Source organism: Amborella trichopoda, chromosome 2 (genome assembly GCF_054954075.1).
Source record: "Amborella trichopoda isolate Santa Cruz 75 chromosome 2, AtrichopodaSantaCruz75HAP2 v2.0, whole genome shotgun sequence".
In the NCBI taxonomy this organism is placed as follows: Eukaryota; Viridiplantae; Streptophyta; class Magnoliopsida; order Amborellales; family Amborellaceae; genus Amborella; species Amborella trichopoda.
Window position 1 is genome coordinate 67,272,779 of NC_142337.1, and position 121,896 is coordinate 67,394,674.

At 35.8% G+C, this 121,896-nt stretch overlaps 6 protein-coding genes and 2 non-coding genes across 22 annotated transcripts; 5 read left to right on the forward strand and 3 right to left on the reverse strand.

Moving 5' to 3' along the window:
- The first annotated feature begins 6,217 nt into the window (after positions 1 to 6,217).
- On the forward strand, positions 6,218 to 17,439 carry LOC18430149 (Cytidine/deoxycytidylate deaminase family protein). 2 transcript variants are annotated; one of them, XM_011623571.3, is made up of 6 exons: positions 6,218 to 6,464; positions 6,652 to 6,741; positions 7,004 to 7,063; positions 7,995 to 8,185; positions 16,838 to 16,942; positions 17,052 to 17,439. In XM_011623571.3, the coding sequence occupies exons 2-6, from the start codon at positions 6,726 to 6,728 to the stop codon at positions 17,238 to 17,240; spliced, it is 561 nt and encodes a 186-aa protein (XP_011621873.1). In that variant the 5' UTR covers positions 6,218 to 6,464; positions 6,652 to 6,725; the 3' UTR covers positions 17,241 to 17,439. The 2 variants fall into 2 exon arrangements, with proteins under 2 accessions (XP_011621873.1, XP_088715781.1); XM_088859655.1 differs by lacking the exon at positions 6,218 to 6,464 and having other exon boundaries at positions 6,632 to 6,741.
- A 2,714-nt stretch (positions 17,440 to 20,153) lies between these two features.
- TRNAG-CCC (transfer RNA glycine (anticodon CCC)) lies at positions 20,154 to 20,224 on the reverse strand. Its single transcript has one exon. It is a non-coding gene; the product is annotated as a tRNA-Gly (tRNA).
- Positions 20,225 to 43,047: 22,823 nt separating this feature from the next.
- LOC18430147 (putative WRKY transcription factor 31) lies at positions 43,048 to 49,502 on the forward strand. The gene is made up of 6 exons (XM_006840309.4): positions 43,048 to 43,535; positions 43,977 to 44,063; positions 44,169 to 44,327; positions 46,327 to 46,659; positions 47,256 to 47,369; positions 48,526 to 49,502. The coding sequence occupies exons 1-6, from the start codon at positions 43,275 to 43,277 to the stop codon at positions 49,219 to 49,221; spliced, it is 1,650 nt and encodes a 549-aa protein (XP_006840372.1). The 5' UTR covers positions 43,048 to 43,274; the 3' UTR covers positions 49,222 to 49,502.
- Positions 49,503 to 57,414: 7,912 nt separating this feature from the next.
- Positions 57,415 to 71,989, forward strand: LOC18430146 (D111/G-patch domain-containing protein). Of its 11 annotated transcripts, none has more exons than XR_016050286.1 (8): positions 57,415 to 57,514; positions 59,221 to 59,407; positions 60,827 to 61,022; positions 61,670 to 61,824; positions 61,928 to 62,219; positions 62,905 to 63,008; positions 63,107 to 63,260; positions 71,724 to 71,989. XR_016050286.1 is itself a non-coding variant. In XM_088859662.1 (8 exons), the coding sequence occupies exons 5-8, from the start codon at positions 62,061 to 62,063 to the stop codon at positions 71,808 to 71,810; spliced, it is 504 nt and encodes a 167-aa protein (XP_088715788.1). In that variant the 5' UTR covers positions 57,415 to 57,514; positions 59,221 to 59,407; positions 60,718 to 61,022; positions 61,670 to 61,824; positions 61,928 to 62,060; the 3' UTR covers positions 71,811 to 71,989. The 11 variants fall into 11 exon arrangements, 9 of the variants coding, with proteins under 9 accessions (XP_088715788.1, XP_088715787.1, XP_088715783.1 ...); XR_016050287.1 differs by having other exon boundaries at positions 59,229 to 59,407; XM_088859662.1 differs by having other exon boundaries at positions 60,718 to 61,022.
- A 218-nt stretch (positions 71,990 to 72,207) lies between these two features.
- LOC148783446 (U6 spliceosomal RNA) lies at positions 72,208 to 72,312 on the forward strand. Its single transcript, XR_016050784.1, has one exon. It is a non-coding gene; the product is annotated as a U6 spliceosomal RNA (small nuclear RNA).
- A 1,099-nt stretch (positions 72,313 to 73,411) lies between these two features.
- SAC9 (sacI homology domain-containing protein / WW domain-containing protein) lies at positions 73,412 to 91,138 on the reverse strand. Of its 4 annotated transcripts, none has more exons than XM_006840307.4 (14): positions 90,671 to 91,138; positions 87,643 to 87,867; positions 86,301 to 86,899; positions 83,312 to 83,444; positions 81,561 to 82,789; positions 81,051 to 81,158; positions 80,733 to 80,903; positions 79,756 to 79,998; positions 78,794 to 79,255; positions 76,953 to 77,795; positions 76,541 to 76,738; positions 75,538 to 76,002; positions 74,902 to 75,135; positions 73,412 to 73,888 (listed from the first exon to the last, which is right to left on the reverse strand). In XM_006840307.4, exons 2-14 carry the CDS (start codon positions 87,656 to 87,658, stop codon positions 73,607 to 73,609), a joined length of 4,983 nt encoding a protein of 1,660 aa, XP_006840370.1. In that variant the 5' UTR covers positions 87,659 to 87,867; positions 90,671 to 91,138; the 3' UTR covers positions 73,412 to 73,606. The 4 variants fall into 4 exon arrangements, with proteins under 4 accessions (XP_006840370.1, XP_088715782.1, XP_011621871.1 ...); XM_088859656.1 differs by having other exon boundaries at positions 73,412 to 74,471; XM_011623569.3 differs by having other exon boundaries at positions 87,643 to 87,873; positions 90,671 to 91,016.
- A 6,512-nt stretch (positions 91,139 to 97,650) lies between these two features.
- LOC18430144 (fumarate hydratase 1, mitochondrial) lies at positions 97,651 to 112,471 on the forward strand. Its single transcript, XM_011623568.3, has 18 exons — positions 97,651 to 98,076; positions 99,278 to 99,439; positions 99,834 to 99,951; positions 100,247 to 100,396; positions 100,916 to 101,026; positions 103,233 to 103,316; positions 104,310 to 104,408; positions 104,567 to 104,617; positions 104,701 to 104,750; positions 105,969 to 106,050; positions 106,531 to 106,625; positions 106,707 to 106,773; positions 106,971 to 107,021; positions 111,015 to 111,110; positions 111,221 to 111,319; positions 111,440 to 111,469; positions 111,576 to 111,641; positions 111,989 to 112,471. Exons 2-18 carry the CDS (start codon positions 99,291 to 99,293, stop codon positions 112,073 to 112,075), a joined length of 1,485 nt encoding a protein of 494 aa, XP_011621870.2. The 5' UTR covers positions 97,651 to 98,076; positions 99,278 to 99,290; the 3' UTR covers positions 112,076 to 112,471.
- A 4,950-nt stretch (positions 112,472 to 117,421) lies between these two features.
- On the reverse strand, positions 117,422 to 119,025 carry LOC18430143 (putative transcription factor At5g28040). Its single transcript, XM_006840305.4, has one exon. It carries the CDS (start codon positions 118,598 to 118,600, stop codon positions 117,569 to 117,571), a length of 1,032 nt encoding a protein of 343 aa, XP_006840368.1. The 5' UTR covers positions 118,601 to 119,025; the 3' UTR covers positions 117,422 to 117,568.
- Positions 119,026 to 121,896: the final 2,871 nt, after the last annotated feature.

A 121,896-nucleotide genomic window follows, 5' to 3' on the forward strand; every position in this document is an offset into this window, starting at 1 on the left:
GGGCTCTAACAATCTAATTAGAGCCTACCACTACCACTAAAAGATGTTTTCGTTTTGATTCCCAAATATCTTCAAATTGATCATCTCGACATCAAGGTGCATGGACATGAGAAAAAAATGGATTTCAAAATTTAAAAATAGTGCATCTTGTAACGCATTTTTTACTGTCAATTTTCAAGATTTAAGTTTTCATAAATTTGTTCAATCTACACTATTTTTGAAGCCTTAAATTTTATAATTAAAGATGAAAATATCTTTTAAAGTTATCACAAAGATTTTCAGTATTGAAACCACATTTCTCAATACTATTTGAAGATAGGCTTTACTTTGATTGTTTAGAGCCTCGCATCTAACAATTTATCTCCGGTATAAGGAGATCACAATTACTCATAACCGTATGGTGTGAAATCTAGTAGCTTAGGTATGTCACAAGTTCGAGAAATTTTCTTTTAAATTTTTTAGCATGACTAATGGAAAAAATGCAACCACCTAATTTCATATCTAATGGTCAAGATTAATTGTGACCTCATGTACCAAAGGTAAATAGCCTCGTTGTATAGGTTTTCTTTAGGGGTTAACCTCGCTGGAATTGATACCATCAATTGGTTTGGTCCCAACTGATTTTTTATTTGGATCAGTGTTTATGATCGAAAATTGCTGGGTTTTAAAGCATAAATTTAATAATTCAATTTTTGCTTAGATAGAGTGCATTTGAATTATGCTTACCTTCAAATTGTTTGTTAAGATGAAGATGTTGCATTCTAAATTAAGATTCCGAAAGTACTATAGTTATATTTTTTAAAATGAGTAAACGGACAGTATGCTCTTAGACACACATTAAATATATTTAGGAACCTACGCATGAAATGTATTTCGAAACGTTATAATTAGAAAGTTCTTGCTCAAAGCTTTCCTGCAGTAATGGTCTACCCTAAAGGGTATTTAAGTGCAATCTATTTTAATGATTTTAAAGTGTTTATATATTTGTTTGATCTACATGATTTTTAAAGCTTTAAGTTTCATAATAATGGGATGAATATATATTTTTAAGTCCTTGTGGCAATTTATGGCACCGAAACCTCATGTTGCGGTAAGGTTCGAAGGTGTGTCTTAGATTGTTTCATGTCCATGTCTTATATAAGCCCCACCGTAAAGTATGTATACGTGTGTAGTACATAAACCATGCACAATATTCTTTCGGATAATATCACTATAAACCAGTCAAGTCACTTGAAAAACATTAAAGTAGTTAAATCAACTAAGTTAGAAATGAAGCGGTTATTTATGAATTTCCTTTCATTATCCCCTTAAAGTTTTTGTTTAAAAAGCCTAAATAGATAGGAAAAAGTTTATATAAGGTTGCAACCTAGAATTAAAGATACACCTTGAAAATCCATCGAAAGATATTATTTTAATGTTAAAAACCTTCAAATTGATCATCTCAACATCAAGATGTATGAATATGAAAAAAAAAAAAAAAAAAGGTTTTGAGTTCAATAAATAGTGCATCTTTAAATACATTATCTAGACCATTAATTTTTAAGATGTTTATAGATCTACTTGATTTTAACCATATTTAGAGTTTAAATTTTGTATAATAGATGTGAAAATAGAATTTCAGATAATTCTAATAATTTTTTACACGAAAATTACATGTTGTAATAAAATTTGGAGGTGCACCTTATTTGGATTGTTTAAGGTTGCAACCTTATAGAAACCAAACCCTCAGTATATAGAACCTTCAATAACTAGGAGGCATTTAGTAATAGGACTGTATACCATGAAACCATTATCTTTTATAAAAGGTGGTCACAATTATTAATAGCTATTAGATATCAAATTTGATAGTTTGGGGTGTGACACAAAGTTCGAAAAAATAAATTTAATATTTGAATTCAATCAATAACACATTCACAACTGCCCGATTTGAAATCTGACGGGCAAGAGTGGTTGTGATTTCCGTGTATTAAAAGTAATTGGTCTATTTGTATGCTTTTCCTTCAATAATTTAGCCAAGGACTAGCTTAGAAATTGGATAGGGGGAACAAAATAACTTTCTAAGTGAAAAATAAAAAATTTGATCCTTTATTTTTCTTTTGAGAATTTCTCAACCCAAATGAAACAAATTTATGCATTCAAGGAAAAAAATAGAGCACATATTTTTATATTGGAAATGTTTATAATGAGACAGTTAGTTTTGAAATCAAGTGGTTGACGATGTAATATTGTTTAGACACAAAACCCAAAACAAAATTTATCGAATGTTGTAACTCACTTTAATCTATTGAATTTTACATTCAATGATTAAAAGTAATTGTGACCCCTTTACAATAAAAACAATACGTTCTAATCTCGTAGTATACCATACGTTTTATATTTAGATATCGTATAGATTTTCCAAACAAAAGCAATAAGGGTCATTTACATCATTTAGCTCGTGCATGAGTAGAATGACAAATGAACCCTCTCTTATTCAAGATTAGGAAACCAAAACACTCAACATCTAAATCTGATTCTCCCCAAATGAAATAATGGTCACTTTTGTAAGCCAAATCCAATATCTTTTTAATGAGAGTGATATTAAAAAGTGCGAATGACAAGAAGGAATAAAAAGTAGGGGATGGAGCCCATAAGGAACATCTATAGAAAAGGACTTGTGCGAATACTAGAGAAGAAAATCATATAAAGAAGCGACAATGAGTGAATAAACGTCGTTAAGTATACAATACACACAACTAAGGCAGTTAATCACATTGCAATATTTTATCTTGATTTTAACACATAGTTTGACCTTAGTTGTCTTGTAGTGGATGGCTATTTGGTACGTCCTGCATTTAGTTGTTGTGCGGACTTTGACATCTATACTATTTAATTATTTAGAACGATGCATATCATTATTTGAGGCGAATATGCACTTTTCAAATAAAACGGCTAGCATAGAAAGAGACGAAGTTTGAAGCGAATCTGCACTTTCCAAATAAAATGGCTAGCATAGAGAGAGACAAGCACGCATCATTGCATCAAGGACTACATAAAAAACTGATGCACTATTGTGAAAGCCTATTTATTCAGGGGACTAGCAATAATTGTACGGAATCTTATTTAGCTTAGAGAAAAATGAGAATAAGAAGTAACATGGTGTTTCATGTCCTTACGACAAAGGTACACTCCCTCAAGTTACAGGTAGTGCAAGAAATTGGGTTAGTTTCATTTCAATACCACTCTCAAATCTCAAAAGAAATATAAAAGCACCATTCATTTAAAATGCCATCCATGCCATTCATCATTGATTTAGAGTGCGATAACGTGCTTTTTTCTGTTGTTTTAGGTGGGTAAAGTGGGAGTCAAAAGAAGGTACAGTAAAATTCAGCCTAATTTGCTTCCATGTATATTAAATGATGATCAAGCTAAGTGGGCTCAAGGATAGGTAATCAAGATGATAAGGCACCGCAATATGATGTTTTGAGTTTCATTTCTAAATAAATAACCCTTCTGCTTTGAACTACCGAAAAAAATGATAATCAAATTCATGTTAAGCACAATAAGGCCGCTTCATTAGGTAATTTCCCAAAGAATTATGTGTTTGGAGGAGCCTATCCTCCATTCACTCCCTCATCGGAATTCTATGTAGGAGTTTCTTTAGAAGTCAAAATTCTAACCTCCTCAACCAACCGACTAATCCCAAATATAGAACAAAAACAAAAAATCATGTATGCTTAAATTATGCCTGAAAAATAAACAATATCTTGAAATTGAACTAGGACCACCCGATATTCAATTGTGAGATCTAAGTATTTAGGAAATCAAAATCCTACTTCAAAAAAAAATGAATGCTCATCTAGTGGTTTTAGAGTGGATCCCAAACTTTTAGTTTGAAGAAAATCTTCCTAAATAGCTCTTTTGCCTGAGGGAGTAAGTATATAATATATTTCAATGGAGTACATTATATGGGCTCATATTATTCTTGAATACTTTGTTGTATCTAACTCATATGAAATCAGTGTTTTAAAACCTGGATCATTGGGTGGATTGTTCATTCACAATACGTGTCAAGTCATTGGATAAGTGATCCTAAATGGATTTCGATCAGTATGGATAGAAAATATTCATGAATAAATAAAATAAGTTAAAATTTGAAATATGAGTTTATGTGGTGGGGACATTGATGAAACCTAAGAAAAACATTATATATATATATATATATATATATATATATATAGGGGTTGGGGGAAACGAGCTGGGATCTATAGCATCTTGGAACTGGTCTAGTCGTAATAAATTCCTATTTGAATTGGTGATCTAGATAAAAAAATCATCAGGTTTTAAAACGATGCGGTAATTGAATTTTGGGAGATCATTTAGTTGATGCAAGATAGTACCCTGGCGTGCTGGGGCACCAGCCAGATCAAAAAATGGTAGGGAATATAAGCACATCAAAAGCATTGATAATCGTTTAGTAACTTTAGTTAATAACAATGCAAACAACTAGGTTTGGTGAATATGATAGTTATTTAATTCTTAATAAGAATGTTGCAAACTTATTTGAAAAAAAAAAAAGAATAGCGTGTGAAAAGGTGTAATTTAGTTATTTGAGAAATAAAATAGGATTCAGTTTTGTTGGGTTAGCTGCTTTGATAGGTGACGGGATATGGTAGCTGGAATAACGCCTATGCGTCATATTTGTTGGCTGGATTCAAATTAAATAAAAAATAAAAAAAGAAAGTGAAAAGTTTCCATGCTCATGCACTTGTAGGAGCATACTGTATATTCCTCTTTAACCTGGAGTAAATTTAGGATCCTAAATTTTGGAATATAACCTCTTAAAACCAGCCAATAACTTTTTTTTAAAAAAAAATCAAAATACATTTTTTATGAACCAGAAAAAAAACAAAAGCCATACTAATGAACAAGATAGTCCTATTTTTGAAGTGTTAAAGAACTCAAAATTATGTACTAATGTTTTTTAAGATAGTCATCTGGTGATTCTTAGATGAATCTAAAATTTAATAGAAGAAAAATCCTAAGAAGCAACACTTTTGCCTGAGGGTGTAAGCGTTCAGTGAGCATGCCATGCGCGCTTAAAAAAACAAAAGAAAATAGTGCAAAATATGAAAATATGATAAATAGGTCTCTTTATTTAAGCATATTTTTCATTCACCGAAAACAGGGAGGATATTTTCCTAAACATCGACGGGGTGAGGGATGACATGAAAGCTCTCGAAATTGAAGAAGTTCTTTGCAATAATTAAATATTAAGAAGACAAATTAAAATTGGAGAAGTTCTTTGCAAGAATTAAATATTAAGAAGACAAATTAAAATTGAAGAAGTTCTTTGCAAGAATTCAATATTAAGAATACAAATTATCCTAAAACAATTTCCTAGACAAGGCAATCGGGTTGGGGTATTCCTTTTGCAAGCAAAAAAGAATGGGAACCCCTGACTCCCCGAAGCTATGTGCGTACTATATAAATATATATAAATATAATTACAATATTTATATAAGCGACAATCGTTTCATGCAGTTGGACCGCATTTGTATAATATGTGATCCGGAATTATAAAACACTCATTTTAAAGATAGATGCAAATAGGTAGTCTATTTAAAAACAATTGTAACTAACGATCCAAATATTTTTTTAATATAATTATTACTTATAGTTTTTAATTATTATTTATTTATTTATATTCATGATCTTCATGTTAAAGATTATGTATTCACCCAGAGCTTACGAAGCTAAGCTTCCGGTAATTTTGAAGACCACGATATAAAAACAGTAAAAAAATAGCATACGAGGGATACCTTGGCAGAGCAATTAAAGGACGCTATACGTAACTATTTTTTTTGTATATAGAGTTTTTTAATAAAAATATATTTGATTATTATAAGAGGTATCATGTGATGTGACATCACCCACATAAAATATGATTAGTATAATTATGTGGATGATGTCATATTTCGACATCACACCTGTTGTAATGACAAAAAATACTTTTATTAAAAAATTGATCTATGTGTGAAATAATGATATAAAAATGTTCAAAATCTGTTGAACAGAATAATAAATTTATCCAAAATGCGAGCGCCTTAACCCACCACAAAAAAAAAAAAGAAAAAAAAAAGAAAAAAAAAAAAAAAAAGAAAAAAAAGAAAAGGGTAAGCAACCGTAAAATCGTAAAAACAAAGAGCAACAAATGGAGGGAACACCAGTAAATTTCTATCCGAAAAAAATTACAATAGTCCTTGAAGGTACAGAGAAAGGTGGAACCCATGTGAGGATATTGCTCCCAAAAAATTGCACCGCTTTAAGGCCAACGACATAAGAATAGAGAAAGTCTGTAAAGCGTCAAAGTTTCTCTCTCTAGAGTTGATCTTTCCACCTTTTAAGGCGTTTCACGCAAGAAGAAATCCCTAAAATCTAAAAGGTCAAGGTGTTTTGTCTCTCTTATTTTCCAGGCACATGAGGTAAGCAAGCAAAAAGGAATAACAACCAAACTTTTCGTTTTCTAAGCGCTTTCTATTTTGCATGTGGACCAGCTTGCCCTCCATTTATCTTGTCGATATCATCAAATTTGACAGAACCCATCTCTTGAAAATTCATTTATATCCCTGGAATTCGCCCTCTGATTCTTGTACTTGTGGTGCCTCACAGTTTTGTTCCTGAGAAGTGATTTTCCATCTCTAGGTTTCCAGCGCCTTCTTGTATTACTTTTTGAATTCTTTATCATGGAAGAGGCTAAGGGTAAGGTTCATGAGCTCTTAATGCGTATTTATTTCTTCAGTTTTTTTTGTTTGGTAGCAATGGTATTGGTTTTGCATTTGATTAGGTCTGGTGCTTAGCCTTAGTTGCCAGATTAGTTGATTATAGAAATGCTTTGGATTGGTTTTGGTTAAATTTTTGGATTTTTTGGGTACCTGAGATATCAATTTGTTGAGCTTTTTGTATTCCCCATTATGCTTAATCCTTCATTTTTTTTTTCTTGTTTCTTGTTTTATTTTTCAAGTGGTGGAGACCAAGGATGGAACATTTTCAGTGGCCTCTGGATACCCTGGTCATCAAGAAGGTATGAATTCTATTTTTTCTTAACAAGCTATTTACATTCACTGCAAAAAATGAATTTTTAATTCCCCTTATATACATGAAAAGTTGTTAATTATAAGTGGTCCATTTTGCTTTTGTCGCTTTGGATTATTCTGATATGTTATTCGCAATTGACTTATGAAGAAAATGATGTTATTCATGATTGTAGATGTGTCTTGAGTTTCCCAGTGCGTGTGTTGCGTGGAAACACGGATAACTAACTGACAAAATTAGCATTTTGAAAGATGATTTGGAAAGATTGGATTGGGGAGAGGAAAACACACAACCAAATAATAACTTTGAGTTTTTTTGAAAAATTAAGTATAAGACTTCACAATTATGGGTGTTATTTCCAAATAAAATCATGTAAATTTTCTCACATTTTTCTGTTATTATGTGGTAAGAAATTATTAGTTGCTTTGTATCAGGGGCTCGATAGTCATATGCCTGTGAGGCATTACTAGATATGTCCTTTTATAGATTTGAGTGATTTAGCTATTTAATAAATGTTAGGCAGTTGAATGGCCTAGAAGATAGCAGCATTTTAGAAGACTTGGTGTGAGAGGTTACATTTGGGGATTAAGACCATTTATTATGATTTGGGTGCTTTCATTCAGTTAAAGGGGGCCAAAGATATCAGTCAAAGGGGGCCAAAGATATTATTTGGTTGACATTGGTTGTAAAGGAAAAAAATCCTTATACCATAAATTATCAAACTCTATCATTTATTATTGTTTAATATTTAGATATATAGACTTGCTGTGATTATTAGCTGCTATGTTGTCATTCCAACAAAACAATTATTTTTCATTGTCATATAGTGTTGCTTTTTGTCATCTTTCCATTGGCAATTGTGTGCAATTTTTAAATTTTAAACTTGAAATTGTTCTTATTTGCATTATGAACTCGTCCAGCTGTTCAGGACAGGGACCACAAGTTTCTATCAAAAGCAATAGAAGAAGCATATAATGGTGTGGATTGTGGCCATGGGGGGCCCTTTGGTGCAGTTGTTGTTCGTAATGATGAGATCGTAGTTGGCTGCCATAACATGGTTTTGAAGAACACAGATCCAACTGCACATGCTGAAGTTACTGCTATAAGAGAGGTTATTTAGGTCCTTACCCTTATTTCTATTGTTGTTATCTCTTTTCCTTTTGGGTATAAGAGAGACTGTTTACTTCCATTCTCTTATATTTATTTTATAATGATTTTCTTTTGGGAAGCTATTGTTATTGTAGTCCCCATTAGAAAATATATTATTTCTATAGGTTCTATCCTTAGTTGTTTTCTTTTAATTGAAGTAGATGCTCTTTAATTACTTAACAATGAATGAATATTGCAATACCTGCAACTTAAAAGGATGTAGTGGTCTCTTTGGCTGCATTTGTCTCCTTTCTAATTAGGATGGTTTACTTCCCAGTCTATTTCTTGAGACTTACATTTCAATAAAGAAATGGCAGGAAATGAGTCAACTGTCCTTTAAATTGGTATTTGATCTTCGGAGTTGGAATCCCTATGTTGCCATTCACTTGCCCTTTCACTGCATGTTTTATTTTTCTGGATTGTTATAATTGTAAACTCATTTTTAAACACATTTTCTTGTTCACTCCATTAAGCTCTACGATTTAATTTATCCCCATTTGAGTGTAAGTCAAGTTTCGAGTTTCCATATGTAAATATAGAACTTTCTGATGATGTAGTCCTTTAGGCATGCTCACAAATTTGAACCAGAAAAAACATGAAGAGTTGAAATCTCCCTACCCATGCTCATATTATGATGTTTTTGAACATTGTTGATGTTGTCATAGTAGAATTAGAATTAAAAATTTTCCTTCACCATTCGTTTGGACACTTTTCCTAGCCTAGTCATTTGATGTTCATACTCACCCTGGCTCTATATTTACTTTCTTAGGTCTGACAAATACATAGAAACGTCAAATAAAGAATTTTTTTAATATATATATATATATATATATATATATATATATATATATATATATATATATATATATACATATACATATTAATGAAAAAAACTTCCACAATTTGAGTTCTGGCTAGAAAATATGTTATATTTTTTTTTGATAAGTAGATAATATGTTATATGTTAGTGAAGGTACCTTGAATTCTGGCAAATTTCCTTTTCAATCATTTCGTGCTCATTTTCTGAAGACTGTTTGTGACTGATGTAGACTGGTTGAGACTATGGGAACCTGCCTTTCGGGCCATGTCATGTTCTGGTGGGCTCTACTTGCTCTCCATCATAGTCCTTTAATTGATTCGACTTTGAGGCCCAATGGGTTATGGTCTTTTCATTGTCTCTGGGATTGTAGTATACTTTCCCTAATACCAGTGCTTCATAACATTGTTGAAAGCAAGTCTTGAGTAAATTGGGAAGGTTGGGGATATGTTTATCTTATTCATGTCAAGGCTGTAAAAGGCAAAGTTGAGAGGGGTTTCATTTGGGTGAAGACATGGTGAACTTTCAAAGGAATGGTTGTGAGTCATAATTTATTTCCTAAGAACATTTTATAAATAGCAGAAAATGAGAAAGTTTTCAAAATATAGAATAACAGAAACAATAGAAAAATATAGAAAATCTGAAGGAGACTTAAAAACAAATATTGAGATATTGTTGACCATTACATACTAGTGAAAGAAGCTTACAGTTTCACTTCTTTGTCCTAGTACTGTATTTATTGTTGTGAGAAAATATGTAATGTTCAGCTCTTAAATATTGGGCATCACTAATGAGTATGAAAATGAAGGACTGGGGAACGAGACAACCACTTATGCCCCCAAAGTTATGTTATACTTGTACCTATCAGACCCATCCCTACCCTTGATGTGTTTTTTGGAGAGTTGTGTTTGACATTCCGCATCCCCTGGCACTAGAGGTCAGATTCTTCTATCCTTGCTTGGTAAAAATGTAAAGGAATATCATCTATCACGTCAATTAGTATCTTCAATTTGGCTTGAATGAAGCTTAGTTATGTTCACCCATCTATTCTTATTTGTAAGTGGCAAGTGAACTGTGCACCACTGCAATTTTGAGTTGTTATCCTTTTACACTCCATGGGCTTTGTGTCTAAACAAGCAATTGATAAAAGGCTTCGAAAGAAAAGGTGAGCAAATGAATAAAATCTTCTTTTAAAGGAACATGTATTCCACATCAGCAGTGGATGGGAACAATTGCTTGAGTAGTACTTACAGTTGTGAAAATAAGGTTTCATTAGATATTTTAGAGGACTATGAGAAGCTAAGGGGGGTGCAGTTGCTAATTTGGGCTACCACAATCCTCATTTAAACATTTCTTTCAGTTTTTAGAATTGCCATGCGTACTGGTCTCAGAATTTGATCCCTTTGCATGGGCTTGATGGTGCTTTTATAGATAGAATTCCTTCAATCTTCTTTTATAATCTTTATTTTTTCTTGGTGTTGATTGCGTACATTATTTCTCATCGTTGATTGTGTAAGCTATAATAATTGGAACCAAATGACTTAAAATGATATTAAATTTGTCATGGACCAGAAAATTGACACTTGATTTTATAGATGATATGTGTCGAGGGAGCAAAAACCTCGATTTAATTGGAGATCCATTTCAGAGTTATGTATTTATTTTCATAAAAACAAGAGGATTTTGATTATAAAATTTCTTAAAACATGATCATGTATAGTTGATGATTTCATAATCTCTATTTTAAAACATGATGATGATGAATCAACGTTTAAAATCATCATGAATGTGTTCGTTTTTAAGCTTATCTTTACTACTAAAATCATCTTTAGTACAAATATCACCATCTAAGTGGCCTTGAAAAAATAAAGAAAGTGCACCACTGTTTAGTGTAGAGTATTTAAAATAATTTTTTATATTTGAGATATATGCAATTCATATCGGTATGTATGCATCAAAAACCAAAAAAAAAAAAAGTCCTTCTTTGAAGATTTTTTATAAAATATATTCTATCATATAGTTGTCATTATATAACACAATAGCTTACTAATATTTAAATAAATCTCGATAACACAATGTAACTATCATAATTATAATTGATGAAACTATAATTACTATTGTTGTAGCAAATGATTTATTATATTTGATTTAATCATGATAACATTATATAAAAAATATGTTTTCATTTTGATATCACAGAATTTAGTGAGCTGCGCGAAATCTTGGGTCAGTAAATGAGCATGATGTGTTTACAAGGGGACTCTAACCATTTTCCATGTATCATGTGCTCTTTATTTCTTGATGTTAGAGTGATTAGGTGGTTGCAGTCGGGGAGCTTAACGCATAGTAGTGTCATTTTGTGCAATGACTCGAATTTCAAATCACTATACTGATACATGATAACAATATAATTTCCTAATAATTGTATGCTCTTCTAGATCTATTTTATTGTGATGGATTGCATTTTAAACTTCATTTTGACTGTGAAATGAATGTAATGGTTAACAAATAATCAAACATGAGACAGGTTCCCAGTATTTGCCTATTTTTGGAAAAATAATGATATTCCATACTGCAATGTCCCCCTTTTTCTGGAAACCTAAAAAACTATATCTTTAAGAAATTTTTAGCAATTTTTGAATTTTTTAAGGCCGGATCAGCCAAAACCGACCGATCCGCCAATAAGGATTGCCAATTTGCCAATCTGGAGAAAAGGGGCTAGGGTCGTGGTGGTAGCATCCGCACACCTAGTCACCACATTGTGGTTTCCATTCCTACCACTAACACCTTAAAAAATCTAACTCTAATCTACTTAAAAAAATGGTTAGGGGCCTGCCTTTCCCACGGAATTACCCAAAAAAATAATAATTTGTCGATCTGGACTGGTTTCCCAGAAGACCGATTCTCCTGGCCGATCCCAGTTTTCAAACATTGATACCAAGTGAATGTAGCAGTCAACAGTTTGTATTGCTAGCTTTTGGGGACCTTTCAACTTGGAATTTGCAATTGGAATACAACTGAAATGCGTCATTTTCTTTTGAGTTCATCAAACACACTATCTTTCATATTTAATTTACACATTTCAGAATCTCTGGCCAATTTGATTTGGTATGCAGTGGAATACCATTGCATCCCACTAGTTTCATACTATCCTTCAGAGATTTTATTAATCTTGGGATGTGTTACATCCCATACCTGGATTGCATAACCTTTATATTTTCTAAAACTACCATTTTGAGAAGCAATATAGAGGGACCATGCTACTGCCTTTAAATTCTTTTTAGGTCATCTTAATGCCATTAGAAAATTATATGTGCGGCGATGTGTTTTTTCCTTGTTTTGATTCTTCTGCAACTGTTACCACTTTGGGAAACAAAGACCGTCTTCGAATTTCTTTTTGAAATGAAAAGTTCTCTTCTTTTTTTTCTTTTCATCCATAGATAATAAATTTGAATTTTGCAGTAGCTTTAAGCCCTGAATTGTTGACTTTATGATCCAGGCGTACCTGGGAGTTGGAGCAATATTACTCAATGTTGACTCTGCGCTGGAGATTCCTTCATTTCAGTTTTCGGACGATTTTTTTTTGTTTTTTTTAGCTTTTTTTTATGACTTCATGTTGAATATAGGCTCACATAGGCGGAATTTTTTGTTCTCTTACCTTTGTTTATTCTTGTCATCTAAATGTTTTCTCTCGCCTTTTCTTTGTTTATCCAAAAACCGGTTTTTTGCACGTCTTATTGAAGTACTAAGGGATAACCTTAGTACGTTAGAGCTGTGACGTGACCTCATTTTGCAACTATTCTTGGTGATTTTCAAGGTTATTTACTTAAAACAAGAATATTTTAGAGTTGAACTTATTTTTGGCAGAAGTTTCTATGAGACCTCAACTTGGTCTTTTCTTATTTGCAGGAGCTTGCTTTTTTTTTTTTTTTAGTTATTTTTTCTTTTTTTGAGGGAGGGGTTGGGGGAGTTCAGAGACTAGTCTAGTTACTAATAGACATTTGATGGTTGTTAATGGCACACCTCAATTCTGAAAACAAGATTTATTTCTGAATTTGATATTTTTTCAGGTTACATGTTCTATTTTTTCAATTTTCTTGGTTATTTATGTTTTCACAAGTTTAATAACTTCTCCAACATTTTCCTTTGTCAGTGTTTTATTTATATGATTTTTCTAGCTGCTTTTGACTGGACCAACCATATTCCCGTTCAATGAGGCATCTGTAATTAACATTGATCTCCATAGCCAATACGATCCTTCTTTTTGCATTCTACTTTGGCACAAGCATACCTCACTTGCAAGTTGTAGTCATAGAACACTAACATCTTGTACTCTAGTTGGGTCTTTTCTTCTCTATTTTTTACAAATGTCGAGGCTAATTTCTATTTGAACTTCTCGCTTGAATCAAATGTCATCCAGTACCTCCGAAATTCAGGTTAGTTTTGGGTAGGCTTGATGGTTAGACTTGAAGCCCTTGCCATCCGCGTATAGTTTGAACTGCATGCAAGTTAACAATGAATTCTATAACATTGAGTATCATACCATGGATTCTATTTGATTATTATTCGTTCTGTATTGTAATGTATATTGTTTGTACTGTTTTGTCATTTAGTATTGCTTGATGTCAAACTGTTCTGTTATACTCAAGCAAGGATGTCATGTTATCATATTGAGACTATACTATATTAAACCTTTTTGGTTCACAATAACAATAAGAACTGCATGTTCTCCCAATTTCAGTCTCATTCGAAAAGTTCCAGATTTTCATTATCATCATTTTTCATTCAAATAAGCCTCCTTGATTTTTAAATGATTCAAATGGATCTGTTCTGACTAGTCCTTGATCTGATACTGTTATGTCAAGTTCATAGAAAACCTGTTTTTGTACCCGTATCACTTGAGAAATTATAATGATGTTTAAAAGGTATTTTGGGCATTGTGACACATTCATGAGATGCTTATAGAATTAGCATGCATCTACAGATCTCCATATGTCCTTGTACTGTCTGGGTACATGTTGGAAATAAGCTAACGGCTGTCATAAACAAATATACAAAGCCCAACATTGGCTTTTAACTTGATTTTTCTAAATATTAGGGCTTCACTAATTGTTGCGTACTATACATTTTCTTTTTAAATTTGCAGGTTCATGTTAATGCTAGTTCTTTCCATTGTGTGTGCATGGTGATATACTAGTCCATAGCTTGTGCAAATGGGGCAGCCCGGTCTTCCGTGCTGCCCACCGAAACTAGGGCCTGAGGGCTGGGCCTCAGACAGGGCCCATGGGCCTAGGCCGGCCCTGCCCAGGCCAGACCAAAGGCCTTTGCCAGTCATATCCACAGCCTATGCAAGGCACAAGTGTAACTAATCAACCTTTCAATTATTTTTTTCGATCTCATTTTAAAATCGAAACAAATTAGTTTGAGTCATAAAATTTCATAATTGAAAATAAAGAAGCGTCATTCCTTATTTTTACTGGAAAATAAAAAATTAAGGGATTTCTTACTATTTGATAATTAATTCTCATTGTATATCGAAATAAAACTTAGTTATTACAAGTTCAGGACACTATTTCTATAAGGATAACTTATTTTTTGAGTCCCTAAATTTAGAAAGGTAAAAGAGTTGTTAAACAATAAAATTCTGTAACTCAAAAATTTTAAAAAATTAAGAAAGTGTATCTCTTATTCAATTAAAAATAAAAACTTAAAATAAATTCAAAAGCATAGAGGTTTATCTTAAATCCTGTACATGCTAGGAATCCTTTTTAAAATAAGTGGTTCCCAGTTTATAGGGAGAGAGAAAGATATGCAAGTAAACCTTATTTATTGGACTAAGGTGTGCTATGAGAGTGTCCTACTTTTCAAGGAGATAGAAAAGATCTAAAGGCTATCATTAAATCCCATAAAGTTGATGGCCTTTACTGCAGAATGAACACGCACACAGATACGCATACATCCTAAGAAAATTAGTATATAGATATGCCCCTAAAGTAAAATGTTTAGTTATGCCAGTGATAATCAAACTAGAATAATAAGGTGAACTTGTAACAATAAACTGTTGCTGAATTCAAGGAAAAAGGAATCCTGAAACGAGTCAAGAATGGCAGAAAGCAACATGCAGCTCCTTCTAAACCTGAATGTTACAAATAATTTAGGAATCAGACCAATGGGAAGTTTGAGAGTTAAGTTTCAGATGTCACAGATTATTCTATTATTGAGAAATTGAACTCTTTGTTTATACTGTTTTTCCCAACCCTTAAGTTCAAAAGCAATTACCACTGTTCAACACAGACGACTTTCTAATTTGGCTTTAAATAGATTTCAGCTAGTCCAAAGTCCAAACCATGATTTAAACTTGGTGCAATTAGAGTTTAGGATTCAGCATTCCGTTAGAGGAGGAATGGGATGGCATGGAACATGGGAAATCAATTTTCAAGCTAGATTTTATTCTAGAATGCCTGTAGGAAAATTGGGATTGATACAAGGAGTTGAGGACATTCTAAGACTGATTATTTTCAAAGGACTACTATCAGATTTTCAAAGAAGTGAATCCCCATGATGATGGAATTTCTAGAAAATTAAAACTACAAAAACAATTGAGCTTCATGAGGATGCGACTCAAGTCAATTGTGAGGTTTATGCAAAATGGAGCAAATATGATTGTTCTGCGAAGAATAGTATGTTTATCTCCATGCCTCTGTTCATGGATTTAAGAGGAATTACAATGGTGATGCTCTTTAATCGTTTGATGGTTTTCTTTAGAAATACCCAATCCTTTCAATTTCTAGGCGATTCGACTGTCACTGCTTATGTAGAGGCTAGGGCTATGTTAAAGTGTGAACTAGCAGAAGGTGTGATGTGGAATATCAAACATTATTGAGCTGAAATATGAGTACGTCTTGGAACCGAGATTAGTCAGTCAAGTACAACATACTTATAGAGCATAAGAATGCTAATCATCTCGCATGTTAACGCTAAGATCCTCGTGTGTAACCATGCATCCTGACCATAGTTAGTAATACTCCATTCAAAAGACGACTTTCTAAAAAGATGTTGTTTTTTAGAGAAGACTTAAAATGAGTGATTTTCAAAATATGTGGAAAAATATTCATTTTTTTTTTGGAGAAAATGAAATAAAAACATCATATATCTTTATATGAAAAAGCTTCTGAAGAGATCCTCATTAAATTACGTTAAAAGTTTTTTACTTGTATCTATGTCTCTTGGTTTATTGGAGCAAACCCCATTACCTCTCTCTAAATTTTATGTTGGTCTTGCTTCTTAGATTTGATCTCAGAGACCTGTCATAGAGTCGGTTTCATACTCCACTATTTTAGCCTTAATCAAGTTTAGTTTGTTGAATGATTTTTACTGGTTAGAATGGCAAGGTCTTAGTTTTACTAGTTGGAATGACTAGGTCTTTGTTTTACTAGTTGGAATGACAAGGTCTTAATGATGGTATAGTATTTGATTACTTACATTTTGAACTGATTATATTTTTGTTTTACTTGTAATTCATTCTCACCTATCCTCCCTAGACAAACTCACCCAAAAACATACACATATATACCCCCTTTTTTTAAGTTTGGTTTTGTGAGACACATCCAAAATAATCACATATTTCTTTGCTTAAAGTTCTTTTGGGTGTCCATAATGTTTGGCATGTATTTTTCACTCTGCTTCTTGGACCGAATAATTTTATGTGTCTCATTTTTATTGGGCTCTCTTATTTTCATATATGTACTGTGATTTGTAACTCATACTTTCTTTCTCTCTCTTTATTTTCGAATCTAGGCATGCAAGAAGCTTGGAAAGCTTGAGCTCTCAGACTGTGAGATGTATGCTTCTTGCGAGCCATGCCCAATGTGCTTTGGTGCTGTTCATCTTTCACGAATTAAGGTCTCTCTCTCTCTCTCTCTCTCTCTCTCTCTCATTCATACGTGCGCACATGGACTTAAGAGCTGTCTCTAAAGCAATGTAGCAACTGAAGCTTCCTTATGTGATACAGAGACTGGTGTATGGCGCCCAGGCCGAAGCAGCTATTGCAATTGGTTTTGATGATTTTATTGCAGATGCATTGAGGGGCACTGCATTCTACCAAAAAGTACATTTGGAGGTTAAGAGAGCTGATGGTAATGGTGCCATCATTGCTGAACAAGTATTCGAGAAGACAAAGGCAAAGTTCCAAATGTACTGAATTGTCTTTTGGGGCTCACCAAGGAACTCTTCCATTCATAAATTCCAATAATATTTAAAACACTGGAAATGCTTCTTCAATTTCATTTAATAGGATTGTTCCCTTGAAAAATAATTTCATCACAACCTGTTTCCTTGAAAAATAATTTTTTTGGAATGATCTCTAACAGTTTCCGTCATTAAAATAGTTGTTTATTTAATATGGTGTGTAGAATTATGTGGTAAGTTCATGCTTATTTTATGTAGGTTCATTTTTTTCATAGTTGCCTAATTGGTTTTAAATTTATTATGGGACATCAGGAGTTTAGTACTGATGTGGTCTGGGATAAGTCAATATCATTTGCTTACTCGATACCTAAGCCATTTAGAGTTTTTATTAGCAGGGTATGGTTAGCAGAATGATGGATCAGGATCCGTGTAGCCGACTCCAAATAGTTGTAATAATGTTATGATGATTGGTCTAAAGTTTTTTATATTTATATTTTTATTTTGAACGAGTAAGGTTTTTTTTTAGAGAGAACTTAGTTTCAGTTTTGCAGGTAGGTTGTCTAGATAGCAAGAGTTTCGCCATTGCCCTCAACACCCAATATTTGAAGGATGCAGTTGTGCAGGGCCTAGGTTTTACGTTGAAAAGTAAAGCTGACCTCGAAACCTGTTAAATAACTTTTAGTGAAAGGTTAGAGACCAAATTTATTAGGCTACATTTGGGCTGATCCGAGTAGATTTATTCTTGTTTATCAGAAATCGTGAATCGAAGAGGTCTGGGATATAATTTTTCCTTGGACACTAGTTTGGTTTTGCTAAACTGGGCCTTAATATACTTCGATTAATTCTCTCTCTTGAGAATGGCTTAACTCGTTTTTTTCTTTTTAAAGTATTTTAATATTATTATTGTTTATGTGTGTAAAATTTGGAATCAAAAGGATTCCTAGTTTTCAAAGTAGTTTACACTACACTGCAAGTCTGTACGCTGTGCCCAAGGGAATAATGTAAGCCCAATGGTTTAGATTGAATATGGGCTAATATGATGGTCACGACTGTTTTTTGCATTTGAATTTTAATTTTTTTGTATAAATTCAAGTCACATGAAATTTGCAATGTCCACTTTTCTTATTTATGTGCACCTAATGAAAATATTTAAAAATAAGTCATAAAAATTAAATTGATCCAAGTATTCATGAAATTGTCAAGGGTATTTTGATTAATTTATTTTTAGATATTTTTATTAGATTTGCTTAACTTTTTAAGAGTAGATGCTATAAATTTAAGTGATTTGAATTTGTAAAAAAAAAAAAATTTAAATATAAAATGCAGTTGTGATTATTATATTAGTTTAGATTCAATTTGGGTTATTTAACATTTTTTGTAGTTGTCAGCTAGTGGGTTTTATATATATATATATATATATATATATATATGGAAAATCTTGTGAGCCAGTGTGCTCACAAGTAAAAATGAGCCCAACGGCTCAGATTAAATCTGAGCCAATTTGACGATCACAGATGTTTGATAACATGTTAATTTTAATTTTTTTTTGACAAATCCAGATCACTTGAAATTTAAGACGTGTGTTCATAAAAAATAGGTGAATTTCAAAAAATATTTAAATCTTTTACATGAAAACAATTGATCAAAATACCCACGTAAAGTTTTGGGGGTATTTTGGTCAATTTTTTTTTACAGATTATTTTTTTGTTATTTTTATTAGGTGCGTATTTTTCTTGTGAACCTATTGGCTCACATGATCATTTTTCTATATATATATATATATATATATATATATATATATATATATATATATATATATATATATTGAGATTAGCCCACTAACTCGTATAAATATATGTGTTCATATAAGCCCAATAGCCCAGATTGAATCTGAGCCGATCTGACAGTCACGACTTCATTTCGTATTTTAATTTTAATTTTTTTTTACTAATCCAAATAATTTGAAATTTTAGGCGTGTATTCTTAAAAAATAAGAGAATCTAATAAAACTATCAAAAAAATAATTTGTAAGAAATAAATTTACCAAAATACCTGATATTTTAGTCAATTTATATTCTACGAATTATTTTTAAAATATTTTTATTACGTGCGCCTTGATGAGAATAATGAGCGCGTACAATTTCAAGCTATTTAGCTTCGTATAAAAAATATTAAAATTCAAATATGAAATGATGTTGTGATTGTCAGATCGGCCCTAATTCAATCGGGGCTGTTGGGCTTATTTTTTCATATGAGTTAGTAGGCTAATCTCAGCATTTTTCATATATATATCAACTTAAATTGAATCTAGACTAGTGGGCCATGTGCCAATATTTTCTTTTATATATATATATATATATATATATATATATATATATATATATATATATATATATATATATACGAGGTAAAAAAACCTTATATATATATTTTTGGCAATTAAAGATATTTTTTTGGTAATTAAAGGGTAAAGTCATAAGAATTTGAGCCTCCATCCTTTTATGAAAATGGAATAAGAGATTTCATAAAGCTCATTGGTAGTATAGAGGACATTGGTACTACCACCAAGACCTAAGTCCAATTTTGAAGAAAAACTTATATTAGCTATTGGCATTTCGAAGAACTTGTAAACTACCCTCGTTTTTCTGATATTAGAGATATTTTTGACGGACTCTTTTTTTTTTTTGTACACTTGTCCTGTTGAACCTAACAAATAATGCAATGAAAAACTTTTTTTTTTGTTTTAAAGATATTAAGACACATGCTTATCAAATGGGAACGAGTGGTTCGTACTCCACAACATGGACACATGCTTATCATTCATCACATGGACCAATGTTATAATGGGAGCAGAGCACAAAAGATAAAAATAAGAGAGCACAAAACGTTACAATGGGAAAGAGCTCAGGGAGATTAAAATGAAGATTGCGCATCCGGGGAATCGAACCCCGGTCAGTACCGTGGGAGGGTACTATGATACCACTACACCAGATGCGCTCATTTTGGTTGGAGATGATTTCTAGTTTAATAGATTGACTTACTTTGGCCTCCAGCAAGATTCCGTCAAAAAAAGATCGTAACCCAATGCTAGTCCCACGAGGGGTGGGCTGAAAACGGTCCCATCTTTTGGCTCGTGCACAAAGTGGCCACTCTCAGTACTCGAACCTGTACTCTTATGCTGGCTACCCGAGCCTTTCACCCACGTTTTAGCAATATACAATAATAAGAGAAATTCTTATTTACATAGAAGTAATTGTTATTTTCTATTACAAATAATCAAGATTTGGATGCAAACTCCGGAGAGAGAGAGAGAGAGAGAGAGAGAGAGAGGGGTGGTGGCAATGGTGGTCTATGCGCTTTGAGGATATGGTAACAAATCCGTTTATCACAAGCCAATATCATGCACTCCATCCAGCAAAAGGGGTGGCAATGGATCGGGATTGGTCCGGGCTGACCCACTTTCAGATGTGATCCCTACCGGTAGATGGTGCATATATATATATATATATATATATATATATATATATATATATATATATAAAGTATCTACGCAACGCTTATGGGTGAGATGCTACAGTAATCTCGCTCATAGGCCCATCGCCATCTGAAAAAATCAGACAGTGTGCGTTTTTCGATCGCTACAGACCTAGCATATCCGTGGCAGTACCGTCACAGACCTAGCATGTCCATGGCATATTGTCATTGACCTAGCATGTTCGTGGCGATACCGTCATTGACCTAGCATGTCCGTGGTGACCAAAAAATCACGTGGAACCTCAATGAAGGCCATCCATTACAGGTCCATTCAATAAACCGCCACGGATGTAGCAAGTCTTTGGAGCGGCAAAACACTGTAGAACTTCGCCTATAAGAGTTTTGTAGCGTTTTCTATATATATATATATATATATATATATATATATATATATATATGTGTGTGTGTGTGTGTGCATACATACACATACACAGATAAAGCGAACTTACCAGGTATCTAAGATTGTGTATTATGGGACCATTTATCTTTGGTATAGAGACGTCACAATTATTTTAAGCCAATAGATGTCAAATTGGATGGTTTAGATTGTATCACGAAGTTCAAAATTTGTTTTTTGGAATTTTGAGACTAGTCAATGATACTTTTACAACCACCCGATTTGAAATCTGACAAACAAGAGTAACTGTTATTTTCTTGTACCAAAAGTAAATGGTCTCTTTGTACACTTTTTCTTTAATTATGTGTGTGTGTCCATATGTACCTGATCTGGATCTGACTTGGGTCTAAGTTTTGGACCCTATGGATCAGGTCGGGTCCAAGTTTTGGATCGACCCAGCCCAATTGACGCCCCTAACTACCAGTAACTTTTGTTGTCTAAACTATTGTTTAGAAAATGGCATTCCATATTGGATTTGCCCATTCTGGATTGAGAATTGGTAGCGGCTAACTGGTTCCTGTTAAAACCAGGAAACAGGCCCGTTCCTCCGGAACCACCTAGTTTCTTCAAGGAAATTAGTTTTTCTGTGAGGGAACTAGGTGAACAATTTCCCAGGCTGGATAACCCAATCCAGTTTTTCCAACAGTGTCTTAACTCCAAAGCTAAAGGCTTGTGGTCCTCTTGTCTTCAAGATAGAGCTATCCAATAACCCCAGTCTTCACGTTTCACCTGATCAACTTTATTTCGGACCATTCAACAAGGCACATTTATTTTTTTAGCACCCAAAGATTATATGCTTCCGTGGGAGCATTACAATCACTCCCTCGGGTGAAACCTACCCCGGAGGAGTATTATTTGGACATACATTTTGGATTTCTTAACCAAGTGAGCAACCCAAAAACAAAGTCATATGTAGTGTAATGGCTAGAGAAAATAACATCCTAAGATTAAACAATAACTCTCAAATTTTTTGTAGTTAGACATAAGTATTCAAAAAACTCAGGCTCTGATTCTTTTAAAATATATTTATTTGGTAATTTTAAAATGTATCTCAAAATTTCAAATCGAAAACATCCCCTTAAATAGCTCTTTGCTTGACAGACTTAAGTGCGTAGTGTACCTCCATGGGAGCATAACGCCCTCTGTTTCACCTCCTTTTTTTTTACTTTTAATTTGTATTTTATTTTATGTTTTTAAGATTTTTTGAATCACATGTTCGAATCTATCTAGATTCAATATGGATCACCGATCTTACAATTGGATGGGGATATGCGGGTGAACAACCCACCCCATCAAGCCGGGTTCTGAAATAGTGTTAGTAAATCTACAACAGCCGTGATTGAAGCAGGTCAATTGAAATAACAAAAGGTTTGTATATGGTGGCCCGGCGGGGCAAAATATACGTTTAGTCATGTCAAACTAACGTGTATGGGTTGCTCGTCACTAACCTAAAACTTTTTCAAAATATCTTTGATGCATCATAATATTAAATATACATAAAAAAAAGAGATTTAAGGCCGATATTAATATGAAAAAAAGTAACTTTAGGTTTAAAGTTTTTTAAATTTGATGTCCATCAGAACGGCCTAGATTCATTCTTGGATTTGGGCCACTTTTTTATCTCTATATCTTTTTTCTTTCTTTAAATTTATCTTAGAGCGCAATATAAACACTTTTTAGAGTCATTGGAGTCCACTATGTCCTTCAACCACTTATTTGACCAAATGAACAATTTGGTCCCACGATCCGTAATCTATTTTTACTCAATAAATGCTTTTGGACGCAATCTATTTTTACTCAATAAAGGCCTTTTAGAGTTGGTGTGGTTTGTATAAGGTCCAGGTCCTAAACAATCAAAGTAACGCGCAACTTTAAATGGTGCCGAAATTTATTGTTAAGTATTACTAATCTTTAAGATGACCTAAAAATTAATTGTTATCTCTAATTAGAAATTTAAATATACAAAAATAGTATATAAATCGAACAGATCTATGAACACTTGAAAAACTTAAAAATTGGCAGTCTAGATAATATATAACTTGAAATCAATTTTTTCTCATGTCTATAAATCTTAAGGTTAAGATGATCGAATTGAGGGTTTTTCAGCATCAAAACAACTTCTTTTTATGAATGTTTGAGGTGCACCTTAATTTGATTGTTTAGAGCCTCACCCTTACGTAAACGTTTTTGCGCATCAATTTATAATGGGCAACAAAAGTTTGGAGCGACCATGTTTCCCTCACCAAAAATTATTAATGAACCTTAATCAACAGGGAGTAAATGCACCAGTCATTAAACAACACCCACTTAGAAAACAAATAAAATCCACTATATCATCATCAACATTTTTTTTCTCAACTAAAATGTGTACAAGGTACCGACGCAATTTTTGAAGCATTCCTATTCTTTACATTTAGTCAAACACGATTTCCTTATAGGAAGTCATGAAAAATTGTTATGTATTTTTGGAAGGGAGATTCATAATAAATATTAGTTGTCAGCTAATTGACATTTTACCTATTTTCAAGCATTCTAACTCATAATCATATATATTTTGATGAGTTTGAAATTAAATCAAAACCAATGAATAAAAAAGTAAAAGGAAAAAGTTTACATAAGAGTGAGGTTCTAAATAATCAAATTAAGACGCACATCAAAAATTTATTCAAAAAGGCTATTTCGATGCTAAAAAACTTTAAAATTTGATCATCTTGACCTCAAGATGTGTGAGAATGAGAAAAACTAGATTTCAAGCTTTGAAAATAGTACATTTTGTAATGTATTATCTAAACCGTTAATTTTCAAGTGTTCATAGATCTGTTCGACCTACATTATTTTTAAATTTTAAATTATTTAATTAGAGATGAAAATAAATTTTTGAGTCATCATCAAGATTTTTTATACTGAAACAACATGTTTTGGCACTATTTGACAGTAGGCTGTTTAGGATCTCAACCTTACACAAACCACACCCAAAGTTCAATATCGGTAATGTTAGGTAGATTTTGGTAAACTTCTGTAATTTAAAATCATAGTTTTTCATACAGAGACCATTAATTGCTTACAATCGTGTAACTTCAAAAAATGTCACTTGCTTAAAACAATTAACAAATAATTTTATATAACAAAACACACTCAACACACAAAATCTCTCTTTTTTTCTCTCTCTTGCTTCTTGGTTTTAAATTATTTTTTCTCATTTTACCTTGAATTTTTTTTAGTGGTGTATCTTTCTCTTTCTTCTTTTCCTTTAGTCAGTGTCCTTGTATTATCAACAAAATTTATGATGCGGTGCCTTTGTTGTTTAGTTAAGCATGTGTGTTTTATTTTAAAACACACATTAAAAAATGCATTCGTCTTTTATTTTAAAGAAGCAGTTTAGAGAGGATAGGGACCTACAAAACATCACCTTTTCATCGAAGCAGGATTCTCATCGTAAAAAAATTCAAATATGGAAACTTTCCCAGACTTCTATCCTTGGAAGCAACAAGAAGCCTTCAAATTGGGACTAACCTTCATTTATTGGTTCCACATTTGAAAAAAAGGCTTATTGTTGCTTCCAAGGATAGAAGTCTAGAAAAGTTTTGAATTCCTTGATTTTTTTTATGATGAAAATTCTACTTCGATGGAAAGGTGATGTAACCAAAATTATTTATTTAACAATAAAATTAAAAAAAATGGAAATGGAAAAAGAGGCTTCAAGTCGGACTCAAGCACTTCTTAAAAAATCGGTCATACTTTGGGAATCGCCAGAGTCCATACAGTGAATCGACTGGTCCACTATAGTGAACATGGCGATTTAGGGCAGCTTGGAGGGTGTTTTCACTTTGTGGCCATCAAGAACCAAGAATGACAATCCGGTTATAAGCAAACTATGACAATTCTAAGTTAGTTCGGCGAATCATTTAACAAGCGTTCGTAGTGTCTTAAACATGGAATAAGTTTATATGAGGTAGGCTTTACAATGATAAGTAAAGCCATACTTTCAAAAAAAAAAAAAAAAAAAAGGTAGGTCAGTAGGGATTTCGGCCCCTACCTGTTGGTGAAAATTGAGTCAAAGATTTCATCATAGAGGTTGTTAGTACTACCACCAAGGCCCCAGTCTATTCTCAAAGCCATACCTCCAAACCCACTAAAATGTGTAGTTCCAGTATAAAAAAACCCCTCAAAATGGATCATCCAAACCTTGAATATGAATCTCAAAAAAAAGATTTCAAACCCTAAAAATAATGTATCAATATATCTTATACCCTATTATCTGGATTGTTTATTTTCAAGTGCTTACAACCACCAGATTGCTCCATTTTGGAGCTTTAAATTTGATTATTAGAACATAGTACTAATTTTCGATGCCAAAATTGCATTTTCCTGCCAGGTTTTGAGGTGCAGCTGTCTTTCCTAACATTGAGCCTAGACCTTATTGCTAACCACAGCCATTAAATATTATTGCATTATTGTCAATGTTTACCCCAAATACTCTGAACAATGGAAAAGTACATTATGTTGGGTTTATGTAGCCTTTAAAGGCTTTATGAGTGTTTGTAAAATGAAATGATATAATAGAACATGAACTCAGTGGGAGTGTGGTCCCTCGTGGACCATACTAAGCAAACGATGGTTTGCTGATAACGATATGTGTTTAACTATCTAGGGCATGAAGAACAAACCGATGAGGGTTTATAGGTTAGCCCTTGATGAGGTTGGAGAACATGCCCGAATGAGTGAGTCGAGGGACTGTGTGACCCTTGTGTGTGATGGTGGCCTACAGAGACAGGGGCCAAAACCTCATCTATGTACCATCACACGACATGCATATCGATAGATCGTTCGGGAAAGCTAGAAATTCACCTTTTAGGGTGAAGCGTATGCATGTGCGAGAGATACCTCTATATGCCATAGAGCTGTGGTTGCGTAAGGTCTTGGTGACCTTGACTTGCCTCTAGGAGAGGACCTGAAATCTGCAGATTGGGATTGCGATCTCTTGGCTCATCGGCCGGACTTTGGTGACCCGCTAATGAGCCCCTGCTTGGACTGTGGGTCATGGAAAGCTTTGGGTCGATCTAATAAAGCAAGTGTGGTCTGTAATCCACAGTTGAAGGTGGAGTGCCCATGATTGTTGATTCCTAAACCATATGGATCATTTTCCCATCAAATTAATTTAATTGTGTCTGTTTTATGATGAAAATTATTTTAAGATTATTATTTGAATTTTTATGAATCCCTGGATATTTTATTTATAATTTTTGGATTTATAAAATTAAAGATATTGATTTTATAATAGTTTAAATATTCAAATAATATTCTAAAATCTTTTTATTAATTTTAAATATATAAAAATATCATGGGGGCCCATTGTGCATATGAGCCCGCCATATTTTTAGAAGGAGGGGCCCATGAATGCCTCCCTTGAGTGGCACGCTCCATCCTTATTCTCTTTCTTATTTTTTGGTGATATGACATGTAGCTGTTGAAAGATCTTGACTAAATATTAACTTGATATGTTTTTGAAAAATTTTGTATATTGAGTAGACTTGTGCTATTACAATATAAGGGCACTCACTTTTGGTGACGCTGGATGGTGGGGATTGAGCATGATGTGTTGGTGGGCCCAAATACGATTAATCTCTACCTTCCATCATTTAGAGCAAACAAAAGATGCCCCATTGATGTACTCATGGGCTCATGTCTCATGCAACACTCCATTGGTGTGTGGTAATGCTTCCAATAATTTATTTATTTATTTTTTAAATGGATATTAATGCGAGACATGATAGGAATAGAACTCTAAAAATCAGGTTGAGGTAATCTGCCCCCACCTGCCATCCTGATTCACCAGGCTTAGAGATCATTCCTAGACGTTAATTCTATTATTCCATATGATGTTCCTTCGCATTGATGCACAAACAAGGTTAATTTTAACCTTGAAGTGCATGTTGAATTATATCAAAGAAAATGAATTTTTGAGCAGTTCACCTCATAAATAGAAAGAAACTTTTAATATTTTTCATTTTAAAATTTAAAAACCATAATATGAAAAGGTTATATGCTCCACGGCGGCAGAATGTACATTTGCATTAAGAAAAATCAAAGACCTATATATAGGGGATGGAACCTAATCTACCTAGCGACGGACCTAAAAACAACTTGGGAACATGTCTTAGATTTGCAAAAGGCGACTTGAACACGTCCTATCTGAAAATGAAAATGAAAATGAAAATGAAAATAATAATAATAATAATAATAATAATAATAATAATAATAATAATAATAATAACAACAACAACACTAACAATAATAATGTCATAAAATTAGCCATAGACTATCGAATTTCCAACGATTCTAAAGCGAATTAGAAAAGGACATGGTGAGTATACGGGCAGCCCACATATTGTAGAAATGCGGGCTTGGTAATAAATATATTTTTAAATATAATTTGATACTAATTTTTAGATAATATGTAATCTTTAACATGGAGATCTTGAATATGAATTTTTTTTTTTTTCTGAAACCTAGAAATAATAATTATATTAAGAAAACATTTAGACTATTAGTTACAATTTTTTTTTAAATGGACAGCTTATATGCATCCATATTTAAGATGGATGCTTTATATAAATCTCACGAGTTAGTTGTTCGTCTGACACTGACTCAGTAAGAGTAAATAGATTTTATTGTTCTACGGAAGCATAGTGTTACATGCTATAATATGTATTTTTCTAAAATCTACTTTTACCTTAAAGAAAATTGTGAATTATTGAAAAAGAGAAACCCTATTGCCTTAGATAACTTATATATATTTTATGCTCTCCAAGCGATCCAATCTATATGAACAGCTATGATAGCTTAACTCTGATATTAGAGTCGATACTTCAGAGTTTTTTATTTCTATTTTTTAATAAATCATTTTCATATCGGTGTGCCTTAAAATGAAATTGCTAAAATATCTGTAAATTATAGAGGTATTTTTATCTTTTTTTTTTATCAAAAATATTTTTTTATAATTTTTTAGGTGCACCCCAATAAAAATATGACTCAAAATTAAAATCAATATAATTTATAAAATTGAAAATAAAACAACATGAGGCATGAAGCCAAGCCAAGCCAAGCCAAGCCAAAAGGTGAAGGTAAGAATGGTCTCTCATATGTCAACCCTCAATGTGCGAAAATGAGGGGCATGAAAGGGCCACCGCCAGAAAAGAACATCTTCGTCGTTGAGCCAAAATCGTGAGGAAAGAGGCCCAGATTTTCAACTCTCTCTCTTCAACAAATGTCCGCACGACTTCCCCACGCCCATGTCATGTGGGGCCCACCTCTCTTTCTCTCTCCTCATCAAAAGTCCACACGACCTCCCCGCCCAATGGGCTTTTCCCTCTTCCCACTCCCAAGGCAGACTTTCTCTCTCTTCACCCCCACCCCCACCCCCTCCTCTCTCTACCCCCAAGTGGGCCTCTCTCTCTACCCCTCGAGTGGGTCTCTCTCTCTCTCTCTCTAGGTGTCGACCTCATAATGGAGTGACGGTCCCGGCGCAGCAATCGTTTACCATATGTTGTTGTCAATAAACTCCCAACGGGACTCTCATGTCCAAGTCCCAACCGTATTCACAAGGAAATTATTTCAAAATGAAAAATTCAAACATTGAAATTACTCTTCTTCTTATGGAAAAGGTTTGCATGTTTTTTCTAGAGCATACAATTTCTATCTTCTTTTTATCATCAACCCATCCAATTCTGGTCAAGGGAGTCGCTCACTGTTTGATCTTAGATCCGACATCTCAAAGTATTTTATTTTTAGTTTTTTTTTTTTATACAAATTGTATGAATATGAAATTTAGTACGTACCATCTTCTCATTGGGATACTCCTATAAAAAATATTTAAAATATTTTTTTGATAAAATATAATGACCAAAATACCCCTTGAAGCTTTCAGGGGTATTTTGGTTATTTTATTTTATTGAAAATATTTTTTTTATATATTTTTTGCTAGTGCGAGTTTAATAGCGTAATGGACGTCCAAAATTTGGTGTCAAAATAGTTTATAGAAAAAAAATTAAAAATAAAATAGTGTAGAGACGTGACATTGTGATTGGTGCAATCTTAGCTCTCCATTCAGAATGGACGGTTGGATAAGGGGGAGGATAGAACTTCTATATTGCAGGGGAAGCATAGAAAGCTTTCCCTATGGTTGACACTTTATGTAAACTTTTTCTTTTATTTTTACTATAAGAAGGTCACAATCACTCTCAACCATTAGATTTTAAATTAAGTGGTTGGAACATGCTATTGATTATGCTTAAAGTTCAAGAAATTCTTTCTCGAGCTTTGTGACATATCTACATTTTGATTGATTTCAAATCTGAATGCTAGTTTTGATTGTGATACAAATGATTTTATAACATAATTGTATACAGTGAGACCATTTACCTTTAGTACAAAACAATCACAATTACTTACAACCATCAAATGCAGCCACCCAATTTTACTTCCAATAGTCAAGAATAATTGTGACCATCTGTGTAAAAAATAAACGGTTTTCGCACTTCAAATTTTTGTAATGCAAGTAGAGAAAAGATCGTACCTTTGAATTTCTTGATAGTAATCATAGGATGCCGTTTGAGGGAATGCAATAAATAATCTAAACTACGTTTCTACCTTTAACATAGGTAAATTAGGTTGGAACCTACAACCTCTATACTGCAAAAAGAAGCACCTTCAATTTGCACAGTGGGTTTTTAGCCGACAATTACAATAGAAAATCCAAAGAAAAATACAAGAAAAGACAAAGCCAAGTAGACTAAAAATGCAAATAGAATAGACCAAGCAAGTTTTTTTTTTTTTTTTTCTTTTCCCTTTTTATTGTTAAAGTTGTAGTTTGTGTCTAGATAATTAATGCTTTAGATCACTGATAGAGGGAAAGGAAAAGTATAAAAAAGACTTGTGAGATGGGATGGTTTACTGAAATTCATATATTTTTTTTCTATTCTGAATAGGCGACTGAGGTGGCCCCAACCACAAATGTCATGCTATTACACTATTTTTATTCTACAAAATATTTTAATACCAAATTTTGACCGCATCAAAAAGTTAACGTGATAAACTTTGCCAAAGTGAGAAGAGGTTTTTTTGGGTGAAAAAGAAAAAGGTTGATTCCCAAAAGGCAAATAGGTGCCATGAGCCTTGTTAGAGCCATTGCCCTTGTTTCTTCTCTTTAGAGTGGGGAAACCTAGGGTTAGGCAGGACCCCTACCATGTATTGATTTGTCCAAACTAGTGTGGGGCAAGTAGTTAGATGGTCTCTTTATAAAATTACTACATTGACCCTGATCTTTTCTTTTCTCATCTGACGAGAAGCATCCTAGACTCAATGAAAAGACATTGCCACGTCCGTACCTAGCCTACGTGGCACACGGGGTATGGACTTTGATTTTATTTAACGCCAAACTGATCATATGTTCCCGTGGGAGCACATTGTTTGTGTAGTCCCTATGGTAAGTCCTAGACGAGGATTGATTTTTAAGACCCCAAATTTTGAGGTTGTACTGTCCTCAATGAAGCCACCAAGCCCAAAAAGGAGTTAAAAATTCTACGCACTTTTTTTTTTTTTTTTTATGTGCCTTAAAATAATAACTGTCGGAAATTGAAGAGCTTTTTTTATTGGAGAGTGTTTTGGAACTCAATATCTATTTTCCAGTTTTAGAAATACTCGTCTAGTGATTCTAAAATGGATATCAAATTTCTGATGTAAAAAATATCCTCCCAAGTAACTCTTTCGACCGAGGAATAAAGTGTACAACATGATCCCGAGGGAGCACATGATACACGCGCTTTTCATTCAAATTTGTGAACGTTTTTTAACCATTAATCAAAGGAATGAAAAGTGAGTAGTAGCGGTCATGTGAGGTCTAATTAAAGGAAGAAGTAAAGACTTGTCACATGCAAGGAGAGGAAGACTGTTAGATCACTACACTTCATGACAGCTGCTAAAATTAAATATACAAGACTTTTTCTAATATAATCAAACTTAAATACATGAGACTTTGTGACACCGAAATGCTTTTCGGGTTGATATAATATTTGATTACATGGCTAGGATAAAGTGGCACATATTTCAATTGCTTTCTCCATAATCCGGACCAATCAAATAAGTCAATGATATTTCATGTTCAATGAATAAAAAAAATGTCTTTTTCTATTAAACTCATAAAAATAATGGGACCATGATTTAAGATGATTAGGAAAAAAAATTCATTGGTGGACTTGATTGGCGGTATGACAAGCAATTTATGGGGAATGGAAGGTTAAAATAAATTAAATAATTGATTGCTTTTTATATTACTTAACATGAGTAAACTATGAAGATAAATAAATGAGTTTCATCTCGCTCTCTCTCTCTCTCTCTTCTCACGCACCACACAATAAGTTAATCACCTGTTTTTTATATTGCTTAACATGAGTAAACTATAAATATGAATGAGTTTCTCTCTCTCTCTCTCACAGAATAAGTTAACTCATCAATGCTTTTTTATATTACATAATATGAATAAATGAAGATAATTGACTTTCATATCTCACGCACATACACACACACCCACAAAACACCCCCTTTTTCGTTTACAAGCTCTTTTTGTTGTGTTTCACTCAATGTATGTTATTGAAAACAATTGGAACTCTAAATTCTTAGTTATTCTCAAGAGTGACTTCATGTGTCGACCTTTAATATTTTAGCATGATTCTCAACATTTTCAACTTTCATTTATTTTCCGTGTGATGTACGTTCCACCGACTAATCAAAACAAGCCATAAAATATGCACACCAAAAACGAATGAATCATCTTTCGATCAAAAGTTGGCTCCCTCCTACACATGCTGCTATCCCTCCATGTCAATGGTGCCGTGTCTAAGTCTCTCTCTCTCTCTCTCTCTATTCTCTTTCTCTCTCTCTCTCTAAGATAGACCTTGGCATTAAGGTAAGTTTGGGCGTTCCAATCGTAATTAATGAGTATGTGACGACCAATAGTTGAAAAGACAACGGTTATTAATTGTTCTTCTCTAAGTCTTCTCTTGCTTTGTCCTCTCTCTCTCTCTCATAATTCTAGTAAATGAAGACCCTCTTTATATTACATTTCTCACACAATAAATTACAATGTTTAGGGTGCAATATGTTTAAAATATGCCCATGGATTCACTTTAAATGTTGAAACAAGCGAATATAAGACGAGGGCTCCCAAAAGTTAAGGTAAAAAATTACGTGTAAAATATGGAGGGAATGACAAAAGGAAATGTAAGGTCAAAAAAGAATAGAGTGCAAACCCAAGCATACACGAAAAGGCATTCTCCCCATATTTTACTTTATTTTATTTATTTATTTATTATTTGTTTTATTTTAACACGTGATGTGCCAAACCTTAGTAGCAGCCGTTTACACCACACCGCATAATTTGAACTTAAGCCGCTTTTTTGAAGTTTGGTTTGTATTTTTCCTTTTAGATTTTTCAAATATCAGTCAAATTTTTGACAAATTTGGAATTTTTCTAAAAGTGTATATTTTTTGTTCTGGACCCGATTAAGAAACACCACGCGTTTACGCCGAATTTTTGCTGAAATCCTATTTTTTCGAGGAATCGATTGGACTGAAGGGTGATAATGGGCCGAATGGCAATGGCCCAAGTTTGGCTAGGCGCCAGGGCTAAGATTGGACCCGCCAGGCCAAAATAGCCATAGCTATGCCTAACCCTACCATCGGGCTAGATGGCTTGACCCAGCACCATTAGTGTGGCCGGGACGGGCCAGGCCGGGGCAGCTATATTATTGTTCCTTTTTTTTAATTCATAAAAAGAAATTAAAAAAGTAGAGGACCCAAACAAGGGTATAACCTTTGGCCCAGACCTGACCCTGCCAATAAGGGCCAGTTTTCAAGCCTTGGAGCCAAATTTAGTAGTCCGAGAGGTTAGGCCGGCAGCCTGTTGCCACCCGCGATTTTTCTTTCTCGTCAACAAATGTTATAGTGAATGATAGTGAATCATGCGTGACTGAAATAGTAGCTTAAAATGAAAATGATAGGTTGCTTGTTTTTATTTTTTATTTTTGGAAAGAGAACGCTCACCTCCCCGTGTAATAATGGGTCCTTAGACCCCTCCCACGAATTTTAGCTATACAAATTACGGTTTATCTATATTCTTTATTCTATTCTCATCTTTAATTTATATTTTCGTAAAAATCCACAAACATATAACCCATCGAAATCCCTCTCTCTTTACCTTTGCCCCTCTCTCTATCTCTACCGACACAAACAAGAGTAACTTGAAGAATGGGTAGATGGTAGAGATAAAAGATATAGGGGATGGGAAAGAGAGAGGGGGGATCACAAGAGGTTTGAGATGAGAGAGAGGGGAGCAAGTGTTCGGCGGGTAGAGAGAGGGGTTTTATCGGTTGAAAGTCGGAACTTAATAAAAAATAGGGCTCAAATAATAATTTGGATAATAAAAATATGAGGGAGATGGTTTAGTATCTTATTATTAGAAGTTTGGACGGGGGAGTCTATAGGTTTTCTATGGACCAAGGATGTACATGGTATGAAAAAAGTATGCCATAAGGAGATGAGTATCATTTTCCCCTTTTTTTTTTTTCTTTAGTTTTTTTCATTTGATGCGTTAACAGTGGGAATGAAGAGCGGGAATTACTTGTTTTTGTTATTCTTTTTATTTAATGTACACACACGCAACCGATTATGATCATAGGCAAGAGGACCAGGTCAATCCCAGTTGCAGTGCAACTTTATCATTTCGCTTTTCCACGCATTTCTAAAGAACCACAAGCACACAAACCATCGGCGCAAGGACTAAATTCAATGTACTACCATAAAGGATTAAGACGAAAAAATAAAAATACCCATAGATTTCTTTCTCACTCAATTCCAGTGATTCGAGACTCATGAATCCTATCCAAAACCGGTTTATGCCAAAGAGTTGTTGTAAACACACCTGAATGATAAAAAAATAAAAAATACATCAATTAAACTGGGCAAATCTGATAGTCCAATTTTTACTCGTATAGTGGTTTCATGTCTTAAAAATAATGTTTCTTGTAATATATTACCTGAATGATTCATTTTCAATATTTTCAGATGTTTATAGATATGTGCGATTTGCGCATTTAAAATTTTAAATTTCACAATTAGGAGAGAAAATAGATTTCTAGGCCATCTTGCATCTTGTAGGGATAAAGGTGAGCCTTGATTGTTTAGAGTTGGTGCCATCTATAAACGGCACCCTTAATAAATTCAAATAAAATTATTCTACAAGCCAACTGGCGTATGGTTGTCAATGACATGCATTGCGCCAAAGATTACAAACTCATTTTCTCCCGTACTTTTGCGCATTATTCCTTTTATATTCGTCTCAAATTTGAGGTCCAATGTGTCTCTTCTTTTCGGCAATGTTTTAAAACTTAGAAACGTTTCTATACTTCTCCTACAACAAAGAAGATATATATTGCCCCTCCATCCATCCGTACGATTTAGATCAAGTGAGCCACTCACCATTTGATTTAGATATGATGCCTCATAGTATTTTATTTTTACTTTTTTCTACAAACTTTATGAATATGAAATTTGGTACATACTATCTTATCAATGGGGCGCACCTAAAAAAAATATTAAAAATAATTTTTTGATAAAATATAGTGACCAAAATACCCTTTAAATCTTCAAGTATTTTGGTCATTCTATTTTATTGAGAATATTGTTTTTAAATTTTTTACAAGTGTGAGTTTAAGAGATGAGTGAACAAATAATCAAGCCTAATTATTGATTTTATTTTTTAAGGCACTAAGTACTTATTAGGGTTTGGAAAAATAATTAAGCGTAATTGGATCATGCTAATAAGTCCAGAATAAGCTTGGACCATACACAAAACCAGATTGGACCTGACTTGACTCGAAGGTTTGGCTGGTAATGGCTTAAAGCATCTATCTGGTCAGCCTTTGAAATGTGGCCCTTTTGCCACATCTACTTTTTAGAAACAATTACCGTAAAGAAGAAAAAGGCAGGTACTTGTCAATAGACATTCAATAAAAAAGAGGGGTACTTGTCAAGTGAATTAATAATCCAATAAATCTTATCTTGTTGGAAGGTTTGGACCCAAGCCAAACTTATGTTTTGATCATTTCATCAAATAGCAAGGAAAAACAACGGTACATGACGTTATTTTATTCCAAAATTACTATTTAAAAAGAAAAAACAAAACTTTTATTGTGGATCTGGAATCAGTGATTTAGAATGCAACTAGTGGGGAAACCAAGTGATTTAGAAGGACTCACCTAGTTTTGTAAGAGAATTGAGCTAGTGTATTAGGGAGCTAAGAAATACAGATCGGCTGAATCACGTCACTCCTTCTCAATTTAATTATTTGATATTTTTATCATTTTAAAATATAAAAATAATATTTTAAAATTCTCCAAATCAATTGAAAAAATCCCCTTTCGAAATCAGAAATCACTTATTAGGATCGACCCAAGAAACTCACTCGAGCATCTAGATTCTACAAGCCCAAATGAAGTGGGCCAGTAATTTAGAAGGGTTTCAAGTGAATTAGTTAACAAAAAAATGTAGAGCAATTCATGAATTATGCAAACAAAATTTGGTCATACCTCGAATATTAGAAAAGAAAAGAGAAATAAGGAGCATGGTATAAATGCAGTGGGTTCTGAAGAATAATGAGGGACATAAGTGTCATATTTGATGCATAGACAGAAAAAATATAAAGAGTGGAACCTCTCACGTACTTTTGCATGTTTGCTTTCAAGAGATCATGATCGTCCATTAGGACATCATGCTCCTCATTTTCTTTTTCTTTTTTTTTTTTTGTACAATAACTAATCAATCTTCTTTTTCTTTGGTTGAGTCAGTGGGAGAGGGCCCTACTTTGTTAGGAATTGAGCCTAGGACATAGCATTACAAATCTTCAAGTGCTGATCAATTAAGTTGGGCTCTTTCAAAGTAAGGTGCACATCCAAACCTCGTTGGAAGATGCAATTCGGTGCTAAAAAGTCTTATGATAGCCTGATAATCTGTTTTCACCCCCAAATTGTGAAATTTAAAGCTCTAAAATGATGTGGATGTAATAGATGTACAAACACTAGAAAATCTTCAAACTAGAATGTTTAGATAATGTGTACAGGGTGTGCTATTTTGAATACTTAACAATCTTTTCTTTTCATATTCATATATCTCAAAATCAAGATGATCAATTGAAAGATTGATAATCATCAAAATAGGTCTTACGAAATTTTGAATACGCCTCACTTCTGTAATATAGAATCCACACCTTGTATAAACTATAATTATCAAGATGAGACCGAATCGACGGTCTTACGACTGGTGCCTTTGCCGATCTGTTCCAAGGTAAAAGCAAGTTTAGGTAAAAACCAGTCAAAACTAATGTTTGATCGGTTGGACCAATTGGTTTTGACTGATTTGACCAATTAAATAAATATGAGAAATTTTTTAAAATGTATTTTATATTTTAAAATTATTATATAACTTCTTTCTTCTTCTGTTTTATTGTTTTTGTTTTTGTTTTTGTTTTTTATTATTATTATTTTTTTTTGAAAAACAGACCAAGCGATTCGACTAGTGGTTGGACTGATTTTTACTGGACCAAAGGCCTTTTTAGTTTGGTCATCAGTCTGATCCCGATAACACTAGTTTAAACCAATATAGGAAAAATCGAACCGGAGTGGTTAATCGTACATGGGTCCAGAAACGCTTTAACCAGCCTAATCGGTAAACCGACTAGTTCAACCTTTCTGATCGGACAAGTTCTAGGCGGTCAAAAAAGTGTTAAAACAAATACAAAAGATCTAATAAAATATGAAAACTATATTTAAAGAATGATTAAACAAAGCACATCCAAATGAAGTTGAAAATTAATAAAAAAATGGATTTTAAAGAATTGATTTGTACCTATGGGTATTTTAAATTTTTTTTAAAAAGAGACAATATAAAAAGAAATATTAATAGCCAAAAAAATTCCAATCTTTATCATAACGATGAAAAATATTAAAAAATATATTACAAACAAAATCTCTTATTTTTTTTAGCTTTTATAAAATTTTTGAAACTTTTTTAAAAATACTGGTTGGTAACTAAAATAAGTCGAAACCGAAACTGGCCAGTTCCGATCTAACTTAGCACTTACGGATTACACCACCCGATTTTTCCTTCAATAGTAGGAACCTTCCCTTTTGAAAATTTGATGACAAAATTGTATTTTTTAAAAAAAAAAAAAAAAATTATCGTTTTCAAAGGTCACTTACGTTTGGCAAGTTTTTTTTTTTTTTGATAGAAAACATGCGATTGGCAAGTTTTCTGCACATAATTTATTTTAAATTTTCTGACTCCAAGCCGAGCCGAGCGCCTACAATAAAGCGTCAGCGTTTTGCCATGCCAACGTGGATTGAAAAGGATCATTTGGAATTTTGAGAGGAGAGAGATTTTAGATAGAGAAAGTAGGAGTTTTCTACGGTCTTTGGTATTAGGTGGATTCTAGTGAGAGAGTAGGGCCCATTTCTTAACCACCGTCTCTCTCTATAAGTGGCGTGCCGTCAACTATGTTGACCTAAGTGGACACGCCCGTAGAAAACGGCGGCCCAATCGGGATGGCACCTCTTTTCTTTCTCCAAAACATTTTCTCCTCTTTCTTGTTTTCTCTGAAGATATTTCTCTCTAAAGAGTCGAAAGTTCTCCTGATGATTTTATCACTGGTCCCTATTTATTTCGTATTTATTTGAACGGGAAAAGAAGGGGGTGTAACGGAACTGGGGTAAAACGAAAAGAAAAAGATTGAAAGAGAGTTGGGCACCCCGGTTTGTGTTGGGTGTTGGGAATGGGAGAGGAGAGAAAAAAAATAAAAATCAAGCGATATGTTATTGACTATTTTATCAAACACGTCTTACCGTAATTTATCAACGGGGTTGAGCAATGGGAAAGGGTGTATGTTCTTTGATTCTCTTTCTCGCCCTCTATAGACCATTCAGCCCCCCATGGGTCCCCATCCATGTTATTAGAACTAACAAACTGAATTTTTTATAACATTACTCGTCTATTTGATGAAAAATCTCTCTCTCTCTCTCTCTCACACACACCATGCTTAACAAACTGAATTTTTTATGACATTATCACTCTACTATCTCTCTCTTACACCTGAGGTAAGACTATTTTCCCCACCCTCTCCTATGATGTCTCTATTCATTGCATCGATAAACCCATGCATAAAAGTCATAAACAGTGATCTCGAAAATTTTGACTATGCTCACGTATCTCTTATCTTATACACATAAACCCATGCACAAAGTCCTTGACAATCAATCCCCAAATTTTTGACTTTTCACATTTTTCCTCTGCTTTCAACGAGCCTCCCCTGCTTTGAAGCCATCTAATCTAGGGTAAAAGTCCTCAGCACCACCACACTTTTCCTGTGCAAGAGCAGATGGTTTCAAAGTTCAAACCCAAGCCTCTTTCCCAAAACGCCAGTCCGGCTTCGTTTGAAATTTCAGAGGATCGACACTTGCTTTCCTCTCCTGAGAAGATTTACGCTCATACGCATGATCGTCCCTCTTCCTATTCCTAAAAATATAGAGAGAGAGACAGGTGACCTTTCCATAAGTGCCAATATACCACAAGAAGAAGGGGATGTGAAGGATAGTGGAAAAAAGCATATCATGTTTCCAAAAGGACCAACTTTTCAACTATATTAATTCTACGTTTGTGAACATTTGAAAACGTGTGCATTAAGTTGGTCCTCCACTTTTCTGGGCTTAGTGGAATCTAGAGAGAGAGAGCCCCTCATTTTTTTAGAGTACCGAGGATCTGAGATAGTGTGTGTACATTTTTCTAAAGAACTGGGTTTCTATGCAGCCTAGCCCGCATACGTAAGAACGTGGGCCTCTTAATGAATCTATTTTTTTGATGGATTTTTGGACTTAATTTTTAAAGACATGTAATCTCTAACATGGAGATCGTGAATATGAAAAAATAAACAACTTTTAAAAACTAGATATAATAATCTTAGTAAGAAAACATTTGGACAGTTAGTTTCCATTGTTTTTAGATGGAACACCTGCTTGCATCCATCTTTAAGATGGATGCTTTAAACTTTGTGGACCTCATATATAGAAATCCTGTCCAGCCCACATGAAACAATTTTCCTTTTCTAAAATACCATCTATTAGAGAGAGAGAGAGCATCATTTTTCCAAAGTACCCAGGATTTGAGAGAGGGAGAATACATCATTTTTCAAAAGTACCAAGAATTTGATAGAGAGAGAGAGCATCATATTTCAAAAGTACCAAAGGAGAGAGAGGGGGCGAGCGTTTGTAAACGTTTGTAGGTAGAGAGAGAGAGAGAAAGCATCATTTTTCCTAAGTATCAAGGATAGTGTGCATTTTTCTGAAGTAACGAGGATTAGAGAGAGAGAGAGAGTACAATTTTCCCAAAGTACCTGCGATTTAAGGGGAGAGAACATTTTTTCAAAGCACCAAGAATTAGAGAGAGAGAGAGCACCATTATTCCGAAGTACCAAAGGGGAGAGAGAGAGAGTGTGTGTCGTGTGTTTAAAACGTGTGTAATGGTAGTCCTCATTTTTTTTGACCACCATTTCTCTCTCTCCATTTCTGAGTTTCTAACCAATGCATCAAACCCCGCGAAACCCTAATTTTGATACTTTTCGTATACAAAACCCCTGCCTGCTGATCCTTTCCACACGTGTCGGTGGGCCGCTTCTTTTGACTCGATAGTACCTCTTTTTATTTCTTTTGGTGGACGGTCAATTTGTTGGTCTCACGTGATTTGGGGAATCTGGACCGTCCATCCGATTCTTCTCATCAATTTGAACTCGTCTAAGGAAATGTAACGTTGTCTAAATAAATTCAACTTTTTTTATAAATGACCGTAAGACCCTAGAATTCTTGATCAAAGTGCCATTGTCTTTCTTGGAATGACAGAACATCCTTAATCCCGGCTCATGGGACACATGTGGAATGGTGTGGGAGGAGTATAAAAGATATCCACGATATGTGTGGGATACAAACAGTTGAAATGGGCGTTCAAAATGAACCATTCCTCTACTAGGGTCGAAATTTGCATATTTTTTCGCTCTTTTGCAGGATATGAAGCAAACATGGCTTTTTCTTTTTTTTCTTTTTTTTTTTTTGTTTTGAGTAAATCAGTAGAGAAGAAAGCCCCCTATACCTTTTTCATGAATAAAAGAAAAGGAATTACAACTCGCTATTTCACAACCCATCAATAGGGCATTTGAAGCAAACATTAAACAATCAAGCCCAATAATACAAAACATTAGAGTAGTGTATATACATTAGCACATTTGCTAATTTCATTGACAGTACGCTTCTTGTTGATGTACAGTACGCCATGCTTTAGAGTATACTACAACGCACTATTATTTTATTTTTTTGACCAAGTTAACAACTTAATTAATCTAAAAAAGGAATTACAAGTGATTTACGTCCTCATGGGCCTCAATCAAAGACAACTGCACTCCTCTCTTAGCTAAAGAATCAGCCCAAGCGTTTGCTTCCCTATAAACATATTGATAATACACTATCAAACCCTATGCCAAATCAAGAATCTCACACCACAAAGGTTTTAAGGCCCATGGCACACGTAGCACGATAGAACACCATTTGATAACATTCAAGGAGTCACCCTCTGCAACACATGGCAGCCCTAAATTCTTTGATTTGAGGAAGGTAAGCCCTTGAAGAAGAGCTGCTAGTTCAGCGTGGTTGGCTGACGCCACACCTAGAGGCCCCGAAAAACAAAAAATGACATGGTTTGTGGAGTCTCTCACAATACCTCCAATCCCTGCTTCACCTGGGTTGCAATACGAACTCCCATCAAAGTTCAACTTAAGCAAATCATGTAGTGGAGGAACCAACCTTCCCAATAGTACACTCTTGACAACCTTTAAATGGCCAAGGTTATGAAAATTTAACCAAACATTTACCTGACACTCCTTACTAATACTCAACCAACTCCAAACATAATGAAATATGTTATCGAGAAAGCTTTCCAAAGCCAAGGCAGACCTTTCAAAAACTCTCCTGTTTTTTTTCTTCCAAATCTCCCATAGAATTGCCCCTCTCACCACTTTCCAAATTAATATTCCTACTTCTGGAAAACATTGGAAAGTTAGCTGACTTACTAATCCCTCCACAAATTGAGATAAAGCCACGCTAATACCCAACCTGCTCAAAAAAGCATTCCAAATCCTCGTACTGAAGGGACAATGAATAAACAAGTGAGAACCTGTTTCTCCATCTCCTTGACATAGTAAGCACACATTAGGCAGAATCCTACCACGCATAATAAGATTGTCAATAGTGAGCACTCTATCCTACCACGCTTAATAAGATTGTCAATAGTGAGCACTCTATCTTGGGGCGCCAACAATACAAATACTGGCACCTTGTATGGAATTGGCCATCTCCATGACCAGGTTAACTGAGGCATTGACCATCTCCACCTGTCAAGAAAAAAGAGAGAGTAAATCGATTTAACAGTAAATTGGCCATCCGCCTCAATGTCCCAAATTATTTCATCTTTCATATCCCTTGAGAAGTAGGCCTCCCCTAGCAACTTCAATAAACTAGTATAACAGTCCAGGAGATTGTTATCCACTCTATCTTGAGGGAAACGTAAATTCCTGACTGCCCCCAACCTCGTAAACTTCAGCCAGGGTTGCCTCTTGATTTTCCGCCTTTTGAAAGAGGTCCGGGTATAACAGCTTCAATGCACTCTACTATTGTAGTGTGGGCTGATCTTCCTCTGACAAACAAGAGCGAACTTAAAGCAGAACAATTGCTCATCACCACCGTCTGTTCGAGCAAAGCAACATTGATAGCATATCTGACTACCCAGCACTACACTGATCTTCCACTAACAAATAAGAGCATACTTAAAGTAGAACAACAACTCATCTCGAGGTACAAATCAACCAAAGCAAAAAAAATCGAATCGGGACGGTTAACTGGATATGAAGCCAAAAGCGGTTCAACTGGCTTAACTGGTAAACTAGTCGGTTTAATCAGTCTAACCAGATAAGTCCCAGACAGTCAAAAAAATGTAATAAAATAAAATAAAAAAACAAAAAAATCTAATAAAATATGAAAATTTTATTTAAAGCATGATTAAGTAAAGCACATCCAAATGAAGTTGAAAATTAATAAAAAAAAAAAAAATTTAAAAAACCAAATTTGAAATAATGAAAAATATTAAAAAAATACATTACAAACAAAATCCTTTATTTTTTGAAATTTTATATTTTTTTTGAATTTTTTTTAAAATACTCATCCGGTTCACCAAAGCCGACCGAAACCGAAACTAGTCAGTAGTCAATTCCGATCTATCCGAGTCTAACCGAGCGATTAAAATATGAACCGCCTGATTTTTCCTGCACTCAAATCAACACTTGATAGTGTATCTGACTACTGAATACTGTACCCTATACTAATGTCAAAAAAAAAAAAAAAAATTGTACCCTATATTGTTTGATACTTTCCCCCTAGTTTACATACCATACCATTTCCTATGTGCAAGGTCATGACAACTTGGGATTTGTTGTCACCCCCTAATAGAAGATGAGAGGGTAAATTGGTCAATACGCGGGGGCTCCGCCGATATATTGGAACACTTGGACCAAACCGACTCCAAAGTCGTATGGATGGACCTTTTCGTTTTTGGGGAAATAACTCAGGGGACTTACTCGTATTTAGTAAAAAAAGACGGGGGACAAACTCGTAATTGATCACAAGGAGATCCTACTCTGCTGCTTGCGTCCGCGTCTATGAGTAGCTCAGGATCCGACAGCTGGCAGGATGACCCAGATAATGACGTCATCAAACCCGGTGAAAATATAACGGCCAGTCGTCGATCCCGTCTCTCTCTCTCTCTACTTTGTCTCTCTCTAAAATCTCCCCTTTTTATTGGCCAGAGAGCCTCACTGCAAAAGAGACTTCACAAACTCGTCACCCCCTCTCTCTCTCTCTCTCTCTTCTATCTCTTCTTTCTCTCTCTTCTTCTTCTACTTCTTCTCTCTATTAGTGCATGGACAGGAAGGAGATGAGAATTGTTGACACAGGAGAGTTTTACAGGCCAAATTCAGGTGTTTTGCTGCCGATTAGAGTCAATTCAGATGACATGGATCTGAGTAACAAGGAAGAGAGAGGATCGATCGAGGAGATTAATTTCTTCTCCAATCGAACGAGTTTTAGGCAAGCTGAGAAGGCTGGAGAGGTGCCGGAATCAAGTGGACGGAACCCCAATCTTGAATCGGACAGAGAAGGATCGAAGCTGATTGATTTGAATGTAAGAAATTCAGTGACTCTAGTTGTCTATTGATGATTATCTTTCCAGCTTTAATTGATCAATTTTATTGTAAACTTGTAATTTAACTACTGGGTCTCATTTTATCTAGATTTTATTGAACAGATGACAAAATTCATTTGAGATCATCTATTTGGAACTAGTCAATTAGCGTTTCTCAATTTCACAACACCCTAAAAAGAAAAAGAAAAAGAAAAAGAAAAATCTCAATTTTCATATCCGTTCACTTAAATGATTATTTACTTCATTTTTTTCTTCCTCGGCTTGATTGGGTTCTCGTAAAATTCCAATTTACAATAATTGAAACTCCCAATATAACTGAGTTTTCATGGAATTTCAGTATAGTTTGTATTACACCACTGATTTTGATTAGAAATTGCTCTTTGTTTGTTCTAAAGTGCGTGAACATTGGTTTTATTGCAGGCTGGCTTGCATCTTATGGCAAATTCAGAAAATGGACAATCGCTAACCAATCGGTGGTCCACACTAGATCAAAACAACAGGAATGAGGTCAATTTTTTATGATTTGTTTTTTCTTCAGTGGTCACAAATGATACAGTTTTTTTTTTTTTTAATTCTAAGAGTTATAGGGTCTGAAATGAATTTTCATCATAGATGGCAGAGCTTCAAGCTGAATTGAACCGCCTGAACAATGAAAACCAGCAATTGAGAGGTGAGCTCGATCGGATGGTGAAAAACTACAGTGCCTTGCACATGCAATTCGTTTCAGCCATGGAACAAAAAAATCAGCAAGCTTCAAACAAAAAAGAAATGGTACTTGACTAATTTCCTTTCCTTTTAATTTAATTGAATGAAATCTGATTTATGCAACTTTTTTCTTGAATTTATTCGATCCTTGAATAATTGGTAAATATATGCAACAAAGACAATTACTGGAGCAATCAAAAATCAATTCTGAAAAAAATCCAATGTGTGAATATTGGGTTTATTTTTATTTTTCAATTTTCAGAAGCTCTATAATAAATAAATAAATAAATGTTCTTTAAAATCTGTGTCTCCCAGTTTGGAATCAATTTTCCAGCTTCCTCGAAGCTGATTTCCTGAACCACTTTAAAAGAATGTAAAGAGAAGAACAGGTGTCCACATTAATGGTAAATCAATATAAACAGTAGTTATTTTTATTAAATAATTCGAATTTGATGGGTTTACTAAAATATTTATTCCTGTCGGATTTAACTAAACGAAAATAAATACTATTCGATGGGTTGTCTTCTAGGTCTCTTCCTGCAGTCTTAATGGACCAGAAATCCAAGCATGTTTTTATGATTTAATTGCTTTTCTTATTTTTATAAAATAAAAAATAATTTCTAGGGATCAGAAATATTGAGAAAACAAAAAGAAATTAGTCCGAACTATTGACTCTTGATAACTATGCCGACCATTGTAGAGCAGGTGAATTTCTATGAAATTCAAATCAAATAATCTTTTTTTAACGTATCTTTTAAGGTTTTTTTTTTATTATTATTACAAAGTAGATAAGTCAATAACTGGACGGTACAGATTTTCCCCAGATGCAAACCTGTGCATCTTGGAACCAGCACCGCTCCTGCTGATACGCGATCTGGACCGTCCATGTAAAATGGTGGTAGATTTAGACGGTACAAGTAGCCCCCGTGCATCATGCAATGCGCACGTGCTCTTCCTTTAAGGCTGAAAAGTTTGGCCTTGGAGAGTAATGGAAGGTAAGGCATAGCACCAATTGAGGAATAAACAATCGAGAAAATATCAAGACAAATAACCCCGGAAAATATATATATATAAAAAAGAGAATATCAATGAAATATATTAAGGGTAGTAGAAAAATGAATTGATGAATAATGTTGTAAAGAACGGAGGCCCCTAGTCCTCAAATTTTTTTTTTTTTTTTTGAATTGCCTGGTCGACTCAAGATCTGCCCGAGACAAGCTAGATTATGATCAGAATTTTTTCCTAAATTTTTATTAAATTTACGATGTCGCCTATCAAACTCGGGTCAGACTTGGTGCACTCAGACTGTTGGCTGCCGACTCGTTCCGTTATTTAAAACACTGCTTTAAAATCTCTATGTGTGGATATAATTCAAGAGTATTCCAATTGTGGACATATTTTTGGTATTATAGTAGTCTTCTTAATGTTATTTTTAATAGTTTTTTTTTTTTTGGGTAATCACTTTCATAATAAATCAGAAATTTAAAGAAATGATCCTGTGCTTTTTTATGATTGAAAGGCCGATTTTGTGTATGAGTCGCTTAAAATGACAAAACAACTTTCAATGTCAAAAAGAAGAAGAAATGCTCCTTTAAAAAAGAGTCAAAAAGGAGAGGAAAAAAGAAGAAAAGTCCCATACGAACCTTAGTAGAACCATCTTTAAAAAGGATCCTCCAAAATTTTCCAAAGGGGTCTGAAATGCTTGGCTTTTCCTTGATTGACCATCTCTCTCTCTCTCTCTCTCTCTCTCTCCACACATACATTTCATGTGGCTCTAACTCTTTGATATATTTCCCTCTCTATCACACAACACATTTCATGTGGCTCTGGCTTTTTGACGTCTGAACTTTCTCTCTCACACACAAACCCACCCACAAACCCACACATGCACAATTATTTCATGTAATTTTTGCTCTCTGGTTCTCTCTCTCTCATTTTGATCTCAATATCCATGTCACATTGACATCAAATCTCTAATCCTTGCAAACATTTCCATTCATGCATTGGAGAACAAAATCTTCTATTCTCTCTCCCTCTCTCTGTCTCTAACACATTAGCTTAACAGATTGACGATAAAAATGGCGTGAGGAGCCCGGAATCAATACAAGAAGGCAATAAAATAGTGGAGCAGCAATTCTTAGATCTCCACCCATCAATTGAAGAAACCACTCAATCTGAGAACAATGCCGAAGAGGTGGTTTCATCTAAGAAAAGGAAACCAGTGGATGAGAGTCCTGAGAGAGAAAGAGCTTCTCAGACTTGGGAACCATCAATTAATGGAAATAACAATAATAAGATGTTGAAGCAAGGAATGATGAAGGGAGTGGAGGAAACAAGTGCGATGAATCCTTGCAGGAAAGCTAGGGTTTCCGTTAGAGCAAGGTCCGAAGCGCCCATGGTAAGTGCTTCTCTCTTGACTCTTAAGATAATTTTTTGATTCTCTCTCATCTCTCTCTATGTTTTGTGATATTTAGGAAATCACACCATGAAACACAACGCACACCACACACATTTACGATGCTAGAACATTATTAGGTTTTGGAGAAATTCTCTCTCACACACAGATCACGTTTTGCGAAATTCTCTCTCTTTTTTTTTCCTTGAATGCTGGTATTAAGTCTCTCTCTAGCAGTGTAGCTAGGTTCTCGATAGGAACCTTTCTCTCTTTAGATTTTAGATTCTAATCTCTCTCTAAAATGCTGCTAAAAATTGCATATGGAGAGGAAAGAGTAAAGATAAGTTTTGCTATCTTCAAGAGTTTGAAACCAAAGTAGTTGTGGTTGCGTGTAGTTTTAGAAATCTGCTTGTTAGCAGTATCTTTTGAAACCTGTCTGCACACAGTGTTCCAGGCTTTCCCATTTTCTCTTTACCCAAAAATGAATATGGAACAAAGAAAATTTGTCAAATATATGACAGAGAGAGGTGTATAGACTATAGAGAGAGAATGTGTTCAAGAGAGATTTTGTGCTGATGCTTTTTTTTCTTTTTTTTCAGATCAGTGATGGGTGTCAATGGCGGAAGTATGGGCAAAAGATGGCCAAAGGGAACCCATGCCCACGAGCATATTACCGTTGCACCATGGCCGTTGGATGTCCCGTTCGCAAGCAGGTAGCCGTTGATTTAGTGCACTCTCATTCTCCATTTTATATGGCAGATTATATATCGAATATCACCACATATTAAATTTTGCTTGCCTCCTCATTAGTGTTTTTTTTTTTTCATTATCTCTCATTTGGAAATAATGATATTGGGAAATCCTTTCACATGTTCCCCTACACGTATAATTCATAATGTGTTAAGAGACCAAAGTCGTCCAATCTTAATCCGATAGCTCGGAGCGAGTCAAGAACAATACGATTAGTTGGCACAGTGATGCTATCTGTAATTAATGTCGGCCCATTCTAAAATGTCTGATCAAGATCAAATGGTTAGATGTATTCATACATATAAATATAAAAATTATGTATTAAATTATATGTGTGGAGGCACAAAAAGCTCATCATTTTTCTCCTCGTATTTCCATGTAATTAAGTCCTTATATATGCCTGGCATAAACAACCATGGAAACAGCCATAACCCACCTCTATTGGATACTAATTCACTGTATACTTTTAGAATGACCACAAAGACTCTTTTCATGCTCATGAATTCATGGTCTCAATTTAGGTCGAGTGATTTTCATGCCTCATGAATTCATGGTCTCCTTTTAGGTTTAGCTATTGATGACTAACTGGGGTACCAATTTGTTATTGGGATTAAGCTGCCATTTTTACCCAAAATGGTATCACTTTTGCATTTGATTTAATTTTTTTTTTTTTTTGTAACTTGTTTGTTTATGTTTTTTGCTATTCTCTTATTTTGAAACTCAATTTTTGCAGAGATTAGATGCCCTCGTTACATTTTCTAGTATCAACCCCATTGTCTTGTATTGCAAATATCTCCATATTTGTAGTTTGCTAGAAGATGCACTCGAAGTTTTGATTGTAACCAATTGATGAGATAGGCATTAAATGGGATGCTTGCTTCTAAAGAATGGAACAATTTATTACTTCTAGTATGTTGCATCATATAATTCTAAACTAGTTAGTTCAGATGTTGATACTTGTGGTTGCATGCCTATCCTCTAAAATAAACAATTAATGGTTTTATGAAAATATTTCCTTCTAGCTTTTCCATTGACAAGCAATCTCACTAAAGCAGCTAGGTGTAAGTCTAATTTTAAGAAAGGTGATAGAAACCTAATCAAGGGTTGTGATTTCATTAGGTCCAAAGATGTGCTGAGGACCGAACGATCCTTGTGACGACATACGAGGGTAACCACAACCACCCGCTTCCTCCCGCAGCCACTGCCATGGCCTCAACTACCTCAGCTGCTGCAAGCATGCTTCTATCGGGGCCAACCACAAGCACAGACTCCCTCCATAGCCCCCAGTTCTTCCCCTTTTTGCCATGTCAATCCTCAATGGCATCTCTATCTGCATCTGCTCCTTTCCCTACAGTTACCCTGGATTTGACCCAAAATCCTAATCCCCTGCAATTTGCCCGCCCCGCTCCCCTCTCATCACCGTTTGCTTTGCCTCTACCAACGGGTCCTCATATCTACAATCAGACAGCGTACGGTCCCCAAAAATTGCCTATATTGCCCTCAGGACTAGCCCCGGTTCAGTTTGGAGTTCCTAATCAACCATCCTTGACAGACACAGTTAGTGCCGCAACAGCAGCTATTACGGCAGACCCCAACTTCACAGCGGCCTTAGTCGCCGCTATCACCTCCATTATGGGCACACCAAAGAACAACAATGGCAACAACAACAACAACAACAGCACCAACAACATCACCACCCCCAATAACAACAACAACCACAGCAATATCAATACAAATACTAATAATACTTCAATAATTGGGAGACCCAGTTCACCACAACTCCCTCAGTCATGCACAACTTTCTCTACAAACTAGTAAAGTTTGTTTTCTATAATGGTTGCTAGTTCTTCTTGTGAAGCAAATTATGTAAATTATTTTAAGGGATGGGAGAGTTTTTTCTTCTTATTTTATTTTTTTTCCTGTTGTGTAGGCCTTTGTTAAGTGTACCATTGTTTTTGTATGGATACATACATTATCCACCATTAGGGGGATACTTTTGAGTGGATCATTTTTTTACTGGATACACTTAGTATCCTTCATTTGCCTGTAGACGATAAGAAATATTCCTTGGATAAGAATTATGTGTTCTTCTTTAATATTTTTTAAGAAGGCTTTTTTTTCCTTCATTATTTTTCTTGGCATGAATCCCCCATCCCCTTCTTTCTCGTGAGGCATCACTAGCATGTTCTTATTCTGCTAACCTTGCCTCCAAACATCAAAAATTTATTTAAGAATTTCCCGATTACTATGCAACATTATATTTATCTAATGAGACTTTCAAAATCTCCTTTAAAAATGTTGATAGTCCACGGTTCCAAAATATGAGTAAATTTTGACTAACTTCAATTGCATCTCTTTTATTATTATTATTATTTGCATAAGCCGGCAACCTTAAACATTCAAAGTTAGGCACAACTCCATATCAAAGTTAGGCACAACCTTAAACATGCTTGGAGAGCTGTAGTTCTGGGCAGGAACAAGCTGCAATTTAATATTAAGTGACTAGTTGGTAATAGAAGGCATATTGACTCTTGGATTGATCCATGGTTATCAGAACTTTTCTTGATGGAGCTCTGTGGCACTAATAATCTCTGGGCTATTGGCTCCCCATTAACATCCCCATTAACATCAAAAGTATCTGACTTTCTGGATAGTGCACCTCTGAAATGGAATCTTCCTCCCTCCTTCCCTAACCCTCTCTCATAGTAGCCGTTTTCTCATTTGCTGCCTATTCATCCACTTGAGGATCAACTTGTCTAGACTCATGCGGTGGATGGTCTAATGAGCTCGGGAGTACATAAGAAGGGATGCGCATGTGAAGCCTTTTTTCAAAGTATTGTGATCTACACCATTTCTTCCCCGGGCAAAATGGTTTACCTGGTTAGCTTTGTACTCCAGGTTACCTACTTATCACTAATTAAAATCGAAGGGCATTACTTCCATCTCTTTATGCCCCTTTTGCTTTCAGGAGGAGGAGCTTTCAGACCATATCATTGTCCAATGCCCGTCTTCGAAGTTGATATGGAGATCCATTCTTAGTAGATTTGAGAAGTGTTTCCTTCTAGAGGAGACCACAGTGATCCTAAAAGCTAAATGGGTTAAATTTTGATTTCGATCTACATGTATGTTGTTTGTTTGGAATTGTGTTCTTACCGTTACTATTTGGCAACTTTGGATGGAGTGGAACTCTCGGATACATGGTGGATTGAGAATGCCAAGGGAGCAACTTCTATGATGTATTTTCCATTAGGTTAGATCGTTGACAAGAGCTAAAAGTTGGGCCTGCCATCCTTCGGAATTTAATATAGCTGCCAATCTTAACCTACAATGGGATCTCGTCCCCCCTGTTCAAATTCATGTAGTGTGGCTGCCTCCTCTATTATGCTCTATTAAACTCAACATCGATGGAGCTTCCAAGTAAAATACGGGTAGTCTGGGTTATGGGGGTATCCTCAGGATTGATGCAGGTGGATTCATTGTGCCATTTGTAGCTCCGTTAGGTAAAGCTTCTAATAACACAGTTGGATTTCTTGCACTTGAGAAAGGGATCTCTTGGGCCAAGAAGATAATATGTGTACCTCTTGTCATTAAAAGTGACTCCAAGTTTCTTGTGGATTCTATGAGTCGTCGCTGCAGGCCTCCATGGAGATTGCGCATACTCTTGGAGAATTGTATATCTAAGCTCTCAATTTTTGCTAATCATCAATGGAAGATCCAACACGCCTTTAGAGAGGCCAATGTGGTTGTGAACACTTCGGCCAAAGCGTCGGTATCTATGAATGAAGCAACAGTGTGGCATGCTCGACCCCTAGATTTTGTAATGCCTTTAATTATATCTGATGTTGCTAGCATCCCTTGCCAATGGTTGTATAAGGATAATTCATGAAACATTTTCTAAATTCTTAATAAACGAGTAGGGGCACGATTCCCCACTGATTCATCCCAAAAAAAAAAACTCCATATCCTATTGGAAGATGTAGTCCAGTGCTGGAAAAGCTTATGATAGCTTGAAATCTACTTCTACCTTTGATATTGAAATTTAAAGCTCTAAAAATAGTACAGAGCGAGGGATCTATAAACAATTGAAAATATTGAAACTAGCCGGCCTAGATAATATGTTACAAGATACACTATTTTTAGGACTTGAAATCTTTTTTTTTTTTTCATATTCACATGTCTTGAAGTTGAGATGATTAATTAGAGAGTTTTTCAACACCAGAATAGCTTTTTCTTGTGGGTTTTGAAAGTATGCCTTATTTTTGTAGTATAAGATTAACGTCTAATATAAATACCTACCCAATATCCCCACTGATTCACCCAAAAAAAAGAACTATCCTATTTGAAGATGTAGTCCCATGCAGGAAAAGCTTATGATAGCCTAAAAATCTACTTCTACCTTTAATAATGAAATTTAAAGCTCTAAAAATAGTGCATAGAGAGGGATCTATAAACAATTGAAAGTATTGAAAATGGACGGTCTAGATAATGTATTACCAAATCCTCTATTTTTACATCTTGAAATCTTTTTTCTTTTTCATATCCATATATCTTGAGGTTGAGATAATCAATTCGAGAGTTTTTCAGTGTCGGAATAACTTTTTCTCGTGAGTTTTTAAATAGTGCCTTACTTTTGTTGTATAAGATTGACGTCTAATGTAAATATTTTCCTCTTTCGGTTCAAGATATTACTATATATTATTTTAGCTTAAATCTCTTATTCATAGATATACTCTTTCGAACCTTTACTAGTTAAAGTATTTTCGTTTTTTTAAACATGTATGTCGAGTATGGGTGTCTTCAAATTGATCAACCTCATTTAATTTCAATCAAAGGTTTGAAATGGCTGAATATAAGGTCATTTTGCCTATGGCGGTTACCATTCTATAAAATAGTTGATGTATCGAGCATAACAAAAATATTTTGGAAAAACCGAAAATTGATGTGAACATGAAAATAATGGAACGCTGAAAAAATGGATTGTTTGATAATATTTAAAAAAACGAAAGTAGTTTACCCCCATAGAACAATTACTATCTTACAAATATTGTTTTTTTGTTTTAGGGATTATATGTTTATGAAACCGTTCGTTTGGTACAAGTAAGTCACAGTCACTTTTAATCATTGGATGTAAAATTCACTAGAATTGTACTTATGGAGCTCTTGTATCTAATAAAATTACTAGTTAACATTCAAAATAAAAAAGATGTAAAATCCGATAAATGGAAGGAAAATTTATTTTAGACTTTATCCTCAGTCAACGACACATCTCCGATCACAACATCTCACATCTGATGATCAATAACAATTGTAACCTCCTTATACCCAAAGTAAATGGTTTTAATGTATATATTTTTCATTATTATTACTTATTGCTATCTTTAAGAAAGAAACTAGTTTGTCCATATAAAACAGTTGGAACACCGATTCAAAACGGAAATCTTTTTTAATAATTAAAGCACGCATTATATTCCATTTAAGTATTTACCCACTTGGTTTCTTTCCTCTAGCAAGATGCTTATGACACAACTATATTTTGTGATTACTAATGCATCTTTTTGTAAAAAATGGGTAAAATTTGGGGATTACGAATCAGTTTCCCAATGTTAGTAATCCTCAAATAAGAGAGAATTTTTTGTTCATACGTTCAAAATATTTATACCAATTTTGATAAAAATAGAGTATTGCAACAGGGAAAGTCTCGTTTTCTAATTAGATTTTTTATTATATATTTTCAGCTCCACTATAGCCGATCATGCCCACCCTAAGCCCGAAGAAAGGAGGAGAATTGTGTTAGGTTGGCTGCCAGCATAAAACTCTTGTCACATGTATTTCATAAATCCTGATGTGATGTTATATGCACATGCTAGAGCGTCATCGAACGAGTTGTGCAAGGCCCCAAGTGAAGTGAGAAATGAGAAAGGGTTAGCTAGAACATTCCCTATAGATGCGACATGCTCCAATGACTCCAAATGGTTGTTTCCAACTAATTATTGAATTAATTTTAGGAAGAGAGAACTTGAATGGGATTAAATGGCACGCACATTATCCTAGGCTCCGGCTTCTTGAGGCTTCCTCAATAGGTACCCTATCCTAAAGTCTCTCTTTTCATAGGGTCGTAATCTAATTGGATCCTCATGTACTTGGCCCTCAAATTGTGACAATATGGCATAGAATGGAAGAAGATATGGGGCATATCATATATCACCTAGTACATGAGATATTAGTTAGCGATGCTACTACTACTTTGGAGAGTTTCCTTTTCTTAATTTTTTCTTGTGATTAAAATCTTACCCTTGCTTGATTCTATCAAGGGAAATTTACATTATGTCCCTCTGAATTATTGTCTTTTGAAATCCCATAAAATATTTATTGTTTTTCAAAATTCCCCTAAAAAGTTCAATTTTACTTTGCCCCTTTTTTAGAATTTTATTTTATTTTTCCCAAATTTTATCTCTATCGAACCTTGAAGGTCTCGAGTTTAATCTTTTTTTGCTCATAAACTTTATGACTTACTTTGGGTTTTAAAGGTCTGGAGTTTTCCCGTACATCAACTTCAAACTATCAAGGTTTGATATTGGTCATTGTTAGTTTTTGTTCACAAACATCAACTTTGAACATTTATAGTGCGAAGCTGATCAAGGTCCAACGTTGATGTTTAAGACCTTTTCTAGATTTTGTACCAACATCAACTTCAGATCTTAAAGGTCAGAAGCTGATGTTTGGGGCAACTTCGAGCCTCCAATATCTGAAGTAATATATGAATGTAAAATCAAACTCTTGAGAGAGATTTCTATAATGCTGGTAATAGTGGATATTAGCTTAAATTTCTCTTTAATCAATATGGTTCTTTTCCTTTTGTGACAATTATCCACAATCCTCTTCTAATGGAAGGATTCATTCTTTGAATAGATCTAAATACTCCAATTTTAAGTAAAGGATAGCTATGTATGTTTCTTCTTAATAGTTATTGTTCATATTTTTTTCTCATCATGAAAAAATATTTCACCTTATGGTATGCCACAAAAATTGTTGAAATTTGGCTCATGACAACATGTATCATGCTCTAATACCACTTATTAGAAGTAAAGGATAGCAATGTATGTTTCTTCTTAATAGTTATTGTTCATATTTTTTTCTCATCATGAAAAAATATTTCACGTTATGCTATGCCACAAAAATTGTTGAAATTTGGCTCATGACAGCATGTATCATGCTCTAATACCACTTATTAGAAGTAAAGGATAGCTATGTATGTTTCTTCTTAATAGTTACTGTTCATATTTTTTTCTCATCATGAAAAAATATTTCACCTTATGGTATGCCACAAAAATTGTTGAAATTTGGCTCATGACAGCATGTATCATGCTCTAATACCAATTATTAAAATTTTGAACAATTATCGTTATTATCTATGCTGAAAACAATAAATCACTTTTTAGGTTAAAAAAGGACGCTATGGTACCTTAGAAGCCATCATTCTAACAACTATCAGATGCAAAAACAGGGGACTGTTTGGTAACTGGGCGTCCAGTTTCCTGCAAGTCAGTGAGCCTTGAAAAATGGGAGGCCTGGAAATTAAGCTCAAAACTTTTATTTGGTATTAATTTGAATTTTCTAAATATGAAAAAAGTTTATATAAGTTTACAACCTTATACTATTGCAATAAGGTGCACCTCAAAAATTTAGTAGACAAAAATATTCTAATGTTGAAGATCATCTCTTACTTCAGGATGCATAGATATAAAGAAGAAAAGGAATTTCAAGTTTTAAAATCGGGCATCTTGTAACAAGTTGTTTGAATGGTCGTTTTTCAAGATTTTTAGGTGTCTATAGATTTGCTAGACTTACACTATTTTTTGGAATTTTGAATTTTATAATTAGGAATGAACATGGATTTTCAAGCCATCATAAAAGTTTCCGACACTAGAATTATGTCTTCTGATGAGATTTAGATGTGTGCCTTATTTGTATTGTATAAGGTGGCACATTATACAAAGTTCACCCTTCTAAAATTGATAGTTTCCTTTGACTAATCCCAATAGAAAAAATTACTTATATATTCGTTATACTTTCCGTTATTACCAAAATACCAAGTACTTTTCGTTATTACTGGATTGTTTTTTTCACTTCATAACAATTTTTTTAAAAAAAGATGTTTTTACCCTTTTTCAGTTGTTCAACAACCGAAAATGGCCGTGATAGTTTTACGGTTCATCTTCTCTGCTCTCTATGTCTATGCTATGTGAATGCTTAAAAAATAGAGTTTTACCCATTTTCAATTGTTCAACATCCGAAATTAAGACATTTTTCGGTTGTTCAACAACTGAAATGAAGACTTTGTTTTCCAGAAGCTTGCTGGAATACACAATCTTAATTTTGATTATTCAACACCCGAAATTAAGATATTTTTGGTTGTTCAACATCCGAAAATGTCTTGTTTTCGTTCTTGAACAACCAAAAATGACAATTTAAATTTTTAACCTCATGTCTATTTTCAGTTGTTCAATAATCGAAAACAAAACATTTTCAGATGTTGAACAACCAAAAATGTCCTATTTTCGGTTGTTCAACAACCGAAATTAGGACTGCGTTTCTTAGAAGCTTGCTAGAATATACAGTCTTAATTTCTGTTGTTCAACATCCGAAATGAAGACCATTTCAGTTGTTCAAAAACTGAAAATAGGTAAAACTCTCTTTTTTAAGCATTCACATAGCATATATGTAGAGAGCAGAGAAGATGAACCGTAAAACTATCGGGGTCATTTTCAGTTGTTGAACAACCAAAATTCCAGTCATTTCGGTTGTTGAACAACCGAAAAATGGTATGAATGTATTTTTAAAAAAATTCATTGTAAAGTGAAAAAAACGGACATTCTAGTAATAACGGAAAGTATTTCGTATTTTGATAATAACGGAAAGTGTAATGGATATATACGTAATTTTCCCAATCCCGATATTTGGGAAGCGCTTTACCGTTCATTATATAATTGATAAAGTTTATATGCAGTTGGACCTTTGTTTGTAGAATTAAATTTGCAATAATCTATATCGTCCATTTTATTTGAGCAGTATAAATTTGATACAATCTTGAAATATGTGCTACTTTTTAATAATGGCTTAAAACATATGTCAAATTGACACTGTACAATTAAACTAGACGGTATAGAACATCACAACTTTACTTCAACAAATAATGTTGCCACATCATATAAACCGGACCATTACATAATTTGATATTGATATTTATCCCATGAGAAATTTTCATCATAACCTGTGTGTATGGCCATTGTCACAAATTGGAATAAAAGGTTATCGATTTAAAATCAAACAATTCTATCAACTCGAATGACTGTATTAAAATCTGGCTATTTCTAATCTTAAACATTAATCCAGAGAGGAATCAGTCAAGACCATCAAACTGGTTATGGACTGGTATAGGTCCCACTTCTTCACCCCTAAAACCCCCGCTTATATATTATTAGATTTTTTATCTGGATCGTTGATTCAGATGATAATCAATCAAAACCATCAAACTAGTTCTGAAATGGTATGGATCTTACTTCCTTCCCCTTAAAACCCCTCTTATATTATATTTTATCTGAAACTTATTTAATAATTTTTTAAGTCACCCATAATATAAACCTATATTTTAATTTTTATGTTAGTTACTTTTAACATTTTTCTATATCACCAGTGCATATCAAGATGGATCCAACGATCCGACACGAATTTGTGGATGAACAATCAGCCCACCGATTGGATCTTGAAATAGTTGGTCAAACAACCGCTTATTTAATTTACTACAAAATTTTGTAGCTTTTTATTAATAAATATGTTCTCATTTTTTTACCCCCATCCAAAACCGAATCACCAATTCCCATCAGTACTGTGGACGGTCTGATTGTTCCGGGTTTTAAAACTGCGGGCACGTAATACGATGGCATTGTCGTAATTTGTTCGATTAAGAGATGCCCGCTATAAAGTGAGAAAAAGCCGATGCTTTTTGCTAGAAATCGCAGATCATAAGAGCGAAAGAAAGAAAAAAAATCCTTAGATAGAGAGAGAAGGGCAAAAGACAGAGAGCAGGGAAAATCTTCATTGTGCCCCTGTAAGTGGTTTTTGCCTTGATTTTCTTTGATTTTTGTATATAATTTTTGCATTTTATCATGAAGAAATGTACCCTCTGCAGTTCCCTCCTGAAACCCTAAAATTTGGTCATTGTCAGATCTCCTTTGCCCTAATTTTATGCTTGTTATTTATATCATCTCTAGTAAATTATGTCTCTAAAAAAGTCAATTAATTGTTTTGAAGTATTGGATAGCGTGACACCCATAATGTTAACGGGAAAACTTTTTAGTCAGTTGACTATTACCTTTGTTCTAATCTGAGTTTGCTTTTTTCTTCTTTCATCTTTTGAATTTTGATGAGAAATATTATGTAATTGTCTGTTCTTTTTTTTTTTTTGGGTAAGTTATTTGAAGGTCGATGGCAAATGGAATTTTGTTATATTACATCCATACTTGTGACTGTTTTTGTTGTTAGGAGGTATTGTTTGGGTTAGGTCAAACTTTTGTTGAACTTATTATTGTTTAACTGTTAAATTTTCTAATCTAGGGTTTGGCTTGATTAGCTGAAATTTTCTTTCATCAATGGCTATTTGATTTTGTTATATCCTCCATTTGAGCATGTAGTTGTAAATAATCAATCACACTCGTTTTGATGTTCATTTCATGCCCCAATTAACATTTTGCAAGGATAAATTCCATAACCTGGAAGTAACACATCAGTGATGAGATATTGAAGAGTGATGATATTTGGGAATAGGAGAAGTGGGTTTTTTTTTTTTGGGGGGGATGACTGTATTTTTATTGAGTTTATATAAACCATACAAGTATAAACTGTCCAAAATCTCTCAAATCATATTTTTTTTTTTCCAATATATTGTTTCTAACAGCTAGATGAGGCTAAAATGGATAACCCTAAGGATCTATATCAAAAAAATAAAGAAAAAAGGAGGTGCCCCCCCCCCCCCCCCCCCCCCCCCCCCTTCCCCAAATTTAAACTGAAAAAATACCTGGCCTAGTGACAAGTCTGAGAATTCTAGAACTTAGGTTAGTTCTCCGAAGTTCTACAGTACTCTTGCGAGTTTCATTTGCCCGAGTTCTACAATACTCATGCAATTTTGTGTGGTACTTACCCATGTACTGACAGCTATTTCACCTTCGATTTTTACCATAATACCTACTTAAGCAGGGTGTCAACGCTGAGTAACTTGGTTGAGTCCAAGCCGACTCAGCTGAGTTTTCATTCACTGATAGAAATAGTTATAAAAATTTGACATTGATTTGAAAAAATTGATTTGAATCCTCATAGAATAACCAAAGGAGTTTTGAGCGGTTCTGGAGGACTTAGCTGTCTAATGTTGCTGTGACTGTAACTTTTATTAAGTTTATATTCAATGACTCATTCTTTGGGATTGCTTTTTTTTAGCCCTCTGTCATATCAATCCATTTTAATCTATAGGGGACAATTCATTGGGAATTTGATTTCATTGATTTTGGTGTGCTTTTTGGGACAAACTTATTATTAAATCGTTGCTTTTGTGGAATTTTTACTGTAGTTGTTGAGAAACTTTTCTCTACATCATGTTGTATGTGAACATGATGCTTATAATGTTTTCTACCGCTTTTTCTTGTTTTCCTGAAGTTGATTAATCTACGTCAAGGTATTTTGTTGGTTGAAACTTGAAGCCTTAATATAGTGATGTTGGGTGTGATTGACTTGCTCACTCATCCTTGATATGATACTTTCTAGTTTTTCAGATTAAAATCGATTTTTAGCTGGATGAGCACCATCTGGGTCGCTTTGTTTCGGATATATTAGGACATTATAAAAGGTGTGAAAGACATTGTCTTTTAGCCATATGAAAATGGACAAGATGGGGTGCATTGTTAGGGAGCCCATGCATGGCGAAGATAAACGGCAGCAAGAAAGGGAGGAGGTATGTAGCCACTAGGCAGTCTGACTAGTTTTATCCATATTTACCTAAATGATTAGAATTCTTTTGTTTTTTGTACTGATTATTTGTACTTGGCAACATTTGATGTGACTTTGCATGGGATTGTGTGGTCACTTTATATTATGTTACCTTGTAATATGTAACAAGTTTTGTTAAAGAATCATTGTTCCTGTTGTTTTCACTGAATTAAAGAAGCTATATCTTTTATTCAATTTAGAATGCATGGGTGTGTCTGGATGCTGCCCCAAACCATGGTTTGCACGCAGTTGGGTTGGCAATTTGAGTGACACCCAATTCATGGGTCCGGGGCAACTTTGGATCCATTTTCTTACCTCCTTTTGGCGACATGCACCTATGAAATGACGCTACTTTTTTTTAGTCTAAAAATAATAGAAAATACCTGTACCCCTTTAACCTAACCATAAAAGTGCCGTATTTACGTGAAAGTCAAATCACATGATTTGCGGACCACGAGTTGAAGGCAAACAAGCACTATATCATTCTAAAAAATCTGATGTTGAGAACTGATTTTGCATTTAAAAGGTATTTGATGCATCAGGAGAGCAGCAATTGAGATGCGTCCGCTGACGCATCAAACATCCATCTATATGATAGATTGAAAAATAATTTCCCTCTGCCGTAACCTAAAATAAATGTTGTAACAAAAATTAAGTCAAATACATGATCACCATGGTTGAGATTATCAAAACCCTAAACTTTTGGATCCAAAATCCATCTTCAAGATGGATTTGGAGATGGATTTTGGAGGGGGGGAACGCATATAAATAGATGGGCCGGCTGACTCATCAAATCCGTATCCTTAAGCATTTAGTGGGTGAATGATTTAGTCCTTTTTTTTTTTTTAGTTTCTCCTATTTTTTACTTTTATGTCAGTGAAACTCATGGAGTCTAGTGACGTGAAACCAAGATTATGATTCAATTGGGGTTCATCCATTGGACTGTTTTAGTTGAAAACAAATGAATTAGTCTTATGTGTCTTATGGTTATTTATTTGCTTGACATCTTTTTGTTAGTCATGATCCGTTCTACAAATTTGTTAAATATGGCCTACAAAAATAGGCTTCTTACTCCTATGAACAATGACTTCTTCTTGAAAGTTAGTGTTATTCTATTAATTTATTGCCATTTTACTTTTTCGTGTCTCTTGTTCTCCGCATTCAGTTTTGCATGGGTATGGTCTGACAAGAAATTGTAACCTTTTTTCAAAGATTTTACGGCATGGTTTGCCAGTGTGGCATAGAAAGTGACATTATGCTGAGATTTGCGTGCAGGCTCACGATAGCAAATTTGAGCCACTAAGTATGAACATGGAGTATGAAGTCTTATTCATTCATCACCTTTCTTCAACATGATTGTTTTGGTGTTTCCTGAGGGATGCAGGTGTATGAAGAATCCCTTGTTGAGGATCTTGGGGATGATTTCTATCTGCCCATTAATCACAGACCTACAGAGAATCTTGACACTGATAATCTCGAACAAGCAACTCTGGACACACAACTAACATCATCAAATTTAGGTTTCAGGCTGTTGCAGAAAATGGGATGGAAAGGGAAGGGACTTGGTAAAGATGAGCAAGGTAGTGTTCTTACTCAACAAGTAATATATTTTTTTAATATGAACTCAACAAGTAATATTCTATCATATGCTGTCTTTAACCTAATACACACTGAAAATTATCAGGTTCTACAATCTATAATCACGTTCCTCTACAGTAAAAGCTGATAATTGCAATTCAAATGATGTTTATGATCCAATGGTTTAACCAACTATTCTTTTTGCTCGGTGCACAAAAAGAAAAATATGCTCTGGACATCATATGGAGACAAACACAGCCTCAAATGCATATTGTACGGAGTTGCTGTATTTGATTTTCATACAGTTTTCTTTCATGCTTGAGGTGTTCTGTTACATTCTTGACTTATCATGTGTCCATGAATGTTTTTGTCAAAGTTTGAGGAGGAACATTGGTTAATTTGGTCTGGACATTTCCCAAAGAATAGTCATTATGCACATGCCTAAGTTCTATAGCATGTTAGTCTTTTCCTTTTACTTTCTCAATTAAAAAGTGTCCTTAGGTCCAATGCTATGGGTTAATTATACTTCTAGGTCAATTTATGGATTTGGGTGTTGGGAATTTCTATTACCCTTTCCGTATTTATTGAATCAAAAGTTTTGGAACTTTCTGGATATGAAACCATTTATTGTTGGTATATCTTCTTGCAGGTATAATTGAGCCAATCAGGGCTGGAATTAGAGATCCAAAATTGGGTGTGGGAAAGCAAGAGCAAGATGATTTCTTTACAGCAGAAGAGAATGTTCAGCGAAGGAAGCTTGATGTTGAACTAGAGGAGACTGAGGAGCATGCAAAGAAGCGGGAGGTATGCCTTTTTATTTTTTTGGAGAACTCTTTACCATATTATTGAAGCATCATTAGTTTATTGGTTGATGCATAACTCTTTGTAAAACTACATCTAATAACAGAAGGCAGCATATAGCATATATGCATGTCTTTTGAAGGAAATGGTATGTCCTAGGGGAAGATCCACTTCAGAGGGTCTAGCGAATTTCGTGCAGTTTTTATTACCTGGTGGCTTCTACTGCCTGCTTCGTGCACATGATGAAAATCCAGGTCATAGCGGAGCGAGAGCAGAAAATACAGACTGAGGTGAAGGAAATACGCAAAGTGTTCTTCTGTGAACTATGCAACAAGCAGTATAAACTGGCTATGGAATTTGAAGTTCACTTGAGTTCATACGACCACAATCACAGGAAGGTAAGGCATTCAATTTGAAGCCTTAAAAGGAACTCCTTAGTGAATTTGTAAATTATTCGTTTCAATTTTTTGAGAACCGTGAGGCTTGCTGGTTTAGCCCAGTTTAGGTCCAACTGGACCCCTAACTCCCAGCTTTTCTCTAAACTTCAAACATTCGCATAACTATAAAACTGGCCCCATGGGTGGCTGATAAGTACTTTGAATATCCCAAACAGCAATATTCAATATCAGTATTGGTTTTGTTTTCTTAACAACTCAATTTCTCATGTTTACAAACATTTCATTTCTTACATTGTTATTGTTATGCATTTGCCTTGTATTGATTGTTATGTATGACATGCATACTGAAGACCCAGGGTCAAAACCTCAAATAGATGGCTATGGAATCTAGGCTATGGGACATGGCACCATTAATGAATCAATATTCTCTCAGCAATATTTTGTTTTTCTTTGTTGATAATTTCCATATGCACCTGTATGGTAGAAAGATGAATGGAATCAGTATTCATACACACAGATACGAAAAATATTGTTCTATATAGCACTATTATTCATTTATCATGTTTTTTTTCATGTTGTTATTATTATTAGTATTATTCATCTTGATTCTTTTGTAATCCACAAAAGAACAGCTATGCTTCATCGCTTTTGACAATGGGTAAGTTTCCCTGTTGAACATGTTCAGCGTTTTAAAGAAATGAGGGAAATGCATGGAAGTAGCAATCGTGATGAAAGGCAAAAACGAGAACAGCTACGTCAAGAGAGGGAAATGGCAAGATTTGCACAAATGTATCCTTTGATCGTTCTTCATTTTCTTTGTTGTGATTTTTCCTAGATTACGATGAGATTTTATCTCCCACATTTGGCCATCTTTGACATCATTCTAGTGTGGATGCCCAGAAACAACAGCAACAGCAACAGCAACAGGAAGTATCAGGTGTTCTCGCATCTTCTAGCACAACGACAAGTGCTACTGCTCTTGCTGTCCCAGATGAGCGACAAACTCTTAAATTTGGATTTTCTTCTAAGGCAACATCAAAGGTGTGTGGGATTTGAGTTCGTGGATATATGAGTTTCCAAAAAAAAAAAAAAATCTTCACGACTGGCCTTTCTCTTCTTATAGCATAGATGTTTGAGATTTGTCTGCTCTACCAATTACACATTCTTTAGAAGATGAAGTTGATGTTGTTTCCTCTCATCTGACACTTAATGGTTCCAATCACTGTTATATAGACACGTATTAAAGTATCTAGTACTTCTCGCAAAAAAGATGGGATGGTAAGACACATCCTTATAACTATGATGTCCTATATCAATTGTATTTTTAAATTAATTTAGAAAAGACCTTGCATATCTTTAACACATGAGAATGGCTTGTGTGGTGGTGTACATTGATGCTCGTGTTGAGCACTTACTGAAGATCAAGCCCTAAGGTTGAATCTTGTGTTATAATATACTAGATTTTAACCCCACTCCTCTCTGGAGGTGTCCACGCGTTTAGCGTGTGGACATGCAACACCAGCTCCAATGCCACGAGACCTATAAGTGAAAATTTAGTTCACCTCTTTCACAACCCTTGTAAGCCAACCTTGAGAGCCCAGCCCTCTAGCGTCTCTTTTGTTCATCTCGATTTTCTTTTTGTGCAACCTTTCAAGCCCTTATTTTTAACCCAATATGGACCTGATATGACCAAAAATCCACCAGCTTTTTCCTTTGCTCATCTCACGTTTCTTTTTGTACTTTCTTTTGAAGTCTTATATTTTAACCAGATTTTGGACCTGATCTTTTGTAATCATGTTCTTGTGAGTATGACCAAAATTCCCCCTTCTCCATGAAATGTTTGAAATGCAATTAAATGTTTTTTTTTTTAAAAAAAAGTGTTAACCTTTAATAAAAGAGTGAATAAGTACAAGAGACCTTGGCAGTCCACAGTAAAGGTTGGGGCCAAAAGTGGAATCAAAATCCTCTTTTAAGAGGTTACAGTGAGGCACAACAACCTAGAAAAATAGGTTTATCCACCAAATTGGCTCCAAAAAATAGAAAGCAAAAACTAAAAGGCCCAAAAAACTTCCGGTTGTTTGCAATTGCTGCTACTTCTTTGGCAAGGAATCAGCTGCTTGGTTTCCTTCCCTCCATGTATGCATCCACACGTCAGACATATTCCTGTAGAGGTATTCAATTTTGTCACAAACAAGTGGTTCAGATGCCAAAGGGAAGTGGAGGCGGGAAGACTCTGTGCCCAAGAAATTGTGTTCTTGGAGTCTCCCTCGACGAGGAGGGAGTGTAGGTGGAAGGGTTGGATGAGTCTGGGGCCTTCCAAGAGTGCCATCACTTCGGCCTCCATAGAATTAGCGTGGCCAATGTGTTTGGAGACAGGTGCCACAGTAGCACCGAGGTGGTCCCTGAGGATGGCTCCGATGCCTGAAGGACTAGGGTTATCGAGAGAGCACCTGTCAAAGTTGAGCTTAAGCTTCCCCACAGGTGGAGGTTTCCCATCTTGATGCTCGTGGCAATCGCAAGCGATGGAATTGAAGAATGCTGCTCCAATCTTGGTTAAAGGCCAAGGAGGGAACACCTTTGAAGAATTGGTGGTTGTTCGCCCAAAAAATGATGTGGACTTAAGTTTGTTGAATACTTTGGGCCAATTTGAGAATTCCCTTAGAAAATTCTGATGTTCCTCTTGATCCAAAGTGCCCACAAGCAGCAGCGACCGCCATTTTCCAAAGAAGAATTCCTTCTTTATGCCAAGGGAAAGGATGGGCGGAAGATATGGAGGCACCTTTGCCGGCAGCACCCATTGCACATTGAACAGTCTGAGGATAGCTCTCCAAAGATTGAAGGCGTAGCAGCAGTGCAGTAGGAGGTGGTTGTTTGTCTCTTCTTCCAAGAGGCACATGACACACCTATTTGGAATCGGGATCCCTCGTCTTTGTAGCTGATCTACTATTAGAACTCTCTGTGAGAGAGCTAGCCACATGAAAATCTTGATTTTTGGTGGAGCGAAAGATTTTCAAGCCTGGGCAGCTGTAGCCGTAGGGGTGAGAGGGAATGTTGGTGGACGAGAGGCTACGAAAGAAAGAGGAAACCAAGAAGTCGCCTGATGGTGAAGGACACCAAATGATGCGATCTGGCCTCGATGGTGCTATGAAAAACGCCTGAAGTTCTGCCACTAGAGTGGCGAAACTCTCAATTTCGAGATCATTGAGAGCCCTCCTAAAATCTGGCTTCCATGATCGAAGTGGTACTGTCGATAGCATTTCATCAGCCACAGTTGCTCCCTGATTTCTGGCCAAGGAGAAGAGATCGGGAATCTATCCTTCAAAGGGGTGTGCCCTGTCCACATGTCTGACCAGAAGAGAATTCTATTTCCTGACCTCGGATGGAATCTAATACGGGACAAAAAGCCTGGAAAGGTAGAACAAATTGATCTCCACATGCCTGAGGACCTCTGATCGGCAAGTGATATTTGTATTTTAGAACGTCAATCCATAATTGGTTGCTCAGGGTTGAGACGTCAACACCATTTTCCTAGTAGTGCCTTGTTCTGGATTCTAAGGTTCTTGATTCCAAGGCTACCTCTATTTTTTGTCTGGCATATTTTGTCCCATGCTATCAGATGGATTTTGTTATTGGAATCATCTCCAAACCAGAAGAACCTTCTCATCATCTGTTCAATTCTGGAACTAACAGCTACAAGTATATGAAAAATGGACATTTGGTAAACCTATATGTTGCCAAGTGTTGCTTTGATCAAGGTAAGTCTTCCTCCTGAGGAGAGGAAGTGGCCTTTCCGGCCTTTCCGACCAGCCAACCTACGGTCCACTTTATCTAAGAAATGGGACCAATGGCTAAAGCGAGGTTTACCTATGTAGAGTGGAAGCCCGAGGTATTTGGAGGGCAGTGACTCTACCCCACAACCCCAACTGTGAGCAAAAGTTGAGAGTGTAATGGGATCAACGTTTACACCCATCTTTTTTGTTTTTTCAAAATTGATTTTGAAGCCTGTTGCAAAGTCAAAACACTTAAGAAATAGGAAGAGGTTATGAATTTCAGTGGGTGAGACGTTGCAAAAAACCTATTGCCGTCAGCATACTAGAGGTGGGATACTGTCGGAGCTCTAGGGCAGACCGAGAAGCCATGCAAGCAACCAGCCGAGTACATTCTTGAAAGAGCACAGCTGAAAACCTCAGCTGCGATTGCAAAGAGAAAGGGGGATAAGGGATCTCTCTGTCTGAGGCCTCTAGTAGAGGGGAAGTAGCCTTTGGGGGTACCGTAAATAAGGATGGAGAAGAAGGGGTGCGATAAGCAAGCTCTCATCCAGGTTCTCCATCTAGAACCGAAACTCATCTTAGACTGGGTTTCTTCGAGATTGTCCCAGTCTACGTGGTCGTAAGCCTTCTCCCAGTCGAGCTTAACGACAATGTCAGGTACCCGGACTGTCTTTATGCATTCATGGGCTACTAATGCCCCATTCAAGATCTAGCGATCTTTAATAAAAGCACTTTGTGTAGTGGAAATTACTAGGGGAAGGACCTCTTTGAGACGAGGGGTTAAAACTTTTGCAAGGATTTTGTAAGTGGAATTGATCAGACTAATAGGGCGGTAGTCTTTGAGTTGTGAAGCTCCTTCGATCATGGGAATAAGTGCGATGAAAGTAGCATTCAAAGCTCTATGAAGGACCTCCCTATAGTATAATTCATTGCATAAATCTAGGAAATCTGTTTTAAACGATTCCCTGAACATTTGGAAGGGAGCAATAGGGTAACCGTCAGTACCAGGCAGTGTTTCAAAAAGAGCTTGGCGGCACCTAGGCTTTCGGGGGGGTCCAGGCCGCCCAGCGCCTAGGCGGGCGCTTAGAACCTAGTCGCCTTACTAAAAAAAAAAAAACTTTTTGGGTTTTTCTCTCTCTAAAATAGCCTCCAATGGGTTTTAGGTTCATTTGAAACCTAAAACCCACAATTTTTCACCTTTAGTATTAAAAAAAATGACCCAAAAATGGCCTCAACGAGCGGTGGGGCGTAGGCCCTGGGCGGCCGTGCCTAGGCGGGTTCCCGTGCGCCCAAGGATACCCGCCTAAGCTTAGGCGATGCGCCGAGGCCTTCTAGAGCACCTTGGCGGCCGCCTAGGTGCTGGACGGTCCGCTTTTTGAAACACTGGGACTAGGAGCTCTGTTTGTGTCCAAATCCGAAATGGTTGCTAAGATTTCTTGTTCAAAGAACGGCCTCTCAAGCCACGAGGCCTTGTCCGGAGGGAGAATCAAGAAATCAAGGTCACCCATGGGAGGTCGAGATGATGGTGGAGCAAAGAATAGAGTTTGAAAATAGCGAAGGATGGCTTGCTCGATCTCAGAAGATTGGTCCAGGAGGTTATCCCCCACTTGAAAATGGGTGATGGTATTGTCTCTGTGCCGACAATTGGCAGTTCTATGAAAGAAGTCTGTGTTAAGGTCCCTTACCTTCAGCCACTTAATCCTGGACCTCTTATACCAAAAAATTTCCTCTTTCTTGAGGATTGATTGCTATTGAAATTTGAGCTCATCTTTGCTGATGAGTTCATTCTCCAAGAGTGGTCTAGATTCTTCAAGGAGGTCTGGGGATTAAATGGATTACAGCGTTGCAGATTTCTGAGGCCCAAGGAATCCCGTAAGACCCCTACTCCAGGTTTTAAGATTATTCTTCAAAAGTTGGTGTTTTTTCTGAAGTTCAACCTTCTACCTGGTTTTTTTTGAAGTTTACACCTAGCCCAACCTTCTACCTGGTTAGAGAACGATTGCCACCAAATGGGGAATTGGTTAAGAAGATCAGGTTCTTCCAACCAAGTGAGTTCAAATCAGAAGGGTTTTGGGCCATTGTCGACAATCTTAGTGTCAAGTAAAATGGGACAATGATCTGAGGTAGGTTTTGGTAGAGCCGAAGAATGGATTCAAGGGAAGTTTGTGTCCCAGTCAATGGAGATCAAGAAACGGTCTAGTTTAGAAAGAGATGGGTTTGTGGCATGACTAGACCAAGTGAATTAGGCACTAGGTAGGTCGACCAAATTGTTGAGGGCAACAAGTCGGAAAGGCGGACATTGCCGGAGTAATTATGGAGGAGGAGTTTCTCTCATGGGACCACCTAGTCACGTTGAAATCGCCACCAATGCACCAAATCTGGTGAGGAAGCTGCACGGTAAGGTTCAATTCGTCCCAAAGAATTGGTCTATCCGCATCAGAATTAGGTCCGTACACCGCTGAGAATTTCCAATGAAGTTTCTCAAAAATTCTGGAGAGAAGGATGGAAACAAAAATCTCGTCAAGTATGAAGAATTTAGGGAGTGGACTGTGGGATCCCAAATTTTCCCCCGAAGCACCCTCCGCGGGAAGGGCTACCCATTGACAAGGTCGACGACCCCAAACTTGTCGTACGAGAGACAAGGTCGAATTGGGTAGTTTTGTTTTCATAAGGGCCAACACGGTTGGTCTTTGTCTCCAGCAGAGATTCCTAACTGCCGGTTTTTTATGGGTTTGGCCAAGGCCATGAATGTTCCAAAATAGGATCAACATGTAAAAGCAGGAGATGGAGGTGAGTTCCTAAAGATGCGCCTTACCATGAGGCCGGTGCTTAAGAGGAATAGGAGAGGTAGAGTTAGAAGAAGAGGGTTGGTCGTAATTGATGTTGCAGGCCAATTTGTGTAATTCTCGAGAACCCTTCTTGCGTACCCGAAAGCGATCCTGCAGTTCATCCTTGAAAAACTCCTGAAAGTGTTCATCCGGTATGGTTTGTGGGAAGCCCATGATTTTTATGACCTCCAAAATCTGGCCCTGTCCTTTGTCAATGTCGTTGACATATTCGGAGTCCACCGAAGGAGGGGAGAGAGGGTCCCCCATAGTATCAACTAAGATAGAAGCTCCTAGAGAGGAATCAGGGGAAGAGGCCAGAGGCGATGGTATTGCTGGTAACATAGGGTCTATGGGTCGAAAGATACCCGAGGAAAGCCCAAAAGGATCCCCTTGAGAGAGGGTGGCAGTATCAGTCAAAGAAGTGGAAGGAGATAAAGGAGCTACCTGAGAGGTAAGAGGAGAGGAGCAGGAAGCAAAAGCCACAGCAGGTTCAAGAGAAAAGGAAGTAGGAGAAGTTGTCACAGGTGGGTTGGTGGCCAAACTTGGTCTGGTGGGGGTAGCATTAAAGGAGTGGGTAAGGGTAGGTGAGAGTGGCAAAGTTAAGGGAGTGGTTGGGTAGCGAGGAGACAAGTTAGGTGGAGGGGGGAGAGAGGGAAAGGAAGGTAAAAAGCTAGGTTCTCTCTGGTGGGCAGGCAAAATGAAATTAGAAAAATTGTGTGGGAGGAGAGCGGCAAAAGGTTCAGGTTGTGGATGGGTTGGGTGTAGAAGAGGAGAGGTGTGAGGTTGGGGATGAAACGGGGCAGAGAGGCGAATGTGACCATCGGGACCAAGATGATGATGGGTTCACCACTGGTGGGGTCAACCGAAACACCCACGAGAACGGGAGGGATCACTAGGGTTCGAGGGTCCATGCCTTTTGGGTTCTTCTTTGGATCAGGGGGAGGAGAGGTCTTGAAGGTTCGAGTCGTCTCCCTAGTTTGAAAGGAGGTCGATGAGAAGGGGAGCAGTAGAGCAAGTAGTGTTTTAAACAAAGTGACTAGGTGGTGAAGAAAGGGCCACAGGTGGTGGGTTAAGCAAGGGAAGCCGGAGGGTCTCAAATGTACCGGGCGATGGGACATCTGAGGGTGATGATGGTGTTTGAGCTAGGGGGAAGTGTGTAACAATGGTGGAAGTGACAGTGGAGTGGATGAATCGTTGGGCAGTCATCCCGGGGAGAGGTAGATGGAGCGATTCCAGCACGCAACTGAATAAAATTTTGATGGGAGAAGGGTGAGTGATGGTGCACGGTTCCCAGGGAGCCGGCGATCTTGGGAACGGATAACGGGGGATGGTAGGTGGAAGGCAGGGAGCGTGGCGGTCGACAGATGTCATGCATCGGGGGCGGCAGCGATGGGCATGCTGAGGCATGCATAGAGTCATCCAAATGTACCCTAGAAGGTATGAAAGAAGCGTAAACGATGGCTAAAGGCGACGGCGGCATCAATACGGTTGCAGACAAAAAATCCTGACAAGACAGCATCAAAGATGGTTCAGGCCGACCTGGAAATTGTAGATGATGCCACGTGTCAAGGTGTTTGGAAGCTGCAAGCTCCTTGCCCGATGTGCCAGGATGCAAGGCTGAAGAGACTCGAGAGTGCCTCGTGGCCGGTCGGTCAACTACTGGCGGCTCCTCGGCTAGCGCACCTGGAAAAAACACAGGGGTGGTTAAGTCCGTGGCGGAAAGAGGTAGAAAGTGGGGAGGGGATGGCGGGGGCGGAGGGTGTGGTGGTGGTGGAAGTGGTGGCATAGGGGGGGAAGGGATGCGGTGGAGGTGATGAAGTTTGAGGTGGGTGGCGGGACCATCGGCTTCTCAGGTGGCAGATGTAGACGGTGGTGGTGGAGAAGTTTGAGGCGGTGGGCGAGTAGTTCTACCAGGTGGCGGGTGGTGGTGACGGTGAGCATGGCGGGGAAACCAGTGTGGGGGACTCCCACGAGGCGGTCGTTTTCGGCAGACTCTCGTCCAACTGTTCTACTTCTCTGCAGGGGTAGTAGTGTGGTGATTGCGAAGAGGATCGATCGATGATAGAAAACGGGGCGAGGGAGGAGAAGCCATCAACCAGGAGATAAACACCCGTAAGAAATTTCCGGCCACCTCGAGCCAGAGAAAGGGTGGTATAGAATGGGGATCGAGGACGTCTATAATCAACAGCACCATTCCGAGCGGCAGGCTTTCCAAAGATTGTCAGTGAACGGCCACAATAGAGCCGTAGGCATTGCCAATGGAAGTAAAGGTGTCGAGACACCAAGAATGGAGGGGGACGTCGGAAGCCGTAATCCAAACCTTTTGACAACGAAAAGCTCCTAGGTCTACAGACCATAAAGATAGGTGGAGGGAAGCTCCCTTGAAAGAGGTCGAAGGGGAGTTCTTCGGGGAGGACAGCTTTGTCAGAGGTGGGGAAAGAGAAACGGAAGGACCTGTTGGAGAGATGGCGGCAAGAAAGGCCTGGTTCCTTCCAGATTTCTTTGGCCCATCTTTCAATTCCTTTGCAATCGTTGTGCTGAGGGTTGACTTAGATTTTGGCGTACTTGTTAGATTTTGGCATACTTGTTGCTGTTATATTAAGACCTTTACTTGGGAAAAGGCTATTACGATGATGATGACTTTCATGTGTTGCATGTGCCCATCTTAAACGTGTTTTCCATGTTTTAATGTCTAGAAGTAAATTATGGTTTCATAATATTGCTTCAACAGCTAATTCATCATTTAATGGAAACTCATTCATTTATTAATTACTAAATTTCATACTTTGAACATGTACAATCAAAATTTGAGAGACTTGAAGAAAGAATGTATTAAATGAACAGAGGTAAGAGCCAAGATGTATGATGAACTGTGGAGCTTATATCTATTTGGGACATTTTGGCAGACATCATTTGGTGGAATCACCAAGAAACCAAAAGTTGCGGCCAAGGTGTCCTCCATCTTTGGCGATGATAGTGACAATGAGACGTGACCTTCGCTGTGCAGAGAGGATCATACATAAGACGAGCTATGTTTGAAAAGAAAGTGGTCCTTGTTTTTGCTTGTATTTGTATAATTTGCTTCCCATTTTGAATTCTGGGAGTTAAGAATTTAAACCTTTAACTGTCTTTCATCAACTGTGTTTACTATGAGGGGTATTTTCTTTCTCTATTATTATCCAACCCAAATGCAACATGGGGGTAAATCATGATATATTCCTATTATGACCCTTTTTTTCTTGGGTCTGAGATGGTTCTTTAGATTTTTGAAATCATCATGCTTTTAAAATAGGAAAAATAAAGTATACAATAAGATAGTTTACTTTTGAGTTTTATTCTTAGGAGAACTACAATCATCTTCAGCTATTGGATATGAAATCAAGCAATTTGGTCTCTTCGGAGACATCCGATAAAATTGGAACGATATAGAGATAATCAGCTTGGCCCCTGCACACAAGGATGACATGCAAAAATCGAGAAATAGTCTAAATTTGTCACCTCTGAAAACCACTAGAAACGGGTAGTGGCATGTATCCCACTTAACTACCCAAAAAAAAGAGTCAAAAAGTCAAGCAGTTTGGGATGTACAAAGCCAATTAAAAAAGGAAATCTTTTGAACTTTACAATTCCAGCTTGTCAAATGATACATCTAATAAAACCAAGTTATCAGGTTATGGGGTGGCAACGGGTCGGGTCTGACCGACCAAAACCAGACCCGACCCAGACCCAATCGGCCCCCACCCATCGAATATATTTTTCTTGGAATCATAATTTTTTCCCCCCAACTCCTAGAGACTTATAAATATCAAGCTTTCAAAGGCTCAAATAAATGGCAATATGGTGCCAATCAAGAAAAGGAAAACTATGCGACTTTTGCCATTGTTTATTCATGTGATCTTTCTTTTCTTATACTATTTTTTTTTTTTTTTTTTTTGTAACTTCAGGCCTATTTAATTTGAATAATGATTAACAGAAAATTTCCAAAAAGATAAAAATGGTGCTAGTGATTCACCCCAAGACTTTGATTCACTGTAAAAATAGCTTGAGAATCTACGAAGTTGTTAGAAACCCAAGCTAATGTTTTAGAAATTAATTTATCCAAGTCAGACTCCAGCATGTTAGAAAATATCTGAACCAAAAAAAAAAAAAAATTAAACCAAAAGGGAAGAGAAAATTACTAACCCTGTTCTAGAAACCATGTTTGTGAACCGATAAAAGCGATTGAAACCAAATGAGAACAGAGTAAGGAAAATTATGTAACAAGGTTGTTAATCTTTAATACAAAAAGGTCACCTTCAAAAGTTGCAAGAATTTTTTTTGGTGCTGCGTTCAGAGAAATGACACTAGTAGTTGCCTGATTTCGATGTCTTAGGACTGATTGTGACCTTGTGAGAGGATAAATGGCCTTATAATATGCAATCCCATAGAATAAAAGCAGAAAAACGTTTGCTACATCCCTATCATGAAAGCCAACTGAAATAGTAGGGGGTAAGGTTCGAATGATGGGCATGATCCAATATGCTAGAGCTACCCACTAGCCACACGTCGCTCATCAAGGCTTCCAATTTAGATGATGATCATTGAAAATATGGGGTGAACATGAACAAGAGAAAATGATATAGGCATGAGATTCACAATCTTACATACACAAACATCAACCCCAAATATAAGCTTCTCAAAGAAAAAGCCAAAAATGAAAATTAAATATTGAAATAATGGACCTACAACCTTGGAGTTCTTCAATAACATGTTGGCTAAAAATGCACACATTAGGCAATCACATCACATTTTAAACTGCAGATAGGCTCGCCCATTTCCCAAGCTCAGAGGGCTCAGCATAATAATATAACTTAATTTTGTTTGATAGAGAAAGGCCAGATGCCAAGGGGAAGGTCCTAATGTCTGAATCATCTTGATCAGATGGATCATCAGCAAAAGAGTCAATGTCCCCAAGAAGCTTAAAGCTCATTCTTCGAGCTTGAATTGGTCTCGAAAAATCAAAATACAGAGGTGTGCCTGGCTTCACCTCAGGTAATCTGTACTCACCGACTGAAACAAAGTTGTTCGGTTCCTGTAAAAATGACCAGAACAATAGGAAAAACTCACGACATATTTGAGAGAGAGAGAGAGAAACTGAGAGAGTTTGGGTTGTTCATCTTGAAGGAAATGATGATAATGCATATTGAGAAACTACATAAAATAACAGAATAGGATACTAAGACAAGATCACTTGGTTTGCAGAAGAAGAGGGAAGTTACAAACCAGACTGATCAAGGAAAAGTAAATACAACAGTAACACAGCATCCAGGAACTAAATAAAGGGCAAGACAAGCCTTGAGGTGGCCAGCACTGCTGGCCTTGATAAACTGTAGTTCCAGATTTAATGCTTGGAATATTCATTCCTCAAAAGGTAAAACTTTATATGTGATAATGTTTTGAATATCTTCTGTCTTATAGAGCCACAGCTCTATACAAACCGCACCCTTTAAGTATTCATTTAAGCTTTTTTTTAATAAGTATCAGAACCACATGGCCACAATAGGAAAGCCAAACAAAGATCCAGCTGCCCATCACTTCAAGGCTACAGGCATGTCTACTCTTACTGCTTATAGAATTAACTCCTCAAAAGCTCTTACAACTTAGCCCCTGAAAACCTTGAGAATAAACACCACTCAATCTTCAACCAAGGTACAACACAAACAGGAAATTAGACATGGTATCATTGATAAGATTATGAAATCATAACATGGAAAGTCACTGCAAGCTTAGCACCATGGAAAATTGGGTCTGATGTGGGAGCAATCACTGTCCAATGAAATGATGGATAATGATGACCTCAATGGCTCATATACACCATTGTCCACTGGACCATAGCACACTTCACGATAACTATATAACCGGAAATTCATCAAAACACATCTGAAATATCAATTGTAAACATTTCACATACTTAACACACCTAAAATATCAACTATTAACTCATGATTATGAGTCCTTTGTCCTTGATGGACATTCAAAACTAAAATAAAAAGAAATGAGTAGATGTGGCCAAAGGCCAAAATGCCACTATGAAAATTGCTTTACCTGTAGAGCTGAGACTTGAATGAATAGCACTGCAGGCATGATGTGCCGGTCTTCTAAACATGTCAAAGATTGGTCCCAAATACTCTTTTCCATAGAAGTAGGTGAATGGGTAACACGAGGCTTTATCACACTAAGAGCATCCAATCGAAACCCAGCCAAGCCAGGTGCAGCAGGTGATAAGTACTGTTCCAACACACAATCACCTTCATACAACCTTTCAGCCTCAATTGGAACCTACAACGATCGAACAAGAGTTAGACAACCAAAAGGCCCATGGAAAAGACCAATTTGTTCCATTTATTTCAATGGGGAGACTACAATCCAATGGCCTGTGGTATGTTCATAGTCAATTAGATTCATTCTTCTCCAATGAAATGGTGAATGGTGATTTTGAGAGAGAGAGAAAGAGAGAGAGGCCCACTAGAACAGGATGTGGCTCAATGGCGGGTCCCATTCTCTCCACTGCTGTGCATCATTTCATTGAACCAAACCCTCAAATTACGATTGTTCATAATCCATTAGATTATACTGTAAGTTACCCATTTCTTATTATTTAGTAACCAAAGATTTTAATTTATTTTAAAAAAGTTAGCAACTAAAGAATTTATATATGGGATTCGGAAATAAGTAGGACACCTTGAATCGACCTAGTTGTGGAGGTCTCTCCAACCAAGCTTTCAGATTTATCTTGTCAGAGCTTGGTATTGGTGCACCTGGCCCCAAATCTTTCCTGATGGATTTTCCCAACACCAACAACCTCTTTGCATGAATACAAGAGGCACTATTATCTCCAACTCCGAAAGAATACCGACGATTAACCGGATGAGAGGGGCCCTCTTCTAGTGAGAGAAGACTGTAGCCTCTCTCTAAAGAATTCATAGAACTCGAACCAGGATTGCGTAGCCCAAATATTATCCAAATGATACGACACCGTACGGGATTCCGAAAAGGGAACCTAAGGTGCCTCGGTACATCTTTCTCACTCTTTGAGTCTTCCGGACCAGAAAATTCAGAAGAAGAATCAATTAAGGATCGCATGTCCCACTTCCCCATGCAAGACCGTTCTTCTTTATTGACCTTGTTACTTACCCAAATTTGAACCTGCAAATAACAACAAAAAACTCATCATGGTAAAAAGTAGAGATGAAAATAAAGACCCCAACATCTAGTGATTGTGCGCAATATTGCACATGAAGAGTCACTAGGAGTTTAACAGAATAAACAAAGAACCATTTGGGTAAGCTAACTATTGCAGAGAGAGATCATCAACTATTTACAATGCTTGTCTAATTGGTTGGAAAAGGCAGGAAGGTAAAGGGAGGGAGGGAGAAAGGGAGGGAGAAGGGGGGGGGGGAGAGAGATGCGCCTCCAAAGTTAGTCAATCCCACCATAGATTATTCTCAAATAGAAGATATGCAGCAGATGCATACAAGTTCGAGATACCAGATTCATATAAGTTTGAGATACCAGACTCACAAAAAGAGCCACGAGAACAAGTTTTTAGATTCCAAGAACCAAAAAACATAAAAATAAAAATAACAGTACATTGTATCATTGTTTCATATGTAATAGAAGCATTCATACTAAGGCAACAACTGAAACAATATCAAAATAAGATAATAACACTTAAAATCCTTACCATGGGAATGTCAGATGCTGAATAACCACAGGGACTGACAAGTAAAACAACTCCTGAGACATCGGATAGGTCGCCAAGAATAATAGAAACTTCAATATTGGAGGTACTTGGGGGAGCTCTCCAGTAAGACTTTTCTGATGCCATATCAAGAGGGGCAAGTAATGATAATGGTGGAGCAGAACCTACCGCTGTCTCGACCTGCAAAAAACACAAGATCATTTGTCTTTTATTTTGAAAAAAGAGGTCATAGTGAATGAATTCATATCAAATGGAAGGTACACCTACATTCAGGATTGAATTAAGAGAGAGAGAGAGAGAGAGAGAGAGAGAGAGAGAGGAATCCTTGAAAGCACCAAATAGATCACCTCAAACCAGATGTAAACAGATCGAAAATAAGATTTCCAAACATTACCGAATACAATAAGCTAGCATATGGAAATTCAGCAAGTGATTCCTCCCCATTAAATATCATTTCCAGCGCTTTCCTATCGCCCCCCTGCTGATTTCCATACTTTCCCTTCACTTCAGCACCATGATGGTATGATGAAATATCAGTCACTTGGCTTAGCGCCACATATGCTGCATTGTCTGCTCGAGCTCTCCTTCGTAAGCTACTCAAAACCCTGACATAATCCAAAAGCAGTGAATCAAGGACTATTTGTGGGCAACATTTTTTGCAGGTCACTGCATCTACTGGTGCAGCACGATTTGTTGAAATTCCATCACTTTGGCCATGATGACTTGACCCATCAGGGCTTGATTGACCATTAAAGCTCGATCCCTCCTTAGCATTGTCAGTCATGAGAAGGATACTTCCCCTCCCTGCTGAACAAAAACTGCATACCTTTCTTCTGCAATTAGAACAAACCAGAAGCAAAGATGGGTCATTAGCATGAATATTTGCACATGAGACTTGGGTCTGCTTTGACTTGATGTGAACTTCACACTTAGCCTCTGAGCACGATTCACCAATTCTATATATATTCCAAAAATCAATATCACAATCCTCTTTAGCATCAAGACCTATGGCTGATATAATCCTGTCTTCAAATGCTACCCGTCCCAGCACTGCAAGATTGTTTGCATATTTACATATCTGATTCATGTAGGAATCATCTAATGAGGCATTTGGATCTATTGTTGCAGGATCAGTGCCAATGGATAAGAGAGCTCTATCTCTTTCTGCAGCTGACAGATTTACATGGAAGCGTTCAATTTCAAGCTTCATAGCCTCTTCATAGTCCAGCTTCCTACACTGCAAGATAGTGTAAAGATTCAAAGACAGATCTCAACTCCCATGAGTCACAGAGAAATACTATCAGGAGAATATAAATCATCTGTGCACTTTTGTTTGATACTATGCTACATCACAGACAAGCCAATGCATGGCATTTAGTTTTCCACCAAGAAATGCATTTGCCCATACAAGTCACACAGTCTGCATGTCAGCATCATGACAAAGTATCTACACCATCAAATGACATGCATCCAGGTCAAACTAAAAATGCAGAAAAACAAAACTTGATGTAGTCTGTTAAGCGTTATGCAAAAAAGGAGAATTAGTTTCCCATGACATAGTAAGCAATTGGAAATTATGTCAGCATCATGACAAAGTATCTACACCATCAAATGACATGCATCCAGGTCAAACTAAAAATGCAGAAAAACAAAACTTGATGTAGTCTGTTAAGCGTTACGCAAAAAAGGAGAATTAGTTTCCATGACATAGTAAGCAATTGGAAATTATTTCCACATTTTCCAGTTTGCGTATATTTCTTATTTTGTAGAATGATGTATTGTCAAGAGAAAAAGTGCAAGATAAAACAAAAGCCAGTTTGGCCCCAATATCAGGAGAGAATTATTAGCAATATAATGTGAATCCAAACAACCCTGTGTTCTAAAATGCATGAGAAACAGATTAACATTCTTCAGGGTTACTAAATTATGACAAAGAAGAATGTGAGAGATTATGCAGAACCACTTGGACCTGGTTTCAAAGTCGAAGTCCACCATTTGCCGTTAATTATCCTTTTACAACTGTTAGGATGAAATAAATTCTTGCGTAGCATATAAACATAGAACCTCAAAGATAATTCAAACCCACAGTTTAACATTGTGAAACAAAGGCATAAAATGAACACACAGTAAATGACAACAATATCACCAGACACGGAAAATAATCTATGCGTGCACACAGAAAAAATTACTTCAACAATCATGTTCACAAATCTGCCTATGCACTAATCTCCATACCTTGTCTGTGCCACTCAACAATCTGTAACAATTCAGATATTGTTGGGTGCCACTAACATCTTCAGGTTTTTCATGTTGGGGGGTGGCCAAATCAGGTGATGCTTGGGGCCCAAAACAATCAAGAAGAGGATCTCCAAAGAAATCATTGTGTCGACCACTATTAGGATCAAAGTGATCATATTTGAATTGCATCTCAGGCTGAGAAATCGGTTCAGGACACATGAAATCTCCTGTTAGAAGATCTAGTCCATGGCTCAATGAACCACTTGATTGTGATGCGATTGCTACATTGTGGTTGGATGACCCATCACAAATGTCAAAGTTTGAATCAGACAAAAAGGGGTTTGTATGATTTGAATTTGTATGATTTGAATGTTTCTGCCCAAGCTCGGTAAATTTTACCCAAGATTCATCATCTGTAAATATATCCCTCCAAGGAAGAGAGGCTCCAAGAATCTCAATCTGCAGAGAACAAAATATCCAAGCAAAATGCTTATGACTTATTAGGCACAACCTCAAATTCAGGACAAAATCTAGAAGGAAATTATACAGTGAAATTGACCATAAAGGCTATTGCACCAACATGGGACCTTTTCATCATATTACAATAATGCCATTCATTAGAGGTATTTAAGGTGCAAAAGCTACCTTAATCGCCAAGTACAATTGAGAAAAAGGGGAATCCATTTATCAAAGTACATTTAAAAACTAAACTATTTTAATATTTTTACCATTTATAAAAAATACACATAAAATATTAACTATTACAATGCATGATTGGCATCCTTTGATGGGCTTTTTGAAATTAAATCATAAGAAATGGGTAAGTTGTTAAATAGTTCATCTCTTAGGTTCTTTTGGATAAATTTTTCCCAGAAAAAATTAAGGCATGACATACTAGTGATATGACATGTTCTAGTTATATATTTCAGCTATTATATATTTCCAAGTTAACCATGTACCTCACCCAGGGTGATAGGGATTCTTCCAGCAACAGCAGGGTAAAATGTCAATGCCACAACACGGGTAAGAAAATTTATTTCGCCCTCCAGTTCTTCAAATCCATATAACAAAGGAATGGTGGACTTTTCTTGAGCCTGAAGGCGTGTACCTGCACCAGTTACAGCCATATCCTCTGGCTTAATAGCACCAGTTAGGGGCAACACCAGATTTGTCCCATTTGCACATTTTGGTATGGTTGCACCCTGCATAACAGTCATAAATGGAAAAAAAAGATCAATAAAGCAGATGAACCTAAAGGTAATTTTTGTACTTTCCTATTGATAACCGAAAAATATTTTGGATTATAAGATAACCACCCACAACCTCCCAAAAAAGTAGAGAAATAGAGAGGGCAGCATGCGCCACAAAGTTCTCGTGGTATTAAAAGGGCCTAAGAAGTTCAAATAACACGAGAGGAACAGTGTGTAGAGATGGTTTTCCTTTTACCGGTTTTTATCATTCACATTAACACCTACCATGTTTTCTGTCACATGAAAAGGTTTTTAATTTTAAGAGATACAAAGCAATCCAAAGCATCAAGATCAAGGAAACAGCCAGTTTGGTCACATGAACAAATATCCAGGTGCAGTTTGCACAAGGGAGTATAGGGTACAAGATTTGTCTCTCATACACACCAATCTTAATTACCAAGACACAAAATCAAGCAGCAGGGGAGTACGCAAGGTGCAAATGGACAATTTCATGAATGAAATGGTGAGCGATGTGTGGTACTTAAGAAATTCAATTAACAGTGTACTAGTTCCCAAATACCAAAATCTTGGTATAAGTAAAAACCAGTAAAAGATAATCAAGTTTTGAAGTAAATTACAATAGATTATTAAATAGAAACCACAGGAGGTGATATACCTCGCATCCTGGAGTTAACTTGTAAAAAACTTAGAAAAGAAGAGTAATATGCATAAGTAGTCAGACAAACCTCAAGAACAAGCTTTAGCTCATCCAGATTAGTTCCTGTTCGTACATCTACCATCACAGGGAAGGATGAATCTTCTGCACCATGTGAAACAGTCAGAAGAAGCTGACAAACATGACAAGGCTCTCCGAGGTATACGAAAAGTTCAACAATATCTGCAGCCGGAGAGCAGACCTGGGAATATAATGATGTGGACCCTTCAGAAAAGTAGTAAACCACTATAAGCAAATCATCAGTTTCTAAAGAGATGACAAAAATTGTCAGTAGACCTAAGGGAATGAAAAATATTTCTCCAAAAGTGAGAATGAAGAATATGAGTACCCAAATTCGATCTTTTCTTTTAAAGCTGAGAAGATCAGCTCCACCATTCATACTTGGGAACATATTCACAGTAGGCTTCAAAAGGCAAGTAGAAGGTCGTGATGTTACCTATTTTGTCAGCATTACATATTATTAGAAACTGTGGAGCCCATAGAAACAGCACTGTAAAAAGTATTGCTGTCCAAGTTGGAACAGATAACTAAGTTAAGCCTTCAATAAGCACAGATATTCAACAAATACTTATGTTCAGAAAAAGGATAGGGCAGCTGTAATGTCCTTCCCATTATGGTTCATCCTTACCACCTGTCTGAAAAGTTGATATTAGATGCGCCACCTGAGTATGATGGTACACGCTTCCTTTGAAAATTTCTTCATTTAGTGAACCAATAGCTCATACAAGGTTTAAAGACAAAATGCAGAGATGTATTGCATATAAGGATGTATTTACAAATCGATCAATTCAAGTTTCTCATAGGCAAATTGCCACAAGATAAATCAACAATGAAATACCTTTAATGGATGGGTCCAAATAGAAGGAAGATGCTTAAAAAGTCGCGTCCCAAGAAACATCTCCAACTGCTTCTGGCGGGAACTGTCAATAAGAACATTTTGGTATCTTCTTTTAATAGTGATTCCCATATTCTTAGCAACAGAGAACTGCTTAAACCTGCCAGAATCCTCACTGAATATCTGAAGAATACTACTATGCATAGCCTTTGATCCTGTGTAAAGTGTAGCATGGATATCACCAGCAGTAAGGAAAAGGTCAGCCAGGACAGAGATTGCGGTTGCAAAGGTTGAATTCTTAAACTCCTCAAACGACATATCAAATCTCTTCCATGGTTTATCTGGACATGGGTGTTCCCATGAAGTGGTGTGCGTGTTGTGATCAATATAAAATGTCTTTCCTGTAACCGCGTCAGAACGTTTCTCCCATCCAGGTGGCAAAGGGCCCACATATTCCCCATATTTGCCCTGCTCTGGGTATCTGTTTCCTGGAGGAAGTCCAAAGCCCCCACCGATATCAAGGGACAAACCAAACCTTCTGCACTGTTCAACCAATACTTGAAGAGCCCCAAAATAGCTTGCTGCATTTGTTCTATCCAAAGAATCTGCACAGTTGAAACGAATTACCCCGTTTTGGAATGTCCTTAAACAAAAAACTCCATCAATGTCTTTGCACTGAATGAGTGCTCCTTTAAAGTCAGTTTTCATTGCTGAAGGCATATACTCCCCTTCACTTATTCCAACAGCCATGGTTGGAGCCTTGAGCAGTTTCCACAGTCCCTCAATGGTCTGCTGCTCACCTTTGTACTTCACACTGGCATGCCAATCATAATTTATTAAATGAATCCGAGAATATGGAATCTTTCCAGACGCCCTAATACTATTGATGGATTCCTCAAAATGCTCAACCAAAAGGGATTCAGACTTCCCTTCACCATTTCTAAGTAAATTAACACAAACAATCGGAACCAGAATATTTCTCTTTTGGTTACCTTTGATTGTTCCATCTAGCTTATTTGAACCATATCTGCTACTTAACCTCTTGTAGTACTGCACACTTCCTTTATAAGGATCTCGTGCCGAGACATAGATTTCTGCCTCAGCAGCAGTGAGCTTCAGCTCCGCACCCCACCATATGGGTATGGTGCCTCGTCGCCAAATATATGTGCTGAAAGGAACTTGACCAGTTCTTGATTGCAACCATACAAGTTGCTCGCATTCCACTTCATTTCCTGTCGAAAGGTAAGGAAAGCAAGGAATGGAAACCAAATATCATCATTGCTAAAGACTAAAGTGCTGTAAAAGAACAAACAACACCAAAGAACCAAAAACATGCTGATTTAAGAAAAAAAAATGTGCATTTATGAAAAATGCAATAGGGGAACAGAAAAGGAAATTATGATCACCTACGTTCTATTGGTTCATCATCTTCCAATGAGATGAACAGTCGTAAAGAAAGCTGGACACAAGAATGAGATCATGTCTGTTACAATGGGTCCCACTCCCTCACCATCACCAATCAACCACTGATTGGATGGTCATACCCTCATGAATACGGATTTCCCTTAGTCCTGATAATTATATCTTTTCCCTAATTAGAATGCATTCAAGACATGTGAACCTAGCTATTATCAAACCTTAGTGCCCCCACTCCACCATAAGGAAGGTGACAGAAAATTCCCTTCAATATGCTCTTGGGCAATAAGTTCACAAAATATGTAATAAATATGAACACACAAGGGTGGAACACGCACCTGTGCTATAGCAAGCATTCAGTCCTCGAGCCAAATAGCGAGTACCAGGATGAAGTCTGCTGCGTCGGGCTGTAAGAGCAACAGTCACTTCTTGTTGAGCTGTACCTCCAATACCTCTGGATTCTGCAAATCCCTGTACATGGAGAGTAAGCGGATACATCAAAACGCGGATATCTCGGCCCTTTCTTTAATAACATCACAATATGTAACAAATTGACAACACAACAGGGGTAATAAATAGATGGTAAAGCAATAGGGGACTGGGTATTAGAAGCAATAGCCAGAAGACCTTCCTAAGCAAGAGATGACGGCGCACTGCGAACAAGGAAGGTCAACTGGCTGCCAGTCCTCCAACAGCACTGTGGAGTTGACTCTTGTGCATGGTTCTTAGGGTCAAATGCATCAGTGACAGGACTTGATTTTGAAAGGTCCTCACATTCGCTTCTTGGCCAAGTTGGGCGACAGGACTTGATTTAGGACGGTCCTCTGGCTCAGGGAAGCCAATACTGAAATACCTTTTCCCAAGGCTACACTCCATTTGCAACATTCCAGGGTGCGAAGTTTTTTTTTTGAAACTGGTTAACTTTGTTAAGTGAAATGTAAAGAAAACAAAATCCCAAGATGTGGTGAAACGACAACCCAAAAGATGGGTGCTCAAAGGACATGGGGAAGAAGAGAATGAAAGAAACTCAAAAAAGAAAAGAAGGAAAAATGGCGACCCACGAGATGGGTGTTTAGATTACAGTGACGAAAAGAAGGGAACAAAGGCCTAAAGGGTGAAGAGGAATACAAAGATGAAAAAGAATACAATGGAGAAGGGGGGGTAGAGGAGGGGGACCTAAAGAGAGAGAGAAGAGAAGAGCTTTGCAATTAACCAAAGTAAATAAAAGGTGTGGCCAGTCAGGGTGAAAGGAGTTAGCTGGGTCCTCGATTGGTCCTCAGGAGCTGGAAAACCTCCGGCAGTCCAAACCAGTGTTTGCAATATCGGCCAATTCAACTCGGAACCTGGCTGGTTCTGGTTTTAGCTAGTTTTGGTGATCCGGCCAGGTATTTTAAAAAAATATCAAAAAAATTATATAAAATCCCAAAAAATAAGGGATTTGTTTGTAATGCATTTTTTATTGTTTTTTTATCATTTTGGCAAAGATTGGAAAGTGTTTTGGCCATGAATACTTATTTTACATTTTTCCATAAAAATTTCAAAAATACCCATGGGCACAAATCGATTTTTTAAAATCTATTTTTTTCACTAATTTTCAACTTCATTTGGATGTGCTTTGTTTAATCATGCTTTAAATATACTTTTCATATTTTTTTAGAGTTTTTTGTATTTTTTAATTTTTTTAACACTTTTTTTACCTACCAGGACTTGCCCGATTAGGCTGGTTAACTGGTTACTCGGAACCGGCCCTTGGCAAAAGGTAGGAATATAGTACAAAGACCTAAAGTAGAGGCAAAAAGCGAGGGACTAAGAGATAGTCCAACATACTTAAGAGGATTCTGTTCCCCCTTTTATTTTTTTTATTTTTTCCTTTTCTGTTTTTTTCCCTTTCTTTTTCCTCTCTCTTTTTTTTTTCTATCCAAGGAGCCAAGTTTAGCCAATCTTACGAAGTGATTGCAGGCCGATGGCATGGACCCCAAGTTTTAGGAGGTATCTTACAGATATGAAAATTCCTCACATTGAATCCCTACTTGCCTCCATAAGAGGAATTTCATACTCAGTTCGGGGAATGACAAGTTGGTGGCATCCCCTGCCCCTTCAGGCTCCTTTTTTTTCTGCTCCTCCTACCTGGTAGCCGAGCAAAACAGGAATCAAAATCTCCAGTCACTCCCTCTAAAGCATGGTTCTCTCCTGACATCCCTGAAGCTCCAAGACATCCATTGGTTGGTTCTCCCTAGGAGAGCTCTAGCTGTATACCGATTACAAAGAAGAGCATTTCAGTTTCCAAATAGGCATGTCTTATGCATGTAGGCTGAGGAAAGTATTGACCACTTTTTTCTGCTACATCCTTCTTCAGGACATATTTGGGCATCCTAATCTGGAGTTTTGTTTGCTCAAGGGTGACACCGCCTACTGTCCAGCAGCTGTTTGAGGAATACTTTACTACCCCCCACCCATTCTTGGGCATTGTCGTCTAGCACCCTACCTTTCTAGCCACAATATGAGCCATTTGGTTAAACCAAACTACTAAAGTTTTCAAGAGTCATCACTTCAGAGTGGAAGGAATTGTTAATTGTAATGCCTCAAATGTAATTTGTTGGGCCCATAACTACAAGGAGTCGACTTGTTGGACCAAAGTTACTGGGATCCACCTACTAAGCGAATGATTAAGCTTCAGAATCCCAATCCTACGATTTGGGAAAGGAGAACTCGCTCCTCCACAATCATTAAATTTTGGAATCTCACTCCTTGCTATTAGGGATCCAGGTCCAGAGTTACAAGGGATCTGATTCCCTAACATTGTAGTATGGTAATACAGCGTAGTGTAGTATAGTATAGTATAGGAGTATAGAATAGCAGCATAGTCTAGCGATATTGTTATAGTATGGTAGTACATACCATATAGTACAGAATATATTTAAATATAGTTGCCTACAGTAGACTGAAATATAAGATACATCTATACAAAAGATGTAAATATACGGTAGTATATTCATCTACAGAAATATAGCTGTCTATAGTATGTTTAGATATAGTAGCACATAGTACAGGATAGTAGAATGTATTATATAGCATAGTATGTAGTTAGAGCAGTATGACATTGTATAAAAGTGTGGTCTATTGTAGTTACATACTATATTACCATACTAGTCAAGTGTTTTAGGGTACCTTGATCTTTAACTAGATGGAGCTCGATCCTGTACAATTTATCATTTGATCCCAAATGTGTTTGGACAGAGCTCCCCCACATATAGGGATCAAGAGCCCCAGATTTCATCAACTGTGGAACACTTACTTAGAGAGGGTGCAAATGGGAAGAAAACAAACCTGAAGAAGAACAACACAGTGATAAGGCAGCCCAATGTCGTTGAATGGCAATGATAGCCACTTATTCCAAACAAATTCTTCATCGGGGTACAAGACTGGCATACTGCTTGGGAAAGGCCTTGTAATATCTCTTGTCTCGCAAAAGTAGTGCTTCCCATCAATATCAATCTCAGCCAAATCCTGAATATTCTTGAGTTCACCTTTACCCTGAGGTTGAGGGTTTTGTAGCTGGATCTTGATCCATTGGCTCTCAGTCACAGTGTATACACAGCCACCACCAGGCAAGTTTGGGATGCCCGCGTTCAGCTTGGTTGCAACAAGAAGTAAACCAAAACTTCCCAATGCCAAATAACCCAGAATTGCTTTTGCATATGTTGTGCTCTTGCAAAGCCACCTTGACCCATCTGTAACATATTTTAGAGCTTCATCTTCTGAAATGAAAAGATCGTATCCTAGCTTTCCAATATAGCACAGTGCTCCAGTCGTTGGGTCAACATAAATGACTTGGGTGTCTATCCTTGTTGACAAGCTGACTATAATATACACCTCACTCGTTTCTAGGACAACAACAACCACGGAGGTTTCCCTTGAACAACCACCTGCAGAAAATCAAAAGCAATGCTTTGACAAGAAAATTAGGAAAGATTGAGATATAAGAACCAGAAGGGGATAACAGCTAAAAAGTCAATTGGATTTCATGGACGGTGTCTCAATGGAATGGGAAATATGTAACAGGGAAGTATAACATAGTCCAGTAGACTATGATACATATTCAGAGGCAACATCCACTTTCCATTCCTCTTGACACACTGGCAGACAGTTGGAGATTAATGGCAGCAGCATAGTGGGAACCACAAGGAAATTCATTATAGAACAGTTAATTTTCCAACCATCAGTTAGAACAGATGGTGGATGTAGCCTATAAGTACCATGCACCTCAGTCCATTGCACTATGGTATAATTACACATCTATAAATTACAACCCCGACATAGACAGTAGTGAAAATGATTATTAAGTACGATATTGCAATAAACAAGGTGAAAAATTTTTGGAATCCAGAAAGGGAATGTGGGAAGGGTAGAATATTTTAAGAATAAGAAAAGTAAAAGTCAAAATCAACTTGAAGGAGTCATTGATGAACAAAACATGGCAATCTGAGATTTAATTCTCAGAAGTTATGACAGTGGAAACCTGAGCAAATGTAATACGTGTTCATTTCATTAGAGCAACTGATCCGCCTTACGAACCAGGATATCAAAAACATCATAAATTAAAGCTTCAAAATCACAAAAAGGAACTCATAACATGATAAACTCATAAATAAATAAATAAATATTTTACCATAACCATCTGACATTTTCTTCCCACTGTACAGACTTCAGCTTTGCCCTCTCACTCACATTGTCTAGCAAAGCATCCTCACCACACCCTATTCACCATATACTCATGGTGAAGACCATTTCAAAAGAAATCCTTATTTCAGCACTTCTTTTTCTTTTAGGTCAAAAGCTCATAGTACTTGTAAATTGAATCGGTAATCACTTCTATACCATTGGATACTTCCATCTACAGCTTCAAAGACAATAAAATCAACATCAATCAGAAGACAATGTATTTCCAGTGAAACTAAAACATTTATGGGTGAAGAAAAACATCTTAAAATAAATAATGAGATCAAAATTGCAAATAAGAAATGAACCAACAAAAAGAAAATGAGATGCATATATGACATAGAGCAAGCGGAAAATTCAGATAAGGGATTTGGGCTCTTTTACTTCAGAATAATGATATGCCTGTCCAAGTGCAATACACACAGATGCAAAGATGTATTTTGAAAGGAAAAGTAGTCTGTGTCAGAGGACACACTTCTACAATAGCGTGCCTTGGCTCATGTAACATCCATCTTGGAGATGGATGTTACAAAATAGTAGCCTGACAAAAACTTAAAATCAACGGTGTTAAAGCTACGTCCAAAAAAATATTTTTTATTATTAAAATTTTTTTTTTTTTTTCAAGTTCGTACTTATCATGGTTGAGATTTTCATTCCCTAAAATTTTGAATCCAAAATTCATCTATAAAATAGATTTGGAGAGAGGACTCATTTAGATAGGTGAGTCGGCTAATTCATGGAAAACCTTGTCTATTTTGAAACGAATACGAAAAGCATTAAATGGGTAACCCTAGTCTTAGGCGAAAATAATGCAATGTGATAGTGTTCGTGAAGTAACTTCATATAGGACATCATGAATGTAAGAATTGCATCAAAGGCCATAGCTACTTTATTAGAGGACGGAGATGAAGCCTTTGACAGTCAATTGAATTCGCTTTGTTCCCAATCAATTTTTAGCCATCAATATTTGACAAAAAAAACAAAGAAAATCAATACAGGAGGTGCTCATTGGCAAGTTGCAAGTTCTTGAATTTTGATCTCTAGCTTAAGGGAGATTGTTCAGTTGAATATAAGTAGTTATTTTTTTGAATATGTGAACATAAGTAGTTATTGCAAACCTATACAAGGGTTTTTCTTTCATTTTGATCCTTATATCGTGGGATGCTTTTACAATATAAATCATGAGCTTCTTCTCGACGCCTTAAGGTTCTACATTGATGATCCATCCTTCTGCAAACTGATTCTATCCTTCCTAACGAACGATATAAGGGATAGGAAAGAGTTATTGTTTCATCGACAAGGGTATACCCCAGGGAAGCTCATTGTCTCCCTTTCCTTATAACAATCCTTTCAATTAACTAATTTTTCACAACCCCAACCATCATTCTTTTCTTCTTTCTAATACATCCATCTATGGGTCGGAATTGGGTCGGGTCGACCCATGGACCTGACGAGCAACCTGACTAGGTCTAGGTGTGGACCTAGACAATGCACCTGAGGGGTCAAGTCTCGGCGCACTTCACATAGACCCCACCGGGACTGGGTCCAGGTTCGGTTCCGGTTCCAGGTCTAGGTCCAGCATGGATCTTATCGGGTCGGATCGGGTCAAGTTTGAGGCCAACCGGACCCAACCTGACCTGAATATATTAATATAAACTGCATATAAAAATACTAATTATTTAGCATGAATTATGCAAACTAATAATTTTATATATTTCTTATTTATAGACTTGTGGGTCGGGTCCGGGTTGGCCCCGAACTGGGTCCAGGTTGGGTATGGGCAGACCCAACCAGACCTATTCCCACCCTTACACCGGTCACATCCATCTATCAAAGGAAAATTAAGTCCAGCATAGGGCCAAAAGGCACTAAAAACATTAAAAAAAAATTAGAAATTTTGAAAAAATTTAGAAATTTTGAAAAAATAAACGACCTGTAGTAAAAATAAATTCCAACCTCAAAAACCTTTAAAAAGTTAAAACAATGTTAAAAGTAGAGAAAACATGGATTTAAAAAAACAAAAAACAATTTACAGTATGGGATATTTTAAAAAAAAATCCAAGAAAAAGAAAAATATAAAAATGTGGTTATGGAAAAAAGAACACCTTACCAATCTCTGCAAAATACATCTAAATCATGTCCGAAAAAATTGAAAAACATATTACAAATTTTTACAATATCTTTCTTCTTTTTTTAAAATTTTTTAAATGCCCCGAATTGTACACACAGCTCGATGTTACTCGGCTGTGTCCAAGTGGACTCGACCAAGTCCAGATAACGCTGATACCAATCAATTTTTTCAGTTGAAGAAAAAATAATCTTCTTAAAATAAAAATCACCAGATTCATTCACAAATAGTAATCAGGGAAATTTTTGTTGTTATTGGGATTAACACCTGAGTTGATGCTCCTCCAGCTTTTCAAAATTAGACCATTTGAAGTTTTTGAACACTGGGCATTAGACTGAACCCAGCATGAATTGACTGCTATTCTAAGTTTCTAACAGTGTAAATAACCAAGTAAAAGAACAAGTTCAATTCTGATACCAGTAGTAGATCATAGGAATGCCATGGCAAAAGATCAAACGAAATTACTTTTACTCCCAAAAATAAAATATAGTAAGCATTGTAAGGCAAACTATAACAGAAAAGGCAATCGAGCTATCCTCCCGGGACATAATTTGACGTCAATTATACTGATCCATATCACAATAAATTTTATCCTCGAGCAAATGAAACATCCCAAACCAAATCACACGGCAATACAAAGCGCCATCAGAGACTGATCATTCCTTCTAATCGTCCCCGATATTATCAAGAAACAATATCTATCTTAGATACATAAAATATGGTTTTGGCATCAAGAGAGAGATGTAATATTTATTTACTGAAAATTGAATTGGAAAAAGAGAGAGATAAAGAGAGAGTCCATGAAATCTGATACCCAACGAAAAAAAGGAAACGAAGAAAAAATAAATACCGGATTCCAGGTGTGATCCCCATTTCCAAATGGAAACAGAATGCCACCTGATTCAGATCGCATGCGACTGCAAATATCAGCAACTGCTCTTTAGGAGAGAAAGTGGTATCAGAAGGAAACAACCACGGATGGCTCGAAGGGCGGCGAACAAAACTGACCAAATAAATATGCAGTCTCTCTCTCTCTCTCATCCTTCTCTTTCTCTCTCTGTCTTATTTCTTGGGCTTTTCCTTTCCCACCAAAAAAGCGATCGAGGCTACAAGACGAAGAGGGAAAAGTATACAATATGATCCATATGACCATCGAGAACTATGGTCATGAGTATCTTGCGCCGACTCAGCAGGACGAAGTTTTTGGAAGGCCTAGGCTTTATGAAAGCAAAATAAAAACTCACTTCAATCTTCATCCAAAAAGCATCTGCTAATAGAAATCTCCATGATGAATCTAAAATCAATTTTTAATACCCATAATAAGATTTGAAACTCAAAAAAATGGTATAAATATTGCGGATCTATAAACACTTGTTTTCTGGGTAAAATTGATCACCTAAATAATGTGGTATAACATACGTTATTTTTAGGGCTTAAAGCCATAACTTTCATGAAAAAGTTTTTCTATACTTAAATTATAATGGATAGCCCCATGGATCCACTAACACCATACTAGGTAAAAGAGTAGTTTTTTTAGGCTTAAAATACCCCTAGTGTATAAACCCACATTCATTCCTATCCCTCGACTCTTTCTCAAGACTTTTTAATTTTTGGGACCTCTCTCTAAAAATGTGAGATAACTTTGAATTTGAGATAGTTCTACTCTTTAAAATTTAAAATTTGAGATAGTTTTTTTTAAAAAAAATATTGAGATATTTTTTCTGTTTAAATAAATTAAAATTTGAGATAGTTTTTCTCTTTAAAATTTCAAATTTCAAGTTTGTGAGAAGAATTTTCTTAAATAAAAAAAAAATATTTTTTAAAAAAATATATTTTTTATTTTAAATATTGATGTAAAAATAAATAGTATTGAAATGAGTGTTGTAGAACTTGAGTTTTAAAGATTGCATCGACAACTCTACCTTTCAAACTCTAATCCTACTATTGAACTACCAAAAAAAAATATTTAATGAGTCCCACTCTCTCTTTCTTTGCCACGAGGACATGAAGACGCCAACAGACAAACGATGCTCAATAGTCTTGATTTGTGCTCCTTGGTAGCATTTAACTAGATTTATACGCCATTAAAAACCTTCTGGTTTGAGGACAAGCTTTTTATATTTTCTCTATAGCTTAAAATGTATAGGAAAATTGTTTGATAGGGTTACAACTGTATCAAAACAACTAAAACCTTACCTCATAACTCGTCGAAAACTGTAATTCAACTTTTACTTCAATCATCTTGGCTTAACATTATGGTTGTCAAAAAAAAAAGATTTTAAACTCTAAAAATAATATACATTGTAACAAATTATCTGGATCACCCATTATACCCTAAAAATAAATTTTCATAGATCCACAATATCTATACCATTTTTTGAGTTTTGAATTTCATTGTTGGTGTTAGAACTGATTTTAGAGCAATCAAGTATATTTTTGTTGCTCAAAGTGCTTTGTGGACGAGTATTGAGGTGATGCTTTATTTTTTTTTCATAAAGCCTAGGCCTTATAGAAACAAATTTATATACTTCCTCCTATCCAACCATCCATTCCGAATGGACGATGGAGATGGCATCAATCACAATATCATGTCTCTAAACTATTTTATTTTAAAAAAAAATCGTACAAACTATTTTGACACCAATTTTAGACGTCCACTCCTCTCTTAAGCTTGCATCGGTAAAAAAAAAAAACACGAAACAAATATTCCCAATAAATAAAATAACCAAAAAGCCCCTAAAATTTTAATGGGTACTATGGTTATTGTAGTTTATCAAAAAAGATTATATATATTTATTTTAGGTGCACCATGATGGCACGTACCAAATTTCACATTCATATACTTTTTTAAACAAAATCAAAAAATAAAATACTCTCGACATCAAATCTAGGTCAAGACTTGAGAGCCAAGGTCACATGATTAGATTGGTGAAATTTAGCCCCCGCTACGAATTACGTTGTGCTTGTTTATCGAAAAGTATTTAGTGAGTCAACCGACTTAGCTTTCGAGGGTTTCAAGATTTGAAACACATCCTAAATTGCTCCCTCAAATCTATAAATTTAGAGCTCCAAAAAGTCTCGTAGATCGTGTGATCTTTGAAGAAATTTTGTTGTGTGGTTCAAAACGAAACAATGGACATATTTTTTTTGTCTTTCTTTCAATTTCGTCATTTAGATGGTCGACATGATAAGCTCATGAAGTTCTAGATCCTTAATCTGTCTCTAAGATAGAGTTTGGAGGTGACTCACTAAGTAGGTGAGCCTAGATCCTATCCTTTTGTTCATGTTTCTTCGACGGACTCTCAGCGCGTCAAAACAACACAACCACGCCACATATGCCTTTTTTGAGGTTCTAGCAAACTATAGGGAACAAAATTCATTCAAGTACCCTCTCTCTTTTAATATATGAGAAATTTAACAAAATGCATTTAAGAGATGAACTATTTTAACACATTAATCATATTTTTTATTTAGTCCACAAATTATGTCAAAAACCGAGTTAGAATAGTTGAAATTGTTAAAATGTTAAATACTTGACATTTAAATGTATTATGGTGCGGTTTGTATAGAGCAGCCTGGGCTCGGTTTGTATAGAGCAGCATAGGCTCTAAACAATCAAATTAGACCCTACCTTCAAATAGGGTCAAGAGATGTGGTTTCACTACTGGAAATCTTTGTGATAGCCTTAAAATATATTTTCATATTTATTTATAAAGTTTAAAGCTTAAAAAATAGTGTAGATCGATATATCTATGAAAACTTGAAAATCTTGAAAATTAACGGTCAAAAAATGCGTTATAAAATACACTATATTTCAAAAAATTGAAAACCATTTTTTTTCTCATGTCCATGCATCTTTATGTCGAGATGATTAATTTGAAGATATTTAGGCATTAAAACAACATCTTCTAATTAAAGTTTTGTGATAGGCTTACATTTGATTGTTTAGAACCTGGGCTCTATATAAGCTTTTTCCTTCTGATAAAGGGTATGGTTTATATAGAGCGAGGCTCTAAACAGTCAAAGTAAAGCACACCTTCAAATAGTATCAAGAAGCAAATATTTGTGACAACCTTAAAATTTTATCTTTAAGTATAAAATTTAAAGCTTAAAAAATAATACCGATCGAGCAAAACTATACAAATTTTGAAAATTAACAGTCCAAAAACAAGTTAGAATATACATTACTTTCAAACTTAAAATCCTTTTTTTTTTCTCATACATACGGCTGTGGAGATGATCATTTTGAGGCTATTTAGGCATCAAAACCACGTCTTCTACTAAAAAATTTCCCCCCTTCAAATTTGTCAAATACGGGTGGAAATATTCAAATGAAGTGTAGCTTTATCATTTGAGTGCCGTTTCAAAGTTTGTTTCCATGACGTCGTTTGATGCCGCTTTATTTTGAAATTGAAGGAATAGGGCTTGTCGCATTTTCGAACGAACACAAATTATTTTAAGTTTTTAACATACTTGCACTTCAATTACCCTCGAAGATGTACAAGCTTATTGCATGTGATCGCTATTTTTCTTTCACTCTTTTTTTTTTTTAACACGGGCCATGGCAATCTTCTCTGCATCATTTCACATTCGTATTATCGTATACGAGCCTGAGTTCAAACAGGTAGCGCGATAACCGATTTTATGTTATTGTTTTGAGAAATTTATATGCATGTCAAATACAAATATATATATTTTTTGAACGGTAATGTATGATTTATTATTAATTCATATATAAAATACAATATGTTAAAGCAATGCACAATATTACATAAAATAAGTAACCAACAGAGATGGAGTACGGGCTCTTCATTTAGCAATAACATCAGCATCTTCATTAGCCTCTCTATAACAATGTTTGACCGTTGTCATAGAGGTCGACAAAATATTTTGAATTTGATGAAAATTAATCCTGAATCTCCAAGAGATTTTAGCTTTTATCTTACTCCAGGCAATGACATTTATCGAGTCTCATACGATAGTCATGTCCCCTTCTAAAATGCATAGCAATTTCAAATAATCTAATAAACCTCGTGCTTCCGCCTCATTTGCTGTTGTGACACCACAAAGACCAGATTAAGAAAAAATAATGTGACCCAAACTATTTTTAATGAGACCGCCATAACCAGCTGGCCCTGGATTGCTAAGTGAACTTTCATCAAAATTAAGTTTGAAATAATTCACTGGTGGTGGTATCCAAACAACCTCACTACGAGTGTTGATGGTAACACCCATAGTCGTCATTGTCGAATGATTGCTAATTATAAGACTTTTATAAATGAAGCCACTATCCTTATGTGCAATGAACTAATATGTTGCAACTGCCAAAATATTCGATTTTAATGTAGATAGATATGTACTTATACTATCAAAAACTCTTTATATTTATTTTATTCACACATTCCAAATAAGGCTGACCCAAACAGATCTCCAAATGATAGTTCCCGTTTTTGAAATATAGTGTGTGATTCATTATTCCATGAGAGCTTTGACATTTTGGGGTAAATCCCAAAAAGAAGTGACAAAATGGCATGAGAGAAAAATATGTTGTGAAGTTTCATCACTGACTTTACATAATATACATACATTAATGATAACAAATCCCCATGTTTCTCAAGTTGTCAATCGTTGCTGATCTATATTGACACATGATCCATAAAAATAACTGCACTTTGATAGGCACATGCAATTTATTAATCTTGTAACTATGAAAATCCCAATAGATTAGTGGCAAGACAAAAAGAGAGAAAATTCGAAATTAATACATTTGGGATAACTTAGGTGTGACTCCAATTTACAATAAGATGAAATAAAATAGACTTAGGTGAACTGGTCATCTGTAACACAGACTAAATATGTCATCTATTGGGAGGTGCAAATTCGTCCAACAGAAAGCTCATAAAGGACAATGGGTCGGGCCAAGATTTATGGCTATTGATAAAATTGAATGGCGGACCAATATTTATGTAGCACATCCCAAATAGTTGGAAAATAACTCTAATGATGATTATGATGTTAATAAAATATGAAAGTTATAAAATCTCCCATATCAAACACTAGTACATACCCTTTTTGGGGTGTTTTGGTCTTTTTTTTTTTATACCTAATCTATCATCTTTTTATTTTACCAACAACGGGAATGTATGACGATGCCCATGATGAACTATTTAACATTTTTATTATTTATTTTATTTAATTTCAAAATACACATAAAAAAAAAAATGATAACAAAGTGCTTAAAACATTGAAAAATGCATATCTCATGGGTATTTTAGTAAGGGAAAGGTTTATATATTATTGCAACCTATACTCTAGAAGCAAGGGATACCTAAAAAAATACAATGGAAAAAAGTGTTCAAATGTTGAAAAACCTTCAAATTTGATCATCTCGAATTTGAGATATAGAGATATAAAGAAGCAAGAGAATTTCAAGTCTTAAAAATTATTCGTCTTTTAATAAGTTATCTAAACTATCTATTCCAAGATTTTAAATTATTTATAGTTCTACTCAATATGCAACATTTTTAGAATTTAAAATTTCATGATCACGATTGAACATGGATTTTCAAGCCATTGTAAGTTATTTTTTTTTTAAAAAAAAAACATTAGCAACTCAATTCCAATCTCATACTGCAAGGTTTCTATCACAAAAATACATATCTTGGTAGAATTTAAAGATGTGCTTTACTTGTATATTACACAAGATGCATAAGTAGGAATGGGGTTGAGGGCGTGATTGTAGCACTACTTGAGCCTCAGCTACGGGTTTAGGTTTCCATTGCTATTGATGCATTTGAAAACCGCTAATTATTTCTAAGAACAGATAAGGCCCTGTATTCCTCTCTAATCTACCCAAAAAATAAAGTGTGCACCTTATACAAACCTGGCCTTCTTAAATTTCCCAAAAAATAAAACATCATTTTGGGCTAATTATTCACCACAACGCATTTTAAAATTTCCAAAAATATATATTTAATTAATTATTTATTATTATAAAAATATCTCCATATACCTTAATTGGGTAAATATTTTATGAGTAGACCCTCAAATGTAAGATATGCATGACAACATTACACTTTCCATAAACATTTATTTCAAACAAAACCCTTTAACTCTTTTTTATAACCTTTTATCATCCAAATAATTTTTAAAATAACAAACACACCCTCTCTCTCACACATACATCTACTCTCCCTCCAACCTCTGCCTCTCCTCTCTCGCCTCCTCTCCCCTAAACCCATCTCTCATGCCCTCTCTTTCTCAAAACTCTTTCTCTCATCCAAGAGCCAAAAGGGCCTCAAAGATCCTCTAGATGATTTAGAAAATATAATTATTTTTTATGGTCAGACCGCCTTGTACTAAAAGTAAATGATTTAATTATATATATATATATATATTTTTTTAAATTTGATTTCATTATATACTTAAAAAAAAAAAAAATTAAATGTTCGTAAGGTTATTAGAAAAAAAGATAATTACAAATAACCCCCAGGACAAAACTTTATATGCAAGTTATCCCCAAACAAAATTTTTTTTACATTTTTTCTCCAAAATTTACTTTTCTAACAAATACCCCACAAATAAAAAGGTTACTTTCTTTAACACGAAAACATCTTTCTCGTACACAAAAACCCATTTTGACCGGATTTAATGTGTAATGTTAGACCTAAGTAGTAATTGTCGGACCGCACCATCGAATTGCTGGACCCCTGCATTTATGCCGGACCAAACTTTGAATTATCAGTGTCAAACCACACCTATCAATCGTCAAACCCCTTGTTGCAAATGCTGGAGCCCATATATTATGGACGGACCCCTTTTTTTTCTTTCAATCAACTTGTATTGCCGGACCGTGTGGGAGAGAGGAGGGAGAGGCAGGGTAAAAATGAAGAGACTTTTTATTTTTATTTTTTTTAGGTTGGAAAAGATTTTGCTAAAAAAAATGTATTTTGGCGAAAAGTGAAAAAAGAAAAGGTTTCGTTAGAGTGTAGAAAGTCGCGGGGTTATTTGTAATTTTGCCTCCAAGAAAAAGTGTTTCGTAAACGTTTGATGCTGCGACATAGATCCCACGTTTGGGGGTCTACAGAGTAAACGTTCATTTTTAGCTGGCTATTATTTGTTATTGCTGATTATTCGTTGGTCCGCGCGCCTGTGCAGTATAAAAACAACGTCTCATTTCTTCCAACTTTTACGCCTCCGTTAAAAATCATCACCAAAAATTTGCCCTAGCTTTGGATCCGAATCTCATATGCACAGGTACTGAAATTTTCATGGTTTATGGAATTTTGGCAGTTTCCTTTCCATTTCTGGAAAAATCACACTGCAATTTCAAAGCCACATACAAAATGTAGCATTTGAGTGCAGCTTCGAGAGTTCTTTGAGCTTTTATTATGATTATGAATATCTAGTTTTTTTATGATCAAATGGCTTAATATAGCAAGTTAAATCTCCATGAGATATTCCTAGTCTCTCGCTTCTTCTTGTTTATTTTTTTGATACTGTTAACATTGTATAGATGGAAACGTCTTCTTGTTTCTATTACCATTTGTATAGTTATTCGTTGGGAAATCATGTTAATTTATTTGAGTGGGTGAGTTTGATTGTGGATTGTTGACCTGGTCATGAATATGCATATACACTGACCATATTCAGCGTTATTTTTCTCTATCATGGATTGTTAGTCCCAGTACGAAGCTTAAACTTTATATTCATAATCTGGTAAGAACTTTAAAGTTGAAGTTTTTGTTGTTTCGATTGATTATTTTGGATGCTTTTTGATGCTATTGATTTATTGTAACCAAGGTATAACTGCATTTGAAAAAGGATGGCAACTTCTTGAGGGTTTTAGATTTATAAATTTCTACTTGATGATCAAAAATAATTTTTTTTACTTAGTAATTATTATTTTTTTGAAAAATCAGCAAGTTTTTGGTGAAATACTTGTTGAAAGATTAAAATATAAACACAAAGAATTGAGGAAATCCAGTGAGAAAATTTGAGTTTCAGTTAAAAACCATGGTTGTTTGGAAAAGTCACATGACATTCTCAGGTATTCCATTTTGAGGACTGTGTACTATTTCCTCAAAAATAATAAAATAATCTCAGCTATTTTTGTAACTTTAACTGATGAGTTGATTATTCAAGTGATACTTTTTTATAACTCAAGTGATAGGTTTCGGCCCAATTAGTATTCCAATCTAGAGTTGAATATTAATTATATTATTTGGAGTTTTGAATACCTTGGTTTCTGGGTCAGAGGCCTAAGGTATAACAATGCAAGGGAGTGTTGAATCCACTTTTCTTCAATTGTAAAAATCCATTTTCTTATACTGTAACTGAAGAAGGAAAATGATACAACCATGCTCTACTTCATTAAATTTTTGTGACAGAACAAGTTTTTTTAGTTTGGAATATCATCAGTTTATGTCCATTTTTTACCCTTTCTGATTTTTTGCAGGTGATTCTTCGTGATGACGATGCTTTCATCAACACGACGCATTCCACACCAGCTGCTTGCAGGTCCCCTAGTGGGCCTTTTGCGTTCCACATATAGCAGATTGATTTCATCTTTCAGAGAGGAGAAAGACACATTTGGCTCAATTCTTGTTCCAGCAGACAAGTTTGTAGCAATTTGCTCAATTCCTTATCTATTTTTTCCACATCGCAACTCCTTTATGTTTAAAGCATTTAATACTCTATATAATCCTTGAAAGAAACTGCATATCATGATCCATAACAAACACTATTTAAGATTGTATTATAAAATAATATTTGCCATCTCTTGAGAAAAGTGGAAAAAGTACCCAGGAAACTATTTTTTATGATAGTAGTGGTTATAGAGTGGTACTTGAATCTTAAACCTCTGGTTCTTTGGTTACTTGCGATAATCGAAATATGGCAATTGCTATTCTTTCGCAATCATTCATGTTATTTGTATGCAGTTATGCATCTTGATCTGGTGAATACCTGAACTAATTATAAATCATCTCTCCCTATTATCTTATGTTTTTCAGACTTTGGGGCGCTCAAACTCAAAGGTCATTGCAGAATTTTGATATTGGTGGCGAGTGCGAACAGATGCCTGAACCCATAATCCGTGCTTTTGGCGTCCTTAAGAAGTGCTCTGCCAAGGTTATTTTCCGTGTTCTGCAGCCTGGAGTTTAGGCCCCCTGTCATTATATTTATAAAAAGTTTTATTTTTAACTAGTGCCTTCGATTTCCAACACTCTATGAATTCTGAATCCTATATTACTGATATACCTCGTATATCCATATATCCCATAGGTTTTTGCGCATGCATGTTCATGAATGCGTGTCTTCTACATGTTAGTAATTTGAAGTATTTATTTCATTACTTGGAAATCCTGGCATTCATGTGTGTGTTAAACTAGCAAGATCAGATTGTGACCTTCATATTTATCTGCAGGTTAACATGGAGTATGGTCTTGATCCATCTATTGGAAAAGCAATAATGCAAGCTGCCCAAGAAGTTGCAGATGGTCAGCTTAATGACCATTTCCCACTTGTTATATGGCAAACTGGTAGTGGGACTCAAAGTAACATGAATGCGAATGAGGTAGTACCACAAATTTGAACATGTGCTAGGGTTCTTCCTTTGTACATATTCACATGATCCTTTTTTTGCAGCATATAGATTTCTTTGTACCTTATTAAACCCATAAAAAATGTATAAGTATTTGATTAACCCCAAAGAAGGGACCCTGTGCATTGCATTTAATTATCTAGACATTAGGAAAAGTAGTGCTAATGGAAGCGTGTAAGTATTACTTTACTACTTATGTCTCCCTTCCAAAACGATATGATGGACACTAGTGCTTGTAGCCATTGGATTTAATCTTTAATATAACTTCCTGTCAAAATGCGTTTTTCCCCACTCCATACCTGGACTTTTGTAGTCTTGATTCTTTGTTTTATGTTTACATCTAATGCCCATTGTTTCTTCTCCTCAGTACTTGGTGTTACACTACCTAATCTAATCTATCACAAAGAAAAGAAAAGATAATTGAAAAGGAACTTGATGTGATGAATCTTAAGGGAACCCACTTCCCTTTGATTGTGTTTGTATGATTTACAGGTGATTGCAAACAGGGCAGCTGAAATTCTTGGCAAAAAGCGTGGTGAAAAGTTTGTCCATCCAAATGACCATGTCAATAGGTCACAGTCCTCAAATGACACTTTCCCAACTGTAAGTCTTAGCACATATTTAGTCTAGCAGGTCTAGCATTGCTTTTGGGATAAGCCCTTTCGTAGTTGGTATTTGTTCCAATATTGGAAAGCATCTTGTGCTATATTTGTGGTTCCACATTGATTGCCAAGGCATGTTCTTTGATGTGATCTGTAATTGATAGAATTAAATCATTGCAATACAACAGTCAAAGGTTGGAGGCAGATGCCATGGTTTTGAGGCTGTGCTGCCTCCAGTGGAGGGCATTACCTTGAACTTCCAGGTATTTTTTTCCCAGGCAGCTGTTAGGAAGCCAGGAGAGCCTTGGTGAAATGCAGCCACCAGGTCCTTTATGTTTGTCTATTTAGGTGTGGAACCAACGGTTCTGTAGTAATATAATGAAATAATCTTCAAAAGCCATGTTAGCGTGATTTGTTTGATCTTATCTAAATACACCATTTTCATTCTAACGAACATCACAAAAAAACAAAGTTTGAAAATGCACTCTGTAAAGTATTTTTTTTTGTCCAATTAAAATAGGCTGTCCATTTTGGTGAGACGCTTAGATCTAAGCCTTAGAATAATTTTTCCCTTTCCAAAATTTTAGATGACTTTATTATCGTGTTAGATGAACAATGTTAAAAAGAAAAAAAAAGTTTTAAGTTCATAAAGGCCTAGATCGTGAAATTCACCAAATGGATAGTCTAGATTCATGGTTGGAGGGTAACTCATTTTGACCATTTCTCCAGTGCAAATTGAATTTTATTTTTGGGGATTGATTATGAGGATGAAGACGGGGCATGTGCACCTTTTGGGGTCATAAAAATGCCACAAACATGGTTTTTTAGAAGTGTGGTTTCATTATATTACAATGACATTGTAATGTGAAACCACTCGCCTATATGTGTGCGTGTATGTGTGTCATAAAAATTACTATATATCATAAAAGATAACTGTTTTAATGCACCATATTGTGTGTGCACATGTTTGGCTATATGAATCTATAAATAGCTACATGTAACCTTGCCAAAAAAAAAAAAAAAAAAAAAAAAAGAAAAAAAAAAAAGAAAAAAAAAAAAAAAGAAAAAAATATATATATATATATACACTCATGCATATGATATGGTGCCCCCTACTGCCCAATGCTTTTCAGGATTACCTAAATTTGTGTCTTCACCTTAAGGGAGCAGCGCTCGTGAGTGCGCCATTTTTAATCTGATATTATCCTAAAAGAGAAACTTAAGAATTTATCAAATGGTTATGGGAATTCGTTTCACAATCAATTGGATTTGATTCAGATTCTTGGGGTTCAAGAAGTGACTTTGAAGATCTTGGAAATTAGTGCCAGTGTTACACGGACACTCCATATGGGGGTGGCACTTTATTTCATGTCTCGACACTCCATGTGGAGCTTTATTGCATGTCTCGGACATGTGTCAACACATGGGTACACTGCATGGACTATAAAATTGCAAACTAGCTCACTTCAAACATAGGAAATCTTGTGAGGGAGCAGCAAGATCTACCAACCTGCCACCGTATCTTTTATATGTAATGAAATGAAAACCTTATTAGTTTATTCAAACCAGCACTTGTATGGACATATCTTGCGCTACTAGCTTTTAATGCTAGAGCATTAGGCACGACACTCATGTCAGTACCTATGTAACACTTGATTAGTGCACACTTCTGTTCATTACTGAACCAAGGAATTATTTGTGCAAGATGAGCTGTAGCCTATTGGTATTGGCATGTGAACCCCCTCTAAAATATTTCCAATTGGTTGACAACATGAACAGGCTAGTTGATTACATCATCAATATCCCATATTAATCACAGAACAAGCTGCAGACTTATTTACATAGTCAACGACCGGAGCAAGGCATAACTACTTGGTTAACAAACTGTAACTTGTTTCAGTTTGTGCTCAAGTTTGAGTGGGGTGTTTAGATATGTAAACCATCCCTATATGTATACATATGGTTATTGGTGACATTTACTTGTTATTTAGCTGATTGCTTATGTATTACCTCAAAGGTTATTTTAGTCATTGTTATCCTCTAAAGCTTATTTTAGTCATTGTTAAATGACCTGATAGTATTGGCTGACTTTAATTTGCATTATTGATAACCTCTGATGATTGTTTAAAGGTGCTATCTTATAAGTTTCAAAGGACACCACTGCTGTGAATTGGTTAAGATTGTCAATGAGTAGTTCTTTTTTCCAGGTCATGCACATAGCTGCAGCAGTTGAAACGAATTCAAGGTTTATACCAAGCTTGAAACAGTTACATGCTTCACTTGATGCCAAGGTAGAAATTTGTGCTCTAAATCATTCTCTTAAATATTGTTAGGGCATTTTATTTATTCGTTACAAATAAGTTGATCGTATATGTTGAGGGGAATATCAATTTTTTTTTCTATTGGTGCCTTGTTGTTGAAGTCTGGCATGTGTAGGAAGTGCATTTTGTCTTAAATATTGTCATACAAAAAAGTTAAAAAAATGTAGTTGGGTAACTGGATGAGCAATGTTTTTTGAAAAGTGGCTGGTTGCTTGTAAAGGTCTAAAAATTGAAAAGTTTAGGAGAAATTTTGAGGTCGTCAAGGGGGAACTCTAATCAATTACATGAAGTTCAAATTTTCCAGGAAGTTCAATACTGCAAGAGAAATACATTAAGATAGAGCATTTTCAAAGTCTATCAACATATGCTTCCTGCAGAATTAAACCACAAAGGGTAGGAACAACCATTAGGGCCGTATATTTGGCTGTTTTCTAAATTTTTATTGTTGTGAAACACAGAGACCATTCAGACAGAGTCTTTACTTAACAGCATCTTTGTTAGGCTCTATCTAGATAGCTCAGTTGAATCAGTATCATTCCAAATCATGATAGAAAAATCTCTTCAAATATTTATTATTGTTTTAGAAGCCAGCGTCATGGTGGGAGCAGAAGCAAACCTGGATGGTAGTGCTTAGGCATGAAACTCATAACAGAAGTTGCCTAACAAGTTGTGGCCTTAGGAACGGGAGTGGCTCCCCAGTAGGAAAATCTGGTTCCAGTTGCAGTTAAAGCTTGAATTTATAGGTGCTATGACAATATCATACTTTGATTGGGTGAATTAATAGATGTTAGATTGGCTCTTTTACTGCTTGAAAGTAGTTTTAGGAAACATGGAACATATTTTATAGTCTATTTGGTTATGCTGTTAGTGATTTTTTACTTAAAATACATCCGTTTCTGATAAGTTTCTTTCTTTTCTCTCCATTTATCAAATCTGTTTCATATTTCGTTTTACTATATACAGACCATTGAGTTCAAGGACATCATAAAGATTGGACGCACTCATACTCAAGATGCCACACCCTTAACTTTAGGCCAAGAGTTTAGTGGCTATTCAACCCAAGTAAGTACTTTATAATAATTGGAGTTGTCATTTGAACAAGGCAGTAAAACCAAGAGTCTTGGTGTTTTCGATGGACAAAGAATTCTCTGTATTCCTCCTCATTATGGGAAATCATCTTCATTGGAACCTTTTTCATCTGGATTCAGTGTTGTTGACAGGTGTTTTATGGAATCGAGCGTGTTAAAAACACCCTGCCCCACATTTATCAGGTGATACAACTTCTTACGTTCTTGTACTTCTGTGTTACTTGTTCACTTTTAGGTTCTTACGTTTATAACTTTGCCAAGGGCAGTTAGCACAGGGCGGGACTGCAGTAGGTACTGGCCTAAATACTAAAAAAGGGTATGCTCTGCTTTAGCTTTTATATTCTTAAACTATGTTGGTGCCAGAAAATAACTTTTCATGGGAATAAAGTGCTTGTTATACATTTTTTTATTTTGAAACGAGAAGAATAGAAATTTGCATACGTGGTGGTCTTTATATGCTTAGTTGCTGATGTAGAGATGCATTTTGCATCTTATGTCTCTCATTTTTTACCCAATCTTCAGATATTTTCCCCCTATAACCTTCCTTAGCTTCTTTCATCCCCTTTCCCCTTTATTATGTATTTGCCAACTGCATTTAAGTTCTTGTAATCTTCCAAGTGATACAACCAGTAATTTAGCAGGTTTGTGAGATTCAAAATAACCATGCATGATTGGAATCTCACCATTAACTTAGTTCACAATTGGGGAAATAGATTTTTATTTTTTGTTTATTTATTTATTTCTTTCTTTTTTGTGTTTTTTTTTTTTTTTTTTGGGGGGGGGGGGGGGGGAAGGATGCGCCCAAGTGGTGTGCGATTGCATGTGATGCATGCATACCAGTTGCTGAACAACTTTCTTTTCCTTCAAACGATTTATCATACAAAGGGAAATTTATCAAAATGCTTGAAGGAGATGAACTATTTAATGCTTTACCCATTCCTTTGATTTAATCTCAAAAAGCCATCAAATTACACATGATCAGAATTGGAATAGTTGCAAATGGGTAAAATGTTAACTAGTGGATAAGTTAGTGTATGTCGATAAATGTCCTGTAATACAATCTTGGTCATGGTACTCATGAGTCGTGGTGTCCTGTTGCCATCCCTTTTCTAACATATGGGTTCTAACAAATTTCTGATGGTGTTACTTGATCCTTCCCTTTTATATATACTATACGATCTTATATATTCTTTCAGCAAAACTTTTGAGTCCCTCTGTAAATAGGAAATAAAATTACTGGAGTCTGGGAAAGTTCCTATGCTTCTAATTAAATTTCATTCCTATGAAGTGGATATAAGGCACTTGTTTCTCTACAATGTATTCAAAGGTGTTCTGTGCTTCCTTTCTCATCTTTTTAGGCAAACTATGATTTGATCTTGTGGATTCTCAATTCTTGTCATCACTCTTGTGTGAAAAACTGGGCGATTGTGGCTTATCAGTCACCTTGTGAGTTATTTTGCTGGGATCAATTAACGTACATTCCAGAGTTGACATGAGTTTAGGTACACAACTGATTGCTTGCTTTTCTTGATAGGTTTGATGTCAAGATTGCTGCTGCAGTAGCTGAAGAAACGAACTTACCGTTTGTGACAGCTCAAAACAAGTTTGAAGCCTTGGTAAATTTCAAGAATCCTCTGCATGCCATTTCAATTTGGAAAAAAAGAAAAAAAAAAAAGATTGATCTGATTAAAAAAGAGTAAAACATGCATATGTGCTCTATCTGCTTGCTGCTGCCTGGGATTGCTTGGTTGAAGCATGTATATGGTATTAGATGGTCAACCCAGCCTATTAACTGGTTCACATGACTTAGTTTTGTGAAATTTTTGTCTAATTTAGTTTTAGTATCTGGTACTTTGTATCTGTAGCCTTCATTTGGAGAAAGAAATCCTAACTTTTATCTTGAGTTCCTGCACTTGCATTTCTTGTTATGGAGTTAACCTCGAGCAATATTAAGAGCTAATAGACGGATTAGAAAATGATTTTCACTTCTCAAAAATGCAAATTTCCTTTTTTTATTCCTTTCCCTTTTTTTATTTTTATCCTGGGAACTGGGTTCTCAGTCTACTTAATGTGCATATTGGTTGATATGCATCCAGGCTGCACATGACGCTTTTGTTGAAACAAGTGGAGCTCTAAATACTGTTGCTACTTCTCTCATGAAGATAGGAAATGATATACGGCTACTAGGAAGGTAACATCTGTCATAAACTTGTGTATCTGCTCAAGATGGGTCTATACATAGGAGCTCATTCATGTGTTTTTCATTTTTCAGTGGACCTCGTTGCGGGCTTGGTGAACTCATCCTACCTGAAAATGAACCGGGCAGCAGCATTATGCCTGTAAGCTCTTTTTGCCTATCTTTTGGGTTTTTTATGGTATGCAGGTTGCTTATAGTATTCCAGTTCAAATTTCCAGATAAATGGTGCCCCTGTGATGAAAAAGACAATAATCTCGTGCACAAGAACTCTTTTCATTTTTCTTTTCAGGTGCATTATGTAAATTTGACATTATTTGACTGATTTTTACTTTTTTTCAGGGAAAGGTCAACCCTACTCAGTGTGAAGCCCTTACTATGGTCTGTGCTCAGGTAACATTTTGTTTCCTAACCCTTTGAACTGCATTTTGGAAGGAACCTGAGCTTATTGACTACTAGTGTTTGCCTATCATTTAAGATGGTAATCACCAAGTCACCATCAAACAAGCTTGGCACATTAAGGCGTGCCTCTAAATTTTGCCAGAAGATGTAGTTCTAGTATCGGAAACCTTATGATTGCTTGAAAATTCATGTTCAGCCATAATTATGAAATTTAAAATTTCAAAAACTGTGCAGATAACTTGAAATTTAGACTTGCACATATATAAACACTTGAAAATCTTAAAATAGACAGTCCAAATAACTTGTTATAGAATGCACTTCTTTTTTAGGACTAGAAATTCTTTTTTTCTTTATCTCCATATATGTCAACGCCAAGGTGATCATTTGGAAGGTTTTCCAGCCTCTTAAACACTATTTTCTACTGGAATTTTTAAGGTGCACCTAAGGTTGCAACCTTATATGAATTTTTTTCATGGGGCCGTAAAGAACCAGAAGTGATGTGGATTATTCAAGAATCAAAGCTGATTTGCTTTATCAATGAACTCCTATGAAAGGGTTTCTCGGGATTCAGCCAATTGTCTCGATCGTGGATATCATTGAGAAATAAGAATCTGTGTTCTCAAAGGATTTCCCGCGATTATTCCTAGGATGCATCCATGAACAGTTAAGGATGCAGCCTTATGTACTGTCCAGTAAAATGGATGTTATAGATTTTAGAAACTGCATATCCAGGGCATTGGAAGCCCTGGTTACCTCTCTCTTCTTTGTATATGTCCCTTCTTTCCATCTAACTTCTCTCTCTCTCTCTCCCCATCCGTTCTCTCTAGCAAACCCCTGTAAAGCCATGGGCGATCCAATTTCTGTGTTCTTTGTCCACTGTTAGTGAGGTTTTGATGGAAGTAATTGATGTTTCCAACTGTTTGGGATAGGCCATCAATGATTAAGAAAAAACTAGACCCGTTGACGTTCAAAGAAAACTAAGGGTTTTGAAGAGAAAATCTGTTGAAATTAAAACTTTTCCTCCAAAAGACTCACAGTTGTCATAGCTCCCATTGAAAGACCTACTGAGAAAACCCATCCGAAGGTAAAAAATGCCATTATTTTTCATTACAAAAACAATGGGCCCGGGGGGGGGGGTTGTTTGCACAACTACAAAAAGGAAAAAAAAAAAAAACACCTGTACCAGATCTACTGATCATCAGATATCCAAATTCTGTGATCAATCTCATCTTCGACTTCGAGCAAGAAATCTTCAATGTTCACTGGCCAAATCAGTGGCTGAATGGCTTGGGTTTTCAAGCTCAGTCTCCTCTGAATCAAGGAGAGAGTATACTCATCATCTTCCTCTGTTCCTTTAAGCATGAGTGGGAGATTGAGCTTGGGGATAGTCGTGTTCTTAGCCTGGTTTGGATGGCTTCAGCCTTGTGTTCAACTGAACTTCATTTGGCCTTGACAAGGTATCCAACAACTTTCCATATGTTTCAAAAATGTAGAAGCCTGTAGGTGAGCAATTTGCAACATGAATGGATCTGTGGAAGCCTTGAGCGCTTGTTGGAAGGTGAGCTTGATCGATAACTTGATTGGTGATCTATAACAGATTCAGCTGCTTCCATAAGATCGGATATTTCGAGAGATAAAACATAGATGTAAGAGAGATTATCTGAGGAGATTTAGAGAGAAAACAAAGATGTGAGAGGGATTTTCTCTCTATGAGAGAGAGAGAGAGAGCTTCCTGCAAAGTTGAGGAAACTGGTACTGGAAAGCCCCCGTATCCTTTACGAATGGGGTGCACAATCTGCACCTTCCAAGTAAATGGATGGTGTAGATGGCTAGAGCCGTACTTTAATATGTAGGGTCACAACCTTTTAGAAACTAGACTTAGTGCATTTATATATGGTTTTGTTAGGGAAAAGTTTATATAGAGCCGAGGCTCTAAACAATCAAATTTGAGCCTACGTCAAAAACTTCATTAGAAGAGGTTGTTTTGATGCCCAAATATCTTCAAATCGATCATCTCGACATCAAGATGCATGGACATGAGAAAAAAATGGAATTCAAGTTTTGAAAATAATGTATTTTGTAACGCATTTTTGGATTGTCAACTTAAGATTTTCAAGTTTTTATAGATCTGTTGATCTACACTATTTTTGAAGCATTAAATTTTATAAATAAATATAAAAATATATTTTAAGGCTATTACAAAGACTGCCAATATTAAAACCACATTTCTCGACACTATTTGAAGGTAGGCTATAATTTGATTGTTTAGAGCCTAGGCTCTATACAAACCGCACCCATATATATATATATATATATATATATATATATAGGAAAAGGCTTAGCAATGCCTATAGGCTAAAATGAATAGTGATTTCGCCTACCCTCGTCACCATACAAAGTTCATCGCAAGGTCACAGTTGTTCGGTAGTGTTTCAAATTTCATTTTTTTTATACAAATTGAAATGATTTGAAATTTGGAGCGTGTGTACATCTTAGTGAGACGCAACTAATAAAAATATGAAAAAAATAATTCGCAAAATATAAATTAACCAATATACCCCCATAAATTTTCAGGGGTATTTTGGTCAATTTATATTTTACGAATTATTTTTTTTATATTTTGATTAAATTCTCCTATTTTTTATGAACACACACTCCAAATTTGAGATCATTTCGATTTGAAGAAAAAAAAATAAAATTGAAACACTACCGGACAACTGTGATCGTGTGATGAACTTTGGATGGTAATGAGGGTAGGCGAAATCACTATTTATTTTCGCCTATAGGCGTTGCTAAGCCTTTTCCATATATATATATACGGGTGTAGTTGGTATACGGATGCATCCGTAGCTGTAGAGGTAAGGTGCACCTCCAAATTTTATCATGGTATATAATTTTGATGTAAAATTTTCTTAGGATTATCTCACTTAGGACTATCTCAAAATCTATTTTAATATCTAATTATAAAATTTTAAATTTCAAAAATGGTTAAAATCAAGTAGATCTATAAACATATGAAAATCTTGAAAATGGACGGAGTAGATAATATGTTGTAAAATGCACTATTTCTTAGACTTAAAATATTTTTATTTTTCATGGTCATACATCTCGATGTCGATATCATCAATCAAAGGGTTTCTCAACATTAAAACTATCTTTTCCGATGGATTTTTGAGGTGCATCTATAGCTCTACATTATAAGGTTGCAACCTTATATAAACTTTTTCCTATATATATATATATAGGGATTGTATGTAGTGAGACCATTTACGTTTGGTATAAAGTGGTAACAATTCTTTACAACGATTTGATGTGAAATTTGATAACTTGGATGTGTCACAAAGTTTGAAAAAATTTCTTTTGAAGTCTGAGCTTGGTCAATGGAATAATTGCATCCACTCAATTTCACATCCAATGGCCATAATTATTGTGACCTCGTAGTACCAAAGGTAAATGGTCTCATTGTATACAATATATATATATATATATATATATATATATATATATATGTGGGGAGGATTGTATACAATAAGACTTTTTACCTTTGGTACAAGGAGGTCACAATTCACAATTACTTATAACCATCCGATGTGAAATTTGATAGCTTGAGTGTGTCACAAAGTTCGCGAAAATTTCTTTGAAAACGTTGAGCTTGGTCAATGAAATAAATGCAGCCACCCAATTTCACATCTAATAGTTAAGATTAATTGTGACCACCTTGTACCCAAAGGAAATGGTCTGATTGTATACTTACTTTATATATATATATATAGAAAGAGAGAGAGAGAAACTTGGCACATTAGTTTGGATTTTCTTGTATCAAGCTATGAAACATATAACACCACATCCACGGACAAATTCCATGTTTGGTCCCTACATGTGTCCCCTGGATATTTATTGTACGACATGCAGCTAATCTGTTTTTTTTGTTCCTTAATTTTATTTGAATGGTCAGAGTTCTATTAAGGTGCTGGCATATTGCAGGTTATGGGAAATCATGTGGCCATAACAGTAGGTGGCTCAAATGGTCATTTTGAGCTCAATGTATACAAACCAATGATTGCAAGTAATCTTCTACGGGTATTGTTTTCTTGGGCTCGAGTGCTGCAACATAGTTATATTTCTTGATTCTTATATGCAATAGTATTGCAAAAGCTAGGAGATTTCAAATTGTCACTAATATTGTGCAGTCGCTGAGACTACTTGCTGATGCATCGATTTCATTTGAGAAGAACTGTGTGAGAGGAATCCAGGCTAATCGTCAAAGGATTTCAAAACTCCTACATGAGGTGATCTCTCAACCAAAATTACATGTTTTGTCTAGTATTTTGCTTATCATGTCTTCCTCCTTCGACTAGGGCTTTCCTCGTTTTGCTTCTATGCAAATAACAAAACTTGGTTTTGTGCAGTCCCTAATGCTTGTTACATCTCTGAATCCTGTAAGTGTTCTTCATTTTGACATTGCTTTTCCTATAAATTCGATCAATTTCTGTATGGGGTTGACTTTAGGTCGAATATTGATGAAATTGAGTGTTTGTTTCCCAGAAAATCGGATACGATAATGCTGCCGCTGTAGCCAAGAAAGCCCATAGAGAGGGAACTACTCTTAAGGTGATCCTTATGCTTCTATAACTATCTGTCCCCTTCATATAATTTTTTACCATTTCCTGGCAGGCTTACTTGATAACACATTAATTTGATTTCCCTTACGGTATTTCCATTCATATGACTATCACCATATTGAGGGCCACATTCTTTGCCTTGATTTATCGACATAATTGTGGTTTTATCAGACTGATCTTTCCCCTTGTTTTTTTGTTCTTTAAAGTTGAGTATTTGTCTCTATCCAGACAATTATCTGGACTGGACTTGCATAAGTACACATCTGCAGTTTCTCTATGCGTTGCCATAATTTTACAATGACATTTCTCACCTCAAATTTGTGAAAAATCAAACAGGACGCGGCGTTGAGCCTTGGGGTTCTCTCCTCACAAGAGTTTGATGAGCTCGTTGTACCCAATAAAATGATTGGCCCCTCTGATTGATGCAGGGCAAAAGGCACCAATTCCAATTTATTTGCCTATTTCCTGGGCAAATTGCTCAGGACTTGAACATTATTTTAACATAACCCCACCCCATGAATATGGTGCCAAATGAGTCCCAACATAAAAAATAAGAGTTTTGTGTCTTATTTTTTTGTAGCCTCCTCATCCATTGTATTTTTGGTTACTTTTTCGAGTTATAGAACCTCTTTAATGGAGGTCATATCAGGAGTAAGGGGATGAGTGGAGGCATTTGATTATGAATTCTGAGATCGATCCATACTGCAAGCGAGAACTAGCCTTGCCTTTCTCATCAATTGATTGTATTTTTTCCGTTGTGCAATAGACAAGATTTTAGTAGTAATAAAGAAAATAAGGGGCTATGCTATTTTATGTTTCTATTCCCTGTTTCATTTTTTTTTGAGAGACTGGGATGTTAACAGTTGGATTTTATCCTTGGCTGTGATGCTACAGCTTAAGCGACCAGCCCATAAAACTCTGCAGGTGGGAACCTTGATTGGATTCGCTGTGAGATAAGGGAACAGGAAATTTATCGAGATACACCTGATTTGTCGATTATTTAACATCTTTCCAGTTTAAACTTTGCCAACTCATAATCGTATGTAATTTCATGTGATTGTTTATTAAGATAAAAAATAGATGAAATGTCAAATAGTTTCCAAAAAAAGTATATGCATTTCCATTTTTTTTAAGGGAAAAGTTTATATAGAGCCGAGGCTCTAAATAATCAAATTTGAGCCTACATCAAAATTTTACCAACAGTTGTTTTGATGTTCAAATATCATCAAATTGATCATCTTGATGTCAAGATGCATAGGCATTAAAAAAAAAAAAGGATAGTGTATTTTGAAACACGTTTTTGGACCGTCAATTTTCACGATTTTCAAGTTTTTATAGATCTATCGATATACATTATTTTTGAAGCTTTTGGCTCTAATTTGTTTGTTTAGAGCTTAAGCTCTATACAAACTGCACCTTTTTTTTAATCTCTCCAATTTCTCATGCATTATAATGTCAAGTTTGTGTTATTAGTAATAGAATGTTGTGGTAATCACAACTAAGGTCGCAGTTCCTTTTAAGCAGGCGAAGTAAAACCTCACCTTGGAATCGTCTCCAGAAAACATTTCAGCCATCAGAAATCTTAAGATTTTATATAGCCTAGGCCTTACGAAGAAAAATTGAAGTCTCACCTTGAAATCGTCTCCAGGAAACACTTTGGACCATGGAAATCCTTAAAATGACTAAAATTTATTCCCCTGCCAATTACAAAATTTATAATTAAAAAAATATTATAGACCTAAAAGGATCCACTGGATTGCCTAAATAATGCGTTACAGTCTACACTTTTTTTTTTTCAAAATGATCTATTTGAAAGTTTTTCAGACACCAGAGCCATATCTCTTTGGTGAATTTTGAGGAGAGACCTTTTTGTACAAACCATTGCCCTTATTCTAACCCTTTTCCAACCTTTTTCCTCAACAACATATGGTTCGGAACGGGACGAGTGTCCTTCACGAGAAAGAAAAAACTTACTCTAGCGCATAGACAATGTTTCAAAGGTTAATTCTTGGGAGTCATTTTAATTTAAGAAAAAGATTGTATACAAGGAGACCATTTACCTTAAAATTATATTGTATTGTTTGTGGATATTGTATTGTTTGTGATGGTTGGTGCTCAATCCTAGAGCATTCATTGCCATTTGTTTCAGGTGCGTCAAGGTATGCATATCTTTTATGAGTCGTTAGGTTATATGTAGAAAGTTTGTTTATTTTTAAATTTTTTAAGTTGGTTGCTAGATCGAGCGGGTCACATTCACAAAATTGAGTCTTAAAAAATACTAAGTACATTGTTTGATAGCAACCGGGAACAAGTAATCCTTTTTTTATAGAGTTCCTAAGCCCATGATCCGCGCCCCAAATTTTCTTCTAGAAAGCACTAAAAAAAAAGAAAAAATTGGAAAGCACTGGGCACCAAACAAAAAGATCTATTACAAGATATGAATTGGGTTCTCACTATTGATGTCTATCAATTATAGATACTTTTCCCACATCAAAACAATTTTTTTTGAAGGATTTTAGAGGTGCACCTTAATTCTACATTTTAAGGTGGCAACCTTATATAAACTTTTCCTATTATGTTTCCCTGAAAAGTATATTTACTCCCCTCTAAAAGGAAAATCATAGTCCGATCCATTAAAAATATACAGGTTGGATAGTGATGAACCTGGAAGGGACATATAAAACATGATTGGCAGTTATCCAATCCGGTCCATCATTCATAAGAGCCATAACCTCATCATTTTGCTGCAGATACTAATATCAGCCAACACCTCATCATTAAGCCGGAAGGTCACGAAGGTTATGAAGCTAATGCATGAATAGTAATATGATTAAAATGCGGCGGTGGCTAGGGGTATGGCTACATTCCCTGTGGTTTATAGGGTCCAAAGTGGAATCCAGGAGGAGGAATGGATGTAAATAAAGAAACTAGAATGATGTTTGGTATCAACTTTCAACTCAGCTATTTCCAACTATTGGCTTGGCTTTGACACCAAAAGACCGGCACAATGAGAATAATTTACACCCATTTTAAGGAAATCACATCTTACAACAGGCCTAATTCCAAGAACACTCAAGAGAGAGAATAACGGAAAAAATGAATATTTCAATATCTGAACTTCTAGTTCATGACTTAAGCATTACTTCTACAATGCTTTTATTTTATTTTAGAAAAAGGGAAACAGACTTCACAATTTCTGTGATGTTAGCATGTAATGCATATCATATCATAATACACAAATGACATCATTGCTATAGAGCTAACCTGAAAGCAAAGCCAATAATCCAATGGGAGCAGGAGGCACCCCAGATGCAGTGGGCGGGCTGCCTCATGAGGAATCCTAGAGAACCACATCACGCCGAAGTAGACATGGGAATCCGAGTGCAAAAAACAGTTCAACAAAAATATTCATTTATCTTAGTATAATCATATACAATACAGTATTTACATTATATTTATTTATTTGCATTATATTTTAGGGCATGTTTGGATGACAATTAATTTTATCCATGGCATTTTTTTAAAATTACCATATGTTGCATAACCTTATTTTATTAGTTGTTTGGTACGCACCTTGTCTTATGCATAATATTATTTAATATTTAATTTTTCTGGAGACTTCTAGCTATTTTTAACTATTTTTGGCTAAAATCATGTGATTTTCGGCAAATTACTTTGAATCAAGTGAAAACAATTCTTCCAAAAGATAAAATTAGATGCAAAACTTCCTCTTTTATCACGAATAACTTTATGATGGACTCAGCCAAATAATAGAGAATTCATTATCAAGATTGATTTTATTGAAGGACCCGGTTTCTACGCGGTCAAGCCCGCATATGTAGAAATGTGGGCTTCTTAATAAATCTATTTTTTAGATGGATTTTAAAACTTAATTTTTAAGGACATGTAATCTCTAACATGGAGATCATGAATATGAAAAATAAATAATTTTTAGGAAATAAAAATAATAATTCTAGTAGAAAACATTTGGACTGTTAGTTTCCATTGTTTTTAGATGGAACACCTACTTGCATCCATCTTTAAGATGGATGCTTTACACTTTCTGAACCGCATATGTAGAAATGCGATCCAGCCCGCATGAAACAATTTTCCTTTATTGAAACAATGAATTAAATTATCAGTGATATAGAGTACATCCAAAAAGGTCCCTAGCATTTGTTTACATAACTCCCTATAGTAGAGGTGGAACTCTATATTCTACTTATGAAGAATATCAGAGAAGTGCTAGAAGCCAGTAAATCACTTGCCTAAGCACCTTTTACAAAGGTAATATAGCTTGGATGCTTCCCTTATTGCTCTGGAGTGTATGGAGCTATGGACTCATGGCACAAAGAAAGCCACAGTACCTCTTTAGGAGGTGGGTGCTAGGTAGCCTAACTGTAGGAGGCTTCGAGAGGTGCTGGAGGCTTGACATCACTTGACAGGGAGCCTTCAACAAGGGTAAGCAAATCCGAATGCTTTCCTTTATTGCTCAAAACTGCATAGACTCAAGACATAAGACCCTACATTGTTTATGAGGTGGACAAGGAGACAACATACTACTATGTGGATTAGGGTCTTTTGGATTTTATGCTTAAAAAAACGAATCTCTTGCATTTGGCGGAGGAGACGAAATGAACTTCATGCCTTTCCAGCTCCCTTGGCTTCCGCTTAGTGGTAAACAAATTGGTCTGGGTGAGGGAGGTCAAGGGCTCGCACCCTTTAAGTTTGTAAAAGCCCAAATAAGCTTAGCCTTCTTTTTTTTCTCTCTTCAGACTTCTTAGTAATGAATGAAGAATCCCTAAGGTTTTCCCAACTCTGAGAGGCTTAAAGCAGGGTTATCCTCCCATCCCCTGTGTTTCCTACAATGTTCGAGTATTTCGTCATGCAGTATCAGGTTGACGTTTATTGAGGGGTTCCCAGTTGCATCATGAACAGAACAATTTCTAATGTTTAGTGTGAAGAAAAACCCCTTGATTTCTACAATGCTTCAGCTGCACAAAAAGCAGGGGTCTATCTTAAACGACATGCAATGCTAATGGGTTAGAGAACAAATTTGTGACTAGGTGATGGGGTTGAGGGTGGCGGGAATACTCTACAAAATCTGAGAGAAACTTTACCATATGCTTGTTTAACAAGGACATGCTGCAAAGTACAAAGTTCAAACTATATGTTCCGTGTAAATTGATATCTTAGTCCCATTCAAAACCCTGTAATTGACCTAATCATATATAAGGAAGAAGAAAAAATAGTGAATAAATATCAAACCCTGACAACTGAGATTATGACATGGAAAGTATGCAATATTAGTTGGCATAGAAAACCGTCACAACAAGTAACTGCTATATTGCCTTTAACTGCATTTTAACCATAAAAAAGAAATAAAGAAAGAAAAATAGTTAACAGACAACTGCAACATATCAAGGATGTCATAAAACCCACCACGGCCATCCATATTAGTAAACATTTGTGGAAGAGCCACCATATTCATCACCAACTGAATGAAAAACTTTCAATATATTTCGTTGCATCAAAAAACAGAAGAATAAAGGAATACGAAAACCATGAGTTGTGGAACTTGATCAAGAGAAAGAGCATACCATGGTAAACGGATGAACAGGATCGCTTCAATAACATGCTCAGTTTACGGGATCACAAAAAAAAAGAAAGGATATTTTTTTGAGAAACAAAAAAAAAGATGTTTACAAGCTGAAAGTAACCTCCACGCCTCCTCTCTAATTAAGAGGGCCAAAAAGGGACAACAAAGCCTGGCAAAAGCTTTTTCACATTATTCAAATAAAGGTTCGTAACAGAACAAACAGAAGGGAAAAACCGAGAGAGAGAGAATAAGAAAAATTCAACTATATATCTAGTAACCCCAAGACCTGCAAAACCCAAGAACCCCATGAAACAATTCTACTTACCAGCAGACTTGAGGGTCTCTAAAGTCGACTTGATTTGATCCTGAATCAATTCAATCCTCTTTGAATAAACCTCCAACTCCAAAATCTGCTGCTTCCTCCACCTCTCATCAACCTGTGCCCCCAGATTCAGCCCATCAAACAAACCCCCACCATTCAATGGAGGCAAATTAAACCCTAATCCAAAACCAGGGGAATGGATAGGCACATTCACTGCACACTGAAACATCTCCTTGAATAAAGGAGAAAGGCAACATCTCACTGTGTCTTCGACAATTGCCTGAATCCCATTTGGGTCTCTCACGCTTTGATCCTCTGTTCGAGGTCTTTTCAGCTTCTTCTTATCAGGAACACTCCTCTCTTCTTCTTCTACACTTTCCAAATTTTTTGAATCCACACCATAAGCCTCATGGTTACTGGGGTTCTTATTATTGACAGACCTGAAACCCCCACTCCAAATTTTCTTCGAAATCTCGAAAGCAGCCTGATCATGAGGGCTCTTGAATGAGAAGTCTTTACCTGCTCCCATTTTGTTCACTACATTTCGATACTTCTTCTTCAATCGCCGCAATTTCTCAACCAACTGGTTCTTGTTGAAATCAAGTTGCAGAGAGCTTTTGATCTGGTCATAAAAAGGAGTTAGGTCATGAAAACTACCAGTTCCTTTCTGAGAATATTCATAGAAGCCATTTAAGAGGCCTATTTCATCTTCATCGGTCCAAAGTCGCTGAAAAAGCTTTCGGGAATCATCAAAGAGCTTTTTCTCTGGCTCACTGTCATGGCAATCAACGGGGGTTTCAGGGATTTTTCTGCGTCGCTTCTTCCTCTTTGATGCAGAGAATTCTTCAGGGGTCATAAGTTTCTCAGAGCCGTTTTGTGGCATAGATGGAGGAGGAAGAGGGGGTGGGGAATCAGAATAAGAGGAGCAAGAAGGAGAGACCATGGGGGAAGAGGGGTTAGTTTTAATGGACGGATTCAGGTCTTCCTCAGATGGATTACGATCTTCATCAGAGGAAGGTGGCGCCATAATTCCAGAAAAAAGAACTGAACGAGGACTAGGGTATTCAGAAACAGAGTTAACACAATTAGGGTTTGCAAGCGGGAAGTACTAAAATTAGGATTTTGCAAGAGGGAAGTACTAAAATTAGGATTTTGCAGGACGAGAAGTAAGAAAATTAAAATTAGGATTTTGCAGGACGAGAAGTAAGAAAATTAGGGTTTTCAAGAGAAGAAAAAGAATACCCGTTTTGCAGGAGAAAGAAGAACCAAGATAGAGAGTTAGCGCTTACCAGAAGAAAATAAGTGAATTAACATTGAAATATAATTAGGGTTTCGAAGATAAACTCAGGGAGATAAAATTAGGGTTTCTGAATATAGACAAGCAAAAACTAGGGTTTTGAGAAGAAAAACAGAAACGGAATGGCTTGGGGTTTTCAGATGAGAGAGAGACTTAGGGTTTGCTGCTTTCAGTAACAAACGGTCGTCATAGACGTGTAGAGATAATCCTGAAATACCTTTCGACGCTGACCCTCTAGTCCACTATACCCTTCATTGGTTATAGAATATCCAAAATACCCTTGAACATTGAAAGTTGGGATTTTGCTTATCTTCCCTAGAAAAAATAAGACACATTAAATAGTAGAGGGACCGTGCCGCCCTTGAATGAATTGGAGAGGGACCAAACCCAACACCACAATGTTGTTTTTGTATAGTCCATTTCGCATAGAAACCAAATGGAAAGCATACTTTTTAGTTTACATGCTTCAGTCCAGTATAAGACATGAGAAAACCCACTTAGTGTCTTGTTAAATGTATACGAAGATCGATAGTCATCTCATCTTGGATCGAACAGATAATAATTTAATATTAATTTATTTTAATTAAGATATAACTTATTTAGAGTAATGTTGTTGTTTTACTCTTGATTGTCGAATTAAGATTAGGCGGACAAATGCCTCTCTACACGTATAATTTATATGTCGAGACAAATAAAGCTCACCTCACATGGAAGAAACAATTTTAAAGTCCCTCTGCACATAAGTTACATGAGCTTAGGGATTGATCATCATTCCATAGTGATCATATAGACAATAATGTCACATATTAATTGCAACCTTGCATTTTATGATATCGTTTTTAGCTCAACAACTAATCAAGATAAAAAAAAATTGTCAATCCAAAACACGTATAAAGTTCATATACATATAGGGACCATACTACGCTCGCCTTACTTGTAACCACTCATATGGCTTTTTCGAAAGGTTAAACCATAACCAAGTTGACCCACCTTTCAAATAGGCTAGATGCTCGTCCGAAGTTTGTATTAGAGCCATGGAGGTCATCTATTCTCTACCAAATAAGTGAGATTGGATTTTAGCTATCAAGCCATAAACTTGTCCACTTTTTTTTAAGGATGAGGTTTCTACAAGGCCTAGACATTATTAAAACAAAATAAAGCCTCATCTCAAATCCTCTTCCGAAAAGTACTTTCAACAACATAAATATTTATAGTGGCTCTAAAATCAAATTTCAACACCAACAATAAAATTTGAAACTCAAAAAATGATACAGATCTTATGAATATGTGAACACTTATTTTAAAAGCAATATGGATAGTCTAAATAATTTGTTACAATATACACTATTTTTAAAGCTCGAAATCCTTTTTTTTTTTTACAACCATAATGTTCAAGTTGAGACGAACGATATAAATCTTTTTCAAAACCTTGACTTGCAACTTAAGATGAGTTATGAGATGAGGATTTACTTATATTGACATCCTTTCAAACGATTTTTCTTTTCTTAATTATGCAGCTGTCAAAGAGGCTCAAGTATCGTCCTATCCAATTCAATAAAAATCATATCACACTTATTAGTCATATGATTTAGCTACATGTATCTAAGCCCCTTTCTTCTCTCATCTTACAAATGGATATTAGATCTCAAAGTTATAGGGTTGATAATCTCACTCACGGTGATCATAAATCTAAAAAATAAAGCAAATTTTGAAACTTAAAATAATATGATTGGAATTTCTTTTTGCCCAAAATTTGACCTTTTAATGGGGGGACCACTTTTCCTCATACCACCTAAAGTACCGTACAATAACGGTGCACAACATATTGTAGGGAATGCGACTACAACAGTAGCTAGAACCCAACTTTCACCGCACGCACATCACAATAATGGAAGGTGGATGATCCATGGTGCACTGCACCTCGCACGCCATGATTGGCGATTTCATGCTCCCCCATTGATTATTTGGGGCTTCTTTCGAAAGGACTAATCTAAACAGATGAAATAATAAAAATCCATCAAGCCGGCTACCAAACCCACAACTGATATATAGATGTGATCAATAAGAAATGGTAGGAATATAGTCCATAATGCCATCAACACCCTCTTTTATATTTCATCTTCTATCCACAAATTGATTATTATGTTTATCTTTTCCTTGGATAAGGAAACGACTTTGTTTCCATTTTTCACATGGCTTTTCTTTTTTTTGGTTTCCACCTTTATGCCTTCAAACGAAAAGTTCGATAGGAGCTCTTCATACCAAACTCTAAACTAGTTGCAAGCACGGTTGTAAATGCGTCTGGTCAGGTCTGGGTCAACCCTGACCTGCCCAATTAGGTCTAAATTAAACCAGGCACGTTGGGTCCGTTTTATAAATAACAAAATATAAAAAATTATTTTACATTTTTCATAGTATACCGATAATAAATTACTTTACATCTTTCATAGTATATATATAATATTATTTATATGTATTTTACATTAGGGGAATGATTTTATGCAACGGTTGTATAGTAATATAATGCAACCGTCTTAAAAAACTATGTTAAAGACATTTGTTTGACACAAATTTTTACATGTACACTCTTTTCATTATGAAGAACAATAACAAAAAAGAAAATTTTGAAAAAATGCTTTAGAAAGTTTTCATTCTAGCCCAATTAATATAAACCGTCCATTTTATTGAGATGGTTAGATATAGGCTTCGGTTGCATTTTTTTATTTTCAAAATTTTTATATAGCGTTATCATCATTAGATTAGTAATGCTAAAAAAGAAAAAAGTGATTTTGAATTTGTTAAGGCTTAGATCTTGAAATTCATCAATTGGATGGTCAAGATTCATTGTTGGATGGGTACTAATTTTGACCATATTTAGGGTACAAATTGATTTTTTTTTTTTTTTTTTGTAGGATTGATTATGGCAATGAAGAGAATGTGTGTACAAAATTGGGGTCATACAGCTGCCAAAAATGTGATTTTTTAGAGGTGTGGTTCCATTATAATACTATACAACAGTTGCATTA

Excerpts from the sequence above, each read along its gene's own strand:
- LOC18430149 (XM_011623571.3), top strand. Across the intron at positions 7,064-7,994 it reads ATACCCTGGTCATCAAGAAG|CTGTTCAGGACAGGGACCAC; the intron begins GTATGAATTCTA and ends GAACTCGTCCAG. Across the intron at positions 16,943-17,051 it reads TTCATCTTTCACGAATTAAG|AGACTGGTGTATGGCGCCCA; the intron begins GTCTCTCTCTCT and ends TATGTGATACAG.
- LOC18430146 (XM_011623570.3), top strand. The coding sequence starts at position 59,330 with ATGAAAATGGACAAGATGGGGTGCATTGTTAGGGAGCCCATGCATGGC. Across the intron at positions 61,023-61,669 it reads ACTTGGTAAAGATGAGCAAG|GTATAATTGAGCCAATCAGG; the intron begins GTAGTGTTCTTA and ends ATCTTCTTGCAG. Across the intron at positions 63,009-63,106 it reads ATGGCAAGATTTGCACAAAT|TGTGGATGCCCAGAAACAAC; the intron begins GTATCCTTTGAT and ends ACATCATTCTAG.
- LOC18430147 (XM_006840309.4), top strand. The coding sequence starts at position 43,275 with ATGGACAGGAAGGAGATGAGAATTGTTGACACAGGAGAGTTTTACAGG. Across the intron at positions 43,536-43,976 it reads CGAAGCTGATTGATTTGAAT|GCTGGCTTGCATCTTATGGC; the intron begins GTAAGAAATTCA and ends GTTTTATTGCAG. Across the intron at positions 47,370-48,525 it reads GATGTCCCGTTCGCAAGCAG|GTCCAAAGATGTGCTGAGGA; the intron begins GTAGCCGTTGAT and ends TGATTTCATTAG.
- SAC9 (XM_006840307.4), bottom strand. Across the intron at positions 83,445-86,300 it reads ACTGTGTTGTTCTTCTTCAG|GGATTTGCAGAATCCAGAGG; the intron begins GTTTGTTTTCTT and ends CTCCATGTACAG. Across the intron at positions 77,796-78,793 it reads TGTTGAGTGGCACAGACAAG|TGTAGGAAGCTGGACTATGA; the intron begins GTATGGAGATTA and ends ACTATCTTGCAG.
- LOC18430143 (XM_006840305.4), bottom strand. The coding sequence starts at position 118,600 with ATGGCGCCACCTTCCTCTGATGAAGATCGTAATCCATCTGAGGAAGAC.
- LOC18430144 (XM_011623568.3), top strand. The coding sequence starts at position 99,291 with ATGACGATGCTTTCATCAACACGACGCATTCCACACCAGCTGCTTGCA. Across the intron at positions 106,051-106,530 it reads AAAACAAGTTTGAAGCCTTG|GCTGCACATGACGCTTTTGT; the intron begins GTAAATTTCAAG and ends ATATGCATCCAG. Across the intron at positions 106,774-106,970 it reads CGGGCAGCAGCATTATGCCT|GGAAAGGTCAACCCTACTCA; the intron begins GTAAGCTCTTTT and ends ACTTTTTTTCAG.